At 47.7% G+C, this 129,706-nt stretch overlaps 1 protein-coding gene and 1 long non-coding RNA gene across 4 annotated transcripts; one reads left to right on the top strand and one right to left on the bottom strand.

The window, feature by feature from the left end:
• Positions 1-55,473: 55,473 nt before the first annotated feature.
• On the bottom strand, positions 55,474-59,927 carry LOC136792734 (uncharacterized). Its single transcript, XR_010837006.1, has 3 exons — positions 59,848-59,927; positions 58,782-58,854; positions 55,474-56,368 (listed from the first exon to the last, which is right to left on the bottom strand). It is a non-coding gene; the product is annotated as an uncharacterized lncRNA (long non-coding RNA).
• Positions 59,928-62,147: 2,220 nt separating this feature from the next.
• ALPL (alkaline phosphatase, biomineralization associated) lies at positions 62,148-123,088 on the top strand. Of its 3 annotated transcripts, none has more exons than XM_067015686.1 (13): positions 62,148-62,348; positions 92,420-92,687; positions 103,223-103,386; positions 108,188-108,307; positions 108,613-108,728; positions 109,854-110,028; positions 110,812-110,987; positions 114,203-114,346; positions 116,217-116,286; positions 118,412-118,546; positions 120,630-120,821; positions 121,254-121,373; positions 122,077-123,088. In XM_067015686.1, the coding sequence occupies exons 3-13, from the start codon at positions 103,326-103,328 to the stop codon at positions 122,340-122,342; spliced, it is 1,575 nt and encodes a 524-aa protein (XP_066871787.1). In that variant the 5' UTR covers positions 62,148-62,348; positions 92,420-92,687; positions 103,223-103,325; the 3' UTR covers positions 122,343-123,088. The 3 variants fall into 3 exon arrangements, with proteins under 3 accessions (XP_066871787.1, XP_066871779.1, XP_058909413.1); XM_059053430.2 differs by lacking the exon at positions 92,420-92,687 and adding an exon at positions 65,038-65,142 and having other exon boundaries at positions 62,174-62,348; XM_067015678.1 differs by lacking the exon at positions 92,420-92,687 and having other exon boundaries at positions 62,157-62,348.
• Positions 123,089-129,706: the final 6,618 nt, after the last annotated feature.

Genomic DNA, 129,706 nt, shown 5'->3' with positions numbered 1-129,706 from the left:
TGTGTGTGTGTGTGTGTGTGTGTGTGTGTGTGTGTGTGTGTGTGTAAGAGTGAGAGAGGATTGAGAGGAGAAGGTAGAAGGGAAGCAGAGAGAAGGATGGATGTTTTGAGTGAAAGAGGCGTGTGTCTGTGTATTTGTATGAATGTGTGATCTGTACTTTTGGGGCCTGTTTTGCATGCACATTGGTGTGGTAGAAAAAGACTTTGTGTCCCTGCTGTAAACAAGTAGAGCCCAAACCCCTCTGGTTTTGTGGTGTAGCGTGTGCACATGAGAGGGGCAAGGCTGTTATTTGGTACAACTGTGTGTGTAGCCCAGTTTGCAAAAAAGAGAGAGAGAAAGATTGTGGGTGAGGTGAAAGTGTGTGTTTTGTTTTTGTGACTTTGTGATTATCTCTATGTTGTGCTGAGAAAGAGAAACTAATATGTAGGGACCGTGATAAGTGGATGTTTAGGAGAGACAAAGACATTCCAGAGGAGATGGTGTTTGGGCTTTGAAGGATGTATAGGAGTTCATGAGGCCAGAAGGAAAGACCTGGGGAATCTTGCCTACCAGTCACAGGTAGCAGAGGTGGATTCTGGAAGACAGGGCATCTACTGCTAGGAGGGGGAGTAGGAGCAGCTGGCAGCCACCCCTGGTCAGGAGCTGGCCCAAAGTGATTCTGAGCATGCAGAGGAGGGGTCTGGGCACACAGTGCAAGGTTACAAAGGGACCATCTGCTCCTGGGCAGTGTGTGTGGCCACCTGGAGGGCAGGGAGGGAGCTGTGGAAATAACTCTCCCTGTTTCCATTCAACAGCCCTCTGAATTCTCCAGTGTGGAGGGAAGGAGACAGGGAGGAGGCCACTTGTCAGCATTCACAAAGCTTGTTGAGTGCCGCAGACTAGAAAGAAGGGGTGGGCCCTGCCCAAAAAGTGACCAGAACTTCTCTGGACCTGGATGCCCAGACCCTCTTTCCATCCTGGAGGACTGGTAACATACCATCAGCTGCCCAGGCCTGGGCTGGTTTTAGATTCCTGACCATTCCTGGTTTCAGATTCGTGACCATTCCTGATGCCTGGAGGGACATTCTGAAATCCAGGGAGACACAAAAATGGAACCAGTTATCCTGGCTTTCCACTTGCCAGCAGTGTGATTCTGGGGGATTCCCTTCTCCTCTCTGAGCCTCAGTTTTCTCCTTCGTAAAATAGGATTTGTAATTCCTGCCTACCCTCCAGTACTGATATGAAGATTTAATGAGTTTATGTACACATGGACCCTCTGTAAGCTATGAACCACTGGAAAATGTTAAGCGTTGCTCCATTTATATGAAGTTCAAAGCAATTTGATGCTGTTAGAAGTCTGACCAGTGTTGCCTTTGGGGAGGGAATGACTGGAAAGGGGGCAACAGGGGGACTTCTGGCTGCTGGTAAGGTGGTTTGGGGATGGAAGGACTGGGGACAGGGCTGTGCTCAGTTTGTGAAGATGCCTTAGGATCTGTGCATTTTTTTTCTGTATATGTTATACTACAACAACATGTTCCCCCAAAAAAGAAAAGAAAGATCAGGCATCCTGACCACATTTTATTCACTCACACGATGGGCATTCTGGAATGCTCTATCAACGAGACAGGAACTGGGCTGAGTATTGGGGATACAACAGTGAACATGATGTGATCCTGACTCTGTGAAGAAAAGAGGAGAAAGGGCGTGGCTTTCTCACCTCTGAAGGAGGCACATTGGCAGGGGAGGGGCTTGCCCAGAGCCACTCCCTGGGCTGGCAGCAGAACCAGGACTAAAATGAAGGACTCCTAGTGCTATGGCTGAGTCTCTTCCATTCCACCAGGCTGACTGGGAGAGACAGGCCCTGGTCTTATGCTGCTCAGGGGAGAACAGTGAGAAGGTTTGCTGCTAACTCTGACTCTAACCCCCAGCTCCTTGAGGATCCTCAGAACTCACCTCCACCAAACAGTCTTCTAGGAACAATTCTATTCTATAGATACTATGATTACCACCCCAGCCCCACGTTACAGGTGAGGAAAATTAATGTTCAGAGAGGGAAAGTGACCTCCCCAAGGTGGCACAGCCAGTCTAAGAGGATTTGGTCATTTGCTGGCATCATGCTGCTTCTGTTGACATTTGTGGCCTTGCTGTGCTCTCTGACAGAAACCTGGGTGGTTGTGTGGAAGGAAACATGTTTCCCTTGTCAGGCTCCTATAGACTGGATGGTGAAGGTGCTTCCTCCAAATACTCAGGTTTCTGGGCACAGCAGTCAGAGCATCAGGGCTCAAACTGGCAGAAAAACTCCCTTAAACTGAAAAGTACAGGGCTTTCCTGGTGGCGCAGTGGTTGGGAGTCCGCCTGCCGATGCAGGGGACGTGGGTTCGTGCCCTGGTCCAGGAGGAGCCCGCGTGGCTGGGCCCGTGAGCCGTGGCCGCTGAGCCTGCGCATCCGGGGCCTGTGCTCTGCAGCGGGGGAGGCCATGGCAGTGAGAGGCCCGCATATCGCACACACACACACAAAAAGCAAAGTACAGGGGGTAGAGCTAGCTTTAGTCATGGCTGCATTGACGAGCTCAGATGATGTTGTCAGGATTCGGTGTCATTCTCTTGGTCTCTCAAGACTGTTTCCCTCTCTGCTGGCCTCATTCTCTGGCAGGCTCTCTCCTCATGATCACAGGGTGGCTTCCAGCAGCACCAGCCAGGCGTCCTAGTCTCTCAGCAGCTGCAACAGAAACAGGGACTCTTTCCTCCACAGTTCCAACAACATTCCTCAAACCAAGTCTCATTGGCTCTTACTGAGACATGTATCCATTCCTTGGCCAATCACTGTGGCCAAGGGTTCTGACTGGCCAGGCCATGGACAGTGAGGGCCTCAGAGGTACCTGGCATTTGAGTCTAGGTGTGATTTCTAGCCATCCCAACCTCAGGACTCAGCAAGGTCCAAGAAGAATCCTCCCAAATTTGTGGAGAGGCTTACATTTCATAGGCCTTCAATAAATGGCAACAGTTTTTATTGGTATTCTTCTTTCTCTGCTTTGCCTCTGTCATCATCTTTACAGAATAGACATTCAGTAATGTCTAGCATACAGTAGGTACCCGAAGAATCCTTAGTGGTTGACTGATTTGGGGGGGCAGTGGGGGGTTGCTGATGCCATGTACCAAGTCAGATAGAGTCTGGACAAATTGGACAGCCCACAGGCCCGCAGACAGGATGAGACTCATTATGGGAACTATTTAATTTTTTATTTTGTTTTGTCTTCCATAACTGAGCTGAAGCTATAGTCTAGAGCTGCTGGGGGCATCACCAGACTCTCCAGGAACAGACTCCCCCATCACACACATCCACCCACCAGCCTAGGAGGATATAGTCGGGAAAGCATCAGAAAGATCCCCTTAGGAGGCTGGTCCGGGAGGAGCAGGCAGAGCTTGTCAGACCCAATCAGACTATTTCTTGACTGATACAACCCTGCAGAGAGTTTGCCTGGGGTGGGGCTGGGGACCGGCATGTCCCAGCCTGGTCCCTTTCTCCTTGGGCCACCAGCTACTCTGATTCAATTGGGCAGTTTGAGTTTCCAAGAGGGATTGGAGGTCCATTAGGTCTTGACTAACAATAGCTGCTATTAATCAAGTGTGTGCTGGGCCCCATAGTTGGCACTTTGCATGATTTAAATACAAGACCAGTGGAATATATTTTGGATACTCACATTATCCCTGCTTTTGCTTTACTCTTTCTGCTATTTTCCCCCTTTTCCCTGATTTCAAGTGCAATGAATATGTGCTCACTGTAAAATAATGTAAACAATATGGAAATGAATACAATAGGGTAAAAGTCCTCCATAATCCTACTCCTCAAATATCAACCACTGTTAACTCCTTGATGAGATTCTGCATTTAGCTGTATTAACAGATGTATGTCTGTTTTGTGAGAGGAAGAACATTGCATTGTTCACATGTTCGTAGACTCCTTTCCTCCCTGCCTTTGAGGAAGAAAACTCTGTAGTTCAGGTAGCTTCAACCTGGTTTTATTCTGTGGATCTGAGTAACAGGAGGAGGGAAGGAAAGGAAACAAGCTAAGAGAGAAAGGGCAGAAGTTTCTGGGTGGGAAAAGATGGGAGAGGCTGGAGCAGAGGGCAAGGAGGTAAGAACAGTGCAGCCTGAGCTTTGAGAGAGCATTTGAGGGACTCAGGATACAGATTTGGAGGCTGTCTGCAGAGGGTGGGAGGGAAGACGAGAAAAAGAAACAGAGGAAAAGGAATGTTGAGAAGTTTTTTTGAGATTATGAATAAAATCACCTTTAACATTTTCAAAAGAATTAAATACATATTTTCATTGCCTTTTGGACTTCCCTGATGGCACAATGGTTAAGAATCCGCCTGCCAATGCAGGGGACACAGGTTCGAGCCCTGGGCTGGGAAGACCCCACATGCCACGGAGCAACTAAGCCCGTGCTCCACAACTACTGAGCCCGTGCACCACAACTGAGCCTGTGTGCCACAACTACTGAGCCCGTGTGCCACAACTACTGAAGCCTGCTCGCCTAGAGCCTGTGCTCCACAAGAGAAGCCACCGCAATGAGAAGCCCATGCACCACAATGAAAAGTAGCCCCCGCTTGCTGCAACTAGAGAAAGCCTGCGTGCAGCATCAAAGACCCAACACAGCCAAAAATAAATTTTTTTAAAAAGCCCTTTAAATTGCCTTTCAATTTTTTGTTGCTGGGGGGTAGGGGAGGAACTGGTGTTTCTTTCTAATTCAATAGTGACTTGAGACTGGCCTCAAAGTGGCTCAGCTGTACCCAGGTTACTTTTTTATAAACAAAAAAATGAGAATACATAATATTAATAATTGCTAAAATGTATTTACTATATGCCAGGCATTGTGCTAAATATTCTTCCATATTATTTTATTTAATTTTATAATACCCCAATGGGGGCAGGTACTACTATTATCTCATTTTACAAATGAGGAAGCTGAGGCTCAGAGAGGTGAAACAACTTGCCCAAGGTCACACAGCCAGCAAGTGGGGGAGCTGGGATGAGATAATTTTTCCATTATTTTAATTGTCTGGTATGTAGTTGCTTAGTTTTTGTTGTTGTTGTTATTTGTGTGTTTATTTGTTAAGGAGCTTCAAACCCCTTTCTGCTTGTGATTGGGCAGGAATATACATAAATAAAAGTTAGGCATGCACAGTCGTTGACCCCACAATTCCCTGCGGTCAGTATTACCCCTGTTTTCTACGTTAAGAACCTGAAGCTGAGTGGGACCTGATCACTAATCTAGAGTAAGGCATCTTTTAAGTTGTGTCATGGGATTTGAACTCAACTTTATTTTCTCTGAAGGACCATACAGGAGCCGGAGCTGGGGTGGGGATCTGGCCTACATCTTGGTCACCCAGGCACAGAGTCACAGACCCTATGGGCTGGACCTGAAAGAGATGTGAAAAGTCATCTATTCTAGTCCCTTTTTCCATTTATAAATCTTCTCTGCTGCTTCCCCCACAGAGGTCACAGGACCCAAGTCTGAACACCTCTGCTGATGGGAAACCCACTACTTTTGTGGAGCCCAGAGCCGGGGAAAGTAGGCCAGGCTGGAGCAGTGAAGCAGATGAAATGCCTGAGAATTAGCTGGGACAAGCACGGAGACTGCCAGCAGGGACAGGAGTGCAGAGAGAATGGAAAACCACTCCCTCCAAGTAACAGGAGGAGGGAGGGGAAAGAAACAAGCTAGGAGAGAAAGGGCAGAGATTGCTCGGTGGGAAAAGGTGGGAGAGGCTAGAGCAGGGACCAAGGAGGTAAGAACAGTGCGGCCTGAGCTTTGAAAGAGCATTTGAGGGGCATAGGCTCAAAGGCCTTCCCTGCCAATAGCAGCTCTTCTATATACAGCCCCTCTCAGTGGGAGGAGTAAGGATGTGTTTTTTCAAGGGACCAAGTCACCCCAGAACCAGACTACTCTAACCCAGTGTATTTCCCCTTTTGCTTTGGCTGCTAGGAAGCTCTTAGGTAAGTTATATATTGAACGTCAGTTACTATTTTGGTACAGAAGCCTGATAGATTTCTCCCTATCTCTTTCTAGTGGCTTTCAATCTCTCTTTTAAATCCATGTTTTATAATGTTTGCTTTGCCACCGAGCAGCTGCTCCACTGAATTTTTGTAAATGGAGGAGATTTTGATCATAAACAAAAACATTCTGTCATGTGAATTTGTTGGTTGACAACTGGAGAGAGTCAGGTCCTAGAGAAGTGGGATAGGGCATAGGACTGGACTGGGCCAAGGTGGGGGAAGGTGGATCAGGCAGGAGGGAGAGGACGTCAAGACCATCTTAGCAAATATGATTGGTCACGTGGGGAATAGGTGCTTGGTGCTGGAGATACTCCACATGGCGGGGAGGTCAGGGGCGCTAGAGGGGGAGTAGCGGAGTGTGAAGGATGGGGTCACACACCCAGAGAGAAGGGAAGAGGGCTCAGGCAGTAGGAGCAACCTGTGCAAAGACCCGGAAGTGGGAAGGGTGCAGGAGGACAGGAAGACGGCGCCAGTGGCCGGAGTGCTTAGAGCAGTGAGGACAGTGGGTGAGCTTGGGCTGGGAGTGGTAGAGCCAGGCCAGGCCTTGCCGATCAGGGAGGTGTCTTTTATCCTAAGGGCTGAATATTTGTGTTCTCAGGAGCTTTCCCAGGAAGCTGCTGTTTCCCACTCCTGGGTGTCTTTGACTTTGGGCTGGGGGTGCAGGTGAAGGTAGGAGAAAAGCATCGAGCCAGGTGCCCTTGAAGCAGACCAGCTGCTCAGCCCCACTGACTCAGGGGGCAACTCCCCAGGGGCTGCCCAGCCAGTCAGAACCAAGGATGGTGGACTAAGACCCCCCAAAAGACCCCATATGACTAGGGTTGGGGACCCTGAGATGAGCTTCCACTCTGGAGTCAGACTCCTTGAGTGGATTCTGACCTCAGCTGAGGGACCTTGGCCAAGGTTCCATACTTCTCTGAACCTCATCTCTAAAATGCGAGTGATGTTACCTATCCTGAAGGGGTGTTTTGAAGATTAGATGAGTAGACAAAAGCAAAAGACTTAACATAAAGTAGTTATTTCAATGAACACTCACTTCCCCAAACCCAGGGTACTAGGAAAGAGGCCTTTGGTGGAGCCACCCCCATACCCTACACCCCTGCCCCGTCTCAAGTCTGATTAGGGCTCCCACGTCTGTGCTCTCACAGCCTATGTTACTGCTAACACAGCCTCTCCACTCTGTCTAGCCCAGTCTGTTTCCCGCATTCCCTCTGCTGGTCTCCCCTGTCTGATCCCAGCTCTGTAGCCCCAGAAACAGGCACCAGCCTATAGCTGGTGCTCAATAAATGTCCATCGAACTGTACTGAAGGTCTCTTCCAGGGGATGCCACCTGATTAACGAGCATCTCCTCTCTGCATACACTATCTGGTTTAGACTTCACAAAACCCCTATTTTCACAGAGGACGTTCCTGAGGGTCAGAGAGGTGAAGTGACTTGCCCCAGGTCACACAGTGTGTAGGTAAGTGACAACTTGGAATTGAACCCACCTCTATCTGATTACAAAGCTGCTGCTCTTTACTGAGGCTTTATATGTCCTCACTGTAGTTCTTTCACACATAGGGGAGAATTCAAAGACTCCAGCTCAGCTTCAAATGGCTGGAGGACCTTGGGGATGGGGCCCGTCACTCAGAATCTCTGGGCATCAGTCACCTCATCTCTAAAATGAAGGGGTTTAAGGCTTCCCTGGTAGTGCAGTGGTTGAGAGTCTGCCTGCCGATGCAGGGGACGTGGGTTCGTGCCCCGGTCCGGGAGGATCCCACATGCCGCGGAGCGGCTGGGCCCGTGAGCCGTGGCCGCTGGGCCTGCGCATCCGGAGCCTGTGCTCCGGAACGGGAGAGGCCAAAACAGTGAGAGGCCCGCGTACCGCAAAAAATAATAATAATAATAAATAAATAAATAAATAAAATGAAGGGGTTTAAAAAAGGAAAGAAAATGAAGGGGTTGGATCAGTGATTCTCAACCCTGACAGCCTATTTATTTGAATTATCTGGAGAGTTTTTAAAATGTACTGGCACCTGGGCCCCACCTCAGGTCAACTAAACCTGATCCCTGAGGGTGGATCCCAAAGTTCATCAAACTCCCCAGTGATCTGATTGCACGGTCAGGGCTGAGAACACCCACCTAGCCCCTCAGTGAGGCCCGTTGCAAGAAGCCATTCCATCTGGCATGGCGGAGAAACCAGGGCTTCAAAACCAAGCAGATGTGGGTTCTAATCCCAGATCTGCTCTTTCCCATACCCCAACATCCTCATCCTGCAAAGGAGGAGAGCAAGGCTCAGTGAAGTCCAAGGTCACACAGCTCAGAAGTGCCACTGTGGCAGTTTGAATCCAGGTCTGCCCTCAGGGGCATTAATTAGGTCTGGATATGGAGAGGAGGTGCAGGCAGGCAGGTCCACTTGGAGCCTATAGCTCCCCTGGCCCTCTAGACTGCCTGAGCCTGGGCGGAGTCGGTCAAGGGGGACCCTGCAGTCATCCCTGCCCCGTGACTCACAGTTTGGGAAGCAGCTGCCGGGGCAGCAAGAGGTCACACATACCTTGGCCGTCTCCTTGCCTAGCATGTGGCCAGACACCTCCACTACCCACTATGCCCCAAATCCTGGGCAGCGGCAGGCCAGTGTGGACATGCTGGGCAGCTTGTGTGTGACTGGGGCAGTCGCATCAGCTGCAGGAACAAACTGGCAGGAAGACTGATGCCAACTTAAGGCACAAGCAGACCTTGTTTTAAACACCTGCCCCATCACTCATGTGCCATGTGGTTAGTAGGTCGGGGCGCCTCTTGGAAGCACTACAAAATATGCATAAAAGTATAGCTCGTGGGCTTCCAACCCTGACTTTGACCATGCCGTTCCCTCTCCTGGAGTGCCCTTCCCGTCTCTCCTCCTTGTAGGTCTCCATCCAAATGACACCTCTTCAGATAGGCCTTCCCTGGCCACGTCTCCAAGGAGCTTCCCCTTTTTATTCTCTGTCACTGCACCCACTGTATTTCCTTCCTTCTATTTGACAGACTTTATGATTCTATACTGAGGTGCTTGATTACTCTCTCCCTAATAAGATGATAAAACCCATAAATGTAAGGCCTCTGTCTTTTTTGTTTTGTCATGTCTCTTTACAAGACATGCCACAAAACTCACCCATTCAGGGCTTCCCTGGTGGCGCAGTGGTTGAGAATCCGCCTGCCGATGCAGGGGACACAGGTTCGTGCCCCGGTCCGGAAAGATCCCACATGCCGTGGAGCGGCTGGGCCCGTGAGCCATGGCCGCTGAGCCTGCGCGTCCAGAGCCTGTGCTTCGCAACAGGAGAGGCCACAACAGTGAGAGGCCCGCATATCACAAAAAAAAAAAAAAAAAAAAACTCACCCATTCTAAGGGTATAATTCCATGATTTTTAGTAAATTCGCAAAATTGCATGATTGTCACCACAATCCAGTTTTAGAACTTTCATCACCCCCCAAAGATCCCTCAGACCTGTTTGCAGTTAATCCCTGCTTTTACCCTCATTGCCAGGCAATCACCGATCTGCTTTCTGTCTCTCCAGTTTTGCCTTTTCTGGGAATGTCACGTAAATGGAATCAGTACAATATGAGACCTTCTGTGTCTGGCTTCTTTCACTGAGCATGAAGTCCGAGCTTCCTCCGTATTGCGAGTATTGGAGGTTTGTTTCTTTTTATTGCTGAGTAATATTCCCTAACATGGTTGTGCTACATTTTGTTTATCCATTCGCCTTTTCAACTTTGGATTGCTTCCAGTTTTCTCTACAGAATAATGCTGATATGAACATTTGCCTACAAGTCTTTGTGTGGACACACATTTTCCTTTTGCTGGAGTAAATACCCGGATACCTATGAACGGAATTGCTGGGTTTCATGGTCAGTGTATGTTCAGCTTCCTCAGAGACTGTCAAACTCTTTTCCAAAGTGGCCATATCATTTTACATTCCCACCAGCAGTGTATGAGGTGGCAACATGTCTTTTATCTACCAAAGTGTCCCCAGGACTTAGCCTGAATGCCTGGCACATAGTAAACAGTCAGTTAAATAAGTGAGTAAACAAATGCTGGCTGAACTGGCGTGCGGTTAGACCTCTACTAGGCGTCTAACACTGTGCCAGTCACCCCGTGGCTGTCCTCCTCTGGGGTTGACATCAAGCCAGCAGACATTAAGCCACTTTATACCCAGGCTACATTGGTGGAACCCCGACCCCAACCCCCAGAAGGACCCTTACTGAATGATGTCTTTCTTTTTTTAAAAAAATCTTTATTTATTTACTTATTTTGGGCTGCGTTGGGTCTTTGTTGCTGCACGCGGGCTTTCTCTAGTTGCGGGGAGCTGGGACTACTCTTCGTTGCAGTGTGCGGGCTTCTCATTGTGGTGGCTTCTCTCGTTGTGGAGCACAGGCTCTAGGCGCGTGGGCTTCAGTAGTTGTGGCATGCGGGCTCAGTAGTTGTGGCTCGTGGGCTCTAGAGCGCAGGCTCAGTAGTTGTGGCGCACGGGCTTAGTTGCTCTGCGGCATGTGGGATCTTCCCGGATCAGGGCTCGAACCCATGTCCCCTGCATCGGCAGGTGGATTCTTAACCACTGCGCCACCAGGAAAGCCCCTGAATGATGTCTTAATAGTATGTCCTTGCCTCTCTGACGTATGATGGAGGGATTAAATCCACAGGGAGCGGAGCATCTCTGCGTTGTCTCTAAAAGACTGCTAAAGAGATTGTTCAAAACATAGGTCCATATAGCAGCACTTATGTGAAAAATCCTTCTTGTACTTTAACACCAGGGTAAAGGGTCTTTCGCAGCTGAAATAGCCTTTGTTCTTTAATCATGAGTTGGAGATAATACATCATGTTTCCCTTTTTGCCTTGCATGAGAGGATGCTCAGGGCAACATTTAATTGACTGTGAACTCCTGGAGGACAGGGACCAGGGCCTGTTTGCCTCTGGTTCCCTGGGGCCTGGCACAGCTCCTATCCCAGAGAGCTTTCTCAACAAATGTTAGTTGGGTGGAATGGAATGGAAATGCAGTAACTTCACTGACTTAGCATATTTTAATCAAATATTTTCCAGAACTCCATATATTTTTTAACAGCCTGCATGCGTAGTTTACTATAGATGTTGTATATGTTACTTGGAGGTGTATAAATTATGAAAGAATAACATTGAAGAAAATAGAATTCCTGATACTAAAATATTTATATCTGGAGCAAAGATAAATCACACACCAAAATAGCTGTGGAGGAAATGAGAAAGTGATGAATGTTACACAAGAGTTCTTAAGGGCTTTGAAAGTCCACAGGCCAGATTTTGGCTGAGGGAAGAGGAGAAGCAGCAGGAGAGGTGACGGTGTAAGGACAATATTTCCAGAGGGAAAAGCTTTAAGGGTGTGAGTGGGCCAGATTTAGGGGAAACAGGCCCTCGTACCCTTGTAGGAGGTGGGAGCTGGTGGAAAGAGAAGTTGGTTCAAGAATTCTCGGGGAAGTTGGTCTTGAAAATGCATATCCCTTTTGACCCAGAAGTTCTACCTTTATGCATTCCTCCTACAGAAATAATTAAAGATATGCACAAAAATATAGCTGCAAAGATACTCCCTCACAGAGTAGATTTTAATAGAAAGTAATTATGCCTATCTTGATTATGTTGAGAAATTTGGGGCAGAATTTCTATAGCTGTTAAAAATATATTAGGACTTCCCTGGTGGCGCAGTGGTCAAGAATCCTCCTGCCAGTGCAGGGGACACAGGTTCGAGCCCTGGTCCGGGAAGATCCCACACGCCTCAGAGCAACTAAGCCCGTGCGCCACAACTACTAAGCCTGCGCTCTAGAGCCCGCGAGCCACAACTACTGAGCCCACATGCCACAACTTCTGAAGCCTGTGAGCCTAGAGCCCGTGCTCCACAACAAGAGAAGCCACCGCAATGAGAAGCCCGTGCACCGCAATGAAGACCAGCCCCTGCTCACTGCAACTAGAGAAAGCTCGCGCACAGCAACGAAGACCCAAAGCAGCCAAAAGTAAATAAATAAATTTATAAAAACCAAACCAAACAAACAAACAAAATACATTGATGTGGGATAGGTATTGAAATGGAAAAATGTTCATGAATTGTGAATGAATTAAGAAAAAGGAAGGTTATGATATTGCGTGTGCCCTACAACTCAGCAATTCTGTCTTGGGTATTGATCCCAGAGAAATTCATGTTCCCAACACAAGAAGACTGTACATACCAAGGTGTTCTGTAGCACAGTCTGTGCAATCAGTTATCAGTGGAATTGGTAAAGAAACTGTGGTCCATTCATTCCACGGAATTGTGAACGGCAATGTGAATGAACCAACTAGGTGACATGAATCAACACGAACGCACCTGTAGGACATAGTGTCAGACCCAAAGGCAGATTGCAGGAGGATATATGCACAACAATGCAATTCATTTGAAGTTTAACAATATCCAGAGCATGGATGGGAAAGCTAAACCCCAAATTTGTAAGAGAGATTGACTCTGGTAGGGGGAGGCAGGGGAGGAATTGCCAAAGAGCGCTAGGTCAGGGGTAGAGGGTGCTTCAGCCACATCTGTCAGGTTTGTTTTTTTTTTTTTTTAAGGAGCTGAAGCAAATATGCTAAAAGTGTTAAGTTTTGTCAAGGCTTGGTTGTGAGGAGTACATGTTATAGTACTCTCTCGGTTTTTATTTACTTATGATACTTCATTTGAAAAATCACACTCATTTTATTTTGTTAATATAAATATATGCATGTGGAAAACTAAAGTTTAAAGAGTATATATAGCAAATAATCAGTTAATCATGATTATTTCTCTGTGATGAGATCACTGATTATTTTTATGTTTTTATTTTCCTATACCTGCATTTTCTGATTTTCCTGTAGTTAACATGTATAACCCGTACAATGTTTTAAAACCTTTAAAAAACAAAATAGTCTGAAAACTGTAAGTGGGTCATTTTGAGCAGAGACAGGATCAAAGGCTGGCCGTGGAGAAGCTCCTGTATTTGGTATCGGGTAGGGGAGTGATAAGGAGGAAACCTCTGCAAAGGAGGACTAGCCGTACAATGTGCAGCGCTTGGTCCCAGGCCAAGGTGCTGCGACTTGACCTTGAAGGCCAAGGGGCCTCAAACTGGGGTCTCTGACCTCTGAGGAGCCTCAGGCATGTTCCCAGTAATCTGGCTACACGAGGGTTTTCATAATTTAGGGCTTTCATTTCACTGATAATGTAGAAACAACGAGCATAAGCATAATTCTGACTCCTCTGAATGACCCAGGTCTCATAACCCAGAGCAGCCAACCCCATTTTCATGCCCATGTCGGTGTGTGCTTGGGGTCAGGTTGGCGCCAACTGCCCCACTTTAATTGTCTTGGGCTGATGAGGAAAGAAAGAAGCAGGCTTCGGCTTGGCTGGTTTATTTTCTAGCACCATGAGCTCAGCCCTTGGGCCTGGGAGAATTCCAAGGGCCCAGACAATGTTTCACATCTGAAAAAAGAATGTTAATGACTCTGAAGTAACAAACAACAACTAAAAGAACAGACACACCCGCAAACATTGTTCCTTGAAATAATTTCAACTGCAGAATTATAAAACGAAATCCCTTTTCATAGCAAAAAGAAAAAGTATAGTTGATGTGAAGTGTGGGTACATTTTCATTTGTTTGACAAGGGGTGAGGTGGAGCCTCCCAAGGTAAGAATTCTGGGGACCTATGAAGGTCCTTATAACAGTCCTGGGCTTAAAACACAGAGGAACAGATATGCCCACGGCAAGGGAGCCAAATGATGAGGCTATGCGCTCACCCTTTGAGAGGGTTCCCCTCACCCACATGAGAAAAGAAGTGAGCAAATCGATTCAGCCCACACAGTCGTGTAGGAGCTCCAAAGTAAAAACAAACAAAGGCAAAACAAAACACCACACTGGCGCAGCCAATAAAATGCACAAAATTGCAAGGGAGTGATTTTGATTCTGCAAAACAACATCATCCAGCACATTAAATGAATAACATTTGTCTGAGTGTTATCAGGTTTGTAGTTGTGTTTGTATTTAATTTATAACTCGGTTTTATGGTTGTATAGGAGCCCTTGGAGTTTGTACCTAGCTTTATATCTTAAGGAACAGTATAATAAAAGCATTTTAAATCAACAGTATCTGGCATGGGAGGGTCTTCTTTTTGGAGAGCCTGTCTATACATTACTCAAGTTGGGAAAGACGGCTAGGGGCACAGCGGCCTACTGAAGGGCTCTGAGTTGGGGATGAGCTGGTGGGAGCACGGTGCCAGGGAGGTGAATTGAGCAGCGTGTTCTGGATGACCAGAAGCAGTTAGAGTAGGGTTGGCGTGAGGCTTGAACTCATAAGGGCAAAAATAAGGGTCTTCTTTTGAGCCCTCACAGTGCCAAGGGTAGGATCCAGGATGCCACAGGAGCTTGATGAAGACTGGCCACCAGCCTGCAATTTTCTGGTGGGGGAGAGTCCTGGCTCTCCAGGCTGAAGGCAGAAGATGTACCCCTTCTGGTCCTGGTGGGTCCACTGGATCGAATCAGTACACTGAGGCCTCACAGCATGTTTGCCAAATGCGAGGGGCCAGAAGGAACATGCTTCTCCTCTCTTCATCCTTCACGTGCAATCCTCCAGTAAATTGTTTAGTTCTACCTCCAAAGCATATCCAGACCCAGGCCTAACCCAACCCTCCCAGCCTCCGCCATCCTTCACCTGGACTGTGCGAACGGTGCCCTCACCAGTCTCCCTGCTCTGCCCTTGTCTCCCGAGAGCCACTTCCCCACACACAGGAAGAGGGAGATTCTGAGAATGTAGATACTCTGCTCTCAAAACTTTAGTGGCTTCTCACCAAGCTCAGAATTAAATTCAGGCTCTTCATGGTAGCCTTCAAAGGCATGAGTGATCTTCCTCCTCGACCCCCGTCACCTCCTCTCCCGCCTTTGCTCACTTAGCTCCCACCACACTGTTCTCCTGCTGTCCCTAGAAGACACCACACTCATCAGGTTTCAGGGCCTTTGCCCCTGCTGTTCCCTGTACTTGGGACCTTGTCCTCCAGGGCTGAGCAGGATGGCTCCTTCTTACCTGCTACGTCTCATCACAAATGTCACCTTCCCAGCGGCGCCGTTTCCCCTGATCCCCTGGATGAGGCAGCTCCGCCACCACTGCCCTTGCCCTGCCACCCATACTCTGCTTCAAGTCATCGTCACACTTCCTGAACTTGTCTGGTTAATGTATTCATTACTCCTTGAATATCTAAATCTATAGTAGGTCTTGGGTCCCTATGAGGGCAGGGCCATCTTTGTCCTGTTCACTGCTCATCTCTAGCACCTAGAACGGGCTTGGCACATAGTTCGGTGCTCCGTAAAAGCGTATTGAGTAAATGAGATAACATTTCATACCCACGAGACTTGCTAGAATCAAAAGTGCGAGGATGCGGAGAAATTAGAATTTCTATACATTGCTGGTAGGAATGGGAAATGGTGAGGCTGTTTTGTGGGCCATCTGACCCTGCAATTCCAATCCGAGGTATATACACAAGCAAATGAAAACACATGTCTACACAAAAACTTGTTCATGAATGTTCATAGCAGCACTATTCATAATTGCCCCAAATTGGAAACAACCCAAATGTCTACCAGCTGACAAATACATAAATAAAATGTAGTATATCATTGCCATGCAATATTATTCAGCAACAAAAAGAATAAAGTAATGATACATGTTACAACATGGACAAACCTCAAAAACATATACCAAGTAAAAAAGGCAGACACAAAAGACCACATATTGTATGATTTCATTTACATGAAATGTCCAGAATAGACAAATACACAGAGACAGAAAGTAGATTCGTGGTTTCCAGGGGCTAGAGGGAAGGGGAAATACGGAATGACTGCTAATGAGTATGGGGTCTTTTGTAGGATGATGAAATGTTCTGGAATTAGGTAGTGGTGACGGTTGCACAACTTTGTGAATATACTAAGAACCACTGAATTGTAGTCTTTAAAAGGATGAAGTTTATGGTATGTGAATTATATCTCAATTTTAAAAACTGGAATGCTAATGTTCATAGCAGTGTTGTTCATGATAGCCCCAAAGTAGAAAAAAACCCAAATGTCCATCAGCTGATTAACAGATAAAGTGTGGTCTATCCATACAATGGAATATTATTCAGCCATAAAAAGGAAGTAAGTACTGATACAATCTACAACATGGTTGAACATTGACGACATTACACTAAGTGAAAGAAGCCAGTCACAAAAGGCTGCATATTCTATGATTCCATTTATAGGAGACATCCAGAATAGGTAAATCTATAGAGACAGAAAGTAGATTAGTGGTTGCCTAGGGCAGGGAGGGAGAGGAACAGGGGATGGAAAGCTGGGAAGTGATTGCTGATGGGTACAAGGCTTCTTTGGGGGATGAAAATGTCCTGAAATTGGATTATAGTAACAGTTGCACAACTCTGTAAATATACTAGAAATCATTGTCTTGTCCACTTTAAGGGGGTGAACTTTTATGGGATAGAAATTATCTCAATAAACCTATTTTAAAAGTTTATTAAATGAATGAATGAGGAGACATAAAAGTAGGAGGGAGACAAGGGAAGAAAAACAATTGAGAAACTTTTCTCTAGATCTGGGCAGAGCTGGTTCCCTAAGACACCCGAGCTGGGGAGTCTGGCAACCTTTTAGTTCCCTTCTGTCCCCTAGATATCTGCTTCTCTCCCCTTCTCTCCCCATCCCAAGCTGCACTGGTGGAGGAACCATCTGAGACGGAGCACAACTGCTCCCTAGTGGTAGTCCGAAGTGGTGGTGGGGACAGACCTGGGTAAGAGGCCAGCTTTTTTTAAAAAATATAAGTTTCAGGTGTACAATATTATCATTTGACATCTGTATACACTACAAAGTGATCACCACCACAAGTCTAGTCACCATCCATCACCATACAGCTGACCCCCCTTCACTCATTTCGTCCACCTCCCAATACCCTTCTTTGCTAACTACTTCTCTGATCTCTGTATCTGTGAGTTTGTTTTTGTTTGTTTGTTGTTGCTCTTGTTGCCTGGATTCCATACATGAGTGAGATCATACAGTATTTGTCTTTCCCCATCTGACTTACTTCACTTGGTGTAATACCTTCAGGTTCCATCCATGTTGCTGCAAATGGCAGGATTTCACTCTTTTTTATGGCTAAGTAGTATTTCATTTTATATATACCACATCTTCTTTACCTATTCATCCATCTATGGACACTTAAGTTGTTTCCATATCTTGGCTATAGTAAATAATGCTGCAATGAACATAGGGGTGCATATGTCTTTTTGAATTAGTATTTTCCTGTTTGGGGGATAAATACCCAGAAGTGGAATAGCTGGGTCATATGGTAGTTCTATTCTTTTTTTGAGGAATCTCCATACCTTTTCCCATAGTGGCTGCACCAATTTACAGTCTTGCCTACAGTGTGTGAGATTTTCTAGCCTCTCTGACATTTGTTATTTCTTGTCATTTCAATAATAGCTGTTCTATTAGGTGTGAGGTGATATCTCATTGTGGTTTTGATTTGCTTTCCCCTAGTAGTTAGTGATGTTGAACAACTTTTCATGTGCCTGTTGGCCATCTCTATGTCTTTTTTGGAAAAAAACTGTCTATTTCAGATCCTTATTTCTTAATAGGGTTGTTTGTTCTTCTATTGTTGAGTCATGTGAGTTCTTTATATATTTTGGATGTTAATCCTTTATTGGATATATAATTTTCAAATATCTTCCCCCATTCAGTAGGTTGCCTTTTTGATTTGATGATGGTTTCCTTTGCTGTGCAGAAGTTTTTTAGCTTGATGTAGTCCCATTTGCTTACTTTTTCTTTTGTTTCCCTTGCTTTTGGAGTCAGATCCACTAAAACATCACTAAGACCATGTCAGTGAGATTACTGCCTATGTTTTCTTCTAGGAATTTTATGGTTTCAGGTCTTACGTTCAGGTCTTTAATCCATTTTGAGTTAGTTTTTGTGTACAGTGTAAAATAATGGTCCCATTGCATTCTTTTGCATGTGGCTGTCCAGTTTTACCAACACCATTTATTGAAGAGACTATCCTTTCTCTATTGTATATTCTTTGCTCTTTTGTTGTAAATTAGTTGTCCATATATGTTTGAGTTTATTTCTGGACTCTCAATTCTGTTTCGTCCATTTGTTTCTGTGCCAGTACCATACTGTTTTGATTACTATAGCTTTGTAGTATAGTTTGAAATCAGAGCCTGTGAAACCTTCAGCTTTGCTCTTCTTTCTCAAGATTGTTTTCGCTATTTAGGGTCTTTTGTGGTTCCTACAAATTTTAGAATTGTTTGTCTAGTTCATGAAATGTGCCATTGGAATTTTGATACAGATTGCATTGAATCTCTGAATTGCTTTGTGTAGTATGGACATTTTAAACAATATTAATTTTTCCAGTGTATGAGCATGGACTATCTCTCCATTTTTTGTGTGTGTCTTCTTCAAATTATTTCATCAGTATCTAGCAATTTTCAGTTTACAGGTCTTTTACCTCCTTGGTTAAATCTATTCCCAGGCATTTTATTCTTTTTCATGCAACTGTAAATGGGATTGTTTTCTTAATTTCTAATATTTCATTATTAGTGTATAGAAATGTCATGTATTTCTGTATATTGATTTTGTATTCTGCAACTTTACTGAATTCATTTACTAGCTCTAAATATTTGTTGGTGGTCATTAGGGTTTTTTGTACATAGAGTCCTGTCATCTGCAAATTGAGAGTTTTACTTCTTCCTTTCCAATTTGGATGCCTTTATTTTCTTTTCCTTACCTAATTGCTGTGGCTAGGACTTCCAATACTATGTTGAATACAAGTGGCAAGAGTGGATATCCTTGTCTTGTTTCTGATCTTAGAGGGAAAGTCTCAGCTTTTCGCCACTGAGTATGATGTTAACTTCGGGTTTGTTACATATGCCTTATTATGGTGAGGTACATTCCTCCATAGTCACTTTGTTGAGAGTTTTATCATAAATGGATGTTGAATATTGTCAAATGCTCTTTCTGTATATATTGAGATGATCATAATTTTTATCCTTTATTTTGTGAATGTGATGTATCAAATTAATTGATTTGTGGATACTGAACCATCATTGCATGCCTAGAATAAATCCCACTTGATCATAGTGTATGATTCTTTCAATGTATTGTTGAATTCAGTTTGCTAATATTTTGTTGGGGATTTTTGCATCTATATTCAGCAAGGGTATTGGCCTGTAGTTTTCTTTTTTTGTAGTATCTTTGTCTGCTTTGGGTATCAGGATAATGCTGACCTCATAAAATGTGTTTGGAAGAATCCCCCCCCTCTTCTACTTTGGAAGAGTTTGAAAAGGATTGGTATTAATTTTTCTTTGAGTGTTTGGTAGAATTCACCAGCGAAACCATATGGTCCGGGGTTTTTTTGTTGTTGCTGTTGGGAGATTTTTGATTACTGTTTCAATCCCCTTACTAGTAATCAGTCTATTCAGATTTTCTCTTTCTTCATGATTCAGTCTTGAAAGATTGTATGTTTCTAGGAAAATATCCATTTCTTCTAGTTTGTCCAATTTATTGGTGTATAATTGTTCATAGTAGTCTCTTATGATTCTTTGTATTTCTGAGTTATCAGCTGTACCTTCTCCTCTTTCATTTCTTATCTTATTTATTTGAGTCCTCTCTCTTTTTCCTTTGTTAGTCTGGCTAAAGGTTTGTTGATTTTGTTTACCTTTTCAAAGAACCAGCTCTGTTCACTGATCTTTTCTAAATTTTTTTTAGTTGCTATTTCATTTATTTCCACTCTGAGCTTTATTATTTCTGGTAAGGGGCCAGCTTTGGCAAGCTAGGGAGGCCCTGGGGAAGGGCTGGGAGCAGAAGAACTTCCAGATGCCCAGAGACAGAGGTGGTGCCAGGGATGATGCCTAAAGCACTTGGCTGGGTTTCTAAGCCTCACATCACAACTCATAATTACTAGTGGGCTTTTCTCTGCGGTGCTTTCCTGCCTCCTTCCACAGTGATGTGAGTGCCAGGACAGCAGGGATGTACCTTCTGGTTCACTCCACTTCCCCAGCTCCCAGCACAGTGCCTGGCACTTAGTAGATACTCAGTAAAAAATGTGTGGACTGTAGTTTGTTGTAGGAGAAAGAACAGAGAGAGGACAGACTGGGTGTGAGTACAGCATCCACTCTCTTAACCCAGTGACTTTCAGTAAGTCACATGACCTCAGTGGGCCTGAATTTGCACAGTTACCTGTGACATGAGGAGACCATCCCTTTCCTCTCAGGGTTATGGTGAGTTTAAATGATGGGCAGCCTAAGATGGTAGGGGAGCACTGCATCCAGAGTCTACAGGGTGAGTTCCCTGAGCTCCACTGACTTGCTGTATGACATCAGGTAAGTCCCTTTACATTTCAGGCCTGTATTGTCTCCCCTGTAAAACAGGAAGAATGATACTCTTTCCCCTTGTCCTTCAACATCTTTAATGAACATGTACTTAGAACCTTACATGTGTCGGCACTGCGCTATTGCTGGATTCACAGTGAACAAACAGCCATGTCTCTATTGTCTCAGGGAGCTTACATTCCAGTAAGTGAAGCCAACAATAGCCAATTATCAGACACCTAAACATATCATTGCAATGGAGGCTGAGGGTTATGAAGAAGCACAAGAAGCTAGAAAGAAGGTGGAGGGGGACTCTACCCTAGATCAGGTCAGAGAAACCCCTGGAGAAGGGCACTCAAGTTGAGAGCCAAGAGAAGGTGAGGCTTGGTGAGAAGAATGTTCCAGAGATATGTGAAGGCATTCAGGTGGAAAGGAGCTTCACCTCCTCTCATGAGGAGTCACTGGAGGCCCGGGCTGTTGCAGCTGAGAGAGAGGTAAAGCAAGAAGAGGTGGGCAAAGGCCAGAACACATGGGGCTGGTAGGCCACCTTCAAGACTTGGATTTCATCCTAAGTACAACAGGAAGTTATCAGAAAATCCCAAGTCAGGTTGTCTTGATATAACTTAGGTTTTGAAAGACCACTCTGGTTACCACGGGTAAAATGGCTTGTTTGGGGGTGAAATGCAGAAGTCCAGTAAGTGATGAAGACAGCTTTGACCAAGATGATGGCGGTGAGGATGGAGAGAATTGGACCAGAGTGAGATGGGATCTGTAGACAGAGTCCCCAGGGCTTGGGAAGGATGGATATTGGGGGTGAGGGAGAGGGTGCTGAGGGCTCCCTGCTTCTCTCCAAGCAGCTAGGTGAGCAGAGGTGCCATTTACTGTGGCGAAGCAGGTTTGAGAGGGGAGAATGAGTTTGGCTCTGTTAATTTTCACGTGTGTCAATTTTGAGATGTCTGTTCAACAACTGAGGGTCACAAGGAAGCAGCTGGAGAGCAAGGTCGGAGCTCAGCAAAAGAGATCCATCCAGGCTGGAAGCTCATGTGACATTTCAGAGTATCCTATTTTTTTTTTTTTAATTGCAAAAAGAATACATGCTGGGCTTCCCTGGTGGCGCAGTGGTTAAGAATCCGCCTGCCAATGCAGGGGACAAGGGTTCGAGCCCTGGTCCGGGAAGATCCCACATGCCACGGAGCAACTAAGCCCGTGTGCCACAGCTACTGAGCCTGCGCTCTAGAGCCCATGTGCCACAACTACTGAAGCCCGTGTGCCTAGACCCCACGCTCCGCAACAGGAGAAGCCACCGCAATGAGAAGCCCATGCACCGCAACAAAGAGCAGCCCCCAACTCACCACAACTAGAAGAAAGTCCATGGGCAGCAACAAAAACCCAACGTAGCCAAAAATAAATAAATAAAATAAAATAAACAAAACATTTAAAATAAAATAAAAATCCCAAGTCTTAGTGTAAAAGTAATTTTTTAAAAAAAGAATACATGGGGCTTCCCTGGTGGCGCAGTGGTTGAGAATCCGCCTGCCGATGCAGGAGACACGGGTTCGTGCCCTGGTCCGGGAAGATCCCACATGCCGCGGAGCAACTAAGCCCGTGAGCCATGGCCGCTAGGCCTGCGCGTCCGGAGCCTGTGCTCCGCAACGGGAGAGGCCACAACAGTGAGAGGCCCGCATACCGCAAAAAAATAAAAATAAAAAAAATAAAAAAAGAATACATGCCAGTCATCACAAAATCAAACGATTCAGAAGGGTATAAAGTAAAGAAATGAAAATCATGCTTCTCCCACCACTGCTTTACCTTTCCCAGATCAAGTCAGTCTTGCTTTGACTTGGGAGAAGAGACCCGATCAAGAGAAAGGGGATTGAGAACTCAAAGCAGTTTGGCAGCGTGGCCCAGCCAGGCTTACCACTGCGCAAGGGCACCCTGGAAACCAGCTTTCTGAAAGAACTGAGGCCATTGGCTAGTGTAGACATAAGGATTCTCATTGCTGCACAGCTAGGAATAACAAAATGTTGGGTGCTCCCTTTGTGGCCCAAAATATAGGATTCGTTCAATTAGTGGTTCCTAACCCCAGCAAGCCCAGTAGAATCTCCAGGGGAAATTTTAAAGTAGCAATACCTGGGACCCACCCAAGTCTTCCCAAATCAGTCTCCTGGGCATGGAGCTTGAAATCTGTATTTTAAAGAGCTTCCTGGTATTCTAATGCAGTGGGTCCATTGAGAAAGAATCTATACACTGTACATATAATGGGGTATTATGCAGGAAAAACAATAAAAAAGAAATGTAACTCCTGACACACGCATCTATACCTATTGTTCATGTCTTATCGCTCAGGTTAAAAAGTAGTTTGCAAAATAGTATGTGCAGCAGGATTATATTTTCTTCCTTTTGTTTATTTGTATTTCTGATTTTACCATCACAAGCATGGATTGCTTTTGTGATAAGGAAGGAATAGAAGCAATGCCTTTCAGGGGAAAAGAAAAGGTGATGACTCAGATGCTTCTTCTTGGTGTGATTCACTGTGTTGTCAGAAGGAAAGATCAGATTTCACTCACTCTATCCTTCAGAGATTGTACTGACCCCCCTCTAAGTGCCCGGCCTATGCTAGGGGCTGGTGAGCAAGCACAGATGTGGTCCCACCTGGTGGGCACAGAATCAACTCAGAGAGACAGACATTAGTCAGGTCACTGCATGGATAAGCAGGGAAATTACGGGCTGAACTAAGTTTTGTGAGGAAAGAAACATGGCTCTTTGATCGGGTTTACCATAGAACTTGACCTAGATGCTGGGGTCCTGTAACATCTCCCTGAAGGGGTGACCTCTGAAGTTGTTGACATATCTAAAGGATGAGTAGGAGTCAACTAGGTGAAGGGAATGGAAGCAGAAGGAGAGAAGTCCAGGCAGGGGAAGAGCATATGCAAAGGCCCTGGGGTGGGAGGGAGCTCAGTGGATTTGAAGAACTGAAAAATAGAGCAGTGGTGACTAGAGTGCAGAGAGGGGGGTGAGGAAGGGCTTTACGAGAGGCTGGAGAATTGCCAGGGTCCGGAACATGTGGCCTTGCAGGCTGTGTTAAGGTTTTGGGTCTTAATCCAAAGAGCAGTGGGAAGCCTTCAGTGTTTCAAACAAGGAGATGTCACAATCAGATCTGCAGTTTGATGTGGACCACTCTGGCTGCTGTGTGGTGAAAAGATTGGAGGGAATCCGCTGACACATTGCCAGGAGACCAGACAGGATGCTTTTATAAAAGCTTAGGTAGGAGATGGTGGTATCTGGAGCAGGGTGCTGGAGAGATGGTAAGAGAACACGGGCAGTAGCTGGTGATGGACTGGATACTGAGGTGAGGGAGAGGGAGGTTTCCAGGATGACTCCCAGGTTTGTAGCTCACATAACAGGGTGCAGCTGAGGTGGGGAAGATTGTTAGAGAATCAGGTTGGGGTAGATCATGAGTTCAACTTAGACAAGTTGAGTTTGAGGTATGTTTGAGACAACCAAGTGGAGATGTGGTACAAGTGGTTGGATGTACCAACCTGGGGTTCAGAGGAAGGGCTAGGCTAGAATGGGGTCCTCAACCCGGGTATTGCTGATGTTGGCGGCTTAGATAATTCTTTGCTGTGGGGACCTTCCTGTGCATTGTAGGATGTTAAGCAGCATCCCTGGCCTCTGCCCACTAGATGTCAGTAGCCTCCCTCCATAGTGGTGACAACCACAAATGTCTTCAGACATTGCTGAATGTCCCTCAGAGGGCCAAACTGCTCCCGGTTGGGACCCTGGGCTAGAGGTATACACTTGGGAGTCATGAGCAACTATCTGGGTGTGGATGAGATTACCCAGGGTGAGAGAATGGGGTGAAAAGAGGAGAGGGTCCAGGACCGAGCATTGAGGAGTGCTGGCATCTAATGGCCAGATAATTATAACAGGCCATGAGAGGAGGCTGGGGAGGAGAGGCTTGAGAGGTGGGGGGAGAAGCAGAAGCCAGAAACACAGGTGAGGGACTCTTGCCAGAAGGAGGGCGTGGCCAACAGCGTTAAGTGCAGCTGAGAGAGAAATCAAGTGCCCAGAGCCTGAACAATGTCCCCTGAGTGGTGACCTTAGGATGCTTTGCTGAAGCTGTGGGCCAAAAGCCAGAATGGCCTGGCCTGAAACATGAGGAGGAAGTGAGGAAAAGAGCACAGTGAGTGTAGCCAGCCCTTCCAGAACTTTTGCTGTGAGGAGAAATAGGAGGGTAGCCAGAGTTGAAGAGCAGGGGGCCGAGGGGTTGTTTGCTTATATTTTTAAGAGGAGAAAGTCTTTAGCATATTAAATGTCTCCGGGAAAGTTTTGGTTGAGATGGGGGGGGGGTGGAAGGAGCTGGAGAAAGAGGGATAATTAGTTGGAGACAGGAAGGAAGAGGACCCAGAGGACCGAGGCAGACTGGCCTGCGGTGGGTAGTAGGAAGGAAGTTGAGGAGGGATGCAGGTGCGGGGAGTTTGGCAAATGTTGTGGGCAGTTTGAGGGTCCCTAGCTGAGAGTGGGGGAGACCATGCAGGCTGTGTTTGTAGAAGGGGTGGTTGCCGTGTGGGGCCCATGGAGAACCTTTGATACCAGGTTGTGGAAAGTGGGAGAGAAGGTTTCAGGAGACAACACGTTGGAAAGGCCTAATGCAGTTCTGAATCCTAAGGAAGAGCTGGGTTGATGAGCTGCTCTCGTTCTTATTCCTAGTTGTACTGGGTTCAAAACCAGCTCCATTCATCCCAATCTGTAAAGTAGGGGTAATAACGGAACCTTCCTCATGAAGCTGCTGTGAAGATTCAATCAGATAAAGCATAGTAAGTGCTTACAACTGGTGGTAAGAGCGCAGCAGGGCAGCTCAGCAAGCCTCCCTGGGCCTGGAAAACCGTTCATGTTTTATAACCAACTGACCAGCAGGGGGCAGCATGTCCATGCAGGGAAGGACTTGGTGCAAACCTTCCGGTTGTAGTACCCAAGGGGGCAATGATGCAGGCTGGAGGGGGCCCAGGCCAGCATGGAGCCCCAGTATGGTAGGTAATAAGGTTAGGAGTGTCAGAGGAGGGGGAGCTCCAGCTCAGGTGGGGTGGGAGTGTTCCTGGGAATAGCTAGGACAGCTTCATGGGCAGCCTGGATGAGTCAAGAGGGAAAGAGATCAACACTAGATATTTCCCTGGGCCCAAAGCAGACCTGTGTGGGTGACCAAGGACACCTCGGGGAGAATGAGATGAAGAACTCAGTTAAGAATGAGCCTTGCTTAGGTAAGTCTGGGGGAAGGAATTGTACTGGGATTGAGAGGGCAGAGTTTAGGCTGGGATTTGGGGGTTGGGGCTTGGGGTGTGAAATAGGCTTTGCAGTTGGGAGTTGGAAAGCTGAGCTGGCATCCAGGAGCTGGGGCAGGGAATCATGGTGGAGGTGCCATGGCAGAGGAGGAGGGCCAGGGAGAACCAATCAGGCCTCCCGGAGAGTCAGGCCCCAGAGGCAGCTTTCTGCTGGAGTCCTAGAGCCAGTAGCGGGAGCCAGGCTGAGCTGGCCTCCCCTGGCCTCCAGCATTCCTCTACCCAGACGAGGCCTCCGAAGGGTTAGGGAGGTCCTGGGGTGGGGCCGGAGCTCCACCAGTCTTGACTCTGCTGCTAGTCAGTAGTAAGGCAGTCTGTTCTTCTTCCTCCTGCTTCTCCCAGGTTCCTTCACTGCCCTGCCCATGGCCTCAGGGGACACATCACCCAGAGCCCATTCTCTCAGATGTGGAGATCCACACGAGGCTGCAATCAAGGCCAAGACTGGAATCACAAACAAGGCCCTGGCTGCCCGTGTAGATGATGCTCCCGTCAAGTACTTACTTCCCTTTTCACCAGATTCTATTTGTGCCCTGAAGCTTGGCCTAAAACCCCAGAAGGGTGTCTGAGAATGACAAAGGCCTCAACTATCAGGGATAGAACAGGCTCAGGGTTGCCCGATCCCGTGTTCCCATTTTAAGGCGGAGGAAACCAACGCACAAGGTCATAGAGGCAAAGTCCTGTGGCAAAGCAAGCACTTGAACCTGAGACCCCAGTGTTCTACCTGACTGGTCACACAAAGTATAGATAATCACGCAGTGGCTGGAGCACTTCTGCCTGATAAAGGAGCCCAGGTGGGTGACATCTCCAAGAGGGATTTTTTTCAGGGTAGAAAATGTCACAAACTCTCTCCTCTCTCTGTGATCTTTGTTAAATCCATCCCTCTCTCTGGGTATCAAAGTTTCAATTCTCAAGCAGAGGGATCAGAAAAAAAGAGGGAGAAGAAATTGTTTAAGACATTCGATGAGGTGGTATAATCTTACTTTCAAAATTGGAAAAATAAACAAGACAAGAAAATTATAGGTTCTTTCACCTATGAACATGAAGATGAAAATCCTAAACAAAATATTGGCTAACTGGATCCTACGTTGTTGTTGATGTTATAAAATCACAGCCAAATGGGGTTTATCACATATAAGAAACGAGAATTAACCATCAGAAAATTATTTCTTTAAATTTTCCATGTTAAGAGACTGAAGGAGAAAAATCGTATTTGTTTCATTATAGGCACATATACACAAAAAAGGGTTTTGATAAATTTAGCAATAATTTATGATTTAAAAAATTCTTCTTTACAAACTAGAAATAGAAAATAACCTGCAAATTTTGATAAAAATTATATGCCAAAAATTTAGAACAAATATATTCTTTCTTTTTAAATAAATTTATATATTTATTTTTGGCTGCGTTGGGTCTTTGTTGCTGCGTGCAGGCTCTCTCTAGTTGCAGCAAGCGGGGGCTACTCTTCGTTGTGGTGTGCAGGCTTCTCACTGTGGTGGCTTCTCTTGTTGCGGAGCATGGGCTCTAGGCGCACGGGATTCAGTAGTTGTGGCTCATGGGCTCTCTTAGAGCACAGACTCAGTAGCTGTGGCGCATGAGTTTAGTTGCTCCGCGGCATGTGGCATCTTCCCAGATCAGGGCTCGAACCCGTGTCCCCAGCATTGGCAGGCGAATTCTTAACCACTGTGCCACCAGGGAAGTCCAACAAATATATTCTTAATGGACAAACTTTAGATGCCTCTAAGATCAGAAACAACTCAAAGATGCCTGCTATCACAGCTACTATATAACTTAGCCCGGAGATTCTAGCCCACATTACAAAGAAAAGCAAAAGAAATGTAAGGATTAGAAGATAACAGGTAAACCTGTCATTACTTGCAGACTATTTACTAATCACCTACACAGAAAAACCAATGCAATAATCACCATGTAAAAGACCTACCTATAAAAAGGGAAAGCATTTTTCCATATCAGCAATAGCCAACTGAAAAATATAAAGGAAAATAAAATACTAAAGTAACAAGGAAATTAGCTTCCTCTTCCTTTTTATTCTTTTTCCTGCCCTTACCCAAAAAAGTCAGTCCTAAAGCCATTAGGCGGCACACAGAAAAGTGACATCTGTGCAGAGGGGCAGCCTGTGTGGGGTGTCGGGGCCCAAGTGGGGTGAGGAAGGCATCCAGCATGGGGCAAGCCTGACATGAGAAGCTGGGGCCTGAGACAGGTGAAGAGAGCAACATATATTTTCTAGCTTTGAGAGAGCCTGGGAGCAGTGATACTCCAGCAGCAATAAGCACACCTATTCGCAGCTCTTAATGCTATTCTCCATTAAAAGGAACCAGGTGTCTTTGGATGAATCGCTGATTCCAGGTTTCGGGCAGAGAAAGTAGAAAAGGAGCCTAGATCATCTTGTTATAAGAGAAAGCAAGGAAGGGCTCAAAGAATGATGAGGACATGCCAAAAGGACATGTCCAGATTGGAAGGGCTTCCACTAGACAAAAATAGGACAATCTGAGAGCAATATAAATAATGATAATAATGGATTGAATAAAATGAAAACCATGAATAAATTGAAAGTTTCATGAAAATATATTATTTACATAATTTTCAAGTACCACTCCACAAAATACTTTTAATTACAAAGGGAAAAAGAGTAACTTTACAATGGCAAAACCTGGTAGATGCCACCTTAATCAAGCGATCAAAGTAAACACCATTAGCAACAGGACAAACTGAAACTGTGTGCCATCTGGTAGGATGTCACAGGAAGAATGCAGCATCACTTCTGTGATGTTCTTGCCAAAGATGCATAATCTGGATCTAATCATGAGGAAATATTAGACAAATCTAAATTGAGGAGCATTCTGTAAAATAACATGCCTGTGATCTTCAACAGTATCAAGGTCATGTGAGTCAAAGAAAGACTGAGGAACAGTTCCAAACCAAAGGAGATTAAAGAGACATGAAAAGCAAGTGCAAGACGTGGTCTGAACATGTGATTCCTTTTGCCATTAAGAACATCATTAGGGGGCTTCCCTGGTGGTGCAGTGGTTGAGAATCCGCCTGCCAATGCAGGGGACATGGGTTCGATCCCTGGTCCAGGAAGATCCCACATGTCGTGGAGCAACTAAGACCGTGCACCACAACTACTGAGCCTGTGCTCTAGAGCCCACGAGCCACAACTACTGAGCCCACGTGCCACAACTACTGAAGCCCGCGTGCCTAGAGCCCGTGCTCCACAACGAGAGAAGCCACCGCAATGAGAAGCCCGTGCACCGCAAAGAAGAGTAGCCCCTGCTCACTGCAACTAGAGAAAGCCCCACGCGCAGCAACAAAGACCCAACACAGCCAAAAATAAATAAATAAATTTATAAAAAGAAAAAAAAGAAAAGAACATTATTGGGACAACTGTTGAAACTTGAATGAGGTCTGGGGATGAGATGATAGTAATGCATCAGTGTTAACTTCTCAACGTTGATGGTTACATGGTGGCTATGTATGAGAGTGTCCTTGTTTGTATGGAATACCCAATAAAGTATGCGAGGATAATGGGGCATCAGGTTGGCAACAAAAACTCAAATGGTTCAGAAAAAAAACTCTTTGTATTGTTCTTACAACTCTCCTGTATGTTTAAGATTATTTAAAAAAAATTTTTAAATCCTAAGATTTACATTAAAAGTCTCTAGAAATTAACTTAAGGAATGCAAAAGATCCCTAAGGTGAAATTTTTAAAATTCTATTAAAGAATATAAAAGAAGATATAAATGCATACCTACTCCATACTCATGGTTAGGGTAACTTAACATCATAAGCTTGCTGGTTCTTCTCAAATTGAGCTACAAAATCAGTACAATCCCAAGCAAAATTCTAGATGGATTTCATTTTGGAGAAACTCATCAAGCTTGTTATAAATTATATATGCAAGAATAAGGTCCGCAAAGAGTTAAGTCAACTTTGTAAAAGAAAAACTAAATGGGAGAACCTGTCTTATCATATACACAGATAGATAGACATAGATACAAATATAGATAGAGATGATGACAATGATGATGATGTTGGTGATGATAGATAGATAAAAATAAATGATATATAGATAGATCTGATATATAACAAAGATGGCACCATGAATCAAAGAAGGAAGGAACAGACTTTTTAGAACAAAACTGACTCCTTGCCCTTGGCCACCACAAACGTGGATTCCAGCTGTATGAAAGACCTAGATGTGAAAGAAAAAAAATGTAGAATATTTTGTGATCTAGAAATGGGGAAAGCACCTCCTAAACTAGACCCAAAAAGCAAAAGCCATGAGAAGAAATGTTGAATTTGATTATATCAAAGATTTTTGTTCAGCGAAGGACCCTGTAAACAAAATTAACAGATGGAAAACTGATTTGTAAAAGATGTTTTCAATGTCAAAAGCTGACAAGGGATTCATATCTAGACTATACATGGAACTCCTGCAAATCAATAAGAAAAAGAACCAAAACGTGAGGGCAAATGAGTGAAGGATGTGAATAGGTGACTCACAGAAAGGGAATCCAAATGACTAAAAAGGTGCAGAGATACTTAGATGCATCCATAATCAGAGAAACACAAAGTAAAACATCAGTAAGATGCCATTTCACATCCATCAGGCTGGCAAAAAATGAGAGAAGTGGATAATGCTGAGCATTGGTGAGGATTCAGAGAGACACCTTTGTGAATTGCTGGTGGGAATGTAGACTGGTGCAGCCATTCTGGAGAACAGTTGGGCAGTTTGTAAGTGAAATTAAGCATGCACATACCCTATGACCCAGAAAGCCCAATGCTGAGTTAGAATCTATGTAGACTAAATAGTGCTCCTAATTATTTATTTTATATCCTTGCAACAACCTCAGGATGGGCAGACAGAATTTCCCAAGCCCTAGACTTTGGGGTCAGTCATGTGACTTGCTTTGACCGATAGTGTACTGGCAAATGAGTCACATTTAGCTGCTTGAAATATGCTTGTGCCCTTGTTCTCTTGCACTTCTGCCATCACCATGAAAACACCCAAGTAGCTCACTGCCCTTCCAGCCTAGGCTGGAGAGTCTGCTTGAGAATTAAATGAATACAGAAAGATGAGGATAAAAAGCACAAAGAGCCACTCCTGCAGCAGCACTTAAACACCTAGAGCCAACTGTGCATAGAGCCAGACTTCCCCCTGGACTTTTCAGTTATGCAAACAAATAAAGTCATTTATGTGCTTAAGTCAATTTGATATGGGCTTCTGTCACCTACAACAGAATCCAGTCTAATTTGTCTCCCTCACAGCATTTCAACTCCAACCTAACTGAATTATTCATCATCCCTTAAACATTGTGTCTCTCTGCCCTTGTTCAAATTCAGTTTAACTAATACTATTGTAAGCATATAACATATAAAAGGTAGAAGGTTCCAAGGATAGGTACTTTCTGGCACATGTTCTGTCATTACCTCAATACCCTGTCTATGGTAGATACGACTTACTCAATCTTTTGTTAATATTGATACTTTCAAAGAACCAATTATTAGCATTGTTGATTTATGCTCTTATCTTTGTTGTTTTCTTCTTTCCTTTTTTTCTTTTTTTTCCCTTTGCTGTTGCTTTTCAGCTTCATGAGATGGATGCTTTAATCACTAATTTCCAAATCTTTCTCCTCTTCTAATATACCCATTTTGAGGCTACAAATTTTCCTTTAAGAACTGCATTAGCTGCATCCTTCAAGTTTTAATATGAGGTATCTTTATTATCATTCAGTCCAAAAAGTTTTCTGATTTCCCCTTTGATGAGTTTAATGTTTAATTTCCAGGCACTTGGGGTTTTTAATTTTTCTTTTTTGTTATTGATTTATAGTTTAGTTCCTTTGTGGTTAGAGAATATAGTCTGAATAATTTCAATCTTTTGAAATATGTTGAGTCTTTTTTTATGGGCTAGTATATGGTCAATTTTGATAAATATTGCATGTTCACTTGAAAACATGAATTTTGAGTTCTCAGGTCAAATTTGTTAAGAAAATATCACTAATTGATCACAGCCCTTCTTACATTATATATCAGAGACAACCTCAGAATCCTTCTCAACATAGGGCTCCAGGCAGCCACTATCAATTGATAGGAGTATGACCTCAATAGGGAACCTATTTCCTGTAGAGTGTAGGGGTTATGGTCCAGGTGTCAGATTGCCTGCATTCAGATCTCAGCTCTGCCACCTTCTAGCTGTATGATCTTGGGCAAGTTGACCTAACCACTTTGACCCTCAGGTTCTTTGTCTGAAAAATGTTGCTAATAAAAGTTCCCCTGCTGCCTACATTTGTGAGAACTAAGTGTGAATAGAGTGCTGAGCTCAGTGACTGTCATCTAGTAAGCACCCTCCAGCCAGACACGTAAGCCCCTGCCCTGGTCTGGACCCCTCCACCCTTCATACCCCTTCCAGCCTAAGATCACTTTTCAAGGCGCTGGTAGAATCAATGCCTCCTCTGAGAAATTGTTGCTTGAGCCTTTGCCTGTTCTTGTTTGTTTTGACTGCCTGACATCTGAACCCTCTTTCCTATTCTAGAGGAGTTTCTTCCTTAGGAGTCGTGGGAGGAGGCAGAACTGCCTCCCATTTTTTTTTAAACATCTTTATTGGAGTATAATTGTTTTACAATGGTGTGTTAGTTTCTTCTTTATAGCAAAGTGAATCAGTTATACATATACATATGTTCCAATATCTCTTCCCTCTTGCATCTCCCTCCCTCCCACCCTCTCTATCCCACCCCTCTAGGTGGTCACAAAGCACTGAGCTGATCTCTCTGTGCCATGCAGCTTCTTCCCACTAGCTATCTATTTTACGTTCGGTAGTGTATATATGTCCATGCCAATCTCTCACTTTGTCACAGCTTACCCTTCCCCCTCCCCATATCCTCAAGTCCATTCTCTAATAGGTCTGTGTCTTTATTCCCGTCTTACCCCTATGTTCTTCATGACCTTTTATTTTTCCTTAGATTCCATATATATGTGTTAGCATACAGTATTTGTTTTTCTCTTTCTGACTTACTTCACTCTGTGTGACAGACTCTAGGTCCATCCACCTCACTACAAATAACTCAATTTCATTTCTTTTTATGGCTGAGTAATATTCCATTGTATATATGTGCCACATCTTCTTTATCCATTCATCTGATGATGGATACTTAGGTTGCTTCCATGTCCTGGCTATTGTAAATAGAGCTGCAATGAACATTTTGGTACATGACTCTTTTTGAATTATGGTTTTCTCAAGGTATATGCCCAGTAGTGGGACTGCTGGGTCATATGGTAGTTCTATTTGTAGTTTTGTAAGGAACCTCCATACTGTTCTCCATAGTGACTGTATCAATTTACATTCCCACCAGCAGTGCAAGAGTGTTCCCTTCTCTCCACACCCTCTCCAGCATTCATTGTTTCTAGATTTTTTGATGATGGCCATTCTGACCAGGGTGAGGTGATATCTCATTGTAGTTTTGATTTGCATTTCTCTAATGATTAATAATGTTGAGCATTCTTTCATGTGTATGTTGGCAAGCTGTATATCTTCTTTGGAGAAATGTCTATTTAGGTCTTCTGCCCATTTTTGGATTGGATTGTTTGGTTTTTTGTTATTGAGCTGCATGAGCTGCTTGTAAATTTTGGAGATTAATCCTTTGTCAGTTGCTTCATTTGCAAATATTCTCTCCCATTCTGAGGGTTGTCTTTTGGTCTTGTTTATGGTTTCCTTTGCTGTGCAAAAGCTTTTAAGTTTCATTAGGTCCCATTTGTTTATTTTTGTTTTTATTTCCATTTCTCCAGGAGGTGGGTCAAAAAGGATCTTGCTGTGATTTATGTCATAGAGTGTTCTGCCTATGTTTTCCTCTAAGAGTTTGATAGTTTCTGGCCTTACATTTAGATCTTTAATCCATTTTGAGCTTATTTTTGTGTAAGGTGTTAGGGAGTGTTCTAATCTCATACTTTTACATGTACCTGTCCAGCTTTCCCAGTACCACTTATTGAAGAGGCTGTCTGTTCTCCACTCTATATTCTTGCCTCCTTTATCAAAGATAAGGTGACCATATGTGTGTGGGTTTATCTCTGAGAGCTAATCAATGAATTTGGTAAAGTAGCAGGATACAAAATTAATGCACAGAAATCTCTGGCATTCATATACACTAATGATGAAAAATCTGAAAATGAAATTAAGAAAACACTCCCATTTATCACTGCAACAAAAAGAATAAAATATCTAGGAATAAACCTACCTAAGGAGACAAAAGACCTGTATGCAGAAAATTATAAGACACTGATGAAAGAAATTAAAGATGATACAAATAGATAGAGAGATATACCATGTTCTTGGATTGGAAAAATCAACATTGTGAAATAACTCTACTACCCAAAGCAATCTACAGATTCAATGCAATCCCTATCAAACTACCAATGGTATTTTTCACAGAACTAGAACAAAAAATTTCACAATTTGTATGGAAACACAAAAGACCCCGTATAGCCAAAGCAATCTTGAGAATGAAAAATGGAGCTGGAGGAATCAGGCTCCCTGACTTCAGACTATACTACAAAGCTACAGTAATCAAGACAGTATGGTAGTGGCACAAAAACAAATATAGATCAATGGAACATGATAGAAAGCCCAGAGATAAACCCTGCTTCCCATTTTAAAAGCAAAAATTTCTAGATGTTTGTTTTCCCAGCTTCCCTTGCAGTCTGGGCATGGTCATGTCACCTGGTTCTGTCAATCAGATGTTCCCACTCTAAACTTTGAATTCAAAGCAGGGACAGAGAGACTGTGCCCAGTGGGGCAGCAGCAGCTAAGCTGGAAGTGGCTGCCCTCATCTGGTGCCAGTTGTGGGTCAGGATTGGCACTGCAGGCTGTGGCTTTGGGGCTTGGCTGTTATTCACCTGACCAATTCTGTGGGTGATTTTGGTAGTTTCTTGGCCTTGAAGCCTCTGAGTCTGGTTCTCCCTCCTACCAATACCCTGGAATGAACCTGATACTCTTCCAACAAGTCTCCTTGCTCCTTAAATTAGCCAGAGTCAGTTTCTGTTGTAACCAAGACCCTCCTCTGCTAGGTCCTTCTTGGTTGTCCTTCCCTCTCACTTCTAAGGCTCCTGCAGCACAAAGGATCTCCCCCTCCCTGCAGCCAGCAAGTCCTGGCTACAACCAGTCATTATCTTATGCCTCTATCATATCTCCCTTACTATAAGCTCAATGTCCCCTATCTAAACTCTAGGCGCCGAGGTGATTCAGAATTCAAAATCTTTCAGATTGTGAAAAGGTGATTTGGTGCATATTCTGGGACCACACCTGGTAATCAACCACATTAACATACAATCAGTGGGTATTCCATTAAGACTATAAATAGCTTGGCATCAGTTCAGATCAGGTTCTGCCATCAAATGAGTTTGGGTGGCAAATTTACAAAAACACTTGCGTTTTCAGAGCTTTATGAATTTCATGTTGCAGATAAGGGATTGTAGATCTGTAGTAAAAGCTAATGGCCAGCATTAGCAAGCATTTCCTGAGCGCTTACTATGTGCCAGGAACTGTGCTAAGTGTTAATCCTCACCTCCATGCTATAAGATGGGTAAGATTTTTATGCTCATTTTACAACTGAGGAAATAGAGCCTTAAAATTGAGCATAAAAGCAGAAACTGTCCAACACCGGGAAGAGATGTTATTTTAATGGATGAGAAAATGGAGGCTCAGAGAGGTGAAGTGAGTTCCCTGGATCAAAAAGCAGGAGAGTGGCAGGATACGATTCTGACACCTGGGGGTCCAGCTCAGCCTTCTCTCCTGACCCTGCCTCCTTCCTGCTCTGCAGAGCCTCACCTCACCCTTGGCCTTCTCTGTCCCAAATCTGGGTAATAGGGAGCAGGCAGACACAGGAAGGAAATGCCAGCCCCAGAGAAACAATTGCTCAAGCAAGCCTTCCTAGGAACTCGTTCCCACAGGCAAATGTCTACCACTTTGCTGACTCGTTATAAACATGCAAATACTTGAGTGAATTCAATGTATTGACTCAGAAGTCTGGCTCTCCCTGTCCACTGAGGCCCCTTCAAGTGTCCTTTGAGTAAGTGTTTCCCAGACTTGGGGTTTCACAAGCTTGTACCGTGTCAAAAATCACAGGGACTGATGTAGAATTGCCATATAAGGTCATTAAAAACCACAACTCCTGGCAACCTAGCTCCATCTGTCCAGAAATTAAGGTCATTTTAATGCAAGCATAGGGGCATACTTAATTTTATTGAATAGTCATAACACATGTTCTTTTATTGCTGACAAAATTATGTGCTCAATTGTCAGCATGGCTATCCTGGTCCGCCAGCAGATGGCTTACCTCTGTTTTAGACTAGGAACTCCTTGAGGTAAGAAGCCATGGCAAATGGATTAAAGACCTAAATGTAAGACCAGATACTATAAAACTCTTAGAGGAAAACAAGCAGGACACTCTCTGACATAAATCGAAGCAAGATCTTTTTTGACCCACCTCCTAGGGTAATGAGAATAAAAATGGAAATAAACAAATGGGACCTAATTAAACTTAAAAGCTTTTGCACAGCAAAGGAAACCATAAACAAGATGAAAAGACAACCCTCAGAATGGGAGAAAACATTTGCAAATGAAGCAACTGACAAAGGATTAATCTTCAAAATATACAAACAGCTTATGCAGCTCAATATCAAAAAAAAACCCAAACAACCCACCAGAAATGGGCAGAAGACCTAAATAGACATTTCTCCAAAGAAGACATACAGATGGCCAAAATGCACATGAAAAGATGCTCAACACCACTAATCATTAGAGAAATGCAAATCAAAACTACAATGAGGTATCATCTCACACTGGTTAGAATGGGCATCATCAGAAAATCTACAAACAATAAATGCTGGAAAGGGTGTGGAGAAAGGGAGCCCTCTTGCACTGTTGGTGGGCATGTAAATTGATACAACCACTATGGAGAACAGTATGGAAGTTCCTTAAAAAACTACAAATAGAACTACCATATGACCCAGCAATCCCACTACTGGGCATATACCCAGAGAAAACCATAATTCAAAAAGATACATGTACCACTGTGTTCATTACAGCACTATTTACAATAGCCAGGACAAGGAAACAACTTAAATGTCCATCGACAGATGAATGGGTAAAGAAGATGTGGCACATACTTACAATGGAATATTACTCAGCCATAAAAAGGAACGAAATTGAGTTATTTATGTTGAGGTGGATGGACCTACAGTCTGTCGTACAGAGTAAAGTAAGACAGATAGAGAAAATAAATACCATAGGCTAACACACATATATGGAATCTAAAAAAACAGTACTGATGAACCTAGTGGCAGGGCAGGAATAAAGATGCAGACATAGAGAATGGACTTGAGGACACAGAGGGGGAAGGGGAAGCTGGGACGAAGTGAGATAGTAGCATTGACATATATACACTACCAAATGTAAAATGGATGGCTAGTGGGAAGCTGCTGCATAGCACAGGGAGATCACCTTGGTGCTTTGTGACCACCTAGAGGGATGGGATAGGGAGGGTGGGAGGGAGGCTCAAGAGGGAGGGGATATGGGGATATAGGTATACATATAGTTGATTCATTTTGTTGTACAGCAGAAATGAATACAACATTGTAAAGCAATTATACTCCAATAAAGATATAAAAAATAAAAATAAAAAATAAATGCTGGAGAGGGTGTGGAGAAAAAGGAACCCTTCTACATTGTTGGTGGGAATGTAAATTGGTACAGCCACTATGGAGAACAGTACAGAGGTTCCTTAAAAAACTAAAAATAGAGCTACCATATGATCCAGCAATCCCATTCCTGGGCATATATCCAGAGAAAACCATAATTCAAAAATATACATGCACCCCAATGTTCATTGCAGCACTATTTACAATATCCAGGACATGGAAACAACCTAAATATCCATCAACAGAGGAATGGATAAAGAAGATGTGGTACATATATACAATGGAATATTATTCAGCTGTTAAAAAAGAACGAAATAATGCTACTTGCAGCAACCTGGATGGACCTAGAGTTTCTCATACTGAGTAAAGTAAGTCAGAGAAGGACAGATATTGTATGATATGGCTTATATGTGGAATCTTAAAAAAAAGGTACAAATGAAATTATCTACAAAACAAAAATAGAGTCACAGATATAGAAAACAATCTCATGGTTACCAGGGCGGGAAGGGAGGGAGAGATAAATTGGAAGGTTGGGACTGACATATACACACTACTATATATAAAATAGATAACTAATAAGGACCTACTGTATAGCACAGGGAACTCTACTCAATACTCTGTAATGACCTATATGGGAAAAGAATCTAAGAAAGAGTGGATATATATTAGTATAACTGATTCACTTTGCTACACAGCAGAAACTAACACAACATTGTAAATCAACTATACTCCAATAAAAATTTAAAAAAGAAATGCCAAAACAAAAAATCCAACAAAATGCCAAAACAACAACAAAACAAACAAAAAACCAAAGAAGCCATGGCAGTTCAACCTGAAGTCTCAGCCAATCCATGTCTCCATCACCCTAGAACAAGCCTAGCTGCTTGTAATAAACACTTGCTTTGTGCTAGGACCAAAGCTAAGTGTCCTCCATAATGCAAGAGACAATCTCTATCCTCAGCCTCTTTTTACAAGTGAGAGACCTATGACTAAGAGGTTAAGTAATGTGACCAAGGTCACACAGTTAATTAAGTGACAGAGCAGAAATTTAAACCTCAGTCTGTCTAGCTCCAAAACCACTACCCTGTAATTCCTCTCTAAGGAAGTAGATGAAGAGGGGCACAAAGAGCATTGTATATTATGCACATTCCTCACTTTAGGGAGAGGATCCTGGAAACAATGTGTTCATAAGCAAAGCAGACTGTTAGGACAAGGATCTTGGAATTTCCAAAGAACTTGGATTCACATGGTGCTTGGGCCCATGGAATGAACACTGGAAATTCTTTGCCATTTTATTATCCCTCTGTTGACAGAAATATAAGAAACCCCTATATATGCTTCACCAAGATTTCCCATTTGCTAACATTTTACCACACTTGCTTTACCTCTCTGTATATCAACACTGGCCAATAAAAATTTCTGTGATGATAGAAATGTTTTATACCTGAACCATCCTAGTGGGTGTGAAGTGGCATCTCGTGGTTTTTAATTGCATTTCCCTAATGACTAATGATGCCAAGTATCATTTCATGTGGTATTGGCCATTTGTATATCTTCTTTGGAGAAATGTCAATTCCAGTCCTTTGTCCATCTTGTAATTGGGTTGTCTTTTTGTTGTTGCACTGTAAGAAGTCTTTACATATTCTGGCTACTAGACCTTTATCGGACATGATTTGCAAATATTTTCTCCCATTCTGTGGGTTGTCTTTTCACTTTCCTTTTTTATTGGAATATAGTTGATTTACAATGTTGTGTTAAGTCTTTTCACTTTCTTGATGGTGTCCTTTGATGCACAATTTTTTTTAATGTTGATGAAATCCAATTTATCTAGTTTTTCTTTTGTTACTTGTATTTTTGCTGTCATATGTAAGAATCCATTTCCAAACCCATGGTCATGAAGATTTAACTCTATGCGTTCTTCTAGGAATTTATGGTTACAGCTCTTATGTTTAGGTCTTTGATCAATTTTAGTTAATTTTTGCATATGGTGTGAGATAAGGGTTCTACTTCATTTTCATTCTTTTGCATGTGGATATCCACTTGTCCCAGCACCATTTATTGATAAAACCATTTTTCCCTATTGAAGGTCTTGGCACTCTTGTAGAAAATCAATTGGCCATAGATTTATGGGTTTATTTCTGGGCTCTCAGATCTGTTCCATTATGCCAGTTCGACACTGTCTTGAATATTGTAGCTTTGTAGTAAATTTTGAAATCAGGAATTGTGAATTCTCCAATTTTGTTATCTTTTTCTTCCGAGATTATTTTGGCTATTCTGGGTCCCTTGAGTTTCCACATGAATTTTACGATTATCTTGTCCATTTCTGCAAAAATATCAGGTGGAATTTCGATAGGAAGTGCATTGAATCTGTAGATCAATGTGGTACTGCATTCATATAAATATTGTCTTCCAATGCATGAACATGAGATATTTTTCTATTTACTTAAGGGTTATTAAATTTCTATTAACAATGTTTTGTAACTTTTAGTGTACATGTATTTCCTTTGTTAAGTTTATTCCCAAATGTTTTATTTTTCAATGATAATGTAAATGGAATTTTCTTATTCATTTTTGGATTGTTTATTGCTTAGTACATAGAAATACAATTTATTTTTGTATATCGATTTTGTATCCTCCAACCTTGCTGAACTTGTTTGTTGGTTCTAATAGTTTGTTTTGGGGTTTTTTTTTTTTTGCGGCACGCGGGCCCCTCACTGCTGTGGCCTCTCCCGTTGCGGAGCACAGGCTCCGGACGCGCAGGCTCAGCGGCCGTGGCTCACGGGCCCATCCGCTCCGCAGCATGTGGGATCCTCCCAGACCGGTGCACGAACCCGTATCCCCTGCATCGGCAGGCGGACCCCCAACCACCGCGCCACCAGGGAAGCCGTCTAATAGTTTTTTTAATAGACTCCTTAAGATTTTCCATGTTATTTGAGAATACAGATAATTCTATGCTTTTTATTTCTTTTTCTTGCCTATTTGCTCTCTGGCTAGAACCCCCAGTACAATGTTGAATAGAAGTGGTGAGAGCAGACGTCCTTGTCTTGTTCTTTATCTTAGGGGGAAAGCATCACCAGTCTGATGTTAGCTGTGGGTTTTTCACAGATGCCCCTTTTTTTTTTTTTTTTTTTGCAGTACGCGGGCCTCTCACTGTTGTGGCGTCTCCCGTTGCGGAGCCCAGGCTCCGGACGCGCAGGCTCAGCGGCCATGGCGCACGGGCCCAGCCGCTCCGTGGCATGTGGGATCTTCCCGGACCGGGGCACGAACCCGTGTTCCCTGCATCGGCAGGCAGACTCTCAATCACTGTGCCACCAGGGAAGCCCCACAGATGCCCTTTATCAGGTTGAGGAAAATTTCTTTCCCTTCCTAGTTTGTTGAGTGTTTTTATCATGAAAGGATGTTGGAGCTTTTCAAATGCTTTTTTTTTTTCTTTTTTTTGGCATCAGTTGGGATGATCATGTGGTTTTCTCCCTTTATTGTATTAATATGGTATATTACATCAATTGATTTTTGCATATTAAACCAATCTTGCATTCCTGGGAAAAGTCCCACTTGGTCACGGTATATTTGGTTTGTATTTGGTTTACTAGTATTTTGTTGAGAATTTCTGCATGTATATTCATAAAGGATATTGGTCTGTAGTTTTCTTTTCTTGTAATGTCTTTGGCTTTGGTATGAGTAATACTGGGCTCATAGAATGAGCTGGGAAGTGTTCCCTCCTCTATTTTTTGGAAGAGTTTTGGAAGGATTAGTGCTAATTCTTCCTTGAAATGTTGATATAATTTAACAGTAAAACCATCTAGTCCTGAACTTTTCTTTGCCAGAAATATTTTGACTGCTGACTCAATCTCCTTACTTACTATGTATCTATTCAGATTTTTTTTAAATTTACAATATTATTGATATATTAGTTTCAGGCATATAACATAGGAATACAATATTTCTGTAGATTATACTCCATTTAAAATTATTATAAAATAATGGCTATATTTCCCTGTGCTGTACAATATATTCTTGTAACTTATTTTATGCCTAGCAGTTTGTACCTCTTGATCTACCACCCCTATAATTGCCCCTCCCCCTCCTCTCTCCCCACTGGTAACCACTAGTTTTTTCTCTGTATCTGTGAGTCTGTTTCTGTTTTGTTATATTCATTTGTTTGTTTTATTTTTTAGATTCCCCATATCAGGGGCAACATACAGTATTTGTCTTTTTCTGTATGACTTATTTCACTAAGCATAATACTCTCTAGGTCCATCCATACTGAAGATAGCAGAATTTCATTCTTTTTTATGGCTGAGTAATATTCCATTATATATATATATATATATATATATATATATATACCACATCTTCTTTATCTATTAATTTGTTGGTGGACACTTAGGTTGCTTCCTATCTTGGCTATTGTAAGTAATGTTGCTAAGAATATTGGGGTGCATCTATCTTTTCAAATTATTGTTTTCATTTTCTTCAGATATATAACCAGGAGTGGAGTTGCTGGATCATATAGTGGTGCTATCTTTAGCTTTTTTGGCAGTTTGTGTCTTTCTAGGATTTTTCCATTTCATTTACATTATCTAATTTATTGTCATACAATTTTGATAGTATTCTCCTATAATCCTTTTTATTTCTATAAGTTTGGTAGTAATGTCCCCAGTTTCATTTCTGATTTTTAGTCATTTGAGTCTTCTCTCTTCTCTTCTTCTCTCACTCTAGCTAAAGTTTTGCCAGCCTCTTGACAAAAAATTTGATCTTTTCAAGGAACCAACTTCCGGTTTCATTGATCCTCTCTATTGTTATTCTGTTTTTAATTTTATTTATCTCCACTGTGATCTTTTTTATTTCCTTCCTTATGCTTGCTTTGGGGTTAGTTTGCTCCTTTGTTTCTGGTTCTTTAGGGTGGAAGGTTAAGTCATTGATTTGAGATCTTTCTTCTTTTATAATGTAGAGATATATAGGTATAAATTTCCCTCTGAGCACTGCTTTCACTGCATCTCTTTGTTTCTTTTTATTCCCAAATAATATTCCACTAGACAGATATACCACATTTTTTAACCTCTTTATTGGTGTACAATTGCTTTACAATATTGTGTTAGTTTCTGCTGTATAACAAAGTGAATCAGCGTTATGTATACCTATATCCCCATATCCCCTCCCTCTTGCGTCTCCCTCCCATCATCCCTAACCCACCCCTCTAGGTGGTCACAAAGCACCAAGGTGATCTCCCTGTGCTATGCAGCTGCTTCCCACTAGCTATCTATTTTACATTTGGTAGTGTATATATGTCAATGCTACTCTCACTTCATCCCAGCTTACCCTTCCCCCTCCCCATGTCCTCAAGTCCATTCTCTACGTCTGTGTCTTTATTTCTGTCCTGCCTCTAGGTTCATTAGAACCACTTTTTATTGTTTTAGATTCCACATACATGTGTTAGCATATGGTATTTGTTTTTCTCTCCTATGAAAAACTTCTCCTTTTTCATTTCTAATTTCATTGATTTGAGCCCTCTCCCTCTTTTTCTTGATGAGTCTGGCTAATGGTTTATCAATTTTGTTTATCTTCTCAAAGAACCAGCTTTTAGTTTTATTGACCTTTGCTCTTGTTTTCTTTGTTTCTATTTCATTTATTTCTGCTCTGGTCTTTATGATTTCTTCCCTTCTGCTAACTTTGGGTTTTGCTTGTTCTTCTTTCTCTAGTTCCTTTAGGTGTAAGGTTAGATTGTTTATTTGAGATTTGTCTTGTTTCTTGAGGTAAGCTTGTATTGCTATAAACTTCCCTCTTAGAACTGCCTTTGCTGTATCCCATAGGTTTTGGATTGTCGTGTTTTCATTGTCATTTGTCTCTAGGTATTTTTTGATTTCCTCTTTGATTTCTTCAGTGATCTCTTGGTTATTTAGTAACGTATTGTTTAGCCTCCATGTGTCTGTGTTTTTTACGTTTTTTTGTTTGTTTTTTTGTTTTTTACGTTTTTTTCCTTTTAATTGATTTCTAATCTCATAGCATTGTGGTCAGAAAAGATGCTTGATATGATTTCAATTTTCTTAAATTTACTGAGGCTTGATTTGTGACCCAAGATGTGATCTATCCTGGAGAATGTTCCATGTGCACTTGAGAAGAAAGTGTAATCTGCTGGTTTTGGATGGAATGTCCTATAAATATCAATTAAATCTATCTGGTCTGTTGTGTCATTTAAAGCTTGTGTTTCCTTATTAATTTTCTGTTTGGATGATCTGTCCATTGGTGTAAGTGAGGTGTTAAAGTCCCCCACTATTATTGTGTTACTGTTGATTTCCTCTTTTACAGCTGTAATCAGTTGCGTTATGTATTGAGGTGCTACTATGTTGGGTGCATAAATATTTACAGTAGTTGTATCTTCTTGGATTGATCCCTTGATCATTATGTACTGTCCTTCCTTGTCTCTTGTAACATTCTTTATTTTAAAATCTATTTTATCTGATACAAGTATTGCTACCCCAGCTTTCTTTTGATTTCCATTTGCATGGAATATCTTTTTCCATCCCCTCACTTTCAGTCTGTATGTGTCCCTAGGTCTGAAGTGGGTCTCTTGTAGACAGCCTATATATAGGTGGGTCTTGTTTTTGTATCCATTCAGTGAGCCTGTGTCTTTTGGTTGGAGCATTTGATCCATTCACATTTAAGGTAATTATCGATATGTATGTTCCTATGACCATTTTCTTAATTGTTTTGGGTTTGTTTTTGTAGGTCCTTTTCTTCTCTTGTGTTTCCCACTTAGAGAAGTTCCTTTAGCATTTGTTGTAGAGCTGGTTTGATGGTGCTGAATTCTCTTAGCTTTTGCTTGTCTGTAAAGCTTTTGATTTCTCCATCAAATCTGAATGAGATCCTTGCTGGGTAGAGTAATCTTGGTTGTAGGTTCTTCCCTTTCATCACTTTAAATATATTGTGTCACTCTTTTCTGGCTTGTAGAGTTTCTGCTGAGAAATCAGCTGTTAACCTTATGGGAGTTCCCTTGTATGTTATTTGTCATGTTTCCCTTGTGGCTTTTCATAATTTTTCTTTGTCTTTAATTTTTGTCAATTTGATTATTATGTGTCTCAGTATGTTTCTCCTGGGGTTTATCCTGCCTGGGACTCTCTGCTCTTCCTGGACTTGGGTGGCTATTTCCTTTCTCATGTTAGGAAAGTTTTCCACTATAATCTCTTCAAATATTTTCTTGGATCTTTTCTCTCTCTCTTCTCCTTCTGGGACTCCTATAATGCGAATGTTGTTGTGTTTAATGTTGTTCCAGAGGTCTCTTAGGCTGTCTTCATTTCTTTTCATACTATTTTCTTGTTTGTTTGTTTTTTTGTTTTTTTTTTTTTGTGTGTGTGGTACACGGGTCTCTCACTGTTGTGGCCTCTCCCGTTGCGGAGCACAGGCTCCGGACGCACAGGCTCATCGGCCATAGCTCACGGGCCCAGCCACTCTGCGGCATGCGGGATCTTCCTGGACCAGGGCACTAACCTGTGTCCCCTGCATAGGCAGGTGGATTCTCAACCACTGCACCACCAGGGAAGCCCCATTTTTTCTTTATTCTGTTCTGCAGCAGTGAATTCCACCATTCTGTCTTCCAGGTCACTTATCTGTTCTTCTGCCTCAGTTATTCTGCTATTTATTCCTTCTAGTGTATTTTTCACTTCAGTTATTGTATTGTTTATCTCTGTTTGTTTGTTCTTTAATTCTTCAAGGTCTTTGTTAAATATTTCTTGCATCTTCTCCATCTTTGCCTCCATTCTTTTTCCAAGGTCCTGGATCATCTTCACTATCATTATTCTGAATTCTTTTTCTGGAAGATTGCTTATCTCCACTTCATTGAGTTGTTTTTCTGGGGTTTTATCTCGTTCCTTCATTTGGTACATAGCTCTCTACCTTTTCATCTTGTCTCTCTTTCTGTGAATGTGGTTTTTGTTCCACAGGCTGTTGGATTGTAGTTCTTGCTTCTCTGTGCCACATCTTCTTTATCCATTCATCTGTCAATGGACACTTAGGTTGCTTGCATGTCCTGGCTATTGTAAACAGTGCTGCAGTGAACATGGTGGTACATGACTCTTTTTGAATTACGGTTTTCTCTGGGTATATGCCCAGTAGTGGGATTGCTGGGTCATGTGGTAGTTCTATTTGTAGTTTTTTAAGGAACTTCCATACTGTTCTCCATAGTGGCTGTATCAATTTACATTCCCACCAACAGTGCAAGAGGGTTCCCTTTTCTCCACACCCTCCCCAGCATTTACTGTTTGTAGATTTTCTGATGATGGCCATTCTGACCGGTGTGAGGTGATACCTCATTGTAGTTTTGATTTGCATTTCTCTAATGATTAGTGATGTTGAGCAGCTTTTCATGTGCCTCTTGGCCATCTGTATGTCTTCTTTGAAGAAATATCTATTTACGTCTTCTGCCCATTTTTGGATTGGGTTGTTGTGGGGTTTTTTTGATATTGAGCTGCATGAGCTGCTTGTATATTTTGGAGATTAATCCTTTGTCAGTTGCTTCATTTGCAAATATTCTCTCCCATTCTGAGGGTTGTCTTTTCATCTCGTTTATGGTTTCCTTTGCTGTGCAAATTAAGTTTCGTTAGGTCCCATTTGTTTATTTTTGTTTTTATTTCCATTTCTCTAGGGGGTGGGTCAAAAAGGATCTTGCTGTGATTTATGTCAAAGAGTGTTCTTCCTATGTTTTCCTCTAAGAGTTTTATAGTGTCTGGCCTTATGTATAGGTTTTTAATCCATTTTGAGTTTATTTCTGTGTATGGTGTTAGGAAGTGTTCTAATTTCATTCTTGTATATGTAGCTCACATTTTGTTTTATATTTATTTTTTTCAGCTTGAGATTTTTCTTTGAAAATTATTTGTTCATGTTCTTTCTATTTAAAAAAACACATTTTATTCATCTATTCATCAGCTGATGGACATATGTGTTATCTCCACCTTGGGGCTATTCTGAATATGCTGCTATGAACATTTATGTACAAGTTTTTTGTGTGGGTGTATACGTGTTTTCAATTCTTTTAGGTACCAGGAGTGAATTGCTGGGTTTCATGGTAACTCTGTGGTTAAACTTTGACAGAATTTAGCATTGATACAATAATATTAGCTAATGGAGACATAGTCAAATTTCCTCAGTAGTACCAACTATTCATAGCTGTGGCATGGAAGTAAAATTTATATACGGTAAAATTTACAGCTCTCAGGTGCACATTTCAATGAGTTACAATAAATATATACATACCTGTGCTACCACCACCCCAAACAGAATACAGACCTTTCCATTACCCCTGAGCGTTTTTCTTTCCAACAACTCCCCCACCTCCCTCCACATCTATTATGAATATGGTAATGATAGCTCTGGGGATGGTCATAAAAGACTAATATTTATCTCAAGAATTTGCAAAACACATTCTTTCACGTTTTTAACTTGGAGGCAGACTGGGGAACAGGGGAGATCATGAGCATTGGAGTTAAATAGAATCTGCTCTTATCCTAACTCTACCATTTATTGGCTGTGTACTATGAGCGAGTTACTTAATATCTTTAAGTCTCAATTTTCTCAAAGGTAAAATTGGTGGTTCATGAAAATTAGTTAGAACTATGTATCTGAAACACCTGGCACCATGTGGACACCTTCCATACATTAATTCCCTCTCCATTTCCCACTCCCTCTTCCTTATTTGATTCTCACAACAGCCTTCATACAATCGTTTATTCACTCAACTACTGTGTGTCAGGTGCTAAGCTCTGCAGCAACAATGTGACTTTATTATTTTTTATTATTATTTTCTTTTGTGGTATGCGGGCCTCATTGTTGTGGCCTCTCCTGTTGCGGAGCACAGGCTCCGGACGCTCAAGCCCAGCCGCCATGGCTCACGGGCCCAGCCTCTCCACGGCATGTGGGATCTTCCCGGACTGGGGCACGAACCCGTGTCCCCTGCATCGGCAGGCGGACTTTCAACCACTGCGCCACCAGGGAAGCCCAACAATGTGACTTTAAATAGCCGCTGTCCCTCCCTTCATGAAGGTTACAGTCAAGAAGATGGTTAATCAAATAACCGTATTAGAGTAAGGTGAAGAAGTACCCAGTGCTCTGAGAGGGTATAATGAGGCCCTGACTCTCTCAGGGCTGCTGATCAGAGGGCATTGAAGAGGAGGTGACCCTTCAGCTAAGAACTTAGTAAATAGGACAGAATGAGGCAAGGCTTTGGGGGAGTAAAGGATGGCTTTCCAGGAAGAAGAAACATGGTGTGCAAATGCCCTGTGGCAGGCAAGAGCATGGTGCATTCAAGGAACCAAAGAAAGGCCCAGGTAGCTACAGCAAGGGCCAGATGTGGCTGAAGGTGGTGAGGGCCAGACCTCACATGGCTCAGGCAGCCATAGTTAGAAATCAGGTCTTTAGCACAGGAGCATGATATGATCAGATCTGCCCTGAGAAGAGACAGCAGTGTCACATCCTGAGACCGTGGGGAGGGCCTGCACTCATCTTGGTGAGGAACTGGTTTCCTGGAGCAGATGGTGGTTGTGGGCATGAAGGGGAGTGGTCAGAATTTAGAAATATTTAGGGATTTATCAGGTAAAACAGACCGGATTGGGGGATGGTCTGGACATAAGGAGGGAGAGCCAGGGAGGACACTGGTGTGAGCCATGGATAAAAGGCAATGCCAGTAAGGTAGGAACTCCTAGTGGGGACCAGACCTGAGGGGTCAGGAGACCATTCTGAGCTGAAGAAGCCAAGGTTCTGCGAGGTAAAGGGACTGGTTATGGCCAGATGGCAGGATGAGGTGGGGATGGGTGGTAATGCTATTCTGAACACCTGCTGCTCCTGAGGAAATTTCCAGCTGGCGTGTAGGGGTGGGGTGGGGAGTGGAGGTGGTAGTTAGAAATGCTCCATTGCTTAAGATCTGAGAGCATTCTTCTGGGCATTCTGGAATCAACTTCACACCTCAGATGGACGACAGAGCCAGCGAGAACGAAGCCAAGAAACTGTTTCCTAAGAGCACAAGAATATCCTGGCAGTAGCCACCCGGCTGACAGTGCACAGTGTCTGGTACACAGTAGGTGTTCAGTAACCAGTGGCCCTCTGCTGAGGTGGGCCCAGAACCTCCAGGCCGGGGGCCTCAGAGGTGATACTGTACCCAAGGCAGGAACTAGGTATCAGAACAAAGAGGTCAAGGTTGGTTCTGAAGCCCCCAGGGCTCGGAAATTTGAAAAGATGAAATATAATTGCCAAAGTTGAATTTCAAGTTCCAAAACACCTCCCTCCCTCCTGGGTGGTGGGGGAAGAGATAAAATTCCCAAGCTGGGAATATAATTCCATCCTATTCAAACACTTGGCAATTTGCCCCAAATTAGCAGCGAACGCTGAAAATAGGCAGAAAGCAAACATTGGCTGGAGGCCACAGGAAAAGTGGCAACAAATTATTGTTCTTTTAAGAATTACAAATACCAGAAGGCCAATTCAAGGATTGTGTTGGGGCGTTGTTCTCCCAGAAAAGAGGTCGGCCTCACCCAGCTCTCCAGACCCTTTTGGGTCAGACCAGGGTGAGGCAAGTGGGGAACTTTCACCCCAGCCCTGCCCTGCTTGTAAGACCCTGGGACCTAGTGGCAGTTCAAGATCGTGAAGCTCCATCTCCCACTCCTATCCGTAGGCTCTTCCACCTCTCACCGAGTTAGAAGTCTGAGGGAGGACCTGGCCCCTGGGTTGTCACAGCCCTGGCAGGCTGCCATTGTGCTCAGAGCACCCAACACGTAGACATATTTACCGTGCACTCAATATATGTAAGACATTCTGCTAACAAAGACATCAACCCACCTCTCTCCCCCCGGGCAGCTCACAGCCTCATAAAAATGACCCAGGGAGGGAGGGAGATGCAAGAGGGAAGAGATATGGGGATATATGTATATGTATAACTGATTTACTTCGTTATAAAGCAGAAACTAACACACCATTGTAAAGCAATTATACTCCAATAAAGATGTTAACAAAAAAATGACCCAGAATCACATCTGGGGTGGTATCCAGATGTGATCTTAAATAACCTCAAATCACATATTGAGAAAGCTTTCCTTTTTCCATTTTATTTCACTCTCCCTGGGCCAACACATCATCAACACCTCCCCACTACTTGTTAAAAGCCCTTGGCAGGCAACAGATTCAAGCTTGAATTCATTGAATCTATGGTCATGGTTAGCTTCTAATTATGGCAAATGAAATTGATTTCCCATTTTGAATAGTGATTTAATTCTAAAATGAATCTACTGGAATTTAAAAAAGGTAAACGTGCACCCACTTGAAGAAGCGTATCAACCAGTAATAGCACAGGTGGTGACCCACAGACAGGCCAACAACCCCCTGGAGGTAAGCAAAAGGAAACAAACTGTCTCCACCGTGGAATACCTGTCCCACCTATTTCCAAAACACCCCAGATAATGGAGGATTTTCCTTTTGGTCTGGGATCAACTCAACCTGCTTGGGGTAAAAAGCAATGAACAGGGCTTCCCTGGTGGCACAGTGGTTGAGAATCCGCCTGCCGATGCAGGGGACACGGGTTCGTGCCCTGGTCCGGGAAGATCCCACGTGCCGTGGAGCGGCTGGGCCCGTGAGCCATGGCCGCTGAGCCTGCGCGTCCGGAGCCTGTGCTCCGCAGCGGGAGAGGCCACAACAGTGAGAGGCCCGCGTACAGGAAAAAAAAAAAAAAAAAAAAAAAAAAAGCAATGAACAAGCTTGGTATTATTTTTCTGCAGGGACTGTTTTCCTCCCTCCAACCCCTCCTCCTGGGAAAAAAAGTTAATATAAACAAAGCCACTTGGACTCAACTAGTTAAGTGTTGTTTGGGTGAGTTGAGCGCTGTTTTGCAACTAAGGTCTTAAGATAATTTAAGAGATGGTGATAAGAAAACAGACAGGGCCGTCCACCCAGAGAAAGAGAAAAGCGATGATTCGGGGCCACCAGTTCCAAGGTTGCGGACCCGACTTCCAGCAACAGGGCCCGCTTTCGACCTTTAGCTGCCTGAGCACTGCGGTGCCCCTTACTACCCTCTTCCCACGTAATTTGCAATATAAATAACATTAAACCACAAACACCTAACAGATATGCCAAAGTTAAAATTAGCTTATACTTCCATATTTTAAACTTACTGATTGCAGAATTTGAATAAGATTGTTGAAATGAACTTCTGTTCTCGGGTATTGTTTGGACTGGGGGTGATTCTTTCACTTTTCTGGCACTCTGGCCACATTTTTTTCGCCTAACCACTAGTTGCTAAGGGAGGGTGAGTGTGGAGCTGGATGAGGTGGGAGTGTGACCCGGTCCAGCCGAGGCACTGCCACTGCACCTAGGCTCAGAATGTCGACATGTCACCTGTCAGGATCACTCTGTACTGTCAGTCTGACATCAGCCTTTTAGCCAGCCAAACAGGAACGTGTCGCATCTCACAGGCACTAGCTGGATTCTCAGCAAGTAATTATCAGTTTACTCCACACAGACTCTCTGTGTTGGGGACACCGAGAGATCAGGAAACAGGTGTAGAAAATGGCCCAAGAATAAAGAATAAAACAGTCTACTATCCACTATCATAACACATGGTAGCAATGAGACACCTCATTTCTAGATCATCAGAGCAAGTCGGGGCCTGAGACCATACCTTGTCCAACCTTGTCATTTTACAAATAAGGAAATAAGATTTCGGTGTTAACAGTGGCTCCTGCCAAGGAGGGAATAGCATGTGTGTAATTTAATCATGGGCAGGTCCTAGCACACCAAGGGCTCAAAAAAACAAATAATCACTGAATTCAAGTAAATCTTCTGATTTGCTGCAGGAGAGAGGAAGTTGGAACCAGGTCTTGGTTGAGCTACTTATCCGTGGTGGGGACGTGGTGGGAAGAGAGGTGGCCTCTAGGGACTTCCAGTGTTGCAGTGGTTAAGAATCCGCCTGCCACAGGTGGATTCTTAACCACGGGTTCGAGCCCTGGTCCGGCAAGATCCCACATGCCGCAGAGCAACTAAGCCCGTGGGCCACAACTACTGAGCCTGCAAGCCACAATTACTGAAACCCGCGTGCCTAGAGCCTGTGCTCCACAACAAGAGAAGCCACTGCAATGAGAAGCCCACGCACCGCAACGAAGAGTAGCCCCCGCTCGCCGCAACTAGATAAAGCCCGCGCGTAGCAACGAAGACCCAACGCAGCCAAAAATAAATAAATAAACAAAATATATATTGAAAAGAGAGAGAGAGAGGTGGCCTCCGTGGCAGAGTCGAACCCACCTCCCTCCCAGTGAATGGTTGCTTAGTCTACAAACAACTTCTGCATCTAATTAAGTGCAGGAACACTGAGAGTGGTGCTTCGGAGGAGATATTTTCCTCAAAGTCCTACCCTGGCCCCACTTTGACATGCCATGACCAGCCCATCTCTGAGGCATGGAGAAGGGCCATGCACACTGAGGATCTTCCCCTTCTGCCCCCAGGGATGCCATGCCCACAATCTGGAGTTGGCAGTCATAACGAGTGTTTCTACTGGCCATTTTGGGAAAGTTGCTTTCTGTCCCCTCTCTCCTGGGGGAGGTTAGGTGGCATTGGGACAAGGAGAGTATTGCGGTGCCAGCCATTGTTCTAAGTGTCCTTAAATGGGTGTTTCTGGTACACGCTCTATGCACACATGTCCATGGGGCTTTAAGTAGGAGAAATAAGGGGGTGGGTTGGTTGTTGGCGTCTCCTCTCCTTGGAGAAATAAGGAAGTTGGAAGAAATAAGGAAGTGAATTTTTTCTGGGCAGGGCACGTTTGGTGACATGAAACAAAACTTTGGATGGAGGGCATTGTGAGGCCATATTGGAATTTCCAGGGAGCTCCACGCGCCCAGGAAAGCTAAACGCAGCCAGGTCTCTCTGGTGCTGGACATGGGAAGTGGAGAGTTGGAGACTGAAGCTACCTGCCCAGTGCCTTGGGCTGCAGGTCTCTCTTAACTCAGTTTCTTTCTGAGCAACTGCTCCCTTCTCCTCTTATCCAGCGGACACACTCCACTTCCTCAGATTCCACATAGCTCCACATGGCCCCTGGCTCCTAGGGGAACCTGGCCTTTCCTTTCTCGTGGCCAGCAACTGCCCTGCCACTAGTGCTTCTTGGTTCAGATTCTGATTGATTGTGGAGTCAGGGGACAAGTCTAGGGATTGGCTGAACCTGAGCTGATCAGCTATGTCCAGAGGGGTGTGTGTGTGTGTGTGTGTGTGTGTGTGTGTGTGTGTGTGTTTGTGATGGCTACCTAGAGTAACAGATGCTGTGGTAGGGTTTCCCCTAGGATGAGGGACGCTGCAAGCAGGCCCTCTAAGTAAGTGTGGTAGAGTGGGAATGAGAGTTTGTTCTCTCAGTTTGAGAACCAAGGAGCGAACATGGTTTGTAACAGAAGGAAATGGGATGATAGCCTCTCATCATTTGAGTGTCCAGACCCCTTCACAGGCCAGTCCCCAATTCTTTAAGAGCTGCCATGTTGGCACTGCATGACCCTGACCCCATCCATAGTTGGTTGGACCAGGAGTGGACATGTGACCCAGATGGGACAATCCAATTCTTTCTCCTGAGCACTGGCACGGCAATGCCTCAGTGCACTTGCCAGATAGCCCTGGGGGGCCAGGTCCTGCTGCAACGACTGGCAAGAAGAGAAAGCGGGTCTGCAGGGAGGGCAGAGTGAAGCAGGTACAGAGAGAAGAAACTAAGTTTGAAAATGGTCTGAATTGGTGACCGATCAAATCCCTGCTTCTCGTCACTGTGGAAAACATATGGAGGTTTCTCAAAAAACTAAAAACGGAACTACCATATGACCCAGCAATTTCACTCCTGAGTGTATAGCTGAAAAAAAATGAAAACACTAATTCAAAAAGATACATGCACCCAATGTTTATAGCAGCACTATTTATGATAGCCAAGATATGGAAGCAACCTAAGTGTCCATCGACAGACAAATGGATAAAGATGTGGTACATATATATACAATGGAATACTACTCAGCCATAAAAAAAGAATGAAATTTTGCCATTTGCAACAACATGCATGGACTTGGAAGGTATTATGCCAGGTGAAACAAGTCAGACAGAGAAAGACAAATACTTTTTGATATCCCTTACCTGGGGAATCTAAAAGATAAAACAAACTAATGAGTATAACAAAAAAAGAAACAGACTCATGCATATAGAGAACAAACTAGTGGTTACCAGTGGGGAGAGGGAAGCTGGGAGGGGCAAGATAAGGGTAGTGGATTAAGAGGTACAAACTACTATGTAGAAAATAAATAAGCTACAAGGTTATATAGTACAGCACATGGAATATAGCCAATATTTTACAATAATATAAATGTAGTAAAACGTTAAAAAATTGCGAACCACCATGTTGTACACCTAAAACTTATATAATATTGTACATCATCTATATCTGAATTTTAAAAAGCATTGAATACAAAGGCTTTTGAATGTTTCCCCCAGCCCCACCCCCCCCCAAAAAAAATCCCTGCTTCCAGTTGCTTCTGGAACCCTGGCTGCCGCTGCCTCCCTTCATGACAACCTTCCCTTTAATAAATTTCTCTTTTCTGTTAGTCCAGCAGGAGTGGTTTTCTATTGCCTACAACTAGAATACTCATTAACACATATATTTTATAAAATAATAATAATAATAGCTGATATATATATATATATATATATATATATATTTTTTTTTTTTTTTTTTTTTTTTTTCGCGGTACGCGGGCCTCTCACTGCCGCGGCCTCTCCCGTTGCAGAGCACAGGCTCCGGACGCGCAGGCCCAGCGGCCATGGCTCACGGGCCCAGCTGCTCCGCGGCATGTGGGATCTTCCCGATCCTCCCGGACCGGGGCACGAACCCGTGTTCCCTGCATCGGCAGGCGGACTCTCAACCACTGCACCACCAGGGAAGCTCAGCTGATATTTATTGAATGCTTATTATATGCCATACACTCTCCCAAGGGGTTTAACATAGATTATCTTATTTAAACCCCTCAACAACTCTGTAGGGGTATGTATTATTATTCCCATTTCACAACTGAAGAAACTGAGCACAGATAGGTTCACTTGCTCAAGGTCACACAGCTAGTGGAGCCAGATTTGACCGCAGGTCGTCTGGCTTCAGAGAGTCTGGGCCACTGTCCATTATGACAGCATTTTCAGTTGAGGCTGCTGGGGGGGGGACGACTCAGGCCTTCTGAGCTCCCCCCGGAATCACATGCCCATTTCAGCCCTGCACCCACACAGAAAACTCAAGCTGGAGGAGTTGGCCTCTGAGGGGCAGTGCTTGCCCTCTGCCCCCTGCCCTGCCTACCCCACCCCCAGAAGTAGAGGGAGAGTCCAGAGTCCCTGGGTTTCCATGACACTGCACTTTGGGGAGGTAAACATTAAACCCATTGGTTTTCCTTCCTCTGAGTGCCCAGAGACCTCTGGAACCGCGTCGAAGGAGGCTGGAAAGAGGACAAGGCTGTTCGGGAGGTGCAGCACGTGGTGCTTCTGGGCACTTCCCGAATGACCAGCAGTGCATCCTCTCTGCCTCTTGAAGCCACCATGGTGAGGGGGCTGGGCTGGGAATTGCACCCTGGCTGCCTGCTCCTAACTTGATCTCCAAGCCTTGGATTTGTTATCTGTAAAATGGGGGTTATAATAACCCCTACCCAGAGAAGAAAAGAGGATAATGGGAAAATGTTCATATATTAAGTGAGAAAAGTGGGGGGCCTTTGTGCTTTTCTCAATAAGTGAGAGAAACCATGTCCTGATTACATCCCTGAGCCACTGGGAAAAGCCTCACCTAAATGTAGACTTTTTTGTTTCATATGTATCCTACGATCCCATTCTTCGAGTTTTTGTTTTGTTTTGCTTTTAAATTGTGAAAGATAAATACCAAGGTGTTAAATTGGATATCCCTGTGTGATGAGACTACAGGGTATTTTAATTTACTTTTTATTTCTTGGATTCAAACTTTCTGACATGAACATAGATGATTCATGTATTTAAAAATATATCTTACTTTACACATGTAAAATATTTTTATTATTATTTACTTCAAAGTGCTTTGGCAAGTACAGAGCCCATAAATGTAGAGTGTGAGTATTGCCCAAGTCCTAGAGTCACGTGGGGGGGACATTTGTGAGTTGCCTCTCCCACATCCACTTCCCTCTTCTCCTTTTGGAGCAGATTGGGTAGGTGGGGACCTTATCCTATCTCCACAGGTGGGCCTGGATCGGCTTAAATCAACCATTGTGGTGATTGGATTTGGGAGTCCGTGATGGAGGTTTGGTGCACGAGACTTAATTCCAAGACTTGTGTTTGTCTGGGGAAACAGATTTCCACGTTTTTGATATATTATAGGTGACATATATGCATATGTCACCTGGGAACCTCCACCTATGTGAAATTGGGGCCAAAAGAGAGGAAAAGGAGCTGAGAAATGGAAAGAGAGGGAAACCAGGTCCTGATTACATCACTGAACCACTGGGGAAAAAAGCCTCTCCTGAAGGTAGACTTTTCTGTTTCACGAGCCAGTAAATTTCCTTTATTTTCAAAACCAGTTTGAGAAGTTAGATGTTGTTATTTACAACTTCCTAACTGATAAGGAAACAGGGACCTGAAGTGGGATATGGCAAATAATAGACCCTGTGGTGCAGAACTTGTGGGGCTGAGGAGGGAGGTATGGTGTAGGTGGAGCCAGGGCTTCTGCCTGGGAGGTTGGCAATTCTCAAAGAGCTGGTGGTGAAGAAGTCAGTTAGGCTGTAGTCTGAATCTTGGAATTCAAACCAAGGTGTCTCCAAGGCTACTCTTTTGTGAGACTTGTGAGAAAATTTCAGGATTTTGGAGGTTGTTCATGTCTTGTAGTCTTTAGTAAATTCCTACAAGAAAGAGATGTGCATGGTTCCTTTGAAATTGGCCTGTTTGAAAGAAGAGAAAGAAGAACTAGACACTTTAGACCTGAGGCCCGTGATCCAAGTTAACAGTGAGTCCAGGATTACAGCCAAAAAGCTGAATTCTCCATGCCCAGCTATATTTAGTATAAGCAGAGGACAGGAGGTGGGGGACGTAGCAGGAGATAAAGCTGAAGATCCCTCAGGTCCCTCCCAAACTCATCCCATTAAGCATTCTTTGTCTGAGATGATATTTTTTTTTGGCTGTGCCATGCGACTTGCAGGATCTTTGTTCCCCAGCCAGGGATGGAACTCGGGGCGCAGCAGTGAAAGTGCTGAGTCCTAGCCGCTGGACCACCAGGGAATTCCCAAGCACTCTTTGTTTGACAAGGAGACCCAACTCCTCCTCTCACGCTTCTGCTGGGATGCAGACTGTGGACAAGAGGTCAATTAGCAATACCTCTGCACACCTGCTATGGCTTTGACATGTCAAGGAAGAAGCCATCCATTAAACCAAGGGCAGGGGCATGCACTGAGCCCAAGGTTATTTGTCAGGAGATGAATATCCCCAGGTCATGTCCTAGACACAGATAAGTGGCAAAGTCTCCATGTATTTGGCTGAAAGCAAATAGGTCAGACACCTCCTGAGCCTTTTAGAACATTGCTAAAGTAAACCTCTATCTGCCCAATATCAGCCTGCCATTGCCCAAGGCCTAAAGTATTCTTGGGTCCCCAAATCTGCATCTAACAGGAAGTGGGATGCTAAAGTGGTACAGCCCCCAGGGAGAGCATCTCCAAGGCCCATCTCAGGTGTGTCCATCGAAGACGGGGAGATGGATAGACAGACTGATGCACAGCCAGGAGGATGGATGAATCTTCAGGAAGATTTATCAGTGATGATAAAAGCCATTATATGCATGGAGGAGAGCGGGGCGAGGGTGGAGGAGATCTCTCCGCCATCCTGCGTACAGCCAAACTCTCTTCCTGCTTATTCCGGATGGCTTCCTTCCTGCCTTCATTCTGGAAATGCCATGGGACTGCTATGGCTGGGCCTGCCTGAATCTGCTCTGACCTCTGGAATCCAGCTCCCAGCAGACAGCCTTGACCCTTCCTTTTGGCCTGCAGCCTTCTCCAGGGCTGAGAAGAGGAAGCAACATATTCCCTCTAGGAGCTCGGAGCCTGCTCACAAGTCCCTTTAGAAATAAAGGGAAAAATGGGGACACTGTTCCTCGGACAATGGGGTTTTCTCACAGGGCGGGCTACCCAGGCCTTTGTGAGGAAGGCTTCCTTTAAGTGCAGCCGGGGCTGGAGGACACCCTCCGGCCTAGGCCTGAGCACAGGGCTGACTGTGGCGGGTGGAGGGTGGGGCCTGGGACTGCAGATGGGGTTGGAAGTGTGCTTGAGTTAATACTGCCTGAGAGATTGGCCTAAGAGAGAGAAGACTGGGGCTGAGAGAGGGCAAGCCTCAAGATGGGACAGCACAGGGGCAAGGGCAGGACTGGGGCGGGTGAGTAAGTCTAGGCCTGGGGCTGCAGCCAGGGCTGGGAAGCTGGGAAGAGGCTTGGGGGTTAGAGTTGATCCTGGGAGAGCATGCTGTACACTGCTCAAAGCCTAGGCTTTAGCCATGGGCGGCCTGGGCTCTTCCCTGACTGTCTCGGTGGTCTCAGGCAGGCTCTCTCGGCTTCCATCTTCGCTCCGATCCCATCTTCTCTCCCCTGAACATGCTATTTAATGCCACCATCTGACCCCGTTGGCACTCCTCCTCCCCCTATATCTGTGCTCGTTCTTTACTCATTCCCTTAACATCTTCTCATTTACTATATAATTTACTTAATTATAATGTTTATTGTTTATCTGTCTTCCTTAACTAGAATGTCAGTTCCATGAGGACAGAAATCTTTTTCTTGTTCACTTGTGTCCCCAGATCCTAGCACGGTGCCTGGCACTGAGCAGGCATCCAATAAATATTTGTTGAGTGAATAAAGTTGTTGAGCCTCTCTGAGCCGAGAGCTTTCTCATTTGAAAAGTGAGGATGAGGGCTTCCCCGGTGGCACAGTGGTTAAGAATCCGCCTGCCAATGCAGGGGACACGGGTTCAAGCCCTGGTCCAGGAAGATCACACATGTTGAGGAGCAACTAAGCCCGTGCACCACAACTACTGAGCGTGTGCTCTAGAGCCCGCGAGCCACAACTACTGAAGCCTGCGTGCCTAGAACCCGTGCTCCGCAAGAAGAGAAGCCACTGCAATGAGAAGCCCGTGTACCACAAGAAGAATAGCCCCTGCTCTCCACAACTAGAGAAAGCCTGCACACAGCAACAAAGATCCAACATAGCCAAAAATAAAATAAATAAAATTAATTAATTTAAAAAAAAAAAGAAAAGCGAGGATGACATTAATGATGCTGCCTTGGTGTTGCAGGGAGGAGCCAATGAGATCTCACCTGTGAAGAGCTTTGCACCAGGCTGGCGGGCACTTCTGCAAATGACAGCTCATATATGCCTCAGTTTCCTCATCTGTAAAGTGGGAATAAAAGTTGTTGTGAGGGTTAGCTGGGTTAATATATACAAAGCCTCATATTAGGTCAGAGCCTCACATGAGGTCAGCGTTCAGTAACGCTGGGCAGTACCACCCTTAGTTCCTTCCATCTCAGGCTTTTGGGTCCTTGTTTTATTGAGTTGAAGGAGAGGCTGGAGGTGACTCTGGGAGTCAAATGGTTGAACATTTGGTTATACTTAGGCTTAAGATAAAATGATCCCTCAAATCCAAGGCTTAAAACAGACAAAGCGTTTCCAGACTCCCTCCTCTTTAAATATCTGCCTAGATTTCAGGTGCTCCATCCTCCAGCGCTGGGTCAGAGCTGACTCCTTGATGCCACCCATAAATAGGCTTTGGAGTTTTGTTCTTCTCTCTCCATCCTTTCTCCTTCATCCTTCACCCTGAGAACCTGACATCCCTGTGATCTCCATCTCAGCCTTTATCCCTGTAGGAACCTCCCTAGGGTTAGTGGAAATGAGAAAACTCTGAGCTCCTGGGTCTTTTCACCTCTAACTCAGCTTCTGATGCCTGGTGAGCTTCAGACCTTGCTCAAGGCAGGGGGCTCATGGCATGCATTTAATAAACATGGAGTGAATGAATGAGTAGGAAAAGCCCCAGCTCTGACCCTGACCATTAGGTAACTAACATCTCTGGCCTTCAGTTTCCTCTTCTCTAATGAGGGTTATAAATGCCTTCCCTGTCCACCTTAAAAAACTGTTGTAAGAATCAAATGAGATCATCAGCTCTTAGAACAAAGGGAGCTTGGAGGTCATGCAGTCCAATTTGCTTATTTTTTCAAGAAGGAAACAAATCCCCAGAGACATGGTATGTGTAGATGCAGAGAAACCTAATATAATGAACTGTTTTCTCACAGCTAAGTGGTCCAGGAATCATGGAATTCCAGAGATTGTCCAGTCCAGCCAGCCAGAGGAAATCTAGGCCTGGACAGGGAAAGCGATTGCTCAACTCACCCAGAAAGCAGAGCTGGAAGATGGGGCTCCTGGTTTCCAGTCCAGGCCTCTTTCCTGCTGTGTTGACAGCACCAGGAGGGGTGGCATCCAGAGAACAGGGGAGGCAATGGCTGCTGGGTGACTCCATCTTAGTTGAATTCTTGGGGGACAGAGCCCAGGAGCAGGGTAGGAAGAGTGAGGGAGGAAGGTAGCAGGACTGGCAAGGCAGTGGTCCGTCTTGCTCATAACCAATCCCTGGACTCCCAAGGTGGTACCTGGGGAAAAATCATCGACACACAGGAGGCCCAATGCTGGCCATGTGGCGCAACCAGAAGTGTCCATCCTCCCCCAGCCATGGGGTGCTCAGAAGTCAGGGGCAGGCATGGGGGCCCATGATTGGTGACATGGGGTCCTTCCAACTCCCTGTTGCCTCAGACCCCCAACCTCTGTTCAGGCTGGGACAGGTAGACCTCCCATACCTGGGGATTTGCCCCTGGCTCACTGATGATGACACCATCTCAAGCCTCTTCGTATCCCTAAATCCTTCCTTGGAGTGTGTGAGCAATTACAGAACCCCTCCCAAGTTCTGGATGCTTTCACCCACAATTTCTTATGCAGAAGTGTTGTTTCCCAAACTTGATTCATTTACCACCTCCATGATTTTTGCCATAATAATCTAACCTACTGAATACATAAATAAATAATATTTAATCAATGTTTTGCTTCACTTTCTAAAAGCATAAACTTATGTCAAAAAAGAAACTTCATATCACTCCTGTAAATAAAGAAGCAGTATCAGTTGCTAAAAATACAAGAAAAAAGAAAAATAAATACATTCTTGGTTTCTGGTGCCAGGCCCCAGCTCTTGTTCCAATTATACTGACAAGCCACCTGCATGTTCTCTCTGAACCTCTGTTTTCTCCTCCCTAAAATGGGGTTGTTGGGAGATAATGTATGCAAGATGCCTGGCTCTGAGCTGGCATGGAGTAGGTAAGAGAGAGAATTCTGGGCTGGTATTGGTTCTGCTGGTGCGGACACCTTCTCTGCTCTGCTCTGGCCTCAATCCCCTCCAATCCCAGCTCCCAACACCCTTTATCTAGAACTTCAGAGTTTCCTGTGCACTTTTCAACCCTGTCTCATATTAATCTGCCTCTCAGCATGTGATAAGGGAAGCCAGAGGAGATCATGTCTGCCTATTAAGGGGCGGGCCATGCCACAGGGCTCAAATGATTTGCCCAAGGTCACCAGGGTGGAGTCTTGAACCTGGGCTGTCTGTTTCTCCTGCATGGGGCGTGTTGGCTTCCTCCTCTGGTCACCCAGGAGACAGGTCCTCAGGCTCTGGCTGGGATGCAGTCTGCAGGAACTCTAGCTGGCTCTAAGGAGAAAGAGGGAACAGTCCCTGTCTAGGAGAGTTGGCCCTGTCTAGGGGAGGCTCCCCTCCCCGAAGCCACCCCCTTCTAGGTCTCCCTCTGCTTCCTCAGTCCCTAGCAAAAGAGACAGCCCAAGGAAAGGGGAGAGAGAGACAGGCTAGTGGTCTGGTTGGAGTGGGAAGGTGAGAGGGGAGGAGAGTCAGAGACACAGGTGGACAGAAACGGAGAGACAGACTCGTGGACAGAGATGGGTAGAGACAGAGACCCGGATAGAGACAGGTTGTCAGATACAGAGGCAGGCACACAGAGAGGGGCAGACAAGACAGAGGGCGCGAGACAGACAGCCACAAAGAGACCCAGAAGGAAGTTGGAGCCAAAGATAAAGACAACCCCAAAGAGTCGCGCACAGAGACGGAATCAGAGCGAGCGAGCGAGAGAGAGAGAGAGAGAGAGAGAGAGAGAGAGAGAGAGAGAGAGAGAGAGAGACAGAGAGAGAGAGAGACAGAGAGAGAGAGAGAGAGAGAGGGAGGGAGAGAGGGGGGAAGAGGGGGAGAGGGGGAGAGGGGGAGAGGGGGAGAGGGGGAGAGGGGGAGAGGGGGAGAGGGGGAGAGGAGGAGAGGGGGAGAGGGGGAGAGAGGGAGAGAGGGAGAGGGAGAGAGAGGGAGAGAGAGGGAGAGAAGGAGAGAGAGGGAGAGAGAGAGGGAGAGAGGGAGAGAGGGAGAGAGAGAGAGAGAGAGATGGTCGCGCGGAGAAGCGCGGAGGCGGAAAGAGCAGGAGAACACGGAGACAGCGGAACCCCAGCCCGCCCCAACCCCGCGCGGGACCCGAGCCGAGCCGGGGCGCGGGAAGGTGGAGGGTGCCCCACTCCCCGGCAGGGGGCGCCCTGGCCACGCGGCGGACCGGCGGGCCTCGCTCCAGCCGGCGCCGGGGGCGGGGCGGGGGCGGAGAGTGCTGGGGCCCAGGCCGGGGGCGGGGTCGGGAGCAGGGGAGGGCTGCCCCGGCCGCGCTTGGGCCCCGCGGTCGCCTTTATAAGCCCGCGGGGGAGGTGGCCCCGGCAGCGTCGCGCTCCCGCCACTCCGAGCCCTCCGTCCCAGCGCACCGACCTCTCGTCACTTGTACCAGGGCAGACCTTCGCCCACGAACTCCGCACAGGTAAAGACTCGACGCTGGCTCCAGGCTCCCCGCGGGCCCAGGGATGTGGTCGATTCCCCGGCCCCTCCCACATCCTCCCCTCGCCTGGGGACGGTGGCGAGGTCGGATATCAGTGGCGGGTCAGGGACCTCCGCGCCCCGACACCTCCCAAGGCAGCCCATTCGGAATCCCCAGCCACCTGTCCCGCTCCCGTACTCGAGTGCATCCGAGGCTCCCGGCGGGCGCGCTGGGCCGGACTGGAAATCGGACTTGGCGCTCGCGGAGCCGGCGAGTCAAGGGGACTGCGCTCGCGACCGCTGCTGCAGCCCTGGGGTCTCCTACCTCCCAGGCCGCTGCCCGAGACCCCCACCTTCAGTCTAGGCACCTCCTCCCGGTGCTCCGTGACTGAGCGGCTTCTACAGAACCCCCTTGGTCCGAGATCAAGCGAATCAGGTTGCCCACCCAGAACTGCCAACCACCTAGTAATCTCTAGATCTTGCCACAGCAGTCGGGGAGGGGGCCGGTCTGCCTGGGTGGGCTCCAAAGTAGTTTGGGCCAGAGCTGGGAACAGTAGAGGGAGGGAGGCACTTGGGTCCGGGAGCCGCAGGGGAGTGGGAGCGTGGGGAACGGACATCCGGCGTGTTGGAATCTGTTTGGGAGTCCGGGGTGGGCACAGCAGCCTTAGGGCAAAGCTCTGGAGCCCCGGAAACTGAGGGAGTTTGTGATCCATCTCTGGGCATGTGCAGGTGAGCGGATAGCTCAGGGTTGGTTCCCACGCCTAGTCTTGATAAGAAAGGGTTAAATGCATGGCAACAATGGTGGGGCGGGAAGCTAAGGAAAGCCCCATCCTTCCCCTACATTGTCCCTTCTGACCCTTTTTCCTAGCGTAATGGGATTGGGGGAGGGGGGCTTTACAAAGGCCTGAGGGTGGAGGGGGAAAACCCTGGAGATCAAAAGGGGGCAATTCTCAGGCCAGAAAGGGCCTCTGGGCCCTGGGAAAGAAAGACTTCCCCGGTGGGCTGGGCTTCCCTGGTAAGCAAGGGGTTGGCTCCTACACCAGCAAAGATGACAGCAACTGTTGATTGAATGCCTACTGTGTGCCAGGCTCCAACACTTTACATGCATCATCTTGTTTACAAATAGGAAGAATGAGGCCTGGAGAAGTTAAGTAAATGTGAGACCAGGATGTGAACCCAGACTCTAAACCCTTCACCCTTAGCTCCCTGCTTCCATTATATGACCCAAGAGATGAGGGGCTGACCTTTCCTCTTCTGGCCCCTCTGGTGCTCAGTCTTGCCTCCGCCCATGCTCTAGACCTGCCTTCTTCAAATCTTTAGTCCTCCCCACTGTGTTGTACCCCCCACACCTACTCTACTCCCTGCCCCTGCTCTTCTTGTCCCTTTGCCTCCTCTTTTCTTCCTGAGCTTCATGCCTCTAAATTCCCTAAGCAGAAGAGGCTCCTGGACATGGCTTCCTAACTTCCCGGCCCCTGGAGTAAGACAGGCTTGAGTGATGGCCCCTGTCTGTATTTGTGGCCCCACCTGGAAAATAGGGAGTATGCCTCTCTCATGAGACTATTATGAGGAATAAAACGAAACTGAGCCCAGAAACAAAATGCTGTCTTCATTTAACAAATACTTATGAATGCACCAAGCCCTGTTCTAGGTGCTAAGAATGCAGCGGTAAATTAAACAGCCATCTGGACGCTTGTATAACAAAATGTTTTCAGGCTCTGAAAATGACAGTTTAGAACTGGAATTAAGCAACTCACAAGGAAGGAGATTAAAATGTAATAACATGGGTAAAACTGATCAGCCAACCTTTGGTTTTCACTAATAGAAAAGGCAACCTAGCTGTGTGACCCGGGACAAATTCTGTTCTCTGTCACGCCCCAGTCTCCTCCTTTAAGCTGAGGAGATCAATAAATAGTACGATTAATGTATGCAAAGTGTTTAGCTGGTGTCTGTGCCTAAGAAAATATTGTCTATAATCAGCTCTAATCTCAGCAGAAAATGCAACCCTGAGACTGAGCATAGGGTTATGTCACTGCCCCTGAACCCTGGAAACCTGTCACCCACCGCCTAGGCCCTGTCCTTTCCCTGATGGGCTGTGCTGTAGAGTGGCACGGCGTCTTCCTTGCCCACACTCAGGTGCCACCTCCTGTCATCCTAAACTCAGCCTTAGGCAGGAGCCTGGAGGTCCTTGCTGGGAACAGGCCTGGGGCTGTTATCTCCACAGTGCCCTCTGCCTCTATGTGTCCCAGCTTTGAAATGAGGTGAAACCAAACTCAAGCCCTGCCTGTCCCATGGCTTACATACCCAACATTCCCTGCAAACTAGAAATCAGTCCTGGAGAAGGGAAGTGACTTGTTCAAGGACACACAGATGCTACCTGGGGAGCTGGGGCTGGAGCCCTGGTGATCAACTCTAGCGATCTTCACGTGTACCCATCTTTGAGGATGAGGCCTCTTAATCCAGGGGTAGGATCCCGTGACATAGCTCGGAGTTCTCACCTTGAGTTATTAATACAAAACTCAGAGCTTGAAGAGAACATTACGGGGAGAGTGAGCAAGCTGAGCTGAGAACCAGCACTCAGAAATCTCCGCGTGGCCACAGGAATGCAGACTCAGCTTTCCAGTGCTACGTTGTCGTCCTCGTCCTCAGCAGGCTGGGGCTAAGCTGTGCGGTGTGTTTTTTTGTTTTGTTTTTAGAGATGTCCTCACTTTTAGAGGGCAGCTGTGGGCAGTAGATCGGAGGTTCATTCCCAGCACTGCTGTGTGACCCTAGACAAGTTTATTTCCCTCTCTGGGCCTGAGGTAAGGAAATCATCTGTAATATGGGTCAATAATATGTACTTTGCAGAGTTGCTGTGTGGGGCCAGCAAAATCATAAATAGTTTTTCACCATTGAATGGCTCAGCTTGAGCTGACCCACTGTTGGAGATTGTTGTTGAGAAGTTAATATTTCCTATGGGATAGTTTCTTTGCCACTACCAGGTGATCCATAAGGGCCAGAGGGAAGGCCCTATGTAGGTTACAAAGGCCTAGACAGGAGGGAAAGTGCTGGCTTTGGGATCAGCATCTTGGGTTCCAATCCCTAGCTGTGTGACCTGAGGCAAGTCACTTGGCCACTCTGAGTGCTGGGTTCATAGTAGGCCCCCAGCAACTCTTCTCTGATGCTCAGTGTCCAAAGAACCCTCAAGAATAGTCTCCATATTTTTCCACACCCCTCATACCACCCCCCAACATTTCCTAATTACTCCCAGAAAAACTTCATGCTTAAAGTTTTCCATGCTGAAATTCTCAACCTCACTGTGGCATGAAATCAATTGTTTGCATTTAATTTGACTTCTCAAATTAAGGGGTAAAATTTGAGATGAGGGTAAGGGGGGAGAGGGGAGGAGATGAGGAAAATGAAGTCAAACCAGATGTGTTTTTGTTTAACTGTCGGATGGTGGTTAAACTGCCTGGGTATTAACATCGTTCTTTCTGAATTCCAGTAACCAGGAATCAAGTTTCACTTAAAATTGTAGTGTTCCTTCCTGGCTACTGTGGACTTGCCCTCCCCATTATTATTATTATTACTATTTTATATTCATCTGAGGCCACAAAGTACTGGCCAGAGAAGAGACCTCATAGATTCCGCAGAGCTGGAAGGCATTTAAAGGCTGCCTCTGTCAACCGGCTGCTTTGCAGACCAGGGAGACTGAGGTCCAGAGAGGGGAAGGGCTTGCCCAGGGTCACCCGTGACTGTCCTAAAAGTAACCACTGTCTTGATTTTGGTGTGCATCATTTCCATAGCATATCCTTAATATATCTAGTTTTTAGAAAGAAAGAATTGTTGAAGGAAGAATACAGATGGTATGCGTTGGTAGAAAAAGATCCACAACTCAGAGCAGAGTTTAAGCCCTTGAACTGCTGATATACTACTACCTGTGTGACCTTGGGCAAGTGGCTTGCCCTTTCTGAGCCTCAGTGTCCTCATCCGTAAACCAAGTTGCCTGAAGAGCAGGAGTTGGGGGTTGAGACATCCCAGACTTGGAATGGGTCTGATTTAATTTGAGTTGGTCCTCAAACATTTGTGACTTAGGTTATGGCAGGTCAGTCGCAAACTGCCCTCCGGAGGCAGAAAAGGGTGGGGGTGGGGGCATTGTTGACTCCCACAGTGATTTTTTTAAAATTTTATTGAAATATAGTTGATTTACAATGTTGTGTTAGTTTCAGGTGTACAGCAAAATGATTCAGTTATACATATACATATATTCATTCTTTTTTAGATTCTTTTCTCATATAGGTTATCACAGAATATTGGGTAGAGTTCCCTCTGCTATGCAGTAGGTCCCCGTCGGTCTTTTTTTTTTTTTTTTTTTTTGCGGTACGCGGGCCTCTCACTGTTGTGGCCTCTCCCGTTGTGGAGCACAGGCTCCGGACGCACAGGCTCAGCGGCCATGGCTCACGGGCCCAGCCGCTCCGCAGCATGTGGGATCTTCCCGGATCGGGGCACGAACCCGTGTCCCCTGCATCGGCAGGCGGACTCTCAACCGCTGCGCCACCAGGGAAGCCCGGTCATCTATCTTATATATAGTAGTGTGCATGTGTTAATCCCAAGCTCCTGGTTTATCCCTCCCCGCCACGTTTCCCCTTTGGTAACCATAAGCTTGTTTTGGATGTCTATAAGTCTCCTGCAGTGATTTTAAAACTTTGATTTCATTGCTGGTGATTTCATTTTACATAAAAATAAGGGTTTCTGGCTTCTTTCAAAAGATCAAAAGATGTGGCCACTCTGGGCTGCGTCCCTGCCTGACCACCATGACTGGAGCTGATTAGCAACTGCTCCATCCACTTGACCGCAGCCCGCACTGTGCCCTGCTCTTGCACCCAGCCCATTTGCTTCCTTGCCATTCCCTGCCTGCCTTCTGAGTTCACAGTTTCTGGGCTAGGTGCATGAGGCTTGGGCCAGCCCTCAGGAGGCTCAGGTTAGGAATGTGGGACACATAGACACCAATCCCTCTTCCGGGGCCTGGCAGCATCTCTGAAACATGTCAGCCAGGAGGAGGGACCTTTCTTTCTGCTTTTCTGGTCCCAGGAAGAAGCTAAGGGCTCTAGAGTTTGGGGGCTAACAGAGCATCAGCCTGTCAGTGTTTAGGAAGCTGGGCCCGGGGCCCACCCCCTTGGGGACAGGCAACCTGGGGTGCTTCAGACTAGAGATTATGCAGCCTCCTGAGGGGAGGGACTCCCTTGACATCTGCCACCTCACCTAATGCTCCCAGTAGCCCTGTGCATTGGTGTCACTTCGCAGACAGGAAACACCGTCTTGCACTCTGAACCCACACCTCTCTGTTCTGCCCCCTTTTCTGGGGGCCAAGGCCTGGTGACTGATGACAGGCCGTAGCCCAGCTGCAGCACAGATCTCCAAATCACCGTGTCTGAGCTCAAGGGCAGTGTAGGAGGCCGTGAAACCTCATGGTTAAAGCTCACGGTGAAGGCTCTGGAGGCAGCTGCCTAGCATGAGATCCTAGAAGGTCTCCACAAGCAAACTGCTCTGTGGGGTACAAGATGAACAAGGGAGAACCCTGATTCCTGACAGAGCCACAGGGCCCCTGGTCCCTGCAGCTGCAGAGGAGTTCTAGGAATGACCTTATGTGGGAAGTAGCATTTTGTGAGCACCCGCTGGGTACCAGGCACTTTCCACATCATCTTTGAACCTCACCTACCCCTCACTCCCTGCCATTTTGCAGTTGAGGCTCAAGGGATGGACACCTTGGGTCCAAACCCCTCCCCTAGGGGCCTCAGTCACCCTACCCTGACCCAGGGAAGGGAGAGAGGGGAATGGCGGCTGGGAGGCTATTTCCTCTGAGACCCTGTAGCGAGGCGCTGACCCAGGGCTTGTTTGAGAGAAGCGTCTTCATCTTCCCAGATTTCAGTTTGTGATTCAGGTGGGTGAACATCAGTTGGCCAGGTCTGCAAGCTGCCGGACAAGCCCAGCTAACATTTTATGTTCTTTAAAAAAGTGTTGAGGTGGCTTTTATTTGAAAAACCGTAAATCCCGCTTAAAAAATTTTTTTTTTAATTTTTAAAATTTTTATTTTTTGGCCGCGTTGGGTCTTCGTTGTTGCACGCAGGCTTTCTCTAGTTGTGGTGAGCAGGGGCTACTCTTCGTTGCATGCACGGGCCTCTCATTGTGGTGGCTTCTCTTGTTGCGGAGCGTGGGCTCAAGGCACACGGGCTTTAGTAGTTGTGGCTCGCGGGCTCTAGAGTGCAGGCTGAGTAGCTGTGGCGCACGGGCTGAGTTGCTCCGCGGCATGTGGGATCTTCACGGACCAGGGCTTGAACCCGTGTCGCCTCCATTGGCAGGTGGTTTCTTAACCACTGCGCCACCAGGGAAGTCCCCGTAAATCTCACTTTTAAAAGGATCCACCATGTGACTTTTTGTGAAGCAAGCTCTTGCCTTCTCTGATCCACCTTTTACTTTGTCTACAGAGCATCAGGGGGGGCACTCTCCCAGACCTCAGGTTGAGGTCGTCAGTTCGATGTCCTGTAACCCTCTAAGCTGGCTGTCATTCACCTGATCGGGCTGTCATTCAAGCCTGATACTCAGGCTTGGCCTCTCTGAGTATCATTTGTCTCTTTCTTACTCCACCTGTTCGCACTTTGACTTACTGGCCTCTTAACATACAGGAGTCAATAACGTACTCATCTGCCACCATTCTGGGTAGAAGGTGTGTCAGCTGACTCTGAGACCCCCACCCCTCCTTCACTCCTTCTTAGCACCTGTATAGCTGCTCTGTTTCCTCTGCTTCATTAAGCGAGCACCCCTCTTCCACCTCCACACACTACCGCTAACATTGCCATGCCAGGTGGTACTCAGCGCCTGTCCTGGAACTGTTCAGTTAGTCTAAACAGCTGCCCTATGTGGCAAGTGCAATTATCCCATTACAGATAAGGAAACTGAGGCACAAAATCACTCAGCCTGGGAAGTGGGAAATACACACACTTACCCGCTACCATTGCCAATCCACCCACTCAAGGATGCTTCCTTCTTTGTGACATGAATGATGCACCCTATTTTCCTAGAAGAGTCTGGTTCCTTATTTTGAAATTATCAAATCTAGTAATTCATATTTCAGCTTCAGTTAGCCTATCAGGATCTCAAAGATAAACGAGTTCCTCTCAACAGCTCATTTGAGCCTTGCCTTAATCACCTGAGTAATTTTTGTGAAAATGCTGTGAATTTTCATTTTTCCCCTTGACCTCATCCTTCCAACTAACATTTAAGGTCTTACTCTGTGTCAGGAACTAAGCAAATCACTTTTAATGACCTTATTATATTTAACTTGTTATCCTCTCCATTTTATAGAGACGAAAACTAAAGCTCAGAGAAGCTGAGTAACTTTCTCAAGGTCACACAGCTAGAAAGAGGCAGTGAGACCCAAATTCAGGTCTCATGCCTTCCTGCCCAATCAGATTAGCATCTGGATTCAATTTTTTTTGTCTGGATACAAGCCCTCAGGGGACCTTGCTGTATATATTTGTTTTCAGTGGAACCATCTGTCTCTAGAGTTTGCAAAGTCACGTGGGAGGTCTCAGAGGGAGGGGACCAAGCACAAGCACACTCCTGGTTGGACAGCAGCTTCTGTTCTCCCAGACAATGGGTTTTGGCCTGGATACCTCCTCTTCTAGTCCAGAGGAAGGAAATGACAATCCTAGCAGGAAGCATCCTCAGAAAGCCAGAGGAACCTGGGTTTGAATCCCAGCCCTGCCATTTCAAGCTATGTGACCTTGGACATGTCCCTTTCCCTCTTAGCTTTCAGTTACCCTGCCTGACAACTATGGCTTGTTTGAGGGAGGCAAGGTTAGGACTTTTCTAGTTCACATGTGACAAATAGTTGGCATGCATGCTGTCACCCTCTTGTCCTATACATGTCAGACATGACTAATCAACCACTGCTCTCTTTCCTTCTAAACCTTAAGTTCCTTCTAAATGCAGTCCTCCAGGCAGCCATTATCCACTCATTAGAACTGGCACACAAGATGCAAAGACATCCTGGAACCAAATTAGGCTTAGGCATTGTGTGAACAGGGGCAGAGAAGGGACAGGCCCAGAGTGGTGCCCAGGTCGGTGTCACTGTGCTCCTCAGTCTTCTTTTCCTGGTCTGGGAAAGAAGGAGGACTCCTGAGCTAGACTGAGTCAGAACTCACCTCCGGTGTAGGGTGCAGACCTTCTGTGGAGCTGTGGCCCTGGTTCACTCCTCAAGGAAGGGTGGGGAATGGTTTCTGGGGCTGGTCATAGCTCAGGCTGAAAGTAAAAGTGAGAAGGAAGAGGCTGGTTTCAGATCGTCCCGGAAAGAGTTCCGCTTACCCCTTCCCCCACCCTTCATAGTAATATCCATAGTAGTAGTAATAGTAGTATTAAGAGTTATTAACATCTACGGAATATTTGTTATGCATCAAGCCACTCTACTAAAGGCTTTATATACATTCATTCGTTTAATCCTTATAACAGCCCATTTTTCAAGTGAGGGAAATGACTCGAAGGTGAAATAATTTGCCCAAGTTTCCTCAGCTGGTGAACCAGCGGAGTTGCTGAGATTGGAATTTTCACATCCATCCAGCCATGAAACTGGCTCCCCTCCCTGGCTCAGTTTCCACACTGGCTCTTCCTCACTCACCATCATCACCTCTCATTTGTGGCCCTGACATTCCTTCACCTGTGGAAAGCGCTCTTCCGCATGCAGAGCCTTCCATCAGCAAATGGCATCTCCATGTTGCAGGTTAGAAAATTGGGCCTGGGATCACACGGTGAGGAAATGGTTATCCCTGGGCCCTGGATTGGCCAGGGGAGCCTGGGTTGGGGGATGGGAACATGGGAGTGTTGCAGCCGAGGTGGGGTTGAGTTGCTGGCACCCCATCCTGGATGAACCAAAACTAGTTCCTGTTTTAATCAGCCATGGGACCATAGATGAGTCACTTTAATACTCATTTAATAGTCACTTTAATTCTGGATACTGCCAGCCTCAGTATCCAGGCTCTTATACTTTTCCATTTTTAAATCTCTTTCTTATTCATGAACTCACTGAATCCTTGAAACAGCCCAATAAAGTATTATCTTCATTTTGCAAAATGGAAACAGGCTCAGGTCAAGTCGATGGCAGAACCCGCCCTCAAACTCAGATCAGGATCCCAGGCTAAAGATCTTTCCCCAGATGTGTCCCCCAACCTGTCCCACCTTTGCCTTTGCACCTGCCGTCCCCTCCCCTGCAGTGTCCTCCCCGCCTGTGTTGCCGGTTGGCATCATGGCTGCTTTTCTAGATCTTGCTTGGAAATCTTCAGCCCTTTGTAATCTCATCATCCAGGTAGTGTCTGGCTCTGTGTGAGCTTCTGGAGGGCAGGAACCCCACCTGAGTCATTCGTGAATCCCAGTGTCTAACAAGGTACCCACATTCAGCAAGTGTCCAATGACGTTAACGTAACGAAAGGCTGCCCCGCCTGGCAGGGGTTTCCACAGCCCAGCAGGGCTTGGTTCCCATGGGGAAATCTGGAAAGGCTGTTCCGCTGGGTTTAACGCCTGAGCCACTCCAGGCTGAGCCTGGCTGCCCTTCCCGCATCTGCATTGGTGTCCTCTTCTCTCCATCAGTGACATCAGCTCATGAATGATTGGTTACTGATTGGCAGCAGGACAATCCAGTCTCCCTGTTGGTGGCTCAGACCCTTAGTCAGGTATGAGTTTCCCCAGCGTCATACCTCTGACCAATCTTCTTGTTCACAGATGGACCCTCAGTGCCAAATAACCTTAATTTCTTTAAAAATAGTAACAGCCATCATTTGCCGAATCTATATAACATGCATCCTGGTGCATAGTACGCACTTAATACATATATGGTGAATGGGTGAGGACATAACATCTCTTAGGAACTAAGACCTTGTATGACCTCCATGCCTGTTTCCTCCTCTGTCCCTGAGAGGTACTCGGAGGAGTGATTGGTACATATATATCAATAGATGTTTGTTTAAAATATGTCATGGACCAGGCTCTGTTTTAAGTGTTTCACTTATATTTATTCATTTATCCTCACAACTGAGCCCCGGAGAGTCTAAGTAATGTCTTCTAGGTCACACAGTTGGTACCAAGTGCAAATATTTTCATACCTTCCAGGGCACATGTATTCCAAGAAATATAAAGTGACCACTTTCCCCCAACCTCTTTCCATAGCACAGAAGCCCCTGCCCCAGAGCCTGTGGTCATAAGTAGTAGGTGAGTCCAGTGGTGGTTTTGCCCCCTGACTAGGAAACATCTCCGTGGATATAAAATGCTTAACACAGGGCTGAGCACATAGTAGGTCTTGTGATCATCATCCATGTAACAGGTGTGGATCCTGCCCTGTATCGAAGCCCACAGGAGGGAGACCTGAGTCTGCTGGAGAAAGCCAGGAGATCCTTCACGGAAGAAATTAAAGCAGTCCTGAATGACTATAACAGCATCAGCTCATGCCTCCTGAGGAGCAGACACTGCCCCAAGTGTGTTAGACGTAGGAACTCATCAGCCCTGCGAGGTAGCACCATAATTCATCATCCCCACCCCCACGGATGAGGGAACAGAGAAATGAACTCACTTGCCCGGGAAATGGTTAGTAGCTGGCAGGCCGGCGTGTGAATCCCGGCCATCAGGCTATGGAGTCTGGCCGTACTGCCTCCTTTTGTAAGGAGAGACCCATCAAAGTTTCCTGCTGGTCAGTTCCTCTCGCCTCTGCTCGGGGCTGGCTGTTGGCAGGCAGGCCTGTGTGAGTGTACACGCTGATATTACATGATTCTTGGAGTGGAGGAGTTTCTCCACTTCCTGGGGAGCCTTCCCCACATCACACCCTGAGGCTGGGCCCAGACGGAGGTTTTCAGGAAAGGAAACCAGCCTATCACCTTACCCCTGCCTGGGGCGGCCCCCGCATGTGTCAGCTCCCTAATTCTCTGGCACTGCTCAGAGCCAACAGCAACAGGGACTAACATCCCTCCCGATGGGGGAGATTCGTGACAGTTCTGAGGGAGGTGCTACTGTGGTCTGTAACACACAGAGGCAGAAACAAGACTCAGTGTGGTGAAGTAACTTGCCCAGGGTTGAAGAGCTGTTGGGTGGAGGCGCTGGGATTTGAACCCAGAGTCTGGGGGCTTTCCCCTCTGCCTTTCAGTCTGCTCTGAGCTGACTGGTTTTGCCTCTGGTGAGGGAAAAATTGTCTGTCTTGGGGATGTCTGGTCCAGAGACTTAGGCCTGCCTCCAAACAATCTTAATTTGTTTAATAATACTAAGAGTTGTCATTTGCTGAATCCCCATGTATGGCCTGCTAAGTAAGCGTTTCATTTGGTCCTCTTAAACTTCCCACAGAGTAGGTACTCCAATCCCAGCTTTTACGGGTGAAAAGGAGAAGCACGGAAAAGGGAAGGGACTTGCCCAGGGTCATGCAGCTCATAAGTGGTTAAGGCAGAATTGGAACCTGGGCAGCCTGGCTCCAGAGTGTGGGCCCGGAGTCACTTAATAAATATTAGATAAATCTCTGCAGGCCAGATGTATAAACTCTTCTTGTACCTGATGGTTCTTCCAGAGCCCGACTCAGGGAGGGGGTGCAAGGCAGGAGTTGAGCAAATGGCAGGAATAGACTGCGGGACACTCCCTGGCCCCCTGAGCCGAGGACGCAGAGTTTATCTACCCCTTGTGTGATCCTGGTCGAAGGGAGGAACGGACAGGGGTGGGGAGCACTGGGGGGCAGTCCCGGTGTCTCCAGAACCAGGGTCAGAAGGAGGCCAGAGGATTTAGTGTGGCTGAAGCTACTGCTAACTGAGAATCCTCAGTGGGGGACTGGCTCCAGCTTCCGTCCAGGGCTCTGGCCTTGGACCTGACCCTCCTGGAGTTCCATCTCAGGCTTCCAGAGTCTTCCTGGGGTGGCAAATCTCAGAGCACTGGTTTGTGTGAGAACCTTGCTCTGCAGTTTCCCCCTTTGACACCCAAGTCCCTGGACTGGCCTGCCTGCCCCACTTCGTCCTTTTGGAGGAAGCAGATCCTTTCCTGTTGAGTGGCTACTTGATTGGAATAATCAAGTATTTCCCCACTGGCCCCTGGCCAGGCAGAGCTCACTTGGCAAGGCCTCTCACTGGGGCTCTGCGGCAGAGCTGCCAGGCCTCCGCATCCTGTGGCACGCTCTAATCAGCGAGGCTGAGATGCACGGAAAACCCTGTCCCATTGGCTTTGCTGGGCAGGCTCCAGATGGTTCCTGTGGCAGAGGCAGGGCTGACCTTGGGCTTTGTTCCCTCACTGTCTGGTGGGGGAAGGAGGGGCTGTCCCCATTTCAGAAAATTCACGCTGGGTGTCAGCTCACCTGGGTGTCACCTCTTGGCACGTGTCAGGCTGGATAAAGGAGGAAGCAGAGTCAGGAAGGGGGAAAGATGGGTGCAGAACATTCATTCATTCATTCAACAAATATTTCCTTAGCCCAACTGCCTGCTAGGCCCAAGGCCGGCTGCTGGAATTTGCAGACGAATCTGGTCTAGCTTTTCCTTCAAAGATCAACCAGTGTGTGCAGGAGAGATGGTCATGTAAACAGGCCCATTCAGACACACTCACCAGGTGGTGTAGGGTGAAGGAAAGTTCAAGAGCTGTGGGACCAGAGGAGCCACCTAACCAAGCCTCGGGCAGAACAACCACAAAGAATTTCTGTGGGAGGCGGCGTCATGCTTTTTTTTTCCCTCTCTCTTTCCAACAAATACTGAGCATCTTCTGCAGGCAGGTGTGGCTCTGGGTGCTGGGGATACAGGAGCTCCTCTGTTTTGCAAAAGACAGACCATAAAATAAAATTGGGTTAATTTCAGCCAGTGATGAGCAGGGTTGTGAAATAATGAGGGACTGGGGTGCGGTAGGGGATCAGAGGAGGTGGCCTTTGACCCGAAGAATGAGGAGTGATCCAAGCAAAGATGAGTGTTCCAGGCAGGGGAACAGGCCGTGCAAAAACCCTGAGGGAAGAGAACCGGGCACCGAAGGTCTGAGTGGTGAGCGGAGGGGGCCAGGAGGTGATGTCAGAAGGTGGGCTGGACCCAAAGCTTGCAGACCTCAGACCGACTCTGGGAGAATCAGCAGGGCCTGCCGGGAGAAGTAAGGTAAGGGTGACCTGTTTGTTGGCTGGTCCCTTAAATGGTTGTTTAAGCAGGAATGGCCTTTGGGGTTTGCCACTCCAGCCCTCTCCAGGCACAGAGAGGGAAAGTGACCCTCCCAGGTCGTGAAGGGAGGTGGTAGGACTGTATCTGGGTCCCCTAGCCACCAACCAGTTTCTCTCCAATACGCCCACGCAGCCCCTCTGAATTAAGGCAAACACTTATTAAGCACTTACTGTTTACCAAGAAAGTTACATATCTTGCCTACTTTGACAGGAGGAGGTGACCTGGGTTCCAGATGATTGACCCTGGCCGAGTGACTGAACCTCAGTTTACTCATAAAGTGGGGACAGTAATGGTTTCCAGCTCATAAAACTGTTGAGGATTCCATGAGATATGAAGCGTGTTGAACAGTTTCTATAGTGCTTGGCAAAATGTGACTATTTACTGAGCATTTTTGTTTTCATTTAAGTTGTTTTATGGACCCTGGGCTCTTTCAGTGGATTAATCATGATCCTTGTTCAAGCACATTTATCACTGGTTCATAATGGCCCTCTTGTATATTTTATTTTATTTATTTATTTAATTTTTGGCCGCACCACGTGGCATGTGGGATCTTAGTTCCTCTACCAGGGATCGAACCCATGTCCCCTGCAGTGGGAGCGTGGAGTCTTAACCACTGGACTGCCAGGGAAGTCCCTATTTTATTATTAAAAATAAATTTTAGGACTTCCCTGGTGGCGCAGTGGTTGAGAATCCGCCTGCCGATGCAGGGGACGCGGGTTCGTGCCCCGGTCCGGGAAGATCCCACATGCCGCGGAGCGGCTAGGTCCGTGATCCATGGCTGCTAAGCCTGCGCGTCTGGAGCCTGTGCTCCGCAACGGGAGAGGCCACAACAGTGAGAGGCCCGCATACCACAAAAATAAATAAATAAATAAATAAATTTTAAATGCCTATGAGCCATCATCCAATACCTTACATCTTCCTCTGGCTTCCTCCATCTGACTCCTACCCACCTTTCTTCATGTGGGGTAACCACTCTCCTGAGTCTGGGATTTCTCATTCCCTTGCCTTTTAAAATTATTATTTTAAAATTTTGATGAATACTTTATTAGTATTATTATCACACACAGATATATGTATTATACCTATGAAGTTTCTCATTCCCTTTGCCTTTTTTTGATTAGTATTTAAAATCATATATATGTGTGTGTTATATACATTATGTAAAATATATATATTTTTTACTTTATGAAAGTGTATCATGCTTTACATAATCTCCTGGGACTTGCTTTTTTCACTCAATCTTACATTGCCGAGGTTGAGCCAATGGTTGCATGTAGCTGTAATTCTTTTTTAACTACAGTATAATATTCCACTGAGTATTCTGTAATTTTTTTTTTTTTTTTTTTTGGCCGTGCTGCCCTGTTTGTGGGATCTTAGTTCCTGGACCAGGGATTGAACCTGAGGCCTTGGCAGTGAAAGCGCCAAGTCCTAACCACTGGGCCTTGAGGGAATTCCCACCACAGTTTTAATTTAGTCAATTTCTTGTTGATGGCATTTGGGTTGTTTTCAGGTTTTTGCTAGTGTAGAAAAAGCACTATGAGTATTCATTTACATGCTTTCTAATGCATATATATAGAAATTTTCTCTTGATGTATAACTAGGAGTGGAATTGTGGGGTCATAGGGTATATGAATATTTGTTTATAGTATCACAAGATAAGAGCAAACTGTATTCCAAAATGATTGTATCAGTTTATACTCCCACCAGTAACATATAAGAGATTCTGTTGTTCTACATATTCCATAAGTGTTGTCAGACTTCTTATTTTTTCCAACCCAACAAGTATAACGATTTCTCATTGTAGATTTGATTTACATATCCCTGATTACCAATGAGGTTGAAGAAGTGTGTATGAATGTGTGTGTGAGAGATGTTTTTTGCCCATTTTTTTCTTTCTTTTTTAAAAAATATTTATTTATTTATTTATTTTTGGCTGTGTCGGGTCCCAGCTGCGGTGCACCAGCTCCTCCTGGAGGCGTGCAGACTCCTCTCTGGTTGAGGCATGCAGGCTTAGTTGCTCCCAGGCATGTGGGATCTTCCTTCCTCCTTCCCCGGCTGTGTGGTTTGCAGGATCTCAGTTCCCTGACCAAGGATTGGACCCAGACCACGGCTGTGAAAGCCCGGAATCCTAACCACTAGGCCACCAGGAAACTCCCTTGTAACAGTTCTTTTTTTTTGCGGTATGCGGGCCTCTCACTGACTGTTGTGGCCTCTCCCGTCGCGGAGCACAGGCTCCGGACGCGCAGGCCTAGCGGCCATGGCTCACGGGCTTAGTTGCTCCGCGGCATGTGGGATCTTCCCGGACCGGGGCACGAATCCGTGTCTCCTGCATCGGCAGGCGGATTCTCAACCACTGCGCCACCAGGGAAGCCCAACAGTTCTTTATATTTCTGAGCGTACTGATGTTTTGGAAACTGAAATTCTAAAATTTAATAGAGTCTAATCTAGCACTGTTTAATATTTAGTGCTTTTTGGATCTCATTTAAGAAATTGTGCCTTAACTCCACGATCAGAAAGCTGTCACCTACAGTTTCTACTAAATGTTTCAAAGTTTTCTTTTTCACATTTAAGACCTTGATCCGTGTTCAGTTGATTTTGTGTATCATGTAGGATAAGGATCCAATTCAACTTTTTTCCCATCTGGGCACCCATTTTTCCTTATGTTTTCCAGTTCTCTTTGTAGCTGATGTATGAAAATGCAATAGGCTTTTTTGCATTTGATCTTATCAAGCTAATTTGCTAAACTCTATTTCCAATTATTTGTCTGTAGATTCTATGCAGACAATCAGTTACAAGTAATGATAGTTCTCTTTTGTATTTTTAGATCTTTATGCTTTTAACTTTTTTCCTCATCTTATTACACTGTCTAGGACTACCAGTACAATCTTAAAAATTTAAAAGGTGGTATTAGGTATCTTTTTCTTGTTTTTTATTTTAGAGATAATGTTCTAATGTTTCCCCATTTAATATATATGTATTGCAGATTTTTTATAAATTGCTTTTTTTTAGGTTAAGGAAGCTTTCTTCTATTCATAACTTACCAAGAGCTTTTTAAAAATAATAATTTGTGTTGAATTAATTTGCATTAAATGCTTTCAAAAAGTATCTTGAGATGATTATATGGTTTTTCTCCTTTAATCTATTAATGTAGTTAATTACATATTTGATCTTCTAATATTAAACCATCCTTGCAGTCCTAAGATAAGTCTAACTTGTATATTGGTTATTTTCTTATATCTTGTTTAGAATTATTTTATCAGTTTTCATGAATAAAATGGGTCTGTAATTTTCATTTTTTATGTTGTGCTTTTCTGGCTTTGGTATTGCAGTAATAATGGCCTCATAGAAGTAGATGGTAATATTTTCTCTTTTACTGTTTTCTGGAAAAGTCTGGGTAAAATTGAGATAATTTGCTTCTTGAAGTCTGATAGAACTCACCTGTAAAATCACCTTGGCCTGTTTTCTTTGTGGAAAGATTTTAACTACTGTTTCAATTTTTTAATTTAGTTTCCTTATTTCTTCTTCTTCTTCTTTTTTAGATGTTAGGGGCAGGAGTTTTTTTATTAATTAATTAATTTATTTTTGGCTGTGTTGGGTCTTCGTTTCTGTGCGAGGGCTCTCTCCAGTTGTGGCAAGAGGGGACCACTCTTCATCACAGTGCGCAGGCCTCTCACTATCGCTGCCTCTCTTGTTGCGGAGCACAGGCTCCAGACGCACAGGCTCAGTAGTTGCGGCTCACGGGTCCAGTTGCTCCGCGGCATGTGGGATCCTCCCAGACCGGGGCTCGAACCCGTGTCCCCTGCATTAGCAGGCAGATTCTCAACCACTGCGCCACCAGGGAAGCCCTCCTTATTTCTGCTTGAGTCAGTCTTGGTGTGTTATATATGTATTTTTAGAAATGTATGCATTTAATCTGCATTTTCATATTTATCAGTGTAAGGTTGCTCATAGCATTTTATTATTGTATTCCTCTTTTCCATAATAATTGTGTATTATCTCTTTCTCCCTCTGTTTATTTTTTTTAATTAATCTTGCCTCAAGTTTATTGACTTTTTTAAAGGACCAACTTGTGGCTTTGATCTTCTCAGTTTAATCTTTGTTTTCTGTTTTGTTGATTTCTGCCCTTTGTAATCTTCTTTTATTTTCTTCGAGTTTCTGTATTTTCTAATTTCCTAAATTGGAAACTTAGCTCATTAATTTTTAGCCTTTCTTTGCTGCATTGCAGTTTTTGATATATAGTGTTTTATTATCATTCAGTTCTAAGTGGTGTTTAATTTCTACTATGACATTTCTTTGATCTATGAGTTATTTGGGGATTTTTTAATCTCTAAGTGTATGGAAAATTGTTTGTCCTTTTAAAAACTAACTTCAAACTTAATGGTCAGAGAATGTGGACTATGTGAAGACCTGTTATTTAAAATGTGAGACTTGTTTTGTGGTCTGGTATGTGATCAATTTTTTAAATGTTTGAGTGTTCCTGAAAAGTATGTGTGTGTATCCTACTTTTAAATTTCAATTTATCTTGCTTTTTCTGTTTAATTTTAATATTTTATTACTTTAAAAGAATTGTTAGCTGTAGCTCTTCCCTGCAAAGACAAAATTAGCACTTTCTTATTCCCTTTGGTCTCTCTTTTCCCTTTCAACCCTTATACTCTTCAGTGACATGCCTTTGAGCCCCCATGACAGCACATTAAAACTGTCTAGGTTTTACAGTTCTGAGTTGTTTAGATATTATATATTTGTCTTGTTCTTCTCTTTGATCTGGATATTTTTTTTAAACACTAAACTTTACTAAGTTATTTGCTTAGCTTTCCCATATCTTTAGTATCATATGTGGAATTTGTTTCTATTACTGAAGTAGTTACTTCAAAATTTTTTTTCGGGGGGCGGGGTGTCTTTTTGTATAAACCTGAGCCATTGAATGTATTTTTTTTTTTAGCTTTTAACATTTGAATGGCAGTTTAGCTGGATATAAAATTCTCAGTTCAAATTCTTTTCCTTTTGTACTTTGGTCAATTCAATTTGTTACTTATTCCTTTGTAAGTGATCTGTTTTTCTCTAGACTTTGAGAATGTGTCTTCTGATATTCACTCTAATATTTCCGAGTGTGGGCTTTTCATTATCTATCCTGTCTGATGTATTTGGGATGCTTTCGAACTGAGATCTATCACTTTTCTTCAGTTCCAAGGTTGTCTTCACTATTTCTTCAAATATCTCTTCTTTTGATTTATTTTCCTCTCATGGGACTCCTAATATCTAGATGTTGGTGTTTATATTTCCATCTCTCTCTTTTTTTGGTTGATGTATAATTTCATTCAATAAAATGCACAGATCTTAAGTGTTCAATTCAATGTGGTATTCTGACCAATTACATTACCTCTTGTAACCATAACCCCAAAATAAGATTAAAAAAAATTTTCTCTCTTTCTAGCAAGTTCCCTCGCAACCCTTTCCAGTCTATTTCCCTCCCAAATTGCAATCATTATTCTGATTTCCTTTACCATAGATTAGATTGGTCTTTTCTAGAGTTTCGTGTAAATGGAATCATACAGCAGATACTCTTCTATGTCTAGCTTCTTTCACTTAGCATAATGTTTTTGAGATTCATCTATGTTTGTTGCCTCAGTAGTTCTCTCCTTTTTTAGCCAAGTGGTTTTCCGTTGAATTAATATATCACCATTGTTTATTCATTGATCTGTTAGTGAATATTTAAACTGTTTCCAGGGACTTCCCTGGCGGTCCAGTGGTTAAGACTGCGTGCTTCCAATGCAGGGGCGTGGCTTCAATCCCTGGTCCGGGAACTAAGATCCCACATGCCATGCTGCCAAAAATTAAATAAATAGAGTGTTTCCAGTTTGAGGGTATTATAAAGTTCCTATGAACACTTAATGTATGACTCTTTGGGTGTTTTTTTTTTCTTTTTAAAATAAATTTATTTATTTATTCTTGGCTGCGTTGAGTCTTCATTGCTGCGCAGGGGCTTTCTCTAGTTGCAGCGAGCAGGGCTACTGTCTGTCGTGGTGTGCGGGCTTCTCATTGTGGTGGCTTCTCTTGTTGCGGAGCGCGGGCTCTAGGTGCCCAAGCTTCAGTAGTTGTGGCAGGCGGATTCTCAACCACTGTGCCACCAGGGAAGCCCTTTGGGTGTATTTTCATTTCTTTTGAGCAAATACTTAGGAGTGGAATTGCTGGATCATGTGATAAGTGTATGTTGGTTTAACTGCCAAACTCTTTTCCAAAGTCAGTGTACTTTATTACATAACCATGAGTTTTTCTACATTCCTGCCAATGTTTGAGTTTGCAAGTCATTTTGATTTGGTTTTAGTCATTTTGGTGGGTGTGAAACGGGTTTAATTTTCAGTTACCTGATGATACTGATGTGGAGCACCATGAACTATTGGTCATTTGTATGTTTTCATTTTGAAGTGGCTACATCTCTTGCCCATTGGGTGTGGGGGGGTTGTTAATCATTTTATTGGCAACTTTAGGAATTCTTTATTTACTGGATACAAGTCCTTTGGGAGCTATGTGTATTGTGTGTATTCTTTCCCATTATGTGTCTTGTCTATTCAGTTTCTTAATGGTATCTTTTGATGAGCAGAAATGTAAAATTTTGATGAAGTCCAAATTATCATTTTTTTTTTAATGAAGTTAGGACTCCTTGCCTTACCCCAACGTCACAAAGATATCTGCTTATGTTATCTTCTAGAGGCTTTATGGTTCTGGCTTTTATAGTTAGGGTTATGGGGACCTCCGTGGTGGTCCAGGGGTTAAGACGCCGTGCTTCCACTTCCACTGCTGGGGAACTAAGATCCCACATGCCGTGTGGTGCGGCCAAGAAAAAAAAAACCAGCAAGAAGATTTGTACAATTAGGTTTATGATCCATTTCAAATTAATGGAGTAAGATTGGGGCTGCTGTTTTAACTTTTAACTGATCTTTTACCATTTCTTTCATATTTCCAATTTCTTAATCCTTCTTGGCTTCTTTCTGGAAATATTCCTCCATCTGATATCCCAGTTCCCTATTTCATTCCTCAGCTGCAGTATCCATTCTGCAGTTAATTCTACCTATTATCTTTGTGTTTTTTCATAAAGAATATTTCCACTTGGGTCCTTTAACACTCTCTTTTTCTGTTTTGGTTCACTAATATCTTTCCTTATTTCTCTGGCTTATTTCTAATACTTATTTAAAAATTCTCAGTCCACCTGTTGAACACGGCCGATTCCAGTGGTATCTCTAACTGGCTTGTTTTTCTTTTGAAGCCAGTGTACTCCTCGGGTTCCCTGTTCTGTAACCCATGAGCTCATTGCTCAGGGTGGGAGGGTTTCAGCTATTCTGTCTGGTGCTGCATGTTAGGGTAAGAATCCGAGCCTGACCCTGGTCTCTGTCAGAATTGATGAGCCCAAGGGGATGACAGTCCCAGGGTGGAGGCCCCCAGGTGTCAGAACTGCATAGTTCCTCGCTGGGTTTGTCATCACGACCCTCACCCCCAGCCCCCCAACCAAGTAACTAACTCTACAGGATTGAGCCTCACTTTCTGGATGCCAGGAAGAAGCAGCCAAAGGAGGGAGCTGTCTGCCTAGGTCAGAATCCACCAGCCTCCAGGTCCAGAAGAGAAGGGGTGGTGGAGTGACTGTGGAGGCCTGTCACCCCATTTCGTTCCCTCTTGATTTCTGCAATTCCACAGTGCCTGCTGCATGGCGCTGATTTTACTCCGGCATATACTTGGACCGTCTGCCTGGGCCCCGCGTGTGCAAGTGAGAATGCTGGCCTCGGTTGCTCCAGGGCAAGTGGGCATGTTTTGGGGCAGGGGGTGTGGGGAGGTGTGCTGGGGAAGACTTGATGCAAAGAGGCAAGGGTAGAGCTCAAATCCGATTGTCTTTTCTACGGTATTCTCCACCTGCTAAAGACTAGGCCCTGCCCCTTCTCCTGGCTGCTGCATTCCCACCCTCCAGCGCGGCACACACCAAGTTAAAACCCCCTTCTGTCTCCCCAGGAGATTCCGTTTCTCTCCACGATTTCCTAGGCTTGGTGACGTTTTTGCTCTATTGTTACTCTGGTGTTGATTTGAGGACGAGGGGCCGGGAGCCATATGTCTTCCCTCCCTGTTTCTAGGGATGGTATGTGCAGCACCCTCACCCCCCCCCACTGTATCACCAGCTGGAGCACAGAGGCTTCAAAAGAAAAACAGCAAACTGACTCGAGATAGCACTGGAGTCAGCGACATTAGAACAGATAGACCAAGAATTTTTAATTAACATTAGAAACATACGAAAGAAATGAGGAAAGATATTAGCAACATAAGACAGAATAAGAAAGTGTTAAACAATAAAAGAACCATGTGGAAATATGAAATATGGCTTAATATGAAAACCAGCCTTATCATCCGTTCCAGCCCCAACCTTTGCATGCACCTCACGGCTCACGATTCTCCAAAAAAAGACTTTCGTGGCCGCCAGACCTTCGCGTGGGCTGTTCCCTCTGATTAGTCTGCCTTCCCTACGCTTCTGCTGCAAAAATTCTGGTACATCCTCGAGACCCCTTCCCTGAAGGCCTCTCACAGTCATTGTGATACTCAGTGATGGCATGGGGTTCAAGAGTTAGGAAACCAGGGTGCTTGTCCTATTCTTCAACTAACTGACTGTGTGACTTTGGGAAAGTCACACTACCTCTCTGGCCCTTAGGCTCCTGCTGGGAAAAAAATGAGAGTGCTGGGTTAGATTAGTCCTAGAGCCCCTTTCAGCTCTGACAAGCTGGTACAGTGGTTAAGAATGAAGGTTCTGGACTTAATTGCTGTGTTTCAAGCCTCATTTACTAACCTAGCATAATGGTTAAGAGCTTATACTTTGGGGTTGGACAATTTGGGTTCATAATCCCAACTCTGTCACTTGCCAGCTGTGTGACCATAGGCAAGTTACTGAGCCTCCCTGTGCTTTTTTTTCCCCCTCTTCTGTAAAGTAATGTTGATATTAAGGGTGCCTACCTCCGAGTGTAGGAGCACAATGAATGCAGCTGTTGTTGGGCAGGTGGTGGTTTTTCACCATTATACAGACTTCTCCATTCCATTCAACAAAATCTTGATGTTTGTCTGCCAGGCTCTATCTAAATGCTTTTTAAAATTCTACCAAATTTTATCGCTTAACAGATACTCTCTTTTGCTTTTTATCTTTTTTTTTTTTTTTGGCTGTGTTGGGTCTCTGTTGCTGCGCGCGGACTTTCTCTAGTTGCAGCGAGCTGGGGCTACTCTTCGTTGCAGTGAGGGCTTCTCATTGCGGTGGCTTCTCTTTGTCGTGGAGCACGGGCTCTAGGCATGTGGGCTTCAGTAGTTGTGGCACTCAGGCTCAGTAGTTGTGGCTCGTGGACTCTAGAGCACAGGCTCAGTAGTTGTGGCTCACGGGCTTAGTTGCTCCGCGGCATGCGGGATCTTCCCGGAACAGGGATCAAACCCGTGTGCCCTGCATTGGCAGGCGGATTCTTAACCACTTCGCCACCAAGGAAGTCCCTGCATTTTATCTTTAAAACAACCTTGCAGAATGAGCATCTGTAACCCTGTTTTACGGATAAGGATCCTGTGGCCCCAAACATAAAGTCACTTTCAAAGCTACACAGCCAGGACTTAACCCGATATCCAGCTCCTCCATGGTCAAGGTCTTTCCACTATGCCACAGTGTTCAGAAAGATTAGTCTGGGGTTTTGGGAGATTACTGAACAAATCCACATGGAAAAGCTTGGTGAGAAATTCCCCCTCCTCGTTACACATGTACGCCAGCTGTCTGCCCGCCTAGGCCGTCCACAAGATGTATTTTGTAGGTTTCATGCAAATGCAGATTTAATGATGGGCCAGAAGTTCATTGAGGAGGCAGAACAAGGGTGGGTTGGACGATTAGCATCTCATGTGACCTGGGATAGAGAGCCAAAGGGGCTCTGGGAAAGAGAGCAGTGGTCTTGGAGGACACGGAGTCAGCAAAGAGGAGGACTGAGATTCAGCAAGCCCAGAGCTGAAGCTGAAGAGCGTGGCCTGTGGAAGGAGATGTAGGTCTTGCTAAGAGGCAGTTCCAGAGGGTGGCACTAGGGCTGACTCCAGCCCCGCCCTGTGCTCTTGCAGGTCCGGATATGTGGCTTTACCTCTCAGAGGCTGCAAAAGGGCTGCTAGTACCATTTGGTAGGGGAGAGGGTATGTGGCGGAGCAGCAGTAGCCCTGCACCAGAGTCTCAGCTCCACAGCTGATTAGATTGGCATGTGTAGACTCGATTTAATCCTGAAGCCTCAGTTTCCTTATTTGCAGTTTGGGAATCACATTCTTGCCTGTGTGGGGTTATTGCAAGCCTCCAGTGAGATGACTTCGTGGTGAGACCTTCTCTGATCTCTCTATTTAAAACTGCAAATACCGCCTCTCCTCCCCCCCTTCTATTTCTCCATCTCACTTACCACTACCTGGCATCCTATTGATTTTACTTACTTTCTTATTGTCTGCTCACCCCACCAGCAGGGATTTGAGCACCTAGAACAGCCCCTGGCATATAGTAGGTGCTCAATAAACAGAGGTCGAATGAATGTTGGTTGAATAACATATAGGGAAGACCCTAGGGGATAGGGGATGTTGAGGCCGTGTCAGTTGGATCTTAGAGATGCAGGACAGAGACACGAGAGAGGCCAGGACAGCTCACTTGGGGTGTCAAGGGCTGCCCATGAAAGCATCTGGGGCCTGGATTTTAAGGTTGTGGCTGGTCCCTCTATGGCCACAGCCTGTAGGAGGTGAGTCCTTTAGGAGATTAAAGCTGGATGGGCCTGAGTACTGGGGCTTCTCATGGAGCCAAGACTCTGGGGGCAAACAGGAAGCCCATGGTACTTGGCTTCCCTGCTTTCTTTAGTTTTTTAAACCATTCTGATTGCCCCTAAGTGGAACAGACTACCTCAAAGAAATGTCAGTCCCAGTGCCATCCCTGCCACCCCAAAGGCTAGAAGAAAAAGCACTGGGTTTGGAGGCAGGCAGATCCGGGGTTATGGCCTAGCCCTGCCCCTCTTTACCAGAGGGATGTTCGGCAAATCACTGCACCTCTCTGAGTCTCTGTTTCCTCCTCTGTGAAATGGGTGTAGCAGTTTCCCCCCTGTATGCCAGCCTCCTAGGGCTTTGTGTAAAATATAGTAAAAATGTGTATTGTGACCAATCATCACTAGACTGAAGGGCCTAGAAGGCAGAAGTTGGACCTGCGACCCTTAGTGCAGGGCCAGCCACGCAGTAGACACTTGGAACCTGGTGGTCAAAGAGTTGTTAAACTCAACTGACAGCAACCTTGGAAGGGAAGGGTCTGAGTCCTGCACACAGTAGGGCTTTTAGGCAAATCCTACCCAAGGACCTCCTACAATTCTACAAGTTTATAGATTCCAAGAAGAAAACCAAGCTTGTATTGGTTGGCCTCATTTCACCATGCACTCGAAACTTATTGACCCATCTTTAGCTTGTTTGCAAGATTTTTCCTTTGGTAGAAACAACTAGATGAGTGACATGATGTGGTTGCTTACAATGTAAGGGGCTGAGAAAAACAGGCTGAACTGGAATTCTGAGGTCAAACTCTGTGTTCCAAGTAACAGAAAATCCAAGGTAAACAATACGGGGCATTAATTAGCTCATGTAACTTGGATGTTCAGATGCAGGCTTCAGGTGTGGCTGCATCCAGGGGCTCAAGCATCCTCAGCAAAGACTCAGATTCTCTGCATCTCTCTACTGCATCTTCTGAGAGCTTGCCTTATCTTCAGGCTGCACACAGTGCCCCTCCCCGTCGCCCCACTCCCTCACAACACACCACCCAGGTGGAGAGAGTCTTGATCTGAAGCCAGTCAGGACCCACCTGGAACCGCTGGAGGTAGGATCGGTCCTACCCAAACCAGTTAGCTGGAAAAGGGAGAGTCACTTCCCAAGGAAACTTTGTGGTATTGTTAGGAAAGGGGAATGGATTCTGGGTGGCCAAAAATTATAGTACGTATCTACTACAGTCATCAGAAGGGGAAACAACAGAAAGCCATAGAAACATCTGCATAGCACTTTACAGTTTGCAAAGTTCCTTCCCTCCTAAGAAGCCAATATTGGAAGCAGAATGGCACTTATTATCACTGCTTTGCAGATGAGAAAACAGCCCTTGAGTAACTGGCCAGGACTCTGACTTGTAACCCTGAGCTGCCCCCAGCCATCTCAGCCTCTTTGTGTAAAATTATAAACCCAGAGGGCCTGACCTGGGCAGGAGGGAGCCAGTGTGACTGAAGCCCCTCCCTTTACGGAGGGAGCGCCCGTTCCAGATATGAGAGGTCCCCAGGAAGCTGCAATCATGTGAAAGCCCAGGAGGAGCTGCTCTGGGGGCGGAGGGAACAGCCTGACGGGAGGACTGGTCACGGGGCTGGGCACACACACAATGGGAGCCCGGCCTCGCTCACTGCCAGGACCCCGGCACGCGCACGCATACACATGCACACAAACTCACACACGCACACTACCACACAGGCAGAGGGAGGTCACGTGACACACTGATGCGGGGCTCCCTGTACCGGGGGTGGCTGAGGCATCGGGGTCTGCTGCCCATAATGGTGACCGTGATGGACGTTGTCCTGGCATGTGACTGAGATGGGGGAGCCAGCACACTGAATATGGAGCCAGACAGGCCTGGCCTGCATCCCAGCTCTCCCACATGGTTGCTGTGTGACCCCGCACTTCCCTCCCCGCTTTTGAGCCTCAGTTTTCTCTTCTGACCCGGGCTGATAATTCCCACATGACTGGTTTCTTAGAAGGCTGAACAAAAAGCTCCCAGTACATAATAGGTGCTTCATTCATTATGAGTTTCTCCTTTTCCCCCTTCATAGTGTCCTGTTAATAGCTGTGTGACCCTGGCCAAGTTGCTTAACTTCTCTGTGCAGTGGGAACACTGTTAGCACCTACCACATGGTGTTGTGAGGAGTAGATGAAGGAGTGCCTGGAAAGCACTTAGAACAGTGCCTGGCACACTCGTTATCACCTTTACTACTAGCTAACATTTATTTTGAGTGTTTAATATGGGCCAAGCCCTGGGCCTTGATCTCATTGTTTATTGTGCAGTTATCCTTCTTATAATAGCACAGTGATATAGGCAGTCTCTGTGATTATCCCCATTGGACCCGTGAGAAAACTGAGGCCCAAAAAGGGGAAGTGATGTGCCCAAAGTCACAAAGCCAGTAAGCAATCTGGGGGCTCTGCTCAGCTGTGCGCCCTTGGGTGAGGCCCTCACCTCTGTGGGTCCATATTTCCTGCTTGGAGGTTGGGGTGCATCCCTGCCCTGTACCTCCCAGGGTCACCATGGATATCAAATGTAACAGTGCCAGGAGCCTCCACCAGCTGGAAGGTTCTCTGGGAATATGAGGAGTGCTATTACCATAAGCCCAGGGCAGTGACACCTGTCTCTGGGAACATCCGTGTACTCCCTGTTCTGACGCAAGCTGGGCATTCAAGAAACCGGGCACTTGCCACCCAGGGATATTGTTTGTGTTGGCCACCACTCAGAAGGTTACAAGTTCATGGCCTATTTCCCTGAAGTCCAGAGCCGCCTCAGCCTCTTCTTACAGGGCCTGTGTGGGGCTGTCTACGGAATGGAGGTTTCATCTCCTAGGGGAAGGCTGCCAGAGCACGTGGGGTGTCGGGGGCAGGGAGGGGGAAGAGCCACGGTGGTCCAGGGTCCTGCAGGAGGACCAGCTGAAGTAGGGGATTGTGGGGGAGGAGGGCTGTGTCTAGGGTCACTGGCCTGTCGAGGGGTGGAGCCAGGTCTCCAGCTGAGGTCTTCCCCACCCCGCCCCCCATCTCTGCTGCACACCCCAGGTTGTCCCCTCTGCAGGGCAGCCCACCTGTGATCAAGGACTTGGACTCAGTCAGTCCTTGGCCACTCTCATGCTGTGTGACCTGGGGCAAGTCACCTCACCTCTCTTCCATAAAGTGGGGATAAGAAGCCCTCCCTGAGGGAGCTGTGATGCATATACAATAAAATGACGTTTGGGAAGAGTGTATAGTGAGTAGAAGTGAAGTGGTAGATGTGTGTATTCCATTCATCTACAAACATATAATGTACATATTGCAGATAGAACAAATATGGTTTGTTTTCAGTCTTACTGACTGCTTGAGGAGTTTATACTTGGCCCTGGGAGACAGAAACATCTACAGGTGACGTTGAATTCTGGCTTGGTAACTTACTGGCTGTGTAACCTTGAGCAAGCACAATCTCTCTGTGCTTCTGTTTTGTTACCTGTACAATGGGTATAATAATAGTGCCTACCTAGTAGGTTGTTGTGGAGATTGAATGAGTTAATATAGGTAAAGTGTTTAGAACAATGTCTGGCACATAGTAAGTGCTATGAAAAGGTATGCTATTATTATTAAAAATACAATGACAAAGTATATAAAGTAAGGGTTTTTCTAGAGTAGTCTCAGTTTGAAATGTTCTTTTCAGTTGCCAGAAATCACTGATTTCTGGAATTCCAAGACATTGGTATCCATGCTATGCCTCACAGACTGCCTTGTGCTTCTGGTAATAGCCTCCCAAATCTTAGCTAGTTAGTGGGGAGACTTATCCCTGCTGGTGATTGCTGTGTGACCCTGGGCAGGTTATATACCCTCTCTGTGCCTTCCTTTTCTTGTTGCCCCTGTGAGAGTAAGGATGGGATGGCTATGTCTCCTGGTACCAGAGGGGCTCCCGCTGCATGAGTGCTGAGTGAGGTGCCAGAGTGCAGGGAATGACAAACACCTCAGGGACACAGCACATGCTCCTTCCCCCCACAGCACCGCTCAGCTCCCAGGCTTGGCTCAGAGCAAGGTGGCCTGGGACAGCACATGTTCTCTGCGTGGGATGGTGGGAGCCTGTGTGCCCATGGAGCAGCCATCCCTGACACCCCTCTGCCCAGGCGCTCCAGTCCCCCCAGGCACGGTGCCTCTGGGCCCTGCCATCTCCCTCCCCCGCCTCCCTGCTGCCAGCTCTCCTCCCACCAGATGAACCTTGACTGGCTTCAGGCCTCTGCCCACAGAGCCAGTCTGTGGCATCCAGACTGGCCAGGCACCCCAGGAAGCCACAGAAAAATCTTTAGCTCTGGAACCCAGACGCCTGAGGCTTCCGATTCCAGCTCTGCTGTGTGGCCTTGGGCTAGGGGCAGACCATCTGAGCTGCAAAGTCCTCACCTGTGAAATGGGCTGGCAAGAGACGTGTAAGTCAGGCGGGGATGCCAAGCGCCTGCTCTTGACCAGGCTGAGCTCAGGGAGCGAAGCCCTTTGTGGTCGGTCCTGGCTGCCTCTCTGTCCTCTGTCACCAACTGTCGGCTCCTGCCTTTCTCCCCGACCTCGAAATACTTCATTCCTACCTCCTTGCCTTTGCACATTCAGGTTCTCCTGTAGGGAGTGCTGTTTCTCTCTCTGTTCATCTCAACCTTACCATCCTTCCAGCCTGGCTCTCCTCCCACCCACTCCATGGAACCTTCCTGGCTGACCCTAGGTGGTCTCTTTCTCTTTCTCCTTCAAGAGGAAGAGAAGGCGTCAGGCCTCCTGGTGGGATGTTTGTCTGTGAGAGAGAGACAGGCAGACAGACAAATCTGGTCCTCTCAGGAAACATAGCGCCCCTTGAGTATAGGAACTGGAACCTCCACCCCCTAATTAACCCGTCCCCTAAGTGGAGGTGCACAGCAGCCAGGTAAGCTTTTTGGTTTCTAGAGCCTTAGAGCTAGAAAGACCTCGCGGGCCTTCCAGGTGGGCAGGTCTGTGATGAGCACAGGGGTAAATGGCTGCTGGCCGAGTGGGCAGAGGAGAGTCTGTCCCTTCTCAGCTCCAGCCCCTCACCTGCCCATCCTCCCCTCACTCCATCCTCCCCTGCCCGGTGATCATGGCTGCTGGGTGACATTCATTGCCCACTTACTGTGTCCCAGGCCCTGTTTTAAGCCTTTCTGTGCATTAACTCATATAATCCTTACAAGGACCCTATGGATTTTATTCGTCTCCCACCTTGCAGATGAGAAACCTGAGGCCCCAGGGGTGGGGTCACAGGCCCTGAGCTACCCAGCTCAAGAGGGGCAGAGGCAGGATCTGAACCTGGAGCGCTGGCTCCAAGCTTGCTTCCTGCTGCCGAGCTGCCTCTTTGGTCACTCACCATTGACCCGCCACCCTTCCACCCACCTACCCACATTCCTGCCCGGCCAGCGGCTGTGCACCCGGCTCTGCCAGCCGTGGGGCTGCCAACATCCACAGAGCAAGATCCCTGCTCTCTAGGAGCTCACCCCATGGTGAGGAGGCGACCACCCATGGTTCTCTGACTCTGATAAACGTGACCAAGGTCTTGAGCGGCTGGGTTTGGGGAGCTTGGGGAGGAACTGTAAGTACTGCCTGGGCTGGGGCTGGGCTGCAGGGCAGCCCAGCAGAGCTGAGGTCCAGGGGGAAGGGTGATGGGAGGACTTTATCGGGTGGACAGCAGGGAACATTCCAGACCAGGGAACGCAGTGTGCAGAGGTGCTGAGGCTGGAGGTGCTCAGGGGGACAGCTGGCTTGTCATTACAGCCCTAAAGATGCAGTGGCTTGGCAGCAGGCAGGGCTGACGCCAAGCCTCCCCAGGCACTCCTGCGTCTGTTTTTTTGTCGAGATGGGGTGCTGTCTGCAGCGGCTGGAGGTCTGAGCCTTGCTCTATGCCAGCACCTGGCCTACCGCCCTCTGGGGAAGTCCCTCCTTGGGTCGGACCTGCAACCTACTCTGACCAGCACACTTCCTTCCAGAACCCTTCACCCAGAGGCTGCTTTATGGCAGCCATAAATAACTTCCATCAGTGAATGGATAGAGTCCTGGCCAGCAAGGCTTGCCAGAGACGCTGGGCTTGGCTGAAAGAGCGGTTCTATGTTCCCTCTCTCTGACCCTGCAGGTGAGATGTTCCTGGGCTGATCTTTAGTGGCACTCCCTCCCCAAGCAGCTGCTGCAGCCCAGTTTGATGTTGCAGGACCCCCTCCAACTCCTCTCCCATTCCTCACACCCCCCCCCGAAGCACAAGGAACATTCAGCCCATCTCTTCAGCCACAACTCCTTGAAAGAGCCAAGAAGGCGCAGCTGACAGCCCAGAGGGCACTGCCTCCGAGCTGGTTCTGATTGTTCCCCGTGTGTGTCCACGGGGAGTAGGAGCTGGGAGGCCTGGGGTAAGTCTTTCCTCTTCTTCAGGCCTTAGTCTTCCTCGCTGGGCAATGGGATAATGTCTAAGGCAATGCTCTCCCAATAGGGAGAGCATCCCAATAGGATCCCAATAGGATGACTTTCCAGGCCCTGCCTTGGGAGATTCTGACTGAGAAGTTCTGGGGGGGAGGTGGGGCTGGGAATTAATTAGGGGAGAGGGGTTGTTCTGTCTCTTTAATCTCTTTTAAAGTTTGAATACAGCCACATCATGACACCTTCTCCTTCTCAACACTCCCTTAAATCTCCTCAGACCTTTATCACACCTAACAATTTGGGCAGGGTAGGGGTTATTAGCCCCTGGATGAATTTTTACATATATACACTTTTTTTAAATTTTATTTTTCTTTATTTTCTTTCCTTGTTTAGGCTGTGTTGGGTCTTAGTTGCAGCACATGGGCTCTTCGTTGCGGCACACAGGCTTCTCTCTAGTTGTGGTGTGCGGGTTTTCTCTCTCCCTAGTTGTGGTGCGTGGGCTCTCTCGTTGAGGCGCGAGAGCTCAATAGTTGTGGCATGTGGGATCTTAGTTCCTCAACCAGGGGTTGAACCCGCGTCCCCTGCATTGGAAGGTGGATTCTTAACCACTGGACCACCAGGGAAATCCCATACATATGTACACTTTAAATTAGAAACACCTCCCAGATCATTGTAAAGAATACTTCCATCACCCACCTCATACACTTCCTAGGCTATATACCTCCCTGGGTACCACTTAAGAATAGAACTTTTCCCACAATCACCCCAAGTGATTTTTTTTTTTTTTTTTTTGCGGTACGCGGGGCTCTCACTGTTGTGGCCTCTCCCCGTTGCGGAGCACAGGCTCCGGACACGCAGGCTCAGCGGCCACGGCTCACGGACCCAGCCGCTCCATGGCACGTGGGATCTTCCCGGACCGGGGCAAGAACCCGCGTCCCCTGCATCAGCAGGCGGACTCCCAACCACTGCGCCACCAGGGAGGCCCACCCCAAGTGATTTTTGTGGTCTGGGATATTTGGGAAAATCTGGTCAAAGGACCCTTCCCAGCTCAGACATTTTTGGACTCTGTCCTCTAGACTGGGGGCTCCCTAAGGACAAATAACTGTCCCTCTGTCCCCAGCAGGTACTGCTGGTGAGCACAAGGTGAAACTTCTTGGGTCTCATATTGATTTATTAGGCTGGCGAGTAGGGGAACCTTAGCGGGTTTCCCATGCCTGGGAGCTGGATGGGGCAGGGAGGGTCCCTGGGTGAGCTGTGGTGGAAAGAGTCTGGAGTAGGGGTGACCTGGGTAGGTCCTGTGTGGAGTCCTGTGCAGGGCCAGGCTCAGCACCTCCCATCTGTGTGACCCTGGGTCATCTTCACCATGGCCCCCTGCGCCTTTATTCCCTCACCTGGAAAAGGGGACAACTGTATCTAGCTCTCAGTTGTTAATAAGGATTAAAGTAAGATCAGGTATATTCAGTGCCTGGCCCGCCTCCGGGCTCTCCTGAATGGGAGATGGATGTTAGGAGGATAAGGCAATGGGCTCACAGGTGCATGGACTGACGCAGCATCACACAGCTGGGAAGTGGTGGAGCTGGGACTTGGACCAGACTTGCTGGCTGTTTCACAGCTGACCGAGTAACTTCCCTGATAAACCTCCGTTTCCCCATCTATCAGTGGGGCTAATCACTCCACCCTGCCTGTGTCACTAAGATGTGGTGAAGATCTGATACAAAGTGAGAAAGAAAAAGGTTTAATGGAGTGATGCGATGGGTTTCCTGTTGCCATGGTGAGCTCCAGTGGCCTTTCTTGGGCTAGGAACTGGGCCCCTGCCTTGGCACCGAGAGGGTAAAAGCATCTCCCCCCAAACTTGGGTGCTTTGTACCTTGGGATCTGAGGTGTCCCAAGAGGCAGGAAGTATAATGGGAAAAGGCCTGGTCTCATAGGCACATAGCTGGGGTTGCTTCCGGGCTCTGTGTGTGTCCAGTGGCTTCACCTCTCTGAGCCTCAGCTTCTGAACCTGTACGATGAGAACCATAGTCACCATCCTGACTTGATGAGATGTTGTTGGAACCCAAGAGAAAATGAAAAAGGGGCTGAGGACACTTTGGAAGCAGAAAAGACCCCTCCAGGCAGGTGACAGCTCAGCTACCTCCAGCCTGTATGTGCTGACTCTCTGGTGATGGCCAACACCTGGCCGAGACTTGACTGAAGCCTCCTTGCTGCCCTGTAGGGCTGGTGCTATCCTAGATCTGAGGCAGTGCAGGAGCTGGGGTTACAGCTGTGGAGGCCAGCAGATCTGGGTTCAAATTCCAACTCCATCATTGCACCTCTGAGCGTCTGTTTCCTTCATCTGGAAGTGGGGATGCTAGTGTCTAGCTCATATGGGGCCTGGCACACAGTTGGTGCTCAGTAAGACCAGTTGCTCTTATTCTGGACATGAGTTCGCCCCTCTGGCTGATTCAGTGCAGACTCAGCTTCCTGGGCATGTAAATGGGGTGGAACGGCCACTGCTGCTGGGGAAAAAACTATTGTGGCCCCAAATAGGGGTTCCTTTCCTTCTGCGCTTTTTTTTTTTTTTTTTTTTTTTTTTTTTTTTTTTTTGTGGTACGCGGGCCTCTCACTGTTGTGGCCTCTCCCATTGCGGAGCACAGGCTCCGGACGCGCAGGCTCAGCGGCCATGGCTCACGGGCCCAGCCGCTCCGCGGCATGTGGGATCCTCCCAGACCGGGGCACGAACCCGCGTCCCCTGCATCAGCAGGCGGACTCCCAACCACTGCGCCATCAGGGATGCCCTCCTTCTGTGCTTTTATCCCACAAGGTGCCCAGAACAACGACTGGCACATACTAGTGCTTTTTCCTACCCTGGCCGGTCAGGAATCTCCAAGAAATCAGAGACCGTGTCTGTCCTCCTCCCCACTGCGTCCTTAGTACCTAGAACAGAGCCAGGTACATAGCAGGTATTCAGTAAATGTTTGGGAATAAAGAATGAATGGACAAAGAGGAATGAACAAGCCTCAGGTGGGGAAGGACTGGGCTGGGGGAGGGGAGCCCCATGGATTCTCCTCCCTCCCATTTCACCCCTCCTGGGCTAAGCCCCAAAGATTAACCCCAGGGAACAAAGCCAGGTCACAGCCACTGACCCAGAGCTTTGGAGCAGACATCCAAGGCTAGTGTGACCAGGTGTTACAGGTTGTGGTGGCTACTCCGTGGGGCCTTCTTCACTCAGGATGGCCCTCCTGTCCCCCACCATGGGCATGGTCCTCACAGCGGTCCTCAGCCTCCTCCTCCTGGTGCTGACCTTGAGCCTGCTCTGCTTCTTCACCTGCCGCCTGGCCAGGCCGCTCAGGTAGAACTCGCCCCGGCCCGACCCCTTCCTCTGCCAGATCTCCTGCCCTAAATTCATTTGGCTTCTATTTGTTCTTGAGGGATAGTGGAAAGGTGGGCGCCCGTCTCTCTCCCTCTCTGTGGTGGGGAAACTGAGGCCCAGAGAGGTTGAGTCATCTTGGGATCGAATTGTACTTGGCCATGGACTAGCTGAGATCCTTTGCTCAGTTTCCTAAACTGTAAAACAGGAGCTAATAACACTTGTGCGGATTAAGTGAGATGCCCAAGAAGTGGTAGTGGTTCTTATCAGTCCTGTTATTCTTTCATTTGTCCTGGACCTTTGGAGACCCAGCCCAGGGCTGGCTTTCTGCCCAGCTCCAAAGGGCTCCAGTGCCCTCTGTCCCAGGATGCTGAGTCAGTCCCCAGGGCCAAGGCCCAGCCTCCGCTCCCTCCCCTGACCTGCCAAGTGGCTGTTTCTCCTCCAAGGCCAGAGCCCAGCCAGGGCTTCTGCACACTTGTCATGAATAGTCAGGGCACGTAGCTGGGAGCCTGGCAGAGATGGTTCAGCTGGGAGGTGGGGAACGATGGGGCTGGCATACACCCGGAGGCTCCATTATGAACTGGTAGAGCATTGGCAGAGGGTGGTAGGCAGCTGGGGCCCTACAGCCCCAGGCTGGGCCCCACAGAGCCCATCACCTAGGCCTGCCAGAGAGCGGACTTGGAGCCTCTGAGTAGGGGCAGGGGCCATGAGGAGGAGCCAGCAGGGGAGACTCTGGCTCCTGAAGCGTTTCCTAGATTCTCCTTTCCAGGCAGAGGCAATGGGAGAAGGCACTTGTCTGTCTCCAGAACAGGCCCTTCTCAATACCACATCCCTGGGGCCAAAATTCAGAGCATTCCAGCCTGAATCATGGAGCTTTTCATTAAGTTAGCATTTACAGAGCTGATTCTATGTGCACGGGGTTGGGAGCCAGATGGAGAAGAGATGGTCTTTACTCGCACAGAATGTCGGGCTAGCAGAGAAGAGACAAATAAGAATAACCGTGCAGGGCTGGATAAGCTCTTTAGAGCTCCTGGAGCCACGCTTCACTTTTATTTTTCCTTATTTATGTGTTTGCTTTGGACCTTATTTATGTGTTTGTTTTGGACCTGCGGTGCAGAGGGTTGAATAAGTCATATTCCTCAGTGCGTGGGGTACTATCATGAGCTCAGTTTTTGTTTTATTTGTTCATTTTCCCCTTCATCCCTGCTCCCCAGTACCAATCTCATCACCCTCCAAAGGTCTTCATGCTAATATGCTTTATTTAATATGTTGTTGAATTTATAAGTGTCCTTGCAAGTAACGCTGTGTTGTGTATATGAGTGTGGTTTACACTGACATACAAACTACTGAAATCCTGTGTTTTTAAACTCCACCGATCCTACTGTTTTTTTTTGTTTTGTTTTGTTTTGTTTTGTTTTGTTTTGTTTTTTTGCGGTATGCGGGCCTCTCACTGTTGTGGCCTCTCCCGTTGTGGAGCACAGGCTCCGGACGCACAGGCCTAGCAGCCATGGCTCACGGGCCTAGTCGCTCCGCGGCATGTGGGATCTTCCCGGACCAGGGCACGAACCCGTGTCTCCTGCATCGGCAGGCGGATTCTCAACCACTGCGCCACCAGGGAAGCCCGATCCTACTGTTTTAACTTCTAGTTTTAATACTACTGCCACATAGATATTGCCCCACCACTCTTTATAACTTCCTTCCCCTAGTTATGGACCTAGAGGTTGCCCCCAAATCTTCTAATCATAAGCCAGTGTTAAAGGGAACATGCCAGAATTTCTTCAATAAATATGATGGTTCTGTAGGGTTTTTTTGATATATAAAGTCTTTATTAAGTTAAAGAAATTATTTCAATTCCTAGTTTTCTGAGGGCTTTTATCATATAGTTCTCTACACCCCCATCCCTCTTCTTAAATGACCTTGTAAGTTTGATTAAAGCTTTAAATGCCACCTTTATGCCCAGGGTTCCCAAGTGTATACCTCTAGCCAAGAACTCTTTCCCGGCTGCCAGATGCCTATATGCAACAGTCCGCTTAACATCTCCACTTCATCTTAAACTCAACATGTCCAAAAACACGTTCCTGAGTTTCCCCACCAAATTTACTCCACCTCACACCTCAAAACACCACCCCAAATGCTGAAAGGCTGAATGCTTTTCCTCTCAGATTAGGAACAAGGTGAGGATGTCCACTCTTGCCTCTCCTATTCAGCATGGTGCTGGAAGTCCTAGCCAGCACAATAAGGCAAGAAAAAGAAATAAAAGGCATAAAGATTGGATAGGAAGAACTAAAACTGTCCCTATTTGTCAATGATATGATTGACTACACAGAAGATGGCAAGGACCCAGGTTCAATTCCTAGTCAGGGAACTAAGATCCTGCAAGCTACACAGCACGGCCAAAAAACAAAACAAAACAGAAAAGGGACTTCCCTGGGGGTCCAGTGGTTGAGACTCTGCCCTTCCACTGTAGGGGGCAGGGGTTCGATCCCTGGTCAGGGAACTAAGATCCCACATGCTGCATGGCATGGCCAAAAGAAAAAATAAAAGCAATGCTATTTTAATAGCTCCCCCCAAAGTGCAATACAACAGTATAAATCTAAAAGGATCTGTATGATGAAGACTATAAGATTTAAACACACAGAGAGACATACTGTGTTCATGACTGAAAGACTGAACATTGTCAACATGCAAATCTTCCCCATATTGATCCACAGATTTAATACAATATCAATCAAAACTATACTGATGGGGCTTCCCTGGTGGCACAGTGGTTAAAAATCCTCCTACCAATGCAGCGGACACGGGTTCGAGCCCTGGTCCGAGAAGATCCCACATGCAGCTGAACAGCTAAGCCCGTGTGCCACAGCTACTGAGCCTGCATGCCACAACTACTGAAGCCTGTGCACCGCAGCAAAGAATAGGCCCCACTCACTGCAACTAGAGAAAGCCCACGCATAGCAACAAACCCAACGCAGCCAAAAATAAATAAATTAAATAAATAAATACATTTTTTTAAAAAAGCTATAGTGATGGAGAACAGACCTCTGGCTGCCAGGTACAGGCATGGGCAGCTTCTGACTACAAAGAGACAACACAAGAGAGTTTTATGGGCTGGCAGAACTGTTCTGTATACTGATTGTGGTGGATATCCATATCCACGAATCTACCCATGTGTTAAACTTCAGAACCTTCATCCTGTAGTTGGTGAACCAGGATCTCCACCCTTGGAGGATCACCGTGGTAACCTCATTGCTAATTCTGTAATTGGCAGCTTAGTGGTTAGAGTTCAGCTCTGCTACCTGCTTGTTTGTAACCTTGGGCAAGTCACTTTCCCTTTCAGAGCCTTGTTTTTCCTATCTACAAAGGAGATCATACATCTCTCTCTGTCTACCACGTTAGTTATTATGGTGAACATTTTATCAGTGTCCTTGAAGGATTGTTCATATAATCTCTCAGAGGGTAGTGTTTTTATTTTATTGAAGTATAACATACATACAGCAAAATGTCTATATCCTCAATTGACAGCTTGTTGGATTTTCAGATTGAACCCACCCATATAAGGCAGTGTCCCTTTTTTTTTGTTTTTTGATGTTCAATATTCACTTTCTTGTTGCTGCCATAACAAATGACCGCAAACACAGCGACTTAGAACAAAGTTATCCTCAGTTCTGGAAGTCAGGAGCTCCCAGAGAGTCTTTGGGGCTGAGAATCAACACATTGGTGGGGCCGCTCCCTTCTGGGGAGGCTCCAGAGAGAATCCACTTCCCTGCCTTTCTAGCTTCTGGAGGCTCCTGTATTTTTTGGCTTGTGGCCTTTTTCTTCAAAGCCAGTCGCTTAGCCTCTTCCTTCTCTGAATCTTCTGTCCTCACTCAGCCTACTCTTCTGTGTCAAATCTCCCTCTGCCTTTATCCTGTCTTGTAATAATACCCTTAGTTGGTTTTTATACTTTTTAAAAAATTCTTTTAAATTGAAGTATCGTTGATGTACAATATTATGTAAGTTACAGGTGTACTGTATAGTGATTCACAATTTTTAAAGGTTATTTTCCATTTATAATTATAAAATACTGGCAATATTCCCTATGTTGTACAATATAGCCTTGTAGCTTATCTTATACATAGTAGTTTGTACCTCTTGATCCCCTCCCCCTATATTGCCCCTCCCCCCACTCGGGTCTTGTACTTTATATCAGCGACCCCCAACCTTTGTGGCACCAGGGACCGGTTTTGCGGAAGACAGTTTTTTCACGGGGAGGCGGGGAATGGTTCAGGTGGTAATGCAAGTGACGGGGAGCCATAGGGAGCAGTAGATGAAGCTTCACTCATCTCCATGCTGCTCACCTCCTGCTTTGCGGCCTGGTTCCCAACAGGCTGAGGACCGATACCGGTCCGAGGCCCAGGGTTGGGAACCCCTGCTTTATATCTTTAGAATCACACTGTATATACTCTCGGGTCAGCTTCCTTCACTCAGCCTCACCTTTGCACGATTCATCCATGTTGGTGTATGGAGTTCTCAGTTATTCATTCTCTTTGCTGTGTGTGGATTACCTTCTTGTGAACCCACACGATATATTTATCCAACCCCGCTGAAGCTGGACAGAGTTTTGAAACCATTATGAACAGGGCTGATAAGAATATTCTTATATATTCCTTTGGTGAACACGTGTACATTTCTGTTGAAGTTAAATGGGTCAGAGGGCGTGTGGATGGTGTCACCTTGGTAGTACTGTCAGTTTTCCAAAGTGGTTGTACCAATCTACACTCTACCAGCAGTGAACAGATACTCTGGTAGTCCCAATTCCTTGCCAACACTTGGACTTTTCTTCACACCCAAAGGGAGGATTTGGGGGTGATTCCTCCCTACCTCCATTTCTTAGAGCATTGACTTTCAACTGATGATGTAAATACTTACTATGCCAAGCACTGGAGTGGAAACAAACAAGGCCAAGTCTCTGCTCTTAGAAGCTCCCAGTGTGGTAGGTGAGATGGACCAGGAAGGAATTACTTTCAAAACAGAGAAGTGGGCTTCCCTGGTGGCACAGTGGTTGAGAGTCCGCCTGCCGATGCAGGGGACTCGGGTTCGTGCCCCGGTCCGGGAAGATCCCACATGCCGAGGAGCGGCTGGGCCCGTGAGCCATGGCCGCTGAGCCCGCGCGTCTGGAGCCTGTGCTCCGCAACGGGAGAGGCCACAAGAGTGAGAGGCCCGCGTACCGCAAACAAACAAACAAACAAAAAAACCAGAGAAGTACATGCAATAATTGTATTGATATTGTATATCAATTTAATAACTTTTTTCTGATGTTAGAATTTACTCTAATAATGTTTAGAAACTAAAGTACACTTAAAGAATTAGAAGTTATCTGAAATCCCACCACTCAGAGTTAAGTGCTGTTAGATGAAAGGTATTTCCTTTCAATTCCTGTGCTTTCCTTCCCGCCACCTGTCCCTGCCCCAAGCCAGGTTTTTAAGGAGCCAGGTGGACAAGGAAGGCAGTAGAAAACCACCGGAGTGCACTTAAAAAAAATTTTTTTTTGGCCATACCTCGTGGCATGCGGGATCTTAGTTCCCTGTCCAGGGATCGAACCCATGCCCCCCTGCAGTAGAAGTGCAGAGTCTTAACCACTGGACCACCAGGGAATTCCCTCCATACACATTTTGAAGGTTGAATCAACATCCCTTTTTCCAGTTAGAGTGGTTTCTTACCTAACAGCCCACTCTGTCTAATGGTAGAATGTTGTATAATCACTGCCATTTCCCACAACAAATGAAATGATCATTTTTATCTTGATTTTGGTGGAAATAATAACATTATTTCCCAGTAAAACTCCTTCCATTTAAAATTCCTCATCTTCCAATAACATTTGTACACAACATGGTTAGTATTTACATTTCCCAGCTGCCAATGGGATTATCCCATGTGATCCTAACAGGATGACCACAGTTTAAAAACATTCTTAGGCCATTAATACATGCTCATTTGGAAATTTGGGAAATTCAAAAAAAAAAAATTAAAGAAGAAATAATCATTCACAGTCCTACTGCCCAGAGAAAACCAGTTAACATTTTGGTGTATTTCCTTCCAGTTTTTTTTTTAAACATTAAAAAAAAATTTTTTTTTATTATTATTTATTTAGTTTTTTGGCTGTGTTAGGTCTTCGTTTCTGTGCGAGGGCTTTCTCTAGTTGCGGTGAGCGGGGGCCACTCTTCATTGCGGTGTGTGGGTCTCTCACTGTCACGTCCTCTCTTGTTGTGGAGCACAGGCTCCAGACGTGCAGGCTCAGTAGTTGTGGCTCACGGGCCTAGTTGCTCCGCGGCATGTGGGATCTTCCCAGACCAGGGCTCGAACCCGTATCCCCTGCATTGGCAGGCAGTTTCTCAACCACTGTGCCACCAGGGAAGCCCAGGTTTTTTTTTTAATAACATTTTTAAAATTATAAAGGTAACAACACAGAAGGAAAATTTGGAAAATGCAAAAAAGACAATGAAAAAATAATGAGTCATCTAAAATGTCACTGCCCAGAAATGGCCACACTTATAAGACAATCTGTTCCTGTATGCCCGCCTATAGTTTTTATATCTCTTGCCATAAATGACAAGCTGTAGAACGTAGCAAATATAGTTGTCCTGTAAGAGCAAATGTAGGCGTCCCTGTAAGAAAAGGTGGACTCTTTGTTTTGTCTTTGATGTGCTTGGGACATGGGTAATTCAAGGCTAAAGGCTGATGTTCTAGAACAGTGCTTCTCAAAGTGGGGTCCACGAACCAGCAGCAGCAGTAGCTGCAGCACCTGGGAGCTTGTTAGAAATGCAGTTGAAGTCTCTGGGCGAGGGGTGGAGGGTACTGGCATCTGTATCAACAAGCCCTCTAGAAGATTCTGATGCATGCTGCAGTTTGAGAAGCACTACACAGAAAGTGAACTCTGGTGGGTTCTGGGCTTCAGGTGGATTGAAAGTGGAAATTCACGTGGGAAAGGAGAGGGAACCACTTTGCAGCGTGGAACTCATTGATGCCTGTACAACTGTTTATGTGATGAAGCTTCTTGAGGGAGGACCACCTAGGTTTTGCATCTAAATGCCTAGTCTCTTGTAATAGGTGAATAATGAATGAATCACCAAATAAATAAGTGAATGAACAAATGAACTCTGGAGCTGTGACCTTCATGTCTTTTTTTTTTTTTTCCCCTAGGATTGGAACATCAATTAACTACTGACCACTGGCAGCTCACCCTTCCCACCCATATCCATCATACCTCTGGGCTCCAGAGAAAAAGCAGGTCTTGGAGTGCACCATGATTTCACCATTCTTAGTGCTGGCCATTGGCACCTGCCTTACCAACTCCTTAGTGCCAGGTAGGATTGGGGGCAAGGGTGGAGGGAGAGGGAGGTGCAGGTAGGATACGATGAGGGCAGTGTCTGTGTTCAGGGTCACAGAACCATCCAAAGTATTTAAGAGCTGGAAACAAATGTTCAGAGCAGGAAATCCCAGGCTCTACATGTGCTAGTGTTGGAAAGGTCACTCTTTTTCCCTTTATATTATTCTTTAATTGGGGTTTCTATTCTCTTTTACCTCAAAGAATCTGAAATAGAACTTATTCTATAAACTCTTCCAAGTCGCGGTATGTTAAGTCTCCAGTTGATTTCGTCTGCTTAACTCTCCCTCATGATAGTACATTTCCTTATATTTTGTAATTCTTGCTTGTAAACTCACCTTCAACAGTTTTTTTGTTGTTTTGTTTTTGTTTCCTGTTGTAAACTCGTACAAAAGTGTTTCTGCAGTGCAGTATTGTGTTTGATTCTTCAACTAATTCTATGAAAGTACTTATGTTAATTTCTCAGTTTTTGGTTCTTGCACTATAAATTCAGGCTCAGATTTGGAGTTGAGTTCACATTTTTATGACTGGCTTTCTCCATCCCTTCCATAGCTCCCAGGCAAAACATGTACCTGAAAATAGTTTCAGCCTAGGCTTGTATTTGGTCTAATACCCTAAGGGTCCTTCAGCTTCAGCTCCTGTTTACCTTTCTGGTTTTGAATACCTTCTGAATTTCTGCCTCCTGGGGATTTCCCTTCCCCTTTTCTTCCTTTTTCAAGTTATTTACTGTTCTTGATTTTTTTTTTTTTTTTTCAGCATTAGTGTCCGTTGTAGGAGGGGAGCCCTCCTTGGCTCAGTCCATCATGTGGCTGTAAGTCCCCACCTGCCCTCCCTGAACCTTAATTTCTCCATCTGTCCAGTGGAGATAATAATCTCTCCTCCTTAGGGCTGTTGTGGGAATTATAAGGGACAGTCACAGTGCAGGTAGGGAGTGGGTGCTCGTAGGAAGAATATATTTCAACAGATGAGGGAATTGGGATTCAGAGAAGGGACTGGCCCTCCCAGGTCACACAGCAAGTCAGTAGCAGCCCTGGGGACTGAACTTGAGCCGCTAGAATCCCAGGCCACTGCTCCCTCTGCGATGCTTGTGTCCTTGGGGGCCCAAGGTCACTCTGGGACCAAGTCCCTGCTTTCTCAGCACTCACAGCCCACCTGAGCGAAAGGTGAGCAGATGAATGAAATGTGAGAAGACGAAAAAGCGACAAAATGAAAAATCTTCAAATATTCATTGCTTCAGTTTTTTGTATGTTTCATTTTAGGCATTCTGACGGGTGTGTAGTGGTGTTACATCATGGTCTTTTCCTTTTTTAAAAAATTAGGTGTAACTTACAGCAAAGTGCACAAATCTTAAATGTATAGCTTGATGAGTTTTGACATATTTTTGTACCCATGTAACCATTGCCTGGATCGAGAAAGAATATTGATCCTGGGACACCGAGGGCTTTCCTGTGCCCCTCCCAACCACTGCCCCCGCCCCACCCTGCCCCAAGCCAGAGGAAGTGACTAGGCTATAACTCCTGTCACCTTAGTCGAGTTTTGCCTGTTTTGAGCTTCGTATAAATGGAGTCATACAGTACGTACTGACAAGCACTCTTCACATAGCATTCATTACAGCACAAGCATTTCTGAGTGTCACTTAATGGTCTCCAAAAACAATGGCCTCCTTATACTCAGTTGTCCAAAGCCACCATTGCTTAAACCAGTCCTCTGACAATAAAGTCAGTTTGACACCCACTGAACCCTTCTCGGACCCTGGGATGGCGCTGGTGAAAAAGACAAGGGCTCTGCAGAGTCCCAGTCCCTCAGGGAGCAGGCACAGCAGGGAACTGGCAAACGGGTAACAGGGCTCACCTGGAGAAGTGGCAACGGGAACAGGGAGGCTGATGGCAGCCCAGCCCCGGGGGTGCTGTGCCAGGTGCTAGGGGGAGGGCAAGGTGGGTAGAAGTTCATCACCACCCAGATGGCACCCAAATGGCCAAAGAAGCTGCTTGACCAAAGCCCTGGCACCATGGTATGTGGGAGGAAGGCGGGAGGGAGATTGAAACCCGCCCAGAGCTAGTGGGATCCCTGATCAAAACCACTAGCCCGGGGAGTTTGGGGTTAGCAGATGCAAACTGCTACATGTAAAATGGAGAAACAACGAGGTCCTACTGTATAGCACAGGGAACTATATTCAATATCCTGGGATAAACCATAATGGAAAAGAATATGAAAAAGAATGTATCTATGTGTATAACTGACTCACTTTGCTGTCCAGCAGAAATTAACACAACACTGTAAGTCAACTATACTTCAATTAAAAAATAAATTTATAGGACTTCCCTGGTGGCGCAGTGGTTAAGAATCCGCCTGCCAATTCAAGGGACACGGGTTCGAGCCCTCGTCCGGGAAGATCCCACGTGCCACGGAGCAACTAAGCCCATGTGCCACAACTACTGAGCCTGCGCTCTAGAGCCCGTGAGCCACAACTACCGAGCCCATGTGCCACAACTACTAGAGCCTGTGCTCTGCAACAAGAGAAGCCACTGCAATGAGAAGCCCACACACTGCCACGAAGAGTAGCCCCCACTCGCCGCAACTAGAGAAAGCCCGCATGCAACAACGAAGACCCAATGCAGCCCAAAAATAAATAAATAAATATTTATAAATAAATAAATAAATAAATTTATAAGAAAAGCTTATATTTGGAAATAAAACAAACCCAAGTTTAAAAAAAAAAAAACACTGGCTCAGGGCACTTGCCCAGGCTTTACCTCACTTGATCCTAGAACTGCCTGCGAGTAGCTATGCCCTCCCATTTTTTAAACATGAAGCTCGAAGCTTCTTCTTCTTCTTTTTTTTTTTAATGGAAATGCATTTCTTTTATTTATTTATTTATTTTACTTTACTTTTGGTTGTGTTGGGTCTTCGTTTCTGTGCGAGGGCTTTCTCTAGTTGTGGCAAGCGGGGGCCACTCTTCATCGTGGTGCACGGGCCTTTCACTATCGCGGCCTCTCTTGTTGCGGAGCACAGGCTCCAGACGCGCAGGCTCAGCAGTTGTGGCTCACGGGCCTAGTTGCTCCGCGGCATGTGGGATCTTCCCAGACCAGGGCTCGAACCCGTGTCCCCTGCATTAACTCCCATTTTTCTGGGGCAGAAACTTGAGTGGCAGGAACTTGCCTAAAGGCGCACAACTGGATGGAAGGGCCAAGGCTCTCTGGGCTCCAGCCAGGGGCCTCCACCCGTGAGGTCTGAAATTGGGGAGCTTCAGAAGAGGGATGTGGTGCTGGGGGCTGCCAGCGAGAAGGTGGGGGACTAAGGGATCAGGGTGGGGATGGGACCTCCAGGGAGAGGAGTGGGGCGTGGATGGGTCCCAGGCTTGAGGTGGAGAACTGCTTCCTTCCGTCTCCTTGCCTGCGCTGCCTGCCCCAGGCAGGAGCACAGCCATGGAGATGTGTGGGTTTTCCGTTCCCCTGCGGCTCAGTCTCAGAATCCTGTTTCCTCATTCTACAACGTGGAGGAAGTAATGGTAGCCACCCTATAAGGCTGTGGGGAAGGGAAGGCACTGTTGCCGTGTACGGAGCACTTGGCACGAGCCTGGGTACCGTGAGTGTGTAAGAAAGGAGAGCTGTGCTCTTCACCTGCACAGCATGGGCCTGAGCTGGGCCAAGGGATGAGGCCTGTGTCTTCAGCCCATAAATGTATAACATGGCCTTGGACAGGACCCTCCCACATCTGCTGGCCTCAGCCTTCCATCCATGCAATGGAGGCCACTGAAAGAGAGAATCCCCAAGGAGCTCCCCTCTCTAGGCTTCTGTACTTCGATGGGCAGGTTTGATGGGGCCCGAGTACAGAAGACAAACCAGCAGATGGTGACAGGGACCCCGACCCCCGTGGACAGGGATCCTGGGCCTCTGCTTGGAAGAAAAGGGGATTCCAGGACTTACTGGGTTGGGGGGGGCATCGATCCTCTCCTGTGGGTCAGGTGTGTCACTTGCCTTATCTAAATCCCATCCTCGTGAAGACCCCGAGAGGAAGGTACAAACACCTGCATCTGACGGGGAGGAGACTGAGGTCCAGGGAACTCGCTTGTCCACACAGCTGCTGCTTGGCACAGATGCGGTTCTAACTGAGAACTGTCGGGCACTAGAGTGTTCTTTCCACTGGAGAACTGCTTTGCTAATTTATCCTTACAGGAGTGAGGCTGTTCTTGGCTACTTTAAGTTTGATACGTTAAACAACAGGTAAGTCTTGCTTTCCAGCACAGCTAAATAGCTGTTGCTAAGTCAGGTTCCTGCGGAGCCTACTTTAATGAATAAGCCAAGCAGAGTTTATAATTGATGGCTGGATATATCTGGGGGCTCCTGAAGTTGAAAGTAGTTTGTTCTCTTGAATAAGTTAAACATCACCCTCCTAATTGTGCTAGCACAATTCATTTGCTGCCTTAGCACAACGTCTCTCTGCTGGGTGGAAGGAAAGAGTGTGGGCCTTGGAGTGAAGCCCAGCTCTGCCAGTGTCTGCCAGAACGGTGTGGCCTTCTTGGGCAAGTCGCTTGGTGTCTCTGAGCCTTGGTTTTTCCAGTCTCAGATGTGGCTAGAAGACCCAGGGTCCACAGACTCGTTTGGAGGATGGGACTAGCATAGGTTTTGCAGATCTCACCACGGCTGTCTGAGATGGGCAACTACTGCTTCCTCTGCCGAGTCCAGGCAGCCTTCTGCAATGAGAAGTTGGCGTCTGTAGTAACTGGGGATGGGAAGCTGCCCCACCCCCTCCCAAATAACTCTGCCTCTCTGTCGGTACAGAGAAAGAGAAAGACCCCAAGTACTGGAGAGACCAAGCTCAGCAGACCCTGAAAAATGCCCTGAGGCTTCAGACTCTCAACACCAACGTGGCTAAGAATGTCATCATGTTCCTTGGAGACGGTGAGGCCTGGGGGCCCAAGGGAGGGGCTGGATGGGGGTCCAGGGAGCCAGGCAGAGGTGAAGGTGGCTGTGTTGTAGAGGCTGGGGTCCTGGGGGCATGTTGAAGAGGGTGGGAGAGCCAGGCTGTGTACCCCAAGGGTCTCGGGAGGGAAGGAGGAAGGGGGCCACCCAGTCATGCTCTGGTGCCTACTGCTCAGCCTGCCTTGGCACCTAACTCTAGGGACCTCTGGGTGCCCAAGAGGGCTGATTGGAGAGGCTGGGAGCCCGAGAGACTGAGGCCCCCTGACCCCCACCCCCCGCCACAGGGATGGGCGTCTCCACGGTGACGGCAGCCCGCATCCTCAAGGGTCAGCTCCACCACAGCCCGGGGGAGGAGACCAGGCTGGAGATGGACAAGTTTCCCTACGTGGCCCTCTCCAAGGTGAGCTCCAGCCCCAAGCCTCCCACCTCTCAGGAGGAAAGGGCAGGGGAATGGCATTCGCTGGAACCCTCACACCTGCTGGCAATGCGGTCAGCCCTCCCGGGGGCTCTGTGGCCCCTCTGTGAAGTGAGGACAGTAGCGGCTGCTTCCCAAGACTCTGGGGCTTTCAGCTCATTGATTTCAAAATCTATTGACGCATAACATACATAGAGAGAAGTACACCGGTGTACAGAGTGAATTTTCACAAACTTTGCACATGTCTGTATGACCAGCATCCAGGTTGAGAAACTGAACATGACTGCAGCCAGGGGTCCCCCCGCGCCCCCCTCCAGTCCTTGCTCCTTGACTTCTAACACCATAGATTAGCTGTTCCTGCTTTTGTATTTGACGTAAATGGGATCACGCAGTGTGTACTCTTTGCATGGGGTTCTGTTACGTTCGTTCTCTCCCAAGGCGGCTCAGATGGAAAGTGGTAGCTTGTTTCTGGTGTTGTAGTTGCTGGTGGCGGTGGTGTCACATAATAAAGGTCCTTTAGACACTCTGGGCCAGGTCCTGGGCCCCCTTCTGGGGGAATAGCAGGGACTGTAATGTTTTCTGGCCTTCAAGGAGCTCTCAGGCTGGTGGGGCAGGGAGACGGGCAGATAGTTTCAGACCAGAGGTCTGAATAGTGGGGGGCGGTCCCCATTTCCCCATCCTAGGTCCTGCCTCCCCCTAACTTTCCCTCCCCTTCACCAGCCTCCCGCACTCTCTCAAGAGCTCCCTCCGTCTCCCTTCTCCAAGGCTCACCTGCCTCCCCCTCCCCCTCGCCGGCTTCTGCAGCCCCAGACCCAGAGAGAGCTGACCCAGCCCCCATCTCTCTGCCAAACGAGTCTCCACATATTGGAACACTGCGTTCCCTCCCCTTCCTGCTACCCTGGCTGCCAGGGAGCAGGACGTGGGCAGGAAGCAGGCAGCTAGGTGATCCTGTGGCTCTCGGGGGGACCTCGGTGGGTAGCAGGGCTCAGCCAAGGCCGCGAGAGGCCTCCGTCTCCCTCATGCCCGGGCCCCATGGTGAGAGTGGGGGTCGGAGGGCAGCAGAGTGCGCCCAGGCCGGGCCACCTCCTGACCCTCCTTTCCCGCCTGCAGACATACAACACCAACGCTCAGGTCCCTGACAGCGCAGGCACCGCCACCGCCTATTTGTGCGGGGTGAAGGCCAACGAGGGCACCGTGGGAGTCAGTGCAGCGACCCAGCGCACCGAGTGCAACACCACTCAGGGCAACGAGGTCACCTCCATCCTGCGCTGGGCAAAGGACGCAGGTGAGTGGGGCGAGTGGTGGGGAACGGGCCCGGCTCCGTGGCCTGTCTGAGCCTCCTTCCAACCGTACAATGGGGAGAGGGTAGAAGAAGATGCTCTCCAGGGCCCTTCCAGCTCTGAGGTTCTGGGCTTCTGTGAAATAGTCACGGATTCCTTTCCATGACAGCGAAAGCTAGTGGTTTAGGGGGTCACTCAGGTGTGCGTTTGCTCCCAGCTCATTTCCCTGAGTCTGTTGCTTTGACTATGAAATGGGCATGAAAACATGGCCCCCTCCCAGGTTTAGTGTGAGCAAGGTCAAGGACAAGCCCAGCACTGTTCCCGTGGGAGTCCAGTAAAGGTCTACCCCTTCTCCCTTCCTCCTGGTAATTGGGAGGCCCTGGCACGTGCCCCCAGGGACTTTGGAGTCAGGCTATGAGGCCGGCTGACATAGGTGACAGAACCACACTCCACCTGAGAACCCTTCGGAGGGGCCCTTGTGTTCCTGCAGGGCAGCCAGGGGGGCTTCCTGCAGGGTGGGGCTCTGCAGGGTCCTTGGTGGAGGGGAGGGCTCCAGCCCAGGTGCTCACAGCTCAAGGGCCCTCAGGACGGGGGAGGGTCACAGAGGCAGAGTATCTGAGCTGTCCGGATATTTGGAAGCCACCAGCCCCACCTTTAGTACGGATGGGGAGACTGGGGCCCAGGCAGGCAGCAGAACTGACCTGTCTTTAGCTAGGAGAGGGAGGGGGAAGACAGCTTGGACACGCCCATTTCCAGACAAAGCCAACCCCTCCTCTCCCACACCCCAGGGAAATCCGTGGGCATCGTGACCACCACGCGAGTGAACCACGCCACCCCCAGCGCCGCCTACGCCCACTCTGCTGACCGGGACTGGTACTCGGACAACGAGATGCCCCCGGAGGCCCTGAGCCAGGGCTGCAAGGACATCGCCTACCAGCTCATGCACAACGTCAGGGACATCGAGGCGAGTGTGGGAGTGCAGCCAGAGTAGGGGCTTGTGGGTCCGAGGCCTCAGGCTTTGGCCTGGCTCCCCACACACCTGGGAGGGCTCCCAGCCCATTAGGGGATTTGCGGTTGGGGCAGGGAGGCACTGTAGGATTTCTCCGCGGTGGGGCTGAGGGACGAATCCTGATGTGGCCGCCGCCACAGCTCAAGAACCAGGCACCCAGGGGTTATTCTGTAAATTGGAAACTGGCACTGCACTGGAGCGTGGGGGTGACACAGTGCCATCTCAGGGGAGTACCTGCCCTGTACGTTCGCACATGCACAGACAGGCACGCGTCCCGTGCACTCAGGCAGCATGCCCAGAGAAAAGGTGGTGTGGGCCGTGGTTAGCCCGAGCTCTTACTTTAAAACTTGGGTTCCAGTCCTTGCCCTGCTGTTTGCTAGCTGTGTGACCTTGGGTCCGTTACTTAACCTCTCTGAGCCTTCCCTTCTACAACCCTTTTGTGAAATGTACCTACCTTATACGCCCATTGCAAGATCTAAATAAAATAATCCCTGTAGAGTTTAGCCCTGGGCCCAACGCCTAGTGACCGCTCAGAAAGTGGTAGCATTTATGCGCGAGCAGCCACATGTCCCTGCCCTGAAACACCAGCTTTGACATATGGAGCAGGCTTAGCACATGTGCACCCCAGCATTGTCCACCTGATGTTCAGATGGGTCCCTACTCTCTGTTCGTAAATGAGAACCTCTGGCTTGTTCCCTTTTCAGACTCTTGTTACCTACTGCCAGGGGCTGGTGAGGGGGTGAGGGGACTTCAGCCCCCAAGCCTAGAATGGGGGTTCAGTGAGGCTCAGAGAGCCCCCAGGTCCCTCCTACCCCTTACCTCTGTTTCTACTCCCACCAGACAAACTTCCTGGCTCCCAGACCCATCCTCTGCTCCCCCATGCCATCCCCCCAATTTCTAAGTGCCACCCGGCCCCTCTTCCAAGCCCTCGTTTTTCTGAGCAGTGGATTGAGTTGGCCTTCTCGGGACACGTAGTCCCGTTGATCGCTCCTAGCAAGTGACCGTCTCAGGCAAAGCCGCCGTTCTGACTTTGCCCGTACCCGACTCATGTCCTGGGACAAGTCGCTTCCCCTCCCCAAGCCTCAGTGTCCCCACCTGTGCAACAGGGGCAGACAGCCCCACCTGCCCCCTCCCAGGGCCGCTGGAGGCTGAGATGAGGTCATGGATGTGAGAACATTTGTTGTACAAGCACAGGGTGTAATTACGGGGCTGCTCTTGAGAGAGATTTGGCAGCATCAGCCTGAGAAGGGGACAGGAGCTTAAAGGCTTCTGTGGTGGGGGCGGGCGGGGGGAGGGGTGTGAACTGAGTTTAGGGGGGTGGTAAGCCGCAGAGGCCACTGGGGGATGAGCTAGGGCGTGAGTGGGGGGGTGGGGCAGCTGTGAGGACTGCCCCTCCTCCCTCTCCGCTCTCAGCCTCCTCGTCCTTCTCTCTCCCTTCTGCCCCTGCATCAGCACCACCCCAAAGTCCCCCAGCCCCCAGGCTGTACATGAAACAAAAGTCCTGGTGTCCGCCCTGAAAATAAATATCTTTTGCTAAAAAAGAAAAAGAAGAAAAAAGAAAAAGAAAAAGAAAAATGAAAGACACAAACCCAAACCCCAAAGCCAAACAGCAAGTCTGTTATTTGGGAGTTTAATGAGTGTGTGAAGTGCCTGCTGGGGCTGGAAATGATGAGGCCCCAGGCAAGAAGATTGGGGGCTTCATTTTCCATTCTGAAAATGCCAAGGGGTCAGGTTCTGTGGGAACAATTTGGGGGGGGCGGGGGGCCAGTGACCCTGGGTCCCCTTCTCCTTTTTTAACAGCCTGCCCTGCCCCCAGAGCTCCTGGCTGGAGCTGGCAGTGAGGAACTTGGAACTACTTGGATCTCTGCTACTTCTGGCCGTTGAGAATACCTTCCACGGGAGGCCAGCCCCAGGCGCCGGGCCTGCACTGCGTCACTGCATTTCCTCCTGGGACAGTCCAGTGGCTGGGACAGTCCTGTGCGTGGCCGTTACTTCCATTTTATAGTTGAGGAAACTGAGGTGCAGGGAGCTTAAGTGACAAGCCCTTGGTCAAGATGCAGTAGAGTCAAGATTCAAACCCAAGTCCGACTTCAGAGCTCTTTCTGGTTCCCCAGGATCCAGGCTGGTCCTGGGGCCAGCCTGTACCCCTCACCTGTACCACCTGTACCACCGGCCTGGACTCCTGGCTCCCCCTCCACCCTGTGGAACCTGGGTTCTGAGGAGGGAGCTGGGATGGAAGGTTGAGAAGGGTGCCCATGAAATACCAGTCCCAGGACAGTGGATCTGACGCCAGCCCTCACTGGGTCTGCTCTCCCAAGGTGTCAAACAGGGGCAGCGGCCCGGGCTGACGCCCACGGTGACAGGAGGACACCGGTGTGCTGGTCACTGCGGGCGGCGGCTGTTATGCTCTTGGCCCCCGTTTTAAAAATAGCCAGGACTTCAAACATGGACTCCCCAAGAAAACAAACAGTCCCGTGTCCGTCTGCCCAAGCAGGTCAGCACAGTGGGTAAAATTAGCCTGGCGGTGACTACACAGACGTGGGTACTGGCCCGCTGTTTGCCAGGCTCCCAGCTGGGCTGCCCCAAGAGCTCCCTGGCTGTGGGGGGAGGAGGCTCTCGGAGTCCCCATCCTCAGCTCCGTGGGTGCCGCAGGGCCCTTGTGCTGGGGCTGGAGGAGCCTCGGGTTTGGATCCTGGCTCCTGCCCCTCACTGGCCGTGTGGCCTTATGGGAAAGAAACCACATTTCTACACCCACTTCTTTATTTGGAAAACAGGTGACAGGGGTTCCCTTACAGCCTTGGTATGACGTTGAATAAGATCATGTATCTCAAGTCCTTAGTGCCTGACACACACTCTGTAAATGGTATTATCCTCACAGAAGCCCAAGTTATGCGTCGGGCTTCTGGAAAGCCGAATAAGGGAGATTAGCTCCAGTGTTTCACCCAGAAGCCAAAATCACAGTCCCAGTAGCCTCGTGATTTCATCCCTGCCCCCGAGCTGGAGAAGCGGAGGCTCGGGGAGGGCAGCGTGGACTGGAGCCAGGACTCGCCATGCTGGAGAAGCTTCCACTCCACCCGCCGGGCCTCCAGGAGCCCAGCTCTCCAGGCAGGGCCTCTGGAGCCTCTGGACGTCATGGCGCCCTGGGCTCCTCATGGCTGTGTCCCCTTTAGGTGATCATGGGGGGCGGCCGGAAGTACATGTTCCCCAAGAATAGGACCGATGTGGAGTATGAGATGGACGAGAAGGCCAGGGGCACGAGGCTGGATGGCCTGAACCTCATCGACATCTGGAAGAGCTTCAAACCGAAACACAAGGTAGCCTCTCCGGGGGCCTGATGGCTGCAGGGTACGCCTGCAGTGGGCAGGGCTGCGGGAACCCCTCTGGATCCGTGTTCATTTCTGTAGAATGGGGTCATAATTCTTACCTCAACGGGCTCAGAGGGCCTTACAGATCTATGAATGGCACATAGTAGGTGCCCATCGATTCCTTCCTTCAGGACCACAGTGGGCCGAGGAATAACCTGCAGAGACATTTCAGTCCACCTGCACCCCTACTGTGTGCAGGGCCCCTGGCTAGGCATGAGGTTCAAAGGATGAGTCAGATGGTTAAGGAAACGTGGAATGCTGTGTGCTTGGATGGCGAGACGCCCAGGAGCTACGGGAACCCAGAGGGGACAGACCACAAGGGTGCGGCTGAGAAGCCCTGACAAGGGGGAGGAGGGGGAGGAGGCAACACTGGGAGGTTCTTGCAGGCAGAGGTGGCAGGGAGGGGCCGGACCGGGGCATGTGCTGGCCTGCTGGAGCGTGGGAAGACCTGGGCGCTGGCTCCCTGGAGCAGCTCTGGCCCTTAAAATCCGTCTGCCGGCCGCTGGGCCTGGGGCAGCTGGGGTCTGGAAACGACTGCGGTCAGGGCTGAAGACAGTGGGCAGCAGCCTGGCAGCCACTTTGATGTCACCCTGGGGTTGGGTTTCTGAGGGTTCCAGGACTGGTCCCCGGGGAGGCCTTGTGGGACAGGGCTGGGCCAAGAGCGAGGTGGGGGGTAGGGGCTGGGGAACGGCCCCCCGGGGCTGGGAGGGGTGGGACTGAGCCGCTTTGAACCTTTCCCACTCCCGAGTCAGCTCAGGCTAGACCAGAGCCCCATCCCAGCCCGAGTCAGAGAGACACCGCCACTCCCAGCCTCAGTTTCTGTACCTGGAACATGGGACCAGAGCTTAATCCTTCTCGCCCAGGCAGGGGGCTTACCCTGGAGCTCAGTCTAGACACCAAGAGGGAGAGAGGCGCCCACATCACTGGACCTAACAGAGTATCGCTTTGAGGTTTCAGATAAGCCACACACGTTCTTCGCAAATCATGCCTTAGTATGGGTTAATCTGTGTGTCTCAGTGTCCTCATCCGTAAAATGAGAATACAGTATCTACCTTGTATGGGTGATGCGAGGGACAAATGAGATAACATAGGGGCATCATCTCAGTGAAGGAGGGGAGCTCCACTTTCTTAGCCTTCCCACCCTCCTTCCCAAAGCAGCCCCTGAGGTTCAGAAACCTCTGATCCCAATGCCATTGGCCAGAGAAGGCAAGGGGCTCTCTAGTGGACACACAGCTTATTCCCGGTAGTGTGGGACCCCCCAGTCTAGGCCTGAATGGTGCCATCACCAGGCAAGCTGGCCAGCCCCTTCCCATGGCCTCTATGCCCTGGGGAAACAGCAATTCCTTTATCTCCCCCTTGGATGGGATCCGTAGGGCAGAGCTAGGGCTTTGCTTCCTCCCTGGCTCTCCACAGCTCTCAGAATACACATAGCCCATACCTCTCAGTGGACACTCAAGGCCCCCTGTGATCTGCGCCTCCCTCTTCTTTGCTCCCTGATCCCTCCCCGTGCTTGGAACTCTACTCCCTGACCCCAGGCTGATCAATTCCTGCTTGTCCTTAAGGCCCCATTAGGACATCAGGAAGCTCTCTCTCATCCTGCCTCAAGGCTCACAGTGGTCTCTGGTCTCCAGATTCTCATCTCCCTGCATTAAAATTTCCCATTTATTTGCCATTTCTTGAAGGCAGGGATGGTAGGTCTTCGGGGAGGGATTTTAAATGACTGAAGAGAACCAGTACATGCCGCAGACTCGGAGACCAGCTGGGGTTAGTCCTTCCGACTTCCCCAGCCCCGCGTGGCTGACACCGCCCTCCTTCCTAGCACTCTCACTATATCTGGAACCGCACCGAACTCCTGGCCCTCGACCCCTACACCGTGGACTACCTCTTGGGTAAGTGGAGGGGGGTGGAGTGGACATCCAGCTGGGTGTCCGGTGGGATGAGGTCCCAGGCTGCCCCCCTACTTGGGGACCTTAGCCCTCAGGCTCCAGGGCCTGGGAGGGATGAGGGAGGGTTTCTGGTTCATAGCATTAGACCTGAAATCTGCTGGCTCTGCAGGGTGAATAGCTCCATTGAGCACAAAGGGAAACAAAGCTCGGAGAAAGGAAACAACCTCTGGCATATGCCACACAGCCAGTTAGAATTAGGGCCCAGGTGAGTTTGAACCCTGGCTAGAGCTGGGACTTAAACAGATCCTAGACTGAGCAGCAAGGGGACCCAGAGCCAGCCCTGCTATGTTGCCAGGGCAGAAGCCAGCTAGATTGTCGCCAGTGGTCTTGACTGGGGTGGGGGGGGGGGTTGCCTCCATTTCCCCAGGGACTGGGAAACAGGTGTGGGGCCTGGGGGCGGCTCCAGACCAGGTGGAATGAGACCCTGAGTGCCACCATGCAGACATCTGGGTCCTCTTTCCCTTCTGGCTATTGGGCCAAGCAAGTGGTGGCAAAACTTCCTGCAAATCTTTCTCAAGGAACACAGCCCCTGGGTCCTGGGTGTGTCACTGGAAATTATGGGCTTAGAGCTGGGCACCTGGAGGATCCCTCAGATACACACACAAAGCTCTCTACTTGCCTGGGTCACACAGCACACACCCCATACCCCACACCGGCTGTGTAGAGTTATGCATGTACCCATGGAGTAAGAAAGTTCTGTTCATGGACCTTAGAGCCAGAGTGCTGAGTTCAAATCCGGCTCCAATCACCCATGAGCTGTGCAACATTGGGCAAGTGATTTCTCCTCTCTGTGCCACAGTTTCTCTCTTCTATAAAATAAGGATAATGAATCCTCCGTAAAATGGGGATAATAATAGGGCCTACCTCAGGGTTGTCATGAGGATTAAGTGAGCTAATATATAAGTTACCTGTTGCTGCGTAACAAATTATCCCCAAACTTTACAGTTTAAAACAACTGTAAACTTGTTTTATTTATAATGATTGTTGAACAATTTATTCCTTCACAGTTTCTCTGGGTCAGGAGTTTGCGAGTGATTTAGCTGGGTCTCGCGTGAGGTTGTAGTCATCTGAAGACTTGTCTGGGGCTGGGGCTTCCTAGGTGGCCCACTCATATGGCTCATAACTTGGTGCAGGCTGTTGGCAGGAGGCCTAGCTCCTTGCCACATGAATCTCTCCATTGAGTTGCTTGAGTGTCCTTACAACATGGCGGCTGGCTTCCCCCAGAAATGTAAGAGTATGCAAGGCCAAGGCCACGATGTGTTATGCCCTGGCCTGGAAGTCACACACCATCATTTCTACAGTGTTCTGTTGGATACACCGACTAGCCCTAGTCAGTGAGGGAGGGGTACACACGGGCATGAATTCCAGGAGGGAGGATTATTGGGCGCCATCTCAGAGGCTGGCACCTAAGTGCTTCCAAGGCACATAGGACAGCGGGTGGCACAGAGTAAGCACTCTGTTAATTGGAGCTCTTGCTTGGCTGCATGCACTCATGGAAGGGCAAGGTGTTCTGGAAGGACATCCAGGACTGGAAACACCAACCCAGTACTTGTGGAATCTTGTGACATGGGTAAGAAATGGATCACTCTCCTTACTTCACAAGGGAAAAAACCGAGCTCGGTGAACAGAAGGGACAGTGACCCCAACCCTTCTTCTGTTTCACTGCATAGGGCACTGAGCCCTTCAAGCCTGACCTGTAAACGACATGTAAATACACAGCCAGGCTGCCTTGCTGAGGCCAGGACACAGTCCTCGGCCATGTCCAGGGCTCTATGGGCTCAGGGTGGGCTGATGGATTGGGATCCCAGGTCTCCCACTTAGCAGCTGAAAATAGCAAGGTACTGAACACTTGAGGCTCAGTCTCCTCCTCTGTGAAACGGACACGGTGGTCCCTCTCACCATGGCGTGGCTAAGAAGATGAAAGGAGGAAGCGCGCCCAAAGCACCTGGCACAAGTCAGGCCTGCAAGAGCCACCCAGATGAGCTTCCATCCCCCCACTTTACCCCCAAGCTGTGTGTGGGGAGCCTGTGCTCCCTGAGACACCCACATCCTCCCGGGTCCTCCTCAGGTCTCTTTGAGCCAGGGGACATGCAGTATGAGCTCAACAGGAACAACGTGACTGACCCTTCACTCTCCGAGATGGTGGAGACGGCCATCAAGATCCTGAGCAAGAACCCCAAAGGCTTCTTCTTGCTGGTGGAAGGTAGGGGTTCAGGGCCGGACTGCAGGGCCACTTCCCTGGGAGCTTCCAGATGGGTTCAGGGGTAGGGCGGTCCAGCTCTCAGAGAGAACTGTCCAGTTTGGGGATGAGCAGGGAGATTCCTTTAGGGAGATGGGTTGTGGAGGGAGTGGGGAAAAGGGGGCAGTGCTGAAGTTCCCAGCCCAACAAGCAGCTCTCCTCTGGGCATGGAGATGGCACATCTGGCTTACTAGTCCAGGAAGGCTTCCTGAGAGAGGAGGCAAGTTTCTTCCTTTTGGAGAAACCTCCCCAAGGCCTGGCTCTGGAGGGGTGTGCAGGCCCCTCAGCTTCACTCCTCCCAAAAGACAAATCAGCAGGCCCCGGTAGACAAATGTGCTCTTAGCAGCTGCCTGGCTGGGCCCAAGGACACCGGCCCAGGGTTCTCCTCTGTAGGTTCCCATCGGTCTGCAGGAACCCTCGCAGCTGGACAGCAGACCTCTGAGGTTACTGGGCCCGAGTGGGAACAAGGTCAGAGAGGAGAAGGCCCAGGGCGGGCCCTGGTATATCCCGGGGTCGCCTGGGTTGGGAGAGCCAGACCCTTCAGGAGGCAGCGGTGCTGTATGCCGACATTCCTGGGGTTTCCCCCCCCCGCACTGTTGTGAGGCCGTGGAGTCATTGTCCTGATGCTGCCACCCACTGGCTCTGTGACCTCTACCTGTACATTTCTGTAAAATGAGGCCAAAAATAGTCCCCCTCTCCGAGAAGGGTTCTTAGCATCCATTGTGTTCAGAGACATAATGTACTTGGAACAGGGCCCCAAAGAATAAATCCTTGATGCTTCTATTATTATCATTATTATGATTACACAGTCAATCACAATAGGAAGTGAGAGGAAATGATAAAGTTTCCAGAATCTTCCAAGGTTCTAACAACTATTGTCTTCCATGTTCTAAATGGACACACACACACACACGGACGTATTTGCACACATCCTTTCACCACACATACGCACACGCTCCGGCCCCTCCTCTCTCCAGAGGCCAGCGGCCGCCGGCCCAACTCGGTGGCTTTCTTGCCAAGCCCTGGGGTTCCCACTCAAGCATGGCGGTCTTGGCCTGGCCCTGAATGGGCCTCTGATGCCGAAGAACCAGCCAGGAACCAGTGGTGGTGAGCACGGGCTCCCCTGGGAGCGGTCCTCTTTGTGAGCGGGGCCAAGACTGGGCCCGCCAGACCAGCTGCTCCCAGAGCCACAACAAAGGAGGGACCCACCCTGCCAGCCTGCCAGGCCAGAGTGGTGAGGCTGCCAGGCTAGCAGGAAGGAGGGCGGCCAGGCACCCAGGCTCAGGACCCTCAGAGTTGGGAGTGTCCACCAGGCATCGTCTTCCTGTTAGAGATGGAAGGTGTTCTCTGAAGTCACGCAGCCTTAGCCATGACCTTTAAGCCAGGCTTAATGCCAGGCCTCCTGTGCTCATCTGGGGGAGGTGGCATGAGGTGCAGGCTTCCCCGGGCCTTTATGGAAGGCTGCCGTAGGCACTGCCCAGGCATGGGGGGCTTTTCCCCTTTAGGAGCACGCTTTACCCTCAAGGGGGGTTGTATCCAAAGCGGAGATGGAAAACCGGGGCTTTACAGTGAGTCACACCTGAATTCAAATCCCAGCAGATCCCACCTTGGACACATCACTTCCCACTCCCAGCCTCAGCTGCTCCATCCGTAAACGGGGCTAACTGTACCCATCTCTGCCCACGGTTGTTGCGAAAGGGAAGCAAGACGTCAGCGTAGGATGCCTGGCCCCTAGTAGCCATTCAGGCATGTTGGGTCCCTTCCCTACCTCTCCGAGGTCTTCAGGGACACCAAGCAGCTGAAGAAGCGGTGATGGGAGCAGAGCGGGGTGGCAGACCTGCTTTAAACCCTGGCTTTGCACTCTCCGTGCGTGGGCCTGTGGTCCAGCAACTCACCTTCTGAGGTGCTGTGAAGGTCGAATGACTGTGTCAAATGCCTGGTGTGGTGCCTGGCCCAGGGCAGTCCCCTGGCCGTCACGGGATGGGAATTGGGGGTCAGATCTCCTTCCCCGCCCCCTCACTGGAGGCCTTTGCCTTGGTGTCCCAAGGGGGAAGGATTGACCACGGGCACCATGAGGGCAAAGCCAAGCAGGCACTGCACGAGGCGGTGGAGATGGACCGGGCAATCGGGCAGGCAGGCACCATGACCTCCGTGGAAGACACGCTGACCGTTGTCACCGCCGACCACTCCCACGTCTTTACCTTTGGCGGGTACACCCCCCGTGGCAACTCTATTTTTGGTAGGTGGGCCTCCGTTGGGGTGGGCATTGGGTACTCCCAGGGTCTGCCCGCTGGGAGCAGGAGTGGGGTGGGAGACGTGGCAAGCCCAGGGCCTGGCACGCGTGAGACTCAGAATTGGGTAGGGAAGAGAAGTCACTGACAGGTGGGGGAACACAGGATGGGGGATGGAGTGAAGTGATGCCTGGGTGGGTGTATGGGTGGCCACCTGGATGACGGATGGGTAGAAAAACGAGAGGAGAGGATGGATGGAAGGATGGAAGGACAGACCAACAGATGGGAGGATGTGGGCACAGTGAAAGCTGAAGGACGGCTGGTTGGAAATAAATTGGGATTGGAAGGCGGCTTCCTTGAAAGGGGACCCAGGGGTTGCCAAGCTGGGGGCTGGGGACTGTACTCCAACATGACCCCTGGACCAGTGCCTCCCTGTGCAGGTCTGGCCCCTATGGTGAGTGACACAGACAAGAAGCCTTTCACTGCCATCCTGTACGGCAACGGGCCTGGCTACAAGGTGGTGGGCGGTGAGCGAGAGAATGTCTCCATGGTGGACTACGGTAAGACTGCAAGGCCCAGAGCTGGGAGGGGACAGGGCACCCCCTTAGGGATGAGCTTGGAAACAGTGTAGTCCTGTGGGTAAGGCTGGGGGAGGGGGTGTCTCAGAATAGCCAGGACTTGAGTCAGAACAACCTTAATTTGAATCCCCTCCTAAAATCTAGCAGCTCTGTGACCTTGGGCACATAACTTCACCTTCCTCAGCTTCCGTTTCCTCCATATCTACCTCCTAAGTTTGTCTGAAGGCCTAGGTAGATCTGATGAGCTTGGCGTGGTGCCTGGCACGTGCAGGTGCTTGCTATGTTACACTGTCATTTTTACTGGCTGTATAATATTCCAGTGTGTGAGTCTTCCCAGTCTGCTTGTCCAATTCCATATTGTTGGATGTTTGTTCATGATGTCCCCAGGGGTCCCTGGGGGCCTAATGGCACAGCCAACGTTAAGAGGCTCTCCTGGGTTGACTCTTCCCTTCTAATCCAGACGGTCCGCATGAGGTCTGGGGGTTGAGAGTGCAGCCTTCTGCGTCAGAACAGACTCAGGCCCAATTCCTGTGGCCTGGTGCAGAATGACTTCCCTCCAGTGAGCCTCAGTTTCCTCTTCTATAAAATGGGGGCACTCAAGCCAACCTGGAAGGGGCACGGGGAAGCTGCTGCATAGTGCCAGGCCCCTGGTAGGCTCTCAGCAAGTGTTTCTTCTGGCCCGCAGCTCACAACAACTACCAGGCACAGTCCGCCGTGCCCCTGCGCCACGAGACCCATGGCGGGGAGGACGTAGCCATCTTCGCCAAGGGCCCCATGGCACACCTGCTGCACGGCGTCCACGAGCAGAACTACATCCCCCACGTGATGGCTTACGCAGCCTGCATCGGCGCCAACCGCGACCACTGTGCCTCCGCCAGCTTGTCAGGCAGCCCCTCCCCAGGCCCTCTGCTGTTCCTGCTGGCCCTACTTCCCCTGGGCATCCTGTTCTGAGGGCCCAGGGCCTGGGCATCTACCAGCCCATGACAGATGGTTGGCCCCCCTCTGCTAGTGCTGCCCACTCCCCGGCAGCCCACACCTCAAGGGGCGGGAGGCAGAGGCCTCCACAGCCTCTGCAGCTGCCAGAAAGGGGACCCAGGAAACCAAAGTCTGCCTGCTGCCACCTCGCTCCCCTCTGGAAATCTCCACCAGTTGCTGGCCTCCAGCCTCTGCCCCCACCCGCCGCCCCTTTGGCCAACAGGGTAGGTTTCTCTCGGGCAGGCAGAGAGCATAGACTGCAGAACTTCTCAAAGCATCTTATTTTTCTAGCAGACATATTGCTCCAGACCCAGAGGCCTTGGAGCTTCTATAGAACATTCCGGATCTGACCCTCCCACTCCCCTCTCCTTCCCTCTGGAACCCACCAGGCCCCACCAGGCTCATGTCCCTGTCCCCAAGCCCAGTCCTAACTGCAAGGGAGACCAAGTCCTCCTCCTCAGGATGGGAGTTTGCTCACTTACTCATTCCAAGGCTGCCTGGGGCTCCCAGGAAGTCAGCTCCTGGGACTGGCCGTCCAGTCCAGGGTGGCCCAGGCTGGGAAGAGCAGCCTGGCAAAGCTGACACTTCCCAACTCTGAACACACATGCCAGCTCCTCTATGAAGTGACTCTCCTGTTTGGAACAGCCAAAAATTTTTCTCTTTTTGACGTTGGTTAAAAGGGAACACAAAACGTTTAAATAAAACTTTCCAAATATTTCTGAGGACAGGACTGAGTCTTTGTGGTCAGTGAGGAAGAGACTGAAATAAGATCATTTCTCTGGGAAGAACTGGACTTAGGGCCCAGGAGCACAGGTGGGGTTGGACGGGGAGAAAGGGGTCTCCTGCTGACCTGGGGACTTCACCGCTCATTACCTGGGCGACTTTGGACAAAGTCCTTTGTGTCTCTGCCTCTCCATTTTCTTATCTGTAAAATGGGAGACAGCCCACTCTGGGGTTGCCATGAGGATGAAAGAAGACTGCCTCTGTGCCCTGAAACCCACGGCAGGAAGGCCCTCAAGGGCCCTGGGACCCCCTTGCTGCATGGCGCCCACAAACAACTGCCCACCCTGGCCCACTGTAACTGTTCATTCATTCACTCAATAAGCATTGTGTATGAACCGGGCACTGTACTAGGTCCTAAGAATTTAGTGGTTGCCCTCACAGAGCTTCAGCCTAGATGACTGTGATTTTTCCATTCCTGATTGTCAAGCCTGGGTACCAGACTCAAGATTACACCTGATATTGGGGGTATACAGAGTTCCCCAAGTTTGCTCCTCTTTCCTCAATTAGAACCAAAGTCTCAATAATGATACTAATCCTAAAAATTAATATCGATCATTTACCATCTTCCAATCTCTGTGCTTGATGCTTATATGCATTCAGTTCATTTAATCCTCACTAGGAAGTAGGCCTCCATCATCCACATTTATAGATGATGAAGCGAAGGGTGCAAGAGGTGATGGGAGTGCCCACGGTCCCTCAAGTTGTGGAGCTGGAACTTGATTACAAAGTTCCCATGCTTAATGACACCCTTTATTTATTTATAATGCATTTCCAACCTCCTGCCAACCAGGCTCTGAGGCAGCCAGTACTAATGACTCATAACAGGGGCCAGTTATAAATATGAACTTGGAAAGATGCGAAACTGTATGTCAGAAGCAGACATCCTTCAAGAATGAAAATGCAGCTGAGCAGATTTCTCTTTGAGTTTCCTAGCAGTCCTGGCCAAAAGGGAAGCACAGCCGAGCTGATGCTGGGATAACAAATTAAACTACATGCCTACATTCTCGCCAGGACAGAGACCTCATCTTCAACTGTACATTACAGCATTTTCATTTGTTATTCTCATACCATCGTCATAATTTTTGTCATATCTCTGTACTATCATTTCCTAAACACTTCTTTTTTTCTTTTTTAAAATTTATTTTGGCTGCACGGGGTCTTAGTTGGCGGCATGCAGGATCCTTAGTTGTGGCATGTGGACTTCTTAGTTGGGGCATGCAAACTCTTAGTTGCGGCATACATGCGGGATCTAGTTCCCTGACCAGGGATCAAACCCACATCCCCTGCACTGGGAGCACGGAGTCTTTACCCCCTGGACCACCAGGGGAGTCCCACTAAACACTTCTTTAAATTCACATTTAAGCAGTCTGTTTTTAAAAGTTCGCCTGGGACTTCCCTGGTGGCACAGTGGTTGAGAATCTGCCTGTCAATGCAGGGGACACAGGTTCGAGCCCTGGTCCGGGAAGATGGCACATGCCGTGGAGCAACTAAGCCCGTGAGCCACAACTACTGAGCCTGCAAGCCACAACTACTGAAGCCCGTGAGCCTAGAGCCTGTGCTCTGCAACAAGAGAAGCCACTGCAATGAGAAGCCCGTGCACCGCAACAAAGAGTAGCCCCCACTCGCCACAACTAGAGAAATCCCATGTGCAGCAACAAAGACCCAACACAGCCAAAAATACATTAAAAAAAAAAAAAGTTTGCCAGTACCACCCAAAATCAATTTACATGTCTCTGGGGTATGCAAACCATCCTTTGTGTCTTAGGTTGGGTTTTACAGAGGCAGACTCTGAGACAAGGATCTGAGTACAAGTAGTTTATAAAAGGAACCCAGAAAGCACCAGGCAGAGTGGGGAAGTCAGCCGGGAAAGGGAAGGATATGTTATTAAGCAGGTAACCATTTTGGACAACTAGGGCTCAGTCTCACTGTGGGCCTCCAGGAGACTGTGTAGAAGATGTATGTCAGAGTTATACCGCTGTGGGGTGAGGGACCCTGGGTATTTATTCTCCAGCTCTAACGCCTCATTGGCTAAGTGCTGCTCCCAGGAAAATGAACACCCTGGCCCTTCCAACCCGCCCCTGGAAGGGCTGAGACAAAGCTCCCAAGCATGTGCTAGAACAGTAAATGTTCAAAGGATACAAAGCACCATCATATCTGTTAACATCATATCTGTTAAACTTTGGGATGGGGTTCAAAAGCATGGGCTGTGAGTCAGAGAGATAGGGGTTCCTGTCTCTGCTCCATCACTTTCTCTTTTCTATGAACTCAGGAGAATTCTTTAACTTCACTGATGTTCCATTCCTGCATCTGAGTGTACAGTCCCAGCACCATGCTGAACACATACTGAGCCTTTAGGATCCCATAAGAAACAAGGAGCTCTGGGGCTTCCCTGGTGGCGCAGTGGTTGAGAATCCGCTTGCGGATGCTGGGGACACGAGTTCGTGCCCCGGTCTGGGAAGATCCCACATGCCGCGGAGTGGCTGGGCCCGTGAGCCATGGCCGCTGAGCCTGTGTGTCCGGAGCCTGTGCTCCGCAATGGGAGAGGCCACGACAGTGAGAGTCCCGCGTACCGCAAAAAAAAAAAAAAAAAAAAAAAAAAAAAAAGAAACAAGGAGCTCCTCCTGCCATGAGTCCAGGCTGTGGGCTGATGTCTGCTTCAAGAATAATCAAGGATGCTCAGGCGCCACTGCTCCAGAGTCTTCCCCATGCCTCCCTCACCCAGGCTGGACCCCACACCTTCACGTCACTCATCACCCCTTTATTCTAACTGTTGGTGGCCAGGGGTCCAGGCAGAGGTCCCAGCTCCACCCATCCACCCGCAGAACTAGAGGCTAAGTGTGACAGTAAGATGCTTTCTCAGGGAGGAAGACTGAAGCTAAGCTGACAAATCCTCTTCTAGTCATCCAGATAACCCTGTCTTCTGTTAAAGAGAAATCTAGAACTTAACACAATAAGAGTTTATTTCTATCTCAAACATCTGGTGGTACCTCTGGTCAGGCGCCTGGGACCCAGGTTCTTTCCTCTATGTGGCTCTGCTGTCCTCTAAGTTCCAGATGTTCTATCTAACCAGAACGTCTATCTGACCAGCTCACCAATGAAGGGGATGGGAGGGACCCACTTTTTAACCACTTCTTCCTGGAAGTAACATATGTCCCTTCTACTCACAGTGCATTGGTGAGAACTAGTCACATGATCCCGTCAAATGCAAAGGAGGCTGGGAAATGTAGTCTTCAGTTGAGTGGATGTTTCCCACCACCAACTCTAGCAGGTTCTCAACCGCAGCACTACCAGCACTTGGGGCTGGGTGCTTCTCTGTTGTGAGGACTGTCCTGTGCATTGTAGGATGGTTAGCAACATGCCCAGCCCCTCCTCACTAGATTTCTAGGGGACACAATCACTGCCCCCCACCCCACTCAACAGTGAGAACCTTTGCTCCACAGAAAGGAAGGGGTGTAGGAAGCTTGGGTTGTCTTGTCTCACCTTCACTTATGCTCAGGGCACCTTCCAACTCGCGTGCTCCGCAGACATCACTGAGTATCCTCACAGTGTTTCAGAACATTGGGAACTTGCACAAAAGATTTGAATTTCTGGTTTTTTTTTTTTTTTGAAAAATTAGAAGGTGTGCTGGAACTGCCTCACATTTCTGCAGGGCAGTAGTCAGCTGGAGCTGAGAGATGGCTGCCCATCTTGGGGGTACCTCTCCTGTTTGCCTCAGTCCCCAGGGTTCCCTGTACCCTTATGCAAAGCCCCTCTGGACTGCTGTTACCTGTCTGGTCGTTGTGGAAACTGAGCTTGTGGCCCCTGCCTTATTCTGGGCCACAGCCTGGGCCACGCCTGGGAGACAACTGCGAACAGGCCCAAGGCTCTGTCCTCAGGAAGTTCATGTCTCATGGCAGACACCACCAGAGGGAATCCCAGGGCGGTGGAGAGGCAAGGAACTGTGGGGGCATGGAGGGGGCTCCTAACCAGCTCGGGGCACAAGTGGGGTGGGCACGGAGACAGAAGGCAAAGAATGAACCGCGGCTTGACAAGGTGAGGAGGACTGAGGCAGGCATGAGGCTGCAGAGGGGAATTTAGAGGACACGTTGTGGGAAAGATGGGCAGGAGGGCCTCAAATGCCATTCCAAGAAGCCGGGGGTTGACTCTGAAGACCCTGGGGAGCCATGGAAGATTCTGGAGCTTGGGTGTGAGCATCATTTTTGAAAGATCATCTTGGCTGCCAGCTTTGAGGGCAGATTTGAGAAGAATTAGAGGCTGGGAAACCAACAAGGAGTCTGCTGCAAGAGGCCAGGCAAGGGAAGCTGGGGTCATGGAGGTGGCGAGGAGGAAGCAGTCCCCAAACCTGTGCCTGAGAGTCTCAGTCCTGTTTGTGAAGAAGGTAACTGGACCAGCATGTAAGTGGATAGATTGTCAGCAAACTTACTGCTCTGAGATTGAAGGCAGGAGGGAGCAGGGGACCTACAATGCACCTCACACCCTACTAAGCACCCAAGACATGGCAGTGAAGTTGTAGGATGGTTAGTAGCATGCCCAGATGCTAGACACATCCACGTACCCCACCACCATCCTGTGAGCTGGACAATATCATCCCCATTTTACAGATTAGAAAATTGAGGCTTGGCAGGGCACAGGGACCTGTTCCATGGCTTGTGACAGCTGCAAGTTGAACCCAGGTCTGCCTGACCCCCAGTCCACCTCCTCCAACTCCCTCCAAGGCCCTAATCTCTCCAAGGAAAACAACCCCAGCCCCATCAGCCACAGAAGCCCTTCGATCAGGTAGTGAGATCCCCAAAGCTGCAGCGTTTATAATTAGCCCTGGTGGCTAACCCCGAGACCTCCCACCAAGATCTAGTAGCAGCCAATCTGGGGGTGGGGTGGGGGATTAAGTTCTCAGAAGAGGATTTGGGCTTCCGGAGTTCCTGTGTGGCTTCCTGGGGCCTCCTTGTGATGCCGCCTTGATCGTGGCTCCAGGCTCTTTTCTGGCTCCTCAGCCATCTGTCCGCAGCTTCAGGATGGGGGGCACTCATATGACCCACCAGCCCAGCGGGGGCAGGCGGGGCAGGGGGCCGCCACCGGCCAGTGCTGACTCTCCCTGGAACCGAGGCTTAGAATCGCTGAGGTAGTAGAAACACTGGCTACAGGCGCAGTCGTGGACATTTCCGTGGTGCTCCCTGAGGGCCAGCACTCTTCCTAGTGCTTCACAGCGCACTTAACTCTTTTTTTTTTTTTTTTTTTTTTTTTGCGATACGCGGGCCTCTCACTGTTGTGGCCTCTCCCATTGCGGAGCACAGGCTCCGGACGCGCAGGCTCAGCGGCCATGGCTCACGGGCCCAGCCGCTCCGCGGCACGTGGGATCTTCCCGGACCGGGGCACGAACCCGTGTCCCCTGCATCGGCAGGCGGATTCTCAACCACTGCGCCACCAGGGAAGCCCCTACACTTAACTCTTTTATCAGCCCAACCACTCTCCAAGGACAGGGACTGTTACTGTCTCTGGTTTACAGATGAGGAAAAGGAAGCAGAGAGAAATCTGATAACTTATGTGAAGCCCCACAACTAACAGGACATGGAGAAGGACGTGAAGGCAGGCAGCGTGGCTGCGGAGTGTGGGGTCTAATCACGCACCGGGCAGGATGAGGAAGAGAAAGGAGGAGTCGGGATTGTAACTCCGCAAAGGTTCGAGGGAGCAGGGCTGCCGGCATCAGTCAGGAGATCCTGACCTCTTGGGCCTGTGCCCTTGTCCGGGTGAGGAGTACCCAGCAGCCTAGGGCAGAGCCCCTGCCTCCCCCTCCCTCCCCCTCCCTCCTCCTCCCTCCCCCTCCCTCCCCCTCCCTCTCCCTGCCTCCCCCTCCCTCCCCCTCCCTCCCCCTGCCCAGGCCAGGGGCGTGGCCCCAGGGTCTCTGAGGTGAGCCTGGGCTCCAACACTCTGGCTGAGGGCCCTGTAATCAGCCTCCTGCCCACTCAGGTGACCTGGTTGGGGAACAGTGGTAGCTAAGAGGCCGTGCCCTGAGGACGGGGGCTGGGTCAGGATGAGAAGAGGGCTCATGGTGTGATCATTCCCTCTTCTCCCAGAGCCCTTCCAGGGCCAAGGCCTGAGCAGCTGCTGCCTGTTCTCAGGGTATGAACAGGCGCTGTCCTGACATCCAGCCTCAAGGCGACACTCAGTGCTGGATGGGCCTTTTGCCCTGACCTCCACTCCTGAGGGATCTCCTGGGGACAGACCTCTTTCCATTGTCGCCCAGACAAAGCTCAGGGCTGGAGTTGGCTTCGGCAGGCCAGGGAGGAAGGTAGCCCAGAGAGGGTCAGAGACCAAGTTGAAGTCACACAGTAAAACGGGCAGAGGAGCCCAGCTTCCACCTCTGGCAAAGGGTCCTCCCAGTCTCCTGACCCTGGGTCCAGCCAGCTCAGGGTCAGCCATGCCTTGGGAATGTGGGTGCCAGTGAGAGAGGAGGACTCGCAGGAGCCCAGTGCCTGCCTCATGCTGGCATCTCAGCACCCCCATCCCTGCCAACCACCTCTTTCCACCCTCTGGAACTGGCCCCATTTAACAAATAAGAA

This window comes from Kogia breviceps, chromosome 1, assembly GCF_026419965.1.
Source record: "Kogia breviceps isolate mKogBre1 chromosome 1, mKogBre1 haplotype 1, whole genome shotgun sequence".
Lineage (NCBI taxonomy): Eukaryota > Metazoa > Chordata > Mammalia > Artiodactyla > Physeteridae > Kogia > Kogia breviceps.
This window is presented reverse-complemented; position numbering and strand designations above follow the sequence as displayed.

What these genes read in the sequence shown, in the direction of transcription:
- ALPL (XM_067015686.1), top strand. Translation starts at nt 103,326, where the DNA reads ATGATTTCACCATTCTTAGTGCTGGCCATTGGCACCTGCCTTACCAAC. An exon ending in GCGCTGGGCAAAGGACGCAG is followed by an intron (nt 110,029 to 110,811) that starts GTGAGTGGGGCG and finishes CCCACACCCCAG; the next exon opens with GGAAATCCGTGGGCATCGTG. An exon ending in ACAACGTCAGGGACATCGAG is followed by an intron (nt 110,988 to 114,202) that starts GCGAGTGTGGGA and finishes TGTCCCCTTTAG; the next exon opens with GTGATCATGGGGGGCGGCCG.